Source organism: Phalacrocorax carbo, chromosome 6 (assembly GCF_963921805.1).
Source record: "Phalacrocorax carbo chromosome 6, bPhaCar2.1, whole genome shotgun sequence".
NCBI lineage: Eukaryota > Metazoa > Chordata > Aves > Suliformes > Phalacrocoracidae > Phalacrocorax > Phalacrocorax carbo.
In genome coordinates, this window is record NC_087518.1 from 45,184,983 (window position 1) to 45,299,817 (window position 114,835).

The window sequence follows — 114,835 nt, forward strand, 5'->3', positions numbered from 1 at the left end:
AAGCAGCGCCAAGGACAGCAAGCTTAGAGGGTGGTGGAGGGAGGGAGGCTGAGGCTAGGAGTGAGGAGGCATGATCAAGCTGAGACGAACTAGAGAGGGAAACGCAACCTGCCGCGCCGGGAGGGGTGGTGAGGAGGGTCTATAGACTATCCAACAGTGTCCCCTGGTGGCAGCAGCTAAAGCTTGCCCCGGTGGCGGGGCTCCCACCCCGTCACCCACGGCCGGCGTAAAATGCATGCCTCTTTATCTTCTAATTACATGAGTGACTAATATAAGTGGATAAATAACAGTTGCTAAGTCATTTTGATCATGCCTGTAGCTATAAGATCAGGGTATGGCTTTGGTTAAGCTGAAGCGTGAGAACTTCAAAACAAATTGTCTACATGAATGCACACGCTCCCACTCCGGGCTTCGCCGTGGCTACCTGCAGACTTGCCCAGGCTGGTCACCGATAGCCGGACCTGCACAGGCTAATCAGTCAGCAAGGAGGCTGCCACACATAAAATGTCTTTTGTGCAGCTGGCCAGCAGGAATCTGCGACTGTCTGCAAAATCTGGCTTGTTGCATTGGAAAAAAAAAACTCCTTTGGTTGTTTTTCCACCTTTCCCTTTTCATTTCAGTTTTAAAGATAATTCTGGTTCAAAGGCCCGACCTCAGAAAGTTGTAATCACTATAAAAATACCAAGTGGAGATTTGGAGTGAACTCAGTTAGGCTTGGAGGGTGCCTTTCCCTCGAGCTAGCCCAGCCAGAGAGTACCAGCACAGAGCAGCGTACTGCAAGCAGTGAGCTTGCAAGGCCACAGAAAGAAGTGGTGAGGCTGGGCACTAAAGATGGCTGGTTTCTCACCAGCACAGGAGTAAGGAAATCACAACACAGCCAGCAGACCACTAATAGGCATGAGCAGTCACTGCAAGGCAGACTCCCAAAAAAGATGTCACAAACCTCAGAAACCACAGAGGTGACACATACAGCCTCCTGAAAGGAGGGATAGAGAAGCAGAGGCAGGGGAGATCCAGCAAGACAGAAGCCATTTCTTTTTGTGATAGCAAATCCATGCTAAATTTTTTTCATGGAAAGGCTCCCCTTCCTGTCACCCCAACTCCTCCCACTATACTCTGACTTCTGGTGGTCCACAGGCAAGACTGCCAGGTATAGCCCATGGCCTGAGGAAACACATGGGCTGCCAGAGGAAAAGGCAAGCTCAAAAAGTGGGCATGGCGCTTTTCTCCAGCTCACCAAACCCACATGCCAGACTTGTCATCAGTCAGAGCAGTGCAGAGAAACTCCACTGCTTTGGGGCTGTGGCTGACCCATGCTCCCCAGAATTATGGGGGCAGATTTCACCTGAGCTCTGTGAGCCAGCACATGGTTTCCCACCTAATGCTGTGTTTTAGCTGTCACAGGACAAGAGTAGGTCAGGTAACCAGCTCCGTGCTAACCCAGTGTATGTGTGGACCTACAGCCACCTCCACCACCAAGGACTGAGAAACCCAAATGAGGCATCTCAGCCCCTCTAGCAAGCATTAGGCGTAAAAAATATATTTCTTGGAGTGGGAACTGGCAAAGGCAAGCAAGCAGAGACATCACTTTGGATGCCTCTTCTTCTGAACACTATGTGCTGTCAAGGCTTCTTTACACCCAGAGCTGGGAATGCTCTTCAAGGGCAGGAACTCCCTGGTCTGGGGTACTGTGGATCAGAGCGATTTTTTTCCTTTTAAAAGCATATGAAAGAGTACCAGCCTGGCAGAGCACTCAGCCGCTGTCCTGTACCCCAGGACAGTGGGTTCCTAAACAGAGACATCTCCTTAGGATCTTAGCAAAAGTGTGCTGAGAGCAGAGCCCAGAGCCTGCTCCTCCTGTCTGAGCGCACAAGGCTTTCTCATGTGGGTAACTGCCCCGCTCTACCCCTCTGCTTCCCAGCGAGAGTGCTCCAAGCCCTCCATCAGCTTGCCAAGGCCTCCCCGGGAGCTTGTGGTTTCAGGCAGTCTCTGGGAGGTGCGTACAAACTCCCCTATGATGCAGAAACCCCAGCTCTCCCACTCCCCGTGTAGGTGTTTAGACTTTGACTTTGCATGGGGTTTGACTCACAATGTGGGCATAGCCCCCAGGGACTTCCCAGCTGTGGCAAGACAGACAGTGACAGCACAGAGCGGGAAGTACTGGGATGGCGTAAAAACAGAGCTACTGGCAGACAGGGCGATTTGCAATCCACATGGGGGGTGCAGTGAGGGAAGTTGAGCCCTCAAGTAAGACATGTAAGAAAGGTGAGACATTTGGGATCACAGTATCTTTTTCTTTTTTTTTAGAACTATCTCTGTGGCTCTATATGCATTTAGATGAAAGGGGAGATATCCATCAATTTGTGCAGCCCCAGAACGGTGAGTGTTCTGGGGCACTCTGACCCAAGCACTGTCTATTTCCATTCGCTGCTCCTTCAAGAGTACACACAATGATTACATACACTTCCAAGTCACACTGGGTTTTCTTGCTGACAACAATTATGTTGATAAAAGTCAAAACAAGAGAAAACAAATGCTCTGAAAACCAGCTAACTTTTCCTAGCTGCCCCTGTCTTGCTGTAACATGAAAGTTCAGTAATCCAAAAAGGAGATAGTGCAGATTAATGAGGTACTCCAGGACATAAAAAAGGTTGAACACAATGTCAGACACTGCCAGTACAAAATAACCCACACATGAGCAGGAACAAGCACAACATGCAGCAGAAATGTGCTTGTTAAAATACCTGTATTGAGCAGTCCAGTGCTCAGCTTTACCCTACATCACTCGGGCAGCAGCCAGGGACAGGCTCTGAGCTAGTATAACCCCAAAGGGCACCGGTGACATAAAGTCAGAGATGTCTCTTTCAAATAAGTCTGTGTTACCAGATTGCTCCAACTTACTACAACTGGAAGCATAAATTTTCTGAAATGTTTATGTCATAATTATGATTTTCCAACATTTACTAAAACTCTCATTTACAAGAAAAAACAGATGAAAGTCTTCCACCACATGTTCAAGAATGAAGCTAGCAGATTTCTGCAGTTTCTTACATTGCTTTCTTGTATACAATGATAAAATCACTCATAAGTTGTTTTTCCCACAGTTGATTTCATTCAGTGCTGAAGCTCCACATAAACCCTTTTGGGAGGTCCTGGAGGGGATGGTGGAATCACAGACAAAGTCGGTAACTCTGACCGAGTTTATAAATCACAGCACATATCTGATTCTCCCACCAGGCTCCAGCGATCGTCCCTTGGCCACCCGGACAGTCAGGAAGGGCAGGTTTCTCAGCCCAGACCCAGAACCCACCTAGGACCAAGAGAGGGCAGTGTGTCCTGCAGATACAGCCATCATGCCAGGCACTCTCAAGGAAAGAAGCAAGAGTCTCATTTCCTCAGTGCAATCACATAGCATCAGCCTTCTTTCTTATGGCAATTAGGCTCATGCTATCCATTTGGGGTGCACCTGTGTCTGTCTAATCCTACGTGAGTCCTTTGGTCAGCCCTAACCAAGCTGGACATTGAGGTGCATGCCTCAAAGCTTCATAAAAACTGGGAGTCAGGCAGAAGAATCATGTTCCCACTGAGGACGGGCTGAGAAGCTAGCCTCTTTATTAGTCATCAGCAAACCCACATATGGAAATGTAAAAGACAATCAGATACGCTAGAAATCCAGCTATATTAAGCTTGCTGTTCAATGAACTGCATGCTTTGAAGAGTGGGGTAATTTGCACCATTCAGGAGAGGAATAATGAAAGCAAGTTGCTGTATTTACTTGCAGAAGAATATTTGAGAAGTACAGAGACTAACTCCCGTGTGCCTGGGTCTGGACTGCTCCAGGAAAAGAGACATTGCCCCTGCACACCAGGCTGAATCTGCTCCAGACAGGAAGAGCAAAAGCAAGCAAAGACTGAGGCTGAATGCAGCCCAGGACAGAGCTGTGTGCATCTGCTCTGTAGAGGGAGTGGAAGACAGGAGAAGGGGCTGTGCAGGAGGAAAAGTGCCTCTCTTCATCCTGAAGATGGGAGACCATGCTGTAAAAGGCAGAGCTAACAGTGAAATAGTATGCTGCTTCTCCACTCCTGCTCCCGCCCCCATAAATCCACCCCATCGTAGAGACAATGCTGAGGCTCAGAAGTGGATTATTTTCAACTCTGCCACTAACCTCCTTTGCAGTCCTGGCCAGATTCTCCCCTCCTGGTGGGGATTAGCCTTAAATCAGAGGACAAGCTAGAGATGTGGGATGTCTCTGCACATTTATAAATAGCTCACCTACACATTTCACAGGAGGGCAAACACCAGTAAGCAGCTTTAATGGCAGTCCCAGCAACAACAACAGCAGCAGTGAAAACACTACCACCTTTCTCCAACATGTCCTTATTCCAGCATCCATCATACTAATAGGGACAATTAAAACCTGACTGTAGGCCAAGCCTGAAACATAGTCAGGGATCAGTAGTTATGAATCTGTGAAACAGGCTGGGCAAGTCATATGAACTGAGCACACGACTCGCATCTCTGGTCCCCACCTCATTCTCCCCACAAGCCTGGACCACATCTCACATGTTTTCCACACCAGGCTGTGGCCCTTCTCCTGCCCACACACCAGGCAGAGCTTTTACCTTGCCAAACAGTTTTGCACAGATCACAGTGCAGGAGAGAGGAGAGGTTTTAAGGCATAAATAAAACAAGCCCAACCTGGCCAGTGGAAGGAAAGTGGTTCATCACTATTAAATCACATTAGGATCAGCACACTGTGGTGAGGAGTCCCAGTGTTAGGGATGTGTTGCAGATACAGGCTGTGCCACTTGGCTGGACCCCGTTAGGAGACAAACACCTAAGTAGCCACAGCCTTCCCTGTACTGCATGACCTAGCACAGCAAACGTCCTCCACCCAGTAGCCCAGCCAAGCCCCACCCTTGAGGGTAGTGATGAAACGAGTTGCATCACTGATCTGCACCACGACAGCCGGAATTGACTGCTCTGTAGGCTGTGAGATGGCATGTGTGTTACGCTGGAACTTCTGCCCCAAATCGTACAAGTCAGGAAGGTTTTGCTAGGTCATCTGATAAGCACCATCTCCAGCAGAACTGGCTCAAATGCTGCTACTGGTCTTGCTTCTAACACTACTAGGAATTTGGCTGATTTTAAGCAAAGAAGTTTTAAATTATTGTGTTGTCTCTGCTTTTACCCATTTGTCAGCATAAAAAAAATGTAAAACAGAGAAAGTGCCTTCAGTCCTGCCACACACAGAGCACCTTTCTTTCCAGAGGTCTCTAGCTTTGACAGGATCAACCTCAAATTAAACAAGATCCAGCCTGGCCAGCAAAACGGCACTTTCTGCTGCAGTGCAGGATTCATCACTTGGTCAGTAACATTAGGATTTACCTACCAGTCAGAGCCCACAGCACCAGCTGCTGCACAAATGGAGTAAACTGTCCCTGCCCAAGTTTTTTAAAAGCAGCAGCCAGACAAATGCAACAGGGAAAAGGAAGGAAATAATTAACTATTTAATTATATCTCCATGTAGGGTCCAATGGAAATTGTCATCTTGTAGTAAAGTGATTTCCACTATGATTGATTGAGGGTTGAGGGGAACAAGAGTATGTCATGCTTTAGGTAAGAAGTATGGATGCACTTGTGAGCGCGGTGCACAGACAACAGAGACTGCAGCATTTGTGGACTGATGGCAGCCTTGCACAATGTAATGCAGCATTAAAAAATAAGGGAAGTTGTTGCTGCAATATGGTAACAGATCAAAGGCTGCGAACACTCTAGGAGTGAAAGGCATAGCTGATAACAGGATACAGTAAAAGAGCTGATACATGGGTGCGATTCAGCCCTGAAGCACTTTGCTGGTGGAGATAGAGAGCCTTCAAAGAGCCCCTGACAGATCAAATGCGTTGTGAAAGGGACAACATGGCTGTGCACGCCAGCAGGCAGATGAAGCAGGAGAAATCCAAGGCTTTAAGCTCTCACAACCTTGAAGAACCTCCTGGTATTTCTGAAAACTTAAGCCTTGTGTATGAACCAAAAATAATCACATGCTTCCACCTCCCCTGTAGTCCCACCTGCAGATCCCTAAGCACAGCACCGAGGCCTTCCTCTGGCACAGAACGGCTGCTGCCTCCCACCCAGAGTTGAGTTTCAGTTTCAGCTTCCCTTCAGTCTGCATTTAATAATCTGCATGAACTGACAGAATCTGCCCAAATCAGAAATTGAGAGATCCTGTGCAAAAACAACTGAAGCAATGGTAATGTTAAAGAAATTCAAAAAGGGAAAGACGTTCTTCCACCACAACCCCTCTGCCTAAATATCCCCAGATTTTTAGTCAGGATGGTGGTTTTCACCTCTTCCACCTACAAATTCCTGCACGGGGCTGCTGGTACCAACGAACTGCAGTGCTCTAATACAAAATCCTGGCAGCAGGAACATGATTTCAGGTTTCACATCACTGAGGGCAAACAAGGTGGTTTTTTGATCAGGAAGTAGAGATGCCTTTTAAGAGCAGGAGAAGAGTTGTGGACCAGGCTTTAATATGAACCAGGGTTTTGTGCTGATTTAAGCCCAGCCTGTGTTGCCATGGAACAGAGAAAAATAAAAAATAAAAGGCACCCTCAGGAGACTCCTTCCTACCTACTCTGTGTTTCACTAATTAGAGCTTAAAAAAATCCTCCAGCTTCACAGACTTGTTTCCCAAGCTTCAATGCAGAATTTAGACAATGAGAAACTAAAGAAACAGGTCTTACTTTAAAGGTCAAAACCTAATTCAAAAGGAATCTGCACAGGGCAAAAAGCCAGCAAGGAGTTCCCTGTTGCTCTATCACATTGCACCATATTTCAGCCTACACCAGGGAAACGCCAACTGCTTTTGTTCCTGGATATCAGATACACGCGCTACAGAAAACAGCCTTCACCCTCAGAGTATTGCATGTTACTACATTCACTGTTGCCACGCTGCACTGCCTTTAGCTAGACTTATGTAGTCCATAAATTGAGCATATCCCATCAGTGCTGCATTTACTGTACTGTTTCCTACCTGCCTAAAAGGAGTCTTCATGCTGTTCCCCTCCACTCTCGCTGTTTGCATAGAATTCATACTCCTATTCACAGGTCTACTGATTATAATAAGACTGCAAAGTCTGTAAATCTTGGGTTGGTATCACAACAGCCATGACACTCAAACGCATAGTGTCGTACCACATCTCCCCTCTCTACAGCAGTGTATTAACTTCAGCGGCTCTGCATCACAGGATCGGAGGGATCGCTGAGAAGGGGTCAGCAAGCAAGGCTGGGACTATTTGAGGACAAAATAAAGGCACCCAAAGGCCACCCTGTAAAACTGCATGGTGCCTCAGACTTGTTCAGTGTAACAAGAACACCAGAAGTTTCCATTTCAGATTGTTTCACTTCTAAAATGTCACTGCATGAGCTTGTCCCTGCACAAATGGAGCTCTACAGTCTACTATTACGTCAAGTTTTCTCAGCTAACTTGGCTGAAAGATAGAGTGAGCATTCAAGTGCCTGCCTCTGGGTGGGTCCCTCAGGGTGCCACTGCAGCTTGACACTGAATATCCTGTTTGTAGTGTTTCACCCCTTTGCCAGCAGCTCAGCAGGGCCACTCCAGCATCAGAAATAATTCTGTCATTGCAGTTCATCTGATACTGAACTCACACATCAACAAGTCATTTCTCTAAAATGACAGTAAAGAACTGTAACCGACATAGTGAGAGAAATTATCTTTAAAAGAAGTTATTTTACCTACAACCAGACACATTAAAAACAGATTAGTCATAACCATAGTTTTTTTCAGGGCTCTGTTCCAAATCTGATTCTATTGAATAACTTCACTCTGCATTTCTGCATCTTAGTGCTTTCAGCTTGTTTTAAAGTTCAGCCTTAGCTTTCATTTTCCACAGCTTGTGAAGCTTATTTCAGGAAGAATGAACAACCTCCTTGCAATTGTTTAATTTTCCAGTCCAGAGCTGTGGAGATGTGTTGTGAGACCCACAAGACAGTTCAAGTTGAAGAGCTGAAAACAAACCCATACAGTGAGGCAGAGGGGGCAGATCTGCTCAGGCCCCGGAGTCAGCTGTTCTCTCCTTTCAGTCGTGTTTCCCTTAACATACTGTTCCACTCTTTTCACGTACACGTCATGCTGCTTCCCTTCAAGGGAAAGAGTATGAAACTTCATTTTTGTATTCAGGAGACCAGCGGGTATTCAGCTTCTGCTGCAGAAAAAACAGTCAAGGTTCAACTCCTGTTCCCTTCAGACACTAGAATAACAACAGCGACAGACTTGCTGGAGGAGGTGCATCAACACCACAAGATCTGTTCACCTTTCTTCTTTCCCTTTCAGCCCCACTACAGTTTGTAGCAGTTGTAAAAGTTCATACATGCTGAGGAGCTAATGATACCCCTCCACCTCCCTACAAGGGTCGTCAGGTACCCATCTTAAAAGCACTGTATTAGAGCTAACTATTGTAATTGTGATAACCAGCATGCATGAGTCCCAGCCTGAAACCAAGGTAAGCTCCCTCTTAGCAAATCACTGCTGACAGCAGGCTTTGCTTTGGTGGTTACCCCAGTACACATCTCCTTTCTAGCCCACCAAAAGCTGTGAAGGCAGCAGAAACTCCCAGCATAGACAAAGTCTAAAAGTATATTGCATTAATCTGTCAGCTGGTGCTCATGAATGGACTCACACACTTCTTGTGTCTGCTAAAATCTTTGTTTTGTGCGAAGCTGCATAGCTACCTGAGGAGTCAAATGCATTTTGTTATCTGTGTATTGCAAGTGTACTTTTCAGGGGGTTTACATAGTTCTTCACTACACAAATGCTTTTAATCCCTCTGGTAAAGGCAACCAAACATGCTTCATCGATACCTACATATAAGAAATGTGATTTTCAATAATTCAAGGGGATCCCACCTATTACATTTAGCTATAAATAAATCAGAAGCAGGAAACTGGAAGAGACTGGGTGGGACAAGAAATAAAAGGAAGGAAGGAAGGAAGGGAGGAAGGGAGGAAGGGAGGAAGGGAGGAAGGGAGGAAGGGAGGAAGGGAGGAAGGGAGGAAGGGAGGAAGGGAGGAAGGGAGGAAGGGAGGAAGGGAGGAAGGGAGGAAGGGAGGAAGGGAGGAAGGGAGGAAGGGAGGAAGGGAGGAAGGGAGGAAGGGAGGAAGGGAGGAAGGAAGGAAGGAAGGAAGGAAGGAAGGAAGGAAGGAAGGAAGGAAGGAAGGAAGGAAGGAAGGAAGGAAGGAAGGAAGGAAGGAAGGAAGGAAGGAAGGAAGGAAGGAAGGAAGGAAGGAAGGAAGGAAGGAAGGAAGGAAGGAAGGAAGGAAGGAAAAAGTAATTACAGAAAACCTAAATTAATTCTTCACAACACTATACAAAAGCTGGTTTCTACGATATCTCAGAAACTCATTCTTCAGGTAGTAAGTTCCTTTACCCCAACAGCCAGCTACACTAAAACCAAGAAGTGTCTTGCCCATCCAAACCGTAAGGTTAAGGAAACCTTTGTAAATATGCTCCTCTTATCAGTGCTTGGTATGTTTAGGGGTACACAGACAAGCTGTTTCTCATCAGCAAGTTACCTTCTTGTCTGCATTGGGTGATGAGACTTCCTGCAAGACAATGCCATTCGCTCTGCTGCCTCTTTTCAAGCCTACAAAACCCATCTACCTTGCAGCCTGTGGAGAGTGTTTCTGTTCATCTGGCAGATAGGACAGAAGCCTCTTATCATCACAAGATCCAACTATATCGGGCGCCTAATCCCAAACCATTAACATCAGTGAAAAAAAGAGCGTTCTCTCCTTCCAAAAGAAGGACCTTGGTTTTATATGAACTCAAACACCATCCTCATTCACACAACAACTTCACAGGAATTTCTTCTAGCTACTCTAACCCCAGTTTTCATACAGCTCCTTCCGTGCTTATGTACTGTCTAGTGGTGGAGGCCTGGAATTAAATTTTGTCCTGATTTCTTATATTTAGTCATTATTTATAAAATATTTATGAATGGTAAGTTTTAGCTCATACTAAGCTGCCCTTGGTAATATATTTCTATGGTACTTCTAACAAAATATGAGAAAGATATTATTTTATCCTGAGTAAAACATACACATGAAATTAAAGATTTGGCGGCAACACAACAAACTTTACATTCCTTTCTACCAAAGTCTCTAAGTATATATGTAACAATTATGGCTGGGAAGGTACAACAGAGAAGGAAACAAAATCAGGGTGGCAAAGGATGTTTTCCAATTACATCTGAGATTTTGGTTGGAATTCCCCAACAACTGTAAACACCAAGGGAAATCGAGTTCAACAAGCCAGAGAGTCCCCTCTTAGTTGGGCTGCATGTGTATGTTCCACCAGAACAATACAGCTGTGTCTCTTTGAGGGAAAACACTGCATTCGCTGTTTAAATAGCAAGCAAGCTGTAAACACAGGACTGGCTTATGAAGAAAAGCATAAAAGCATTCTCAGTTAAAAAGACAAATGAACCAAACACTCCTACTGTGGCATCTCTGCAGAAGTCATTGTAATTCTCTGTCAAATTCTTTTAGGCAACTTGGCAACACCATGGTCAACCCAAAAAGCCAGGTTCGATGTCATAGCATGACCACTTACCAAAACAGTAGTTTTCTGTTCCACTATGTCTCTTTTCTGTAACATAAGGGTTCCTTGTGTCCAGGCATGCTTCAGGATACACATATGATGTATTCTGTAGAAAGTAACTACCTTCCATGAAGTAATGCAATCAAATAACAAGTAAATGTGTGTCATATCAAACTGGCAACTACACATGCACAAACTCCAAGTTATCCAAAGGCAGATCTTGAGGATATTATTTGCTCCCCACTTCAATTCCTTTCTTTGCCTTGTCTCCTCGCACCTCCTGGTGTCCCATCAGGAAAGACTCATTTGCTGCTTTTCTCATTCTCAGTTAGACAAGTTTGCTGTACTTCTCCCTGCAGCTCTTCTTGAAGTGACAATGCATGAAAAACATTTGCAAACCAGGACTTCCAGGCTGAATAACTTCCAGAAAAAGATGCACCCATTCCTCCACCAAGCTGGAATGTACGGTCTTGTCCTTTAAGTAGTCTCAGGAGAGATGCTGTAAGGCAAGACTGTAAAAACTAATTTTAGGACCAGTACACCTCACTGTCAGTTATGTCGAGCTGCTGTGTCCAAGTGTTACCCTTACGTATTGGTAAATTCAAATTCCCGTCAAACTTCCTTCAGGAGGACAGCTGGACTATAGAGCATAGGTAACTTAACTGTGAAGCATTCTCTTTTTTCTTAGTCACCTGGGATTACAATCAGTTCCTCCATTACTTCTGGTATGTTTTCATTAGTTAGCTCAGTGCAAATTTACAGGAGCACTTCCCTGAAATAAATCTGAAAGCAATAATGACATCTAATAAAAGATATTACTTTTTCGTACAAAAATTTCTTCCATTAGTAGGGGAAAATGATGCCAACTGACTTCATCAGGCTGTGAGGATGAAACCATTATTTATATTATGCTTCAAAAACTGAGGAAGTGTCATTTAAATGTTGGTCATGTGAGCAAGCAGTGAGTCAATATTCAGCATATTAATTGAATGCATTTGAAGTCCTGGAATTTTTCTGAAGCCCGCCAAGCTTGAGCCATAACAGTTTCTTTTATAACTGGCGATCAGCATGAATGAAAGGCCTCCCTTAGATCCAGAAGCTGAAGTTCAGAGTCATATGCACATTTACCTCCATTCCACTGAATGTCAGCCTACAGAAAAAAAATCAGAGATGAAGGTGCAAGACGAAAAAGTTGTAATTACCTTTTGGGTCAGTATACAAGAAATATGAAACCCTTGGTATTATACTTGGTGGTATACTGCAATCAATCTAAAAATTAATCCAAAACCTTGCCAGCCCAACAGACTGATCCATCAGTCTGTCTCTTTATACAGCCAAACTCAGGAGCAGAGTCACACACCGAGCTCTGGAAGTTCATGAAGGTTATACACCTAAGTATTGTTGGTGTCCCATAGACTGGAAAATTTCCTTTACACTGAATGCGATTTGTATCTAAGACTTAAGACAGATGTTTCTAGATTCCTAACCCCCGTGCTTTTAATGATATCCGCCCGTTAACACAAAACAGTTTGCCACAAAATACGAGCCTCCAAAGACAAAAGTATACACGCAGATACCAGTACCCACCCTGACAAACATTTTCTCTTTTTCCTCCTCTTTGGACATGGAAAACACATCATTAAAATGAGGTGATAAATTTTGCCTGGGAGATTGCCAAAAGATCCAGATCCACTGACCTTCATACAACACCAGAGTTCACTACGTGTGTTTAAGAAATACGCACAACTTAGTTTCTGCTTTGGGCACCTGCAATTTTTAAGAGTTTTTTTGCACTCTGCTTCATTCTGTATGGATTTGCATCTCTGTTTGCCATATTATACGCCTGAAGAACACATTCCACAGAGAAATAAACTGGGAGCTGGCAGCGACAGCAATGCTCAGCCTGCAGTCGGTAACTTCTCGGTGCTCTTCTGTGAACAGCATCCTCCACTCGGGCAGGCCCGAAAGGCCCCCCCACCCCCCCCCCCCATCCCGGGACTCGCTGTCCGGCCGCCACCCACAAGCGCCGGCAGGGCGGGAGCTTTCGGCAGGGGCAGGACTTCGTTTCGACCTAAAACCGACCCTCATCACCTCAGAGAAGGACACCTGCCCACCGCCTGCCCGAGCAGCTCCTTCCCTCCCTGCCTCCCCACAGACACCCACCTGGCACCAGGCCCCGCCCGCCTTCCCGCCTTGCCCAGCTCCCCTTCACCCCCCCGTCCCGGGCCTGTTCGTGTTTCGCTGTGAGAGCCCAGACGCCACCCGCGCGCCTGAGGGACTTAATTCATTAGTAAGAGCGGTAATTACAGGAGGAACGCCCGGCAACGGGCAGGAGACCGACGGCGCGGCTCCCGCTAGGCGGGCTCGGCCGCCCAGGTCCGCCCCGGCCGCTGAGGCGCAGCGAGGTCCGACCCCCTGCCGGGGCCCGTTCCCTGGTAACGCCGCTCGCCCTCACGTGACGTCGCCGGCCACGCCCGCCCGCTCCAGTTGCTATGGTGACAGCCGCTCTCACTCCCCCCCCCCCCCCCCGCATTCCTTTTCCCCCTCCCCTGCCAGTCCATTCATGCCGGGCCGCGCCTCCTCCCTCACGTGACGCGGGCCCGGCGTGCGCTCCCCAGCCCGGCTTCGCCGCCGCTTCCGGGCTGAGGGCGGGGCGGAGGGGGCGCGTGTGTGCGGGGGGGGTGGGGGCGGCCGCGGCGGCGGCAGCGGGGAGAGGCCCTCCCGTCAACATGGCGGCGCGCGGGGCGGGCAGCGCCTGAGCCCGGCACCCCTCGCTTCGCGGCCCCCGCTCCCCCGGCGCGGCCCGGCCCGGCCCGGCCCGGCGCGGCCATGGAGAGCGAGGAGGAGCAGCACATGACCACGCTGCTCTGCATGGGCTTCTCGGACGCGGCCGCCATCCGCAAGGCCCTGCGCCTGGCCAAGAACGACATCAACGAGGCCGTGGCGCTGCTCACCAACGAACGGCCCGGCCTCCACTACGGCGGCTACGAGCCCATGGAGAGCGGGCAGGGCCCGCCGGGCGGGCACGGCTCCCCCGCCGGCGGGCAGGGCCCCCGCGGCGGCGACGGGGACGGCGGCGGCGGCGGCGGAGGAGGCGGCTTCGACCCTCCGCCCGCCTACCACGAAGTGGTGGAGACGGAGGTGAGCTGCGGCCTGCCCCGGGCGGGCGGCCCCGGGGCCGGCCTCCTGTCAGGGCCGGCCTCGCCGCGGGGAGAGCGGAGGCTCCCCGGGAGCCGCCTCGCTGCGGGGCGCCGGCGGGCGGGCCTCGACCCGGGGAGCCGGTCTGGCGGGAGGGTGCCCCAGGGGCGTCCCCGCTCCCCGCGGGGTCGGCCCCCTCACCCGCGGGCTGCTCCGGCCGCCCTCCCGCCTCGCTCCCCTTCGGTGCGGGGCGCTGCATGCCCGGGCTGCTCCTGGCGACCGCTGCAAGGTGAAGAGCACCCAGGCTTTTCCTTGGCATTCTAGGAATGTGTGGCTACCGTAGAATTATTTTTTTTCTCCCCCTCTTGTGGCTTCTTGCATAATCCGAGTGACTAATGACTGTCTAATTTTTTTAACTGTTTGCACAATGTCAAGGAAAGTGCAGTCTGGGCTTGCGTGCAGTTTAATTTGGAAAAGGCAAGCATAAATTCTGAAATAGGAATGCAGTGAGTTCAAATATTTTCAAAATAGAGGCTTTAATTCATAACATAAATTATAGCCGTGTTATAAAATAGACCTGAAGTAGACAGAACTGCTGGCGATCCCAAGCCTTTCCCAGTTTCTCTCCTTCCTCCTTGTATGCCTTTTTCTCTTCTCCCATCTTACAGAACTCTCAACTCCTCAGTCAGCAGATACGTTCACGGTGCTTTCTCTGCTGCCTGGAATAGTCTTGTAGTGCTTACCTGTAAGGCCTGCTCCTCGTCCAAGTCTTTTTTCCAAAACTACCCCCAGTGCTCATATGAAAGGAGCTAATTAATAATGTCCAGACTGTGGAACTTGTGGGGGGTGAGAATAGAAGAACAGCCCTGCTGTGCAGTACCAAAGGAACACCTTGCGTAGTCACTGTCTCAAGAAGTGGTCAATAGCAAATGCCTAAGCACATGAATAAAACCAGGGAAACTCACATACTCTCCCAGGCTTCAGTGAATAGTATCCTGAGGATTTCCAGCACCAGAATTGGTATCTTTCTATGTACATGTGTGTATCTGTAAATATATATATATATAAAGAATACGTGTATCATATCTTCTTGTACATAGCTACACTTGTACAGATCATCTGTATCCATAGCCTCAGTATGTTGAAGTCCAGTCTTGCAGAATAAAGATACGTGATCCTGTTCACTGAATTAACTGGGTTAGATCCTTAGCTCACATAAGCTGATGATGCGTGCTTGCGGAGTAAGGTGATCTGTGGGATGGCACGTGTGCTGTGCAGAAGAGGAGTCGCTGTTCAGCTTCACTGATTGAAGCAGTAGGGAACTGGTTTCTAACCTTTACTTTGAAGGGTTGGGAGTGAATGAGAGTTCTGCTTGTTTGCATTCAGATCTCTAGCCACCAAGAGGGTGGATTTTCCTGTCAGATATAGTTATGGTTGGGACAATCTGGGTTGTCAGTGTGACATTTCAAGAAAAGCTGTCAGTGTAAACTTCAGAGAAGCACTTTCCTCCCCCCCTCTTGTTCCTATTACAAATGACACTTTGACAAGTTTGACTAAGAGGATTTTTCCCCGTTATTTCAGTTTGTATGTCTGATCAAACTTATGCTTTATAGTTTCCTTTGCCACTCATGTTCTTGTTAGCTTTGACTTGAGTTCTTGTTAACCCACGGGAGGGAAACCAAAACATTTCAATATAGGCAAATGACTGCACAGAGTAGGCATTTCAGAAGGATTGAAGTATCTTGCTACACAAAACTTACATAAAGTCATGCCTCAATTTAGTAATTGGATTCATTTGCATATTAGCATCTGTCAACTTCTGCACATGTATGCAAAACAGTATTTTTGTAATATGTTATACCTGTAAAAATCTTAAGACTTGCAGTTGTTGCCTGTGCTTATTTGTCTAATACTGCAGTACAGCCTAGCAGCTTTTGACATACATTTTAGAAAAAGGGCAAAAAATGGCATGTGATCAGTTCTTGGGGTTTTTTTATTCTTCAGATGTAATCTAGAACTACATTTAATAAACTACAGCTATTATTTAGGTGGTTAATCAGTAAGTAGTTTTCCATTCAGCACAAGCTTATGGCATATGAAGCTGTACAGAAAGCCATTGCACAAATAGCTATATTATCCACTGTAGTCATATGTTGAAACATATTGTACCCCATACTGTCTTGTGGTAATTCAGATGTTATTTCTGTTTTTCTTCTTCTCAGTTTCTTCTCTCTTTCTAACAGCTCTTAGAGTATGTATTCTTCCTTCTCATCATAATACCAGTTTTAACTTTTATTTAGTGGGGAGGTAGTGGCGTGTTAGATTTTTGGTTTGATTTTTGGATTTTATATATCAGCAATGTACATGAACATACAAATCAAAAGAGCATGACTATTAGAAATTTCCCCCTAAATAAAATTTTCCAGTCTAGCAATCTTCTTCATGAACAAAAGTTAGGATTATATAATTTTTTAAAATTTAAAAATAACAAGAAGGCTTTAGTCATTCTCCAAGACGTGTGTGTAACAGGTCTGTACTTTGTATTTGCATTCTTTTTTTGGCTGAGTACATCTTACTCTACGTATAAGAATAGATTTATGAATGATTAAACGCTTTACATTTTTCCTAATCAGTAATGAATCCATCATGTTTGCATATGCTTATTTGGTTTCTATTACATAATGTAAGTATCTGTTCCGTTCAGTAAGCATGTTGATCAAAGAAAGGCTTGTCTGTTGGTTTTCTTTGAGAATAGCACAGGAGCAAGATACATATCATAATAGTAACAACATGTTCACTTTAGATAAGATAGTAAAACCAGTGTGAATCCTCTTTCAGTGGTCCAGACTGCTGGTCCTCAGGGCTGTCTGGAGGTGTTCTAGAAGCCTGAATTTGGAATAACTGGCCCACAAGCAAGACAGCTGCTATGAGCTGGTCTGACACACATTCTACGCTTTCTGTGTGAGACCTGAGATGAAGACATACATAAATCCATTTTCATGAGGGCTAAAACTTCAGTTTCAGAAGGTTGATGTCTTCCAAAAAATGTACAGTTGATTCAGCTTTAAGTTAATAGCTGTGGTGTGCCTCTGGCATTGATGCTGTTAGCATGATCATGCTTAACTCATTAAAACAAAAAGGCCAGACAAACTTGGAAATGCAAAGGGGGCTTCATATTAATTTGTGCAGTCTTCCTGAAGTATCAGGAAGTCCAACTTTAAGTTCACAGTTGGTTTGAAGTTTTGCCCTGTGTAGTGCCAAACCACTTCCATAGGCTGAGGTCACCTGCTTTTAAAAGAGGTAGTTCTGCCTGTTTGATGTAACTTCTATGTTTCTGTCTGTTGGCTGAAGTAAATCTGGTAAGTGCATTTTGGCAGGAATCTGGGATTTCTGTGTTTATTGAGAGTTGGGCCTATGTGAACCTCCTGAAGTTTAACAAGACTAAGTGCAAGGTCCTGCATGTGGGTCCTGCATGTGGGTTGGGGCAATCCCAGGCACAAATACAGGCTGGTCAGAGAATGGATTGAGGGCAGTCCCGCAGAGAAGGACTTGGGGATACTGGTGGGCAAAAAGCTGGGTATGAGCCAAAAATGTGCACTTGCAGCCCAGAAGGCCAATCGTATCCTGGGCTGTATCAAAAGAAGCATGGCCAGCAGGTCAAGGGAGGTGATTCTGCCCCTCTGCTCTGATGAGACCCCACCTGGAGTGCTGTGTCCAGCTCTGGGGCCCCCAACATAAGAAGGACATGGACCTGTTAGAGTAAGTCTAGAGGAGGGCCATGAATATGATTTGAGGGCTGGAGCACCTCCTCTGTGAAGACAGGCTGAGAGAGTTGGGGTTTTTCAGCCTGGAAAAGAGAAGGCTCTGGGGAGACCTTATTACAGCCTTCCAGTACCTGAAGGGGGCTTACAGAAAAGCTGGAGAGGGACTCTATCAGGGAGTGTAGTGATAGGACAAGGGGCAGTGGCTTTAAACTGAAAGAGAGCAGATTTAGACTGGATATAAGGAAGGTAGTGGAACAGGTTGCCCAGAGAAGCTGTGGCTGCCCCAACTCTGAAAGTGTTGAGGGCCAGGTTGGATGTGACTTTGAGCAACCTGGTCTAGTGGAAGGTGTCCCTGCCCATGGCAGAGGGGTTGGAACTAGATAATCTTTAAGGTCCCTTCCAACCCAAACCATTCTGTGATTCCTTAGCCAGCATACAGATTTTTAGAAAGTGATTCTTTGCTGAGTAGAGGGGGTGGAATGATGGTATAGTCATCTTTCCACATGACTGACAAATAATCTGTTTTATAAACTGCTGCTAAATCCTTATAATTTAAGATAAGACTGTAAATGAATGTGATGACAATGTCTGCTAGTGTGACCATGAATTGCCATGAGTGCCACATGTGCTGACTTTCACGAGTTGGGGAGGAATGGGATGAAGAGGAGCAGGCCAAATGAATGTGGGGATTGTGACCAAAGAACCTAAAATTGCAGTAAGGGGTAGGAACCCATTTACACTAAAAATATTCAACATATAACAACGGTTTGTGTAACCTTTACTAAAATCTTTGTTTTTAAACAGCCTCTGAGAGACATTAGTATGACCTTTTGGGTAAATTGTGATTAACAGATTATATTACCTTCTAGCTATTCCTGTCTCCTTTAGCATGTGGTCTTTTATTTTTTTTTTTTGAGTTGAACTGGATCGAAAGCTCATATACACCAGATTTTACTAGATACAGTTTATAACAAAACTTGTCCAAAATTGCTTTTGAGGTGCTGTTTGATTTCAAGAGAAGGGCGTTTTGTAAAAGAAACAAGCCAGCGACTGTAATGAGTAACAGTGCCAGGAGCATTCTCACTAGTCATGCTGCAGAACTGTTGTTCAAAACCCTATCTCTCCTCATTATTGGAGCTCAGTGCTGAAAGCAGTTCTGCCACAGATACGCTGTGTCATGGTGGGTGTGTAACTTAACCTCTGCTTTAGCTTTTAGTGTGTAAAATGAGGATTATGGTGCATGCTTTATTAGGAGTACCACGGATGTTAGGCTTGTGAAGTTCTTTGATCTTTGAATGGAGGGAGCCGTATTTATTTAAAGACAAAAATGGTATTTAGCCTTCAGGCAAATGAGATGGATTTCACGCTACAATTTTATAAATTTAAAGTCAGTCTCCTGTCTTGTAAGTAGTGTTGACCGTTGCAAAAGTGAATATTTCTGACGTTCTCGTGTGGAAGTTTTACAGTGTGGCTTGTCTAGGAATTGGCCTTGTAAAACAATTAAGCAATCAAATAAAGCTCTGTAGTGGATTCTGGCATTGAGTCCCTGGCTGGATGCCATTAGAATGTCAAGTGGAATTAGTGTTTTAGCACTCCTGGTTTTCAGCATCACTGTTTTCAAAAATTAGTGGTGCTGGTGTAAAACCTCTTTTTAGATTCTGTTATGTTAATGCTTTCTTGGATTTTGAAAGAAAATACTCTGGTTTTCATTCTTGATATAACACAGACAAATAGAGATGCTACCCAAAGTTAGGGAAATTAGGGGTAATACTGAGAGGTGTGGTTGGCTAATTTTAAATGTAAGCTTTGTTTTGAATAACTTAAACTCATTATCATGTAATGGGATTGTTGGAGTACAGCTTGAGACGAGCACTTTATAATTACTGGCTCATCAGTGAAGGTGATGCCTGTGGGATCAGTGGAGGTAGGAGACAACTCTACATAGCCAGCTTCTTCACTGGGCAGGAGGTGTCTTTGCTATAATGTTCTCTGGAGGCATTTTCTGGTCATCTTCCCAGTTTACAGTGCTATTCTGTCGCAGCTGTTTAATAAGGAAGTGAAATACTGAGGAAGAATGAGAATAAAAACAAATTACCCAGTGTTAGAAGTTAATTCCAGCAAATCATTTGGATTGCTTTTGGATTAAGGAACAGTAGCTCTTTGTGTGAGGTGGGCAAAGATGGAAAGGAAGTGCCTGTTTCTTTTCTAAGCCCTTACTTTGAAAAAACCACGTATTTGTGCTGCCATAGGAAGCAATAGTCTTTGGTATGTATGTTATGCTTCATGGGCCAAATCAGAATTAATTAAAAAAGCCAATGTGCTCAATGTTTCTTGCCACTTGGTCTTTCCGCTCCCTACTTTACAGCAGTTCTGGCTTCTCTTGTTCTGTCACCCAGCAGAGCTGTCTTGAGAGGCATTTAAAGATTTTTTCATATTAGTTATTCAGACTAATATTAATTGGTTAATTAGTTAATGTAAATAATTACAATTTTGTAATTATACCTTGTAGAACTTGATTTCAAACTCATTGTCAGCTGCTTTGTCAGTTGTAGTTTGTGTCACTATAGATCAATGTGTCCGTAGAACAGAAGTACAGATGAGTGTTTACCAATGTTATTAATTCTCCCTTCCAGAGCCTGACCTTTCATCACTAAAATGTTGTAATAAATACTCTATCTAGTGTTTCTGCAGCACTTCTCTATTAATGCCTGGAGTTTTGGCAAAAGGAGATAGTACTTAAAATTAAGTCAATACTTCTGAAATGCTAAGCATTTGTGATTCATTGTCTTATTGTATTAAAGCACAATGTTTAGCTGATACCACACAAAGTTATTTTGAGTTATTTGGAAGTAAGCATGGGGTTTTGTGCTTATGAAAACTCAAGGGTTGGGAGGAATAATGGTATCAACTCAGAGTCTGGCTGTACTTTCGCTAATGGAGTAAGGTTTTTTTAAATACATCCACAGACAATACTGAAAACACATGCAAGATAAGTGTGTTTTCCTTGGTTCCTTATGAATGGCATTCTTAACAGTGCTTTCCATGACCTCTCCCTGGCCTCCAAGTAGCTATCAAAATTTAAAATACGTTGCCAAAAGTGGTTGTAATAAATCTGTCTCAGATTCCACTAAATATTATGGTAATAGTAGTATAAAAGGACAAAGGTGTCCCCCTTTAAGTTAAATTAATCTTTTAATTCAACTGTGATTTTTATAGAGCCTTGTTTATTTTGTTTTGCTGTAATACTTAGTACTGTGTTTATCTCTGAACAGCTAGGCAAGTACATTGGGGAATATTGCTTAGTAATGTTGCACCATCACCCTGGAAATCAGGGAGGCCAGTACAAGTAATGTTTTTAGAAAATCCTAGTTAATTTCTAACTTTGCTGAATTTATTTTTGTTTTTCAAACTCATACTGTGTTTCTACTCCCAGTCTTATACCGTTCTTGGTTGTGAGAGATGGGGGAAAGGCAGGGAGCCATGAGGGTTTTGTGGTTGATTTGTCATAATCCCTTACAACTACTAAGAAGGGTTTAGTCTAACCATGCATTCTTGATAATGCCGCTGTACTACTCTCAGTTAAGGTCAGTGTCCAAAACTTTCTATGAGAACATTCACTGAATACATCAGAATTTTCTTAAGACGTCTTTATGGTGAGGTGAGAGTCCAAATCAGCTTCAATTAGGTGGAGTTTGTAACAAAGGATTTATTTTCCTTTAGTGATAGACTGGTATCACTCCTTTGTATTAACATGATGAAATACTAAGATTTTTTTTCTTAAGACTACATCTGCTTCTGTAAAGTAGTGCACAGTAAAAATTTGAACTGAAGAGCTGCTCCTCTGCAAAAACAATAAAACATCCATATATCTCCCCAAGAAGCTTACTTTCTCTTAGCAGAACATAAATAACAAAAAGCATTTCTGTCTATCACTGTACTCAAATTTTGCATACAGATATCTTCCTGTGCATGAAAATGCAAGGGCAAGATGCTGTATCTGTTCAGGACTTAAAACAGTTAAAAACTGTTACTATACGTCACGAATAAATGTCTGTTTGTCAGTAAAACATTTAGGAAATCACAGTGGATTTTCTTATTGCCAAATAAGAAACATAATGTGGAAGTTCCATATATGACACCACTTTCTGAGCTTTACTAATATTGTCATATTCTCAACAGGATACCAAGCTTGCTCTTAGCAATGTGGGTTGAATGACTTTGATCTGATGGCAAGAACAGGCAACTGGGAAATACTCTCTGATTTTCTTCCCACATCTGCCACTTAACATGAGTTTAAAGGAGTTCTTTAAGCTCCCAGAGCACCAGTTTATAAAAAGCAAGTAGATTACAGGTATGAAAATATAACAATTGTTTTAAGCATTCAACACCTCATGCTCAGTGTGTTCAAGTATAAGTGCAAGGTGGTAGCTTTGATTTATTTGAAAGCCTTTGAATTCTTACCCCTGTGATTCACTTCTAGGTAACGGAGTATCCGCCTTTTAGGAGGTAACGAAAAATTAAAAAAAAAAAAAAAGACATACAGCTATGAAAGTAAAAGCTGCCTTAATCAGTAGTCTGGCAGATAGACGGACCATGAAGTCATTACTTCAGCATTCATAGGTTCTCCCACAAATTGATGGACATAATACATCAGAGAAATGCTCTGTCTGTTTTTATGGCTATTTGATGTTATTTCTCTTACTTTGCCTCTGCCTGAGCATCTTGGAGTACTTTGCAAACACTAGTGAATGGTGCACCAGCATGCTGTGGCAGAGGAAAGTATCACTGTTGACACTTTACAGCTGGGGAAGCTGAAGCATTGAAAAATTGTCTTCCTCATTGTTGCTGTGATAAAAACTGAAAGGTGTACCTAGAATTTCTGGCTTCTAATTTTGGCTTTAAGCATTTTTTTCATTACTGCTTTTCAGAGTGATTAAATTTGTTCCTGTTTGTAGGTACATAGTAACAAAATACAGGGTTTGGTTTTTTTGTTGTTTTATTTTTAACAATATAGTGAAGCATCAAAAATCTGTTTTCTTGGCTGTAAATTGGTGATGATTTGTGAAAAATCACTTGTTAGAGAGGCATGAGGGTGAAAGGAGCTGCTGGGTCTGCCGGCACCTTAGAAAGTCTGGTCCTGTTGCTTGTTGAAAGAAGCATGGCTTTGGGGTTCTGTTTCATAAATTATACTAGATTCAGGAGGACATAATGTGACTTAGCTCTGGTGATAATAAATTGTGTTGGTAACTTCTATCAAAATCGAATTAACAAATTTAAATTATAATTTGTCATTTCATTTACTAAGACTGCCAGTTAGCGTTAGAACACTTAAACTCATTGTGATTTTATGTAAAGTTAGTAGTGTGGTAAAAATCAGTGGCTTTAGTTAAGCAGTGTTTGAGTTAATTAGCTGAATACTGCAGGAATACATTTTAAAGCTTTGAACTCTGACCTTTTGGCAATTAAAGTTAATTTATATTTCACTTTTTGTATGAGGGCTAATCTTTGTTCTGTGTTAGCCTTCCATGGATGGTTTTATACTACAGAGTTAAGCAATGCTTTATTGATCAGCTATTTAACAATTTTTGTTTATTTAACCTTGCAAACAACTCTGGAAGGTGCCAGGTCCCCAGAGTGAGAATCTTGAGTCAGTGCTTGAGGCTGTTCGCGTGAGGCTGTTTCTCTTGGGAGCCTGTGTGTGTATGTTTGGACATAACTGCATTTTCACACCTTGAAAATAAGCCAAAAGAGTCAAATAATGCTGTTAGAATGGGGGGGTTTTCAGGGCTTTTGTGTAAGAAGAGCTATATCAGAAGGCGTGGAAAATGGTGTTAAAGGCTTGCCAGCAAATGGTTTTTGGTCTCAAGATTTCGGCCACAGAAATGAGAATAGTCACAGCATGTGTGATGTGCATCATGATTTTCTATCTTAGAAAACAGATGATTCTTACGGACTCTTAAACAGTTTATCTTCAGATGACCTGTTGGCTGCCACAAATATTTTCATTGCTTTTTAATATTCTATTGGTGGAGAATATCCCTACAAATCCTTAGCATGTCAGGTGCCAGTCCAGTATTAAGTCTGTTCAGCCAGAATTGCATAGTCCTGATTTAGGTCATCATCGACTGACAGACACCATTCTTAAGTCATCTATCTGAGGGAAGGGAGTTTCTAAATATATTTAAAGAAAAAAAAATTCCCCCAAAAAGAGACACAGAAAACCACTTCTGTGAGGCTGACATGGCCTTGTGTACTATTTATTTTCATGTATAGCGTACTCTCTCTTTAAAAACTTTTATTTCCCCTGTGGACCCATGTCAGTAGAGTCCGGTAGTGACAACTCCTGGTGCCTCAGTTACAAAGTGTTAATTGTGGCTATCTGTTCAGAGCTGTGATCTGTTGCATTTGTGAATGTCAACAGAGCAGGTAAGATCTTCAGCCAGTGTTGGCTCGCGGGCCAGCTTACTTACGCAATAGCTGAGCTGACATTGCACCCTGCTACAGCAGCTGCTAGCTGCTGTTAATAAAGCCCTCAGTTTAAAGAGCCGCACACAAATTGATTTAAAAGTTGGATGGTGAACAGTTTGGGGGTTTTATTTTGTATGGAAAGACGCTAATGAAAGAGCAGCAAATGTCTTTAAAGAGACTGTTACTCATACTTGATAAATTGTAAGAAACAAGACTCAGTCTGGAGTAATATAAACTGAACATAGCAGTAATGTCAGAAAAAAACAATGCAGGGTATTAAAGTTATTAAGGTTGAAGGACAACTTAAGTTTTAAACTACCTGGGTATTTACTTGAGACTGTTGCAGGTTCCACAGTAGTTGTGAAGCTACTTGTATGTAATAGCTTCTAAAATTAATAAATAATTACGTTTAATTATTTACTTTCTGGGCAGGATTTTAGTAGCAGAAAACTGACAAGCAAGAAGACCTGCTGTCCTTAATTAGTGGAATGTGCCAAAGATGCGCTCCTTCAGCGCAAATAGGTCCCATTGTTATGAAGGCAATAATCCCAGTACCACACCCCTTGTTATTTCTTGTATTTAAAAACCCCATCTTTTTCAGTACATTTTTGGTAGACTCAGTCCAGCAATAGGCCAGACATATCCTTTTTATGATAGTGGCCTTATTTGCGGGAGCCGAGTGTACAGTGAAGAACAAGTGTTATTTCACTCTTTCCTTAGGAGTTTCTATAAGATTACAGACACTGGCGATCACTTTTGTGGAAAGAGGTAAATATAGAGCAATATTGCTTAGGTGCAGACAGAGAAGCAGAACAACAGGTGAAGCTTCTCAGCAACAGTTGAAGCTCTGCACTGCTATTAGACTACACCTCTTAAACTAGTGTTAACAATGGGTATTTTTATTTAACATGGACATTCCTCCAGGGAATGGAGCAACCAAAGCTCAGTTACTGTAATCATTTGTTGAAATGTTGCTTTCTTTTGCTACAAGTCTAGGCTGAACTGAAATGTGGGACCCAGCAATTGGGTGTTTGTATTGTACTCAGTCTACATTTATTAGATCCCTGTATGCCTTACTGTTACTGTAAGGGCTTTCTTTATAACTGCATATTTATTTTCTTCAGGAAATGGGTTTGTGTTCTGGGTGGGTGTCCTTTACAAAAGCTGTGAACTTAACTGTTGTTTGTTGGATCAATAAGACAGGATATTTCCTAGAAAACTTTTGCTTTTAAATCCTTTCAGTGTCTTTTCATTTAGATGTTTAAACATCTCTCCTCCAAAACGTGAAGTTTTTAAACAGGCCATGATTTGCTAGATGTGATTTACTTTAGACTTCCACACACAGTGCTGGATCAGACGGCTACAGTTTCAGAAGCTGATATTCAGGCCTGTTACAGTACAACTTCCCATAATGACACTTAGGCCTAAATGTTCAGTAGAGGTTTTGGGGAAGGTGGCGTCTTACTTCCTGAACACTGACATGTTGGTTTTTTCTGAGTACTATTTTGTGTTCCATTCCTATAAACTTTACTGCTGCTCTCCAAAACCTGTTAGTAAGTCCAGCCGCTGTGTGCTGTCGTCATCTGTGCTAGTGAACTTTAAAGAGTAAGCTCTATACAATTGCTCTTTCTTTGGCTTAATGTTTTTGAACAATTGTGAAAATGAGTATGACACATTTACCTTTTAATAAACAGATCTAATCCTGCAAATAGCAACTGTAGGGAGAGAGTTGGAAAATACACTTGTCTGCATACACTGATTTAATTCTTTGTATACAATGTCCTCCTGAGTCCAGTTCTTTCTCTTGGTTTATTCCTTTCTATTTGTTCTGTTTGCTTTCCTGACACTGGGGTGGTTTTTTTTTTTTTGCTCTTGAACGTGTTTCCTGCTTGTCCTTCTTCCCTACATGTCCCTGGCATCTCTCTCAGGGGGATCTTGTTACCATCACTGCACTTGTGTTTTCTTCTGTCTCTGACAGTTGCTCCTGGTTTCTGCCAGGCCTGATCCATACATTCCGTCCTTTCTCCTGATTGAGTTGTCTGCTCTTGTGAAGGCAAGGAAAGTTAGTCCATGTGAACTCTTTGACACATTGGGTATCAGGCGTCTATGTGAGGTTAAAAAAATAAAGAAAATAAATTGATAACTTGTCTGCTCTTTCATTTGGTGCTACTGAGGCTGTTACCTCATATGGCCCTTCAGAAAGAACTTGGGGCTAATTGTTTGTTCTGCCTGTATGCAGAAGTAGTTGCCGTTTAGTGGCACTAGCAAGGCAACCTGTAAAGCTGAGCTGTAGACATCTGCTTGCTTTTTCCCTGTTTGCCTTCCACAGCGTTTTCCAGTAATTCCTTTTGACTTCAGGAGAAGGACAATTGTAGTTTCCTTGTTAGACAACTATATTTGAGATGTAAATTTTTCTTTGGATAAGTAGCTAGTAAAAAAATAATAATCCTAATGTACTGGATTAGTCTGTTTTTATGTTTCTTAATGTGGTGCGGTGAGACGGTGATGGAATTGGTCTCCCTTAAAATATTCCATATTCTACAGCAGTTGTTGAACAGAGGATTAATATGAAGATCTATGAAGATCAGGGATTGTACTCTACAGTCTCACAGGGACTGGAAATACTTATCACTTGGCTCTAAGATCTGATATGCTAAAGAACAAGATTTGCTACTTATATAGGCAATTAGTTAGCAATTAGTTATGTAAACATAGTAGTTATCACCTACAAGAAATACTTAAAGGTATGTAATCCCTTCACTTCAAATGGAAATATTAAATTCTACTTTGAAAAACAAGCGGCCTCAGGGTTGTTCAGAATTTGACATGGTTATTATAAGCACAGCCATTTTTTCTGAATCTACTAAGTGCTTTAAAGTGTCTAGGGGAGAGAGAGAAAAGTAGTTTTGTTTGAACTACCTAAATCCTTTGAAGTGTCTAGGAAAGAGAGAGGAAATTTTTTTTCACCTGAACTTTCTTTTTATTCACAGAAAAATGATGAAAATGGGAATTGCTCTGGCGAAGGTATTGAGTTTCCAACAACTAACTTGTATGAACTGGAGAGCAGAGTTTTAACAGATCACTGGTCCATACCCTATAAGCGGGAAGAGTCTCTAGGCAAGTGCCTAATTGCATCCACCTACCTGGCAAGACTAGGTAAGTTCTCTTTCTACACATACAAAGATTATCTGTTCAAAGGATTTCATAGCATTGTGGTGGGCTGTTATGTCTTTTGCAATAATCTTGCAGTTGTTTACTTAGCACCCTGCAGAATGGTCGCATCTCTGTCAGTGGTTAACAGTGAACTGTTCTACCCAATGCTGTAGAAAGAATGTCAGTCTCTTGTTTTTCCTCTAAAGTAATTTGTTTACTTAAGCTTTTTAAAAAAGTGGAGCACATGTTTCTTTATGTTCTAATGATTGTAGGAATTACTGTTTTTCAGAGCTGAATTACTCTTTTTTTTCATTGTGCTGGTTGTTTTCCCTTTGTAAAAACAAGCTGTCATCTAAATCCATGCTATACCACGGCTTGTATAACTGGTTGTTTTTCCCTTGTGAAATGCTTATACTGAATTTGACCTGAATTTGACTTTTCTGTATTCAGTACTTTGCCTGGGGTTAAGGGTGTTACGAAGGCATTATGCCCAACAATTGGTTTATAATAAGAGTGCAAGGTAGGTTTTTTTTATCATGCCTGATGGCAGACTAAAAGGTTATAATCTGTCAGAATGGAAGTTGCTGGGTGGTTCTGGTTTGCTTCTTTGTTTCTAATCTCTGTTAAAAGGGTCTACTTAGATTTGGGTTTGGGTGGAGGCATCAGAAATAATCTGAAGTTAGTCTAAGTTATAAACTTTGAAGGGAGAAATACGGTGCTAATAATGCTTGAAGAAGTTGTAAAAGATGGAACACTGGGAAACTTCATGTTTCTAAAAGGTAAGTTCTCTTGACTCACACTTTTTTTGTGGCTGAAAAACATGCTAGTTATGAACATTCAGTGCATTTATTACCGCTGGTTTTGGTTGGTGTTCCCAAAAATTTGCAATGAGGTCTCTGAGGTAATCTTAAGTTTTTGGTTTGGCTTTTTGTTGTTTTTTTTTTGTTGTTGTTTTTTTAATACTTTTAAAAAAACACTCTCTTTAAGGTCTTTCTGATTCTGATGAGAATTGCAAGAGATTTATGGACAGATGCATGCCTGAAGCATTTAAAAAGGTAAGTAGGTACAGTAGACCAATTCAATGTTTCTTTGCATTGTTTGTGGTGGAAGTAGTGTCTTGTAATCCAGACTTCAGAAACTATGGTAACTAGTGAGTATGTTCTTAGATTAAAATCTTAGGTTATTTTCCTACATAAAAATCATACATAGGCCTAGATTAAAATCGTACAAAGTCTGTTCTGCAATTCTGGCCAATTCTGGCACATAGCTTTTCTTCCCCCTGCCCCCCCCCCTTTTTTTTTTTTTTTCTTAAATGAAAAGCTCTACAGTAATTAGTGGAGCCTAAAGTCAGATTTAAAGACCCTTGGATACAGCCATCAATGGCAAGTTCAGAATCAAATTTCCTTTAACTCTATTCTTTCTGCTTCTTCATTGGAGGATCGCTAAGTTCTTTGTTACCTCTTTGCATGATCTGTTTAGAATTTGCCTTTCCTCTCAGTGCTTAATGCCGAATGTACCTTTCCAGCTGTTGTTCTCTGGGTTAATGTGAATTTTCTCTACAGAGCTCCCCAGAACAATTTACTTCCACTATTGTATCCATTTTGGATGTTGCTGAAATTTCTTGCCCAGTTTTTAGACCATATATATAAATATGTATATATACCTTTTAAAGAGTTTTAAGCTCCATTCTAATCTTAAAATACAGAGAATATAAGTATGTTTGAAGAAGATAGAAATTTAAGGGGATTTTTTTCCATTTGGCTATTAAAGTAATCACTTTACATACAATGCTTTTAAATCACTTGGTATTTTTTGCATATTAAATAAACAGTGTAGATTGCTCCTCCAGAAGAAGATTCTGTAGAAATCTAGGTTCAGAAGGTGCTACATTACAATTTGCTGAAAATGTTGCAAGAAACTCTTTTGTTTCTTAAAATGGTACAAAAAGTAATTATATTTGAAGTGTTAAGCTTTTTAACTGCTTATGTTCAGACACAGCTAGCAGAAATTTGCAGATGGAAGCTTGATGTCCTTCATAAACAATCACATTAGATCAGATTTAAAGCACATGGTTCAGTAGGTGGGAAAGCAGCATGAAATACCTCTCTTCATGGTACATGTTCTTTGTTTTCTAATAGAAACTGCTCAAGAAGTGTGAATTGGTAAATAATTATTACAGCTTTGTGGCACACCTACTTGAAGATTTAATAGTTGTGTCTTTAATCTGCAAAAAAAAATTATTTGCGTAGTTTTTTGCAAAGGTTAGTCTTTACTAGTGTGTGGAAATGGACAGTTTGCTTCGCTACACTTTATTTTTCATCATAAGCTGTGGTTTTAAGGTGTTCTTCAACGAAATTACAAATGTAATTAACTTTTTTTTTTTAAGCTGTTGACATCCAGTGCTGTTCACAAATGGGGAACTGAAATCCATGAAGGAATATACAACATGCTTATGCTGCTAGTGGACCTGGTTGCAGAGAGAGTAAAACAAGACCCTATCCCTGTGGGCCTGCTTGGTGTACTAACAATGGTATTTGACTCTCTGATGCAGTTTTTAATATTTGGATATTTGGCATTTCGTATTTATGCTCTACTGTTTTTCCTAACTATATTTAAGTCGTAGCATATTGTCTTACAATCTGCAGGCACTGCTTGCTGCAGATTTTTAACATCCAGTGTGCAATTCATAAAGGGGTGAGTGCTGTTCAAAACTTTCGAAAACTAGTGCTCTCAAAAAAAAAAAAATCACATCTGCTGTCACTTTACTGTTTATTTTTTAAAACTGGTACTTTGAGTTCATCTCCCCCTTTATGCAGTGAGAACTGAGAGGCAGAAGCAGGGGTATTCTGTTAAACTTTTATTTTTTGCTATATCTTTAACTGTCAATCAGGAGAATGCTCAACTGAAAAAATCGGGCATTACAAAAATAAGTTTTGAGACCAGCATAAGCCATGCTGTTCATTGCCATGGGCTTTTCTTTCAAGGCATTTAACCCCGATAATGAGTATCATTTCAAGAATCGAATGAAGGTATGCCAGAGAAACTGGGCAGAAGTCTTCGGGGAGGGGAACATGCATGCTGTGTCGCCTGTATCCACTTTTCAGAAGGTGAGCAAGGCTGTGCCCTAAAACCTATTTTTAGAGTAGATGTGTTTGTTTTAGAAAAGATTGTTTGATTAGTAGGTATTTGTAACACAAGAAATGTGTCACCAAGAATTACAGCAAATAGATCTTCAGTTGTGTTGGCCTGTAGAAATGAATTTGTCCTCTCAAATTGTCCCAGCTCTCTATTAGAGGCTGGATTTAGAAATTGGTGTATTTTCATGTCTAAAGTATCACGACAATCAGTCAGGTAGATTAATTGTATCTAAGGACCGACAGCTGTTTGGCTGTTGAGTGTGAAATGACCAGAATAACTCAAAGTGTACAGTTCTAGCAGGGAAGTCATGCTTTTCTGATGGCCAAGGATAGGATATCTTCAAGCCAGACACCCTGGCAAGGAGCCAGTTCTTGAGTTTTGCACTGTCTTGTCACAGTTGTTCCAGATGGATGGGTCTAAAAAAGGAGCCTTGGTGGTGTTGACCTCTCCTTCAGGAAGCAAGTTTGTGGCCGTAGAAAGAAAATTCTGTCTGCTGCTTTGGGAAAGGTTCTTTAGTAATGTTCCATGCTGCTAATGTGCTATAAATATAGTTGCTTGTGAGTCAGCAGCCACAGTGCGTACTGTTGCCACAGCACATGGTCAGTGATGTCAAGTGGAGTCCAAAAAGGGATGATGCTAATGAGAACCTCCCAGAGCTCCAGCTACATGCTTAGTAAAGGAGCTGTTACAAACACATTGCTGTTTTCTGTGATACAATAGTGCATGCGTTTGGGGTGTGGGTTAATTGGCTGAATGTGTCTCTCCAAATTGCTGCTTCAGAAGACAGATGTTTAGTATTGATTGTTGCAGCTACTAATTTGTTAATGTTTTAATTGTTCAAGGAACCTCATGGGTGGCTGGTGGATCTGGTAAACAGGGTAGGTAAACATTAACTAAGCAGAACTGTTATTTGTTACTTGAATTTATTGGGCTTCAGAGAGAATTTTTTCTCCCCTTCTCCCCCCAGTTTGCTTTTGTACTCCTCACTTTTGTGACAATCACAAAAAAAAAAAATTTCAAGGTTTTCATGCTGCCTCTGTATAGGGAAGGGGTCTTGGTAAATAAAACTTGGTGAGTTTCTGCCTTCTCCCTTGAGCACCTTTACCCTGACATGGTAGCCATGAGTAGAGGAAGTTGAGAGCTCAGCTTAAGCTGCAGTGCTGTTTCCCAGTCAAACGTGCTAGGCCAGTCAGCTGTTGCTGTATGTGGTCTAGCTTTCTTCCCTATATCACAGGGTTTCTAGCTTGATGTTTAAACTGGTACCAAGTATAATTGCATTCCCCAGTGTGTCCCTGAATTCCCATGAAAACATAAAGCTTATGTTGAACGTGATGTTCCATGGTAAGGGATACTTGTTGGCATCCCAGGAATTCTCATTGGAGTATTTTCTATAACAGCTTATTTAAAAGATAAAATGCTGTAGTTCACTAACATAATACTGATTATTTTATTTCAGTTTGCAGAGTTGGGTGGATTTTCAGCAATTCAGTCCAAACTCAATTCAGAAGATATTGAACTTGGGGTAAGTTCATCTTTCATCACGAGGCTTCTCCCTTTCCATTATGCACTTTGTGTAGAACCAGTAGCCCCCCTTTTGGCAGTGCTCTTACCTTTGGTTTGGTACCAGAGCAGCATTCCCACAGAGCCTTGGGGAAGTGCTGTCAGGTTGGAGGTCAAGTGAGGTTGTACATAAAAATCCTGAATGAAGAGCTTTTGAGACATCACAGAAAAGAGGAAGGATTAGTGTACCTTTCTGGCTAACATTTAGCCTTCTAGTTAGACATCAATAAGTCTAGTTTCACTGTAAATTCACAAGTGTGTTCCTAGCTTTCTGTTTACTTCAGTGGTAGCTGCATTGAGCTGCAAGTAATTGACTTCCATCATTTATTTTAGAAATCATTGTTTAAGGAAAAAAAAATCCTTAGGAAGACAGACACTGCCTAATCCTAAGCATCTTCTGAAGAGTTGTGTCTAAAAGCTGCCTGGCTTAACAGTTCTAAACTGTTTGGTGACAAAGCCTAACTTCTTTAGTTTTAGCTTCCTAACCTATATTCAGGAGACTTCATAATCTTTCAAGCTTTGAAGAACGAGGAGGCTAAGGGAAAAAAACCATGCCATTTAGAATCTTGTCCCTCAGTATAAAATCAGTCTGCTTTCAGTGAAATGTCATTTGGAGAGAATTCAACTTCTTTTCTTGGGATATTGATATTTGCTACTTTATAGAGAGATAGGCTTGTATATGAGCATGACAGAAGAATAAGGAAACTCGATTTAAATTCTGACACTGCAATAGAAACTTCGACTTTGTTTAATGACTAATAACTGCCTGCTTAGGAAGGAAGTCTGGTTCAGCATAGTTTAGGCCTTTGATTACAGTGGTGCACACTCAGTTTCACAATTCTTGATCCAGTGTGAGAAGAAACCAATTTTGATATTATTTATTGGCAAACAAATGCCTTTATAAGTTTACTCTCTTGATGATAGATACGACTTGAAAATCATAGAATAGTTTGAATATATAAAATCTCAAATAGGGTTTGGGTAGTATAGGTATCTAGTTTGTGTATAAAGTAAATAAAAATAAAACAATGCGTTAAAGAGATCTTGACATGTATATGACAGGCTTACAAAAGCTTTCTCCCACTTAATGCTTTGGGGAAGAAATTTCCCATATGGCTTTAACCTTAAGTCTTGCATTCTCACCTCTCATTTCTGTAGAGAGCAACCAAAATATGATGTGTCCCTTTCTGTCTGTTTACTTCTGTGCCTGAAACAGGATTAGACAGAGAAAACTGAACAGAATGATGAGAGTACCAAATGTAGTAAAAACTGGGAAGGCAGTTTTTATTTCAGCTAAAAATATGTAACTCATACTGTATGCTGTAGAGTAAATCTCTTTGCTGAACCGTGTGTTGTTGTAAAGGAGTTGCACACCAAAATCAATTTGTAGCAAATGACTGGAGATAATCGTGTGAGATAAATTAAGGTGAATAAGTATTATTTTCCTTTTAAGGTATAGATCACTAGCTCTGAAAAGATCTCTTGCGTGTGCACCTAAATACTTGCTGTATTTCTTTCAGGCAATCTCTGCATTAGTTCAGCCATTTGGAGTTTGTGCAGAATATCTTAACTCTTCTGTAGTACAGGTAAAATACCTTTGTCATGAGTTCTTTTCAGCAAATAGTAAAGCCTTGATATGTGATTGTAGTAGTTTGCTCAAATTTAGGCGGAGCTCTCATGGTTAAGGTAGATCTTAGGCAGTATGGTATCAGAAAGACAACTGCATGGGAACCTGTTCTTTTTATTGCAGGAATTTGAAAAACGAGAGATTGAAAATTAGTTTACAGCTGTGTTGGTGTGAAACTAGGGACTAATTTGAAAAGCCTTCAAAACTCACTTTGCATAAAGTACAAGAATAATTTTGAGCATCCTGAGGATGATGGATAAGAGGGCTCAGACAATGCTCAGATTAATTTTCTAAGCACAGTGATCTGTAGTCCCTTATCTACATCTGCAACAGTGAGAAACTTGCCACTGCCTTTAGTAAGCTTTGTCAGTGTAAAGCATGTGGGAGAAGAATCTAGTCTGATGGATGGATTTTGTCTGAAATTTAACTTTCTGCCTGAGATCAAGCATGTGGGTATGAGAGTTTATACTGGAAAAAAATGTGGTACAGGAAAAAAAAACCCACATTATATATTTGTACATGCAAATATACCACAGGCTTCACACCTACACTCACTAACAAAAACTGTCAATTTAGTAAGTGACTGAAAGTCTGTATTTGAAGAGGAGGTAGTTTAGAAGCTACTGGGAGTCAGAGAGGCATATGCACCTATATTACAGTGGTCTGAAATGGCTTATTACTCCAATTGCTTCTTTTTCTGGACGTATCTAGCAGGATAGTTTTATGTATGTTGTAGGTGTTGCTTTATGTCTAAGATAATTGTGAGCTTTCAGCTACATATTTCACTTTGCTGCAGCCAGATCTGAGTAATAGAACTGATTTCAGGAAGCATAAAATGATTGTCATGCCTTTTCTCACACTGTTTAGCCCATGCTGGATCCAATCATTCATAAAATGATTAAATACGTACAGAATGTAGAAGAGAAGGACTTGAAAGACAAGGTAATGTTTTATATATTAAATATTTAGGAAGAGCTTCCTTTGTGTATTGGAAATGCTGGCAATGCAGACTAGAACAATAGCTTTATTTTCACTGGCAAAATACAGCCTGTTCTGAATTCTGACTAAATGACGTAGAACAAAGTACATTTACCCAATTCCATTCAATACCCTTTTCAGGAGATATCTGATGTTATGTCCCTTTTTAAAATATTTTGCTGCTGTTGCTATCAAATATGGTTTTGTTGGTCCCCTTCTGAAGTGTATGGAATGCTGACTGCTGTCTGTTAATTTCTTATAACTTGTGTGTGTATGACTGTTGCAATAGCTGTTTGCTTCTGAGAATTTGGTAATTGTTGATAAAATGGCTGTGTGACTTGTGACTACTTCCTGTATTACCCTGAATTTGGAATTCAGTTCTATTAAATTTTTGAGTGTTGACTTAGACTTAAATTGTTAATTGTAAGCTGGAAAGTATGCATAGGTTGTCCAACTACAGAGGAGCAATGTAGTGTACCAAATCAGTAGCAGGAGAGTCCACTTTAACCAAAGGTTTTGTTGTCTTAGAATTTCTGGTGTACAAATAAAATTTTCAGATATACATGGTACTGTGTTTCATAGATTAAACAGTCTGTATTGGGTCACTAAACCTACTCTTTGTGAATCATTGAAGTACGAAACAGAATAGCAAAAATAGTAATGCTTCTATTTGTCCTCTTTTTTTGTTGTTGTTTTTTGGTTTTGGTTTTTTGTTTGTTTGTTTGTTTTAAACAGAGGCTAGTCAGTATCCCTGAGCTCTTGTCTGGTATCAAACTGCTGTGTATGCGCTTCCAACCTGATTTGGTAACTGCAGTAGATGACTTACGGCTGGACATTCTGTTGCGCATGTTAAAATCTCCTCACTTCAGTGCAAAAATGAATTCCCTGAAAGAAGTAGGTTGGCTTTTTGTGTGTGTGTACATGTGCATGTGTGTAGGTGGGATGGGTTGTTAGTAAGTCGTTGAAACCACAGCCTTAAAGAGGTGGTGCGATACTTCCTGACAAATTATGGTGCCTTAGCAAAAGCTTAGTTACTAATAAATACCAAAACAAGTTAATATGACAAGAGTTGTTTGTAACATTAGTAGCCACTGCAAGTACCGTGGCCTCCCAAATAAAAAATGACGAGACATAGTTTGAACCTTTTCTAAGAACTGCAATTTCAGGTTGATTTATAAGCAGTGGTCTGTGCTATTCATTGAATAGCACTCTGAGATAATAGATTCATAAGAGATTCATATACTCTGAGGTAACCCTGATAATTCAGAGCATCTTATGGGGTGTCCCTTTTCTCTCCTCGTCTCGTTGAGAGAAGGGGGGGTGGAAAAAAAAAAACAAATGGGACTTAATCCTAGGTTAGTGTTTCAGTCCAGTTATATCAGATCGTTACACTATGTAATTGTTTTTTGGTTTGTTTTTTTTTTACGGACACTAGTAGCACCTAGGAGCTGGAGTTTATGGACCAAGGCTCTCTTTGCTAGAGTCTTAGATATAAGTAGAAGAAAACAGTTTATTTTTTCATGGGGTTGTGATTCAAGTATAGAGTTGTTCAGTCATCTCTTCCAGAACTTGTACAATTTAGATGTCCCCCCAAAAATAATTTTTTCAGTATGCATTGTAAGGTGTTTTAGAGTCCCTCTTTTGTGTTTTTTTGCTTCTTTATTTATGAGAAAATTGAGATGTTGAACCTCATTGCTGTTTAGTTCTTAATCATAAATGCCATGTATCCTTGGTGAAGTTATAAAAGTGCTGCTTTTGAAGCCTTTAGCAGAAATGTACTCTTTCTCCCTAGAGTGAGGAGCCTGTATTGGTTCAGTATTGGATAAAAAATAGGACGGTGATTTGAGCGTAACAAGCAGAAGCCTGAGATAACCTACTTCTAGTATATCTGTAGAAATATACCTGTCAGCACAGGCCAGCTTTTCTGTGTCACACTGGGAATAAGAACCTACTGCATCAGAGACTGATGGCAAGGAGGTGTTTCTGGTTAGGAACTTGCCTTTAAACAGCTTATTAAAAACACAAATGAACAAACAAACAAACACCACCACCCCCACCCCCCCTGAACAAACCAACAACCTCACCCCCCCAGAACAAACAAACAAAACCCCAAACACTTCCTGTGCTCAAAATATTTCAGGATTCACACTTAAGCTTCACAGTAAGCCTTTTGAAAATATTTCATTGTGTACATGTATAATGCACATTTTGCAATTTCTAGGTAACAAAATTGATAGAAGACAGCACTGTATCCAAGTCAGTGAAGAATGCAATAGATACAGACAGATTACTAAATTGGCTAGTAGAAAATTCTGTCCTGTCGATTGCTCTAGAAGGTAAGTACTTTCACAAAGAGTTTTGGCATGTGCTTTGAATGTCTTAACTTTAAAAATTTCATCTGTCCCTTTCAATGCGTTTTAATGGAACACTGTTAACAAAGGAGTTCGAGGTTTTTTGTTGTCTTCAAAATAGAGTAAGGAAAACCCTGCAAATTCTGCTACTATCATCTAGACCTCTGTTTGAGGTCTGTGCAGAAGTCTCACTGTACCTGGGGTTTTTATTCTCAGTTTGTCTTTGTGTATTGTTAGCCCCTAGAAAAGAGAGAAGCAAGGTTTTGGAGTTTTTTTCCAAGTAGTAAGGCCCTGTAAGTGTGAACTGCTCTCAGATGTATGAAGTAAAACGAAATAAAAATGGAAGCGTCCTTTTTCTTTTAGCTGATAGTTTTTTCTGTAACGGTAAAAAAAGAATTTTCAAATGAAGGTAACTTTGTTCTCCCTTTTGAAAGAACTTCTTTATTCTTATGCATTTAATGTATCTAATAATGTTCTAAAGATATTAATTTAGTTGCCTTTCTTTATTTCATAGGTAATATAGACCAAGCACAATACTGTGATCGTATAAAGGGAATTATTGAACTGCTGGGCAGTAAATTATCTTTAGATGAGCTCACTAAAATTTGGAGAATTCAGGTAAGCAATCAAGCCTAAGAAGGTACTTTTAGACAGTCTTACAAAAGCAGATATTCTAGTGGTAGGATTTTGTAGTTTATAATACAGGCATCTCTTTATTGCAAAAGTGGAGGTGTTGAGATTTTAACAGTGCAATTAATGCAAAGGCTTTCTTCTACTTCTTCCTTTACCATTTAACATCAAGTGTTCTGGTAATTTCTTGTAACCCAGCTATTCAGTCTTATGATGAAGTTCAGTTCTTTGCAATAAGTTTTTAGGGGATGCAAAAATATTTGACTTGGAATAAGAGGTTGCCAGCCTGAAACAGGTGTTTGTCTAGACCAAAGACCGTGCCTAAGGATATTAATTTTCGCAGCTGAAGGTATAAATTTGAATACACCTCACAGTGTGACTTTAAAGAGAGTGGGCTCAGACTGGATGAACTCCCATTTAACTCCCTGTACATACATATAATTGACAAGTCATCTTTTCACATTCACTTTATGTATATCCAACTTATCACTGTGTAGGAAAGGTGGTTTGACTGCTTAATGCAAATGACATGGAAATTCTGACCAGAATCTTCTCCTGCAGGAAAATTTCTTCTCTGTCCAAATGTTGACATTTTAGACCAAACTCATTGGATGCTGTCAGATCTGCAGTATGTGCAGGCATGGTAGCAAGTCTTGCATACTTAGTAGAGCTGAAGGATGATTCTAGCTCGCTCGCTTTTATTCTTTAATAAAACACAATGCTTCCTCTCCCCTTCTGGTGATTGTTACCATGGTGCTCCCATCAGTGTGGGTGAGGATTCTGTATTGCTCACTTTTGAGTAAAGCCTTAGAGTGTCAGGGATGGAGCACTCTGCACACAAACACAACCATGCAACAAAAACAGGGGTGTCTGTATTGCAGCACCACACCTAACAGTGGTATGTGCCATTGCAGCATCTTGAAGCTGCTGTAATAAAGGCAGGCTAACTTGTTCTTTCCTGCTTTGGAATTACTTCCAAAGACCTCTCTGCCAGTGAAATAGGAGCAGAGACAGTTATTCTTTCCTTGTCTTCCTAACATGTCAAAAACCATTATTCTTTCTCATTAGTATGAATAGTGGGATAACACTTTCATGAAGATTTTTCTCTGTCTCATTTGGGATAAAGACCTACCTTCATGTGTTCTCCTTCCTCTTTTCAGTCAGGACAATCCTCCACTGTGATTGAAAACATACATACCATTATTGCTGCAGCTGCTGTGAAGTTTAGCTCTGATCAGCTCAATCATTTATTTGTCCTAATCCAAAAGGTAAGTTTTCACATTAGTTTATGTTCGTTGGGAAGAGAATTGATGAGATACTTGTGCATCCAGCCTACCAAAAGGCAAATGCCTTAAATACATTTGTATTTTCTATATAAAAATATAAATATAAAACTGGCTATAAAATAACACTTTTAAGACTGGGATGGTTTTTTTTCCTAAACCCAAAAGCCTGATCTGCTACTGCTAACATACTTAGCTTTTAAGTACATTATATAGGCAAGGCTAAAGTACTTAAAAACTGAGATTTTATTATTATATTTAATATCTTCTAATTTATATTTGAAAAAGAGTTAGGCAAATTAGTACTGTAACTCCCAGTAACAAAAATAAGGTAATATGCATGGTGGAAACATACTTGTTTGTATTTTAATTTTGCTGCAGTAAAACAATTTTAAATTGTATTTTTGTGTACACTTGAGACTTAACAGACTGACAGTGCTCGCTGCTCTAATAGTGAATGTTATTTCTTTGCCGCACAGAGCTGGGAGACAGAGAGCGACAGAGTGCGACAGAAGCTGTTGAGCCTGATAGGGCGCATTGGTCGAGAAGCACGGGTGGAGACAACCACTGGAAAGGCATGTGAATGTGAAATAAAATCTTTCTTTTTGTTTGGTTTGGGGTTTTTTGGTTTGGTTTGGTTTTTTGTTTAGTTTTGTTCCTTTATTAAATACAGGGTTGCTAGTCTCTGTACTTCCTAGGTCCTGATCTTGCACTTCTTCCTCTAGGTTCTGGAGGTACTTTGGGAGCTGGCTCATCTTCCAACATTACCATGTAGTCTTATTCAGCAGGCCTTGGAGGAACATCTGACAATCCTCAGTGATGCCTATGCCGTGAAAGAGGGAATCAAAAGAAGCTACATCATCAAATGCATAGAGGATATTAAGAGGGTTGGTTTATTATTTTATCTTTTCCAAAATGAAATGTTGTCTAGCCTTGATGTTGCCCTTTCTTTCATGATGCACAAATTGCGTGTCCCATCTGTAAGTTCTTACCTTGGGGAGTCCATGAGAGGGGTAGGCTTTGTGTGAGCCGGTTTGTTGACCATGAGACTCATAGTAAGTCTCTTGCCTTTGTTTTAAGCAAATTTTCAGCACAAGGAGTGATCAGTTTATGGGAAACTACCAGGATGGGCCCAAGGTTAGAATTTGCAAATGGAACCACTCTAAAGGTATGTCAGTATTTTAACTGTCCCTTTCATGTGAAAGCCTAGATTAGTTTTCTTTGAGTTAAGCATGTGTTCTGGCATGGCCATTAAGTCTCAAAATGCAAATCGATACTTAAATCATGGTAGTTTTGTATTTTAATAAAATACTTAAGCTCTCTTAATCTAACATAAAGAAGCCATTCCCGCAGCTGCCTGTGCTAAGATGTTTTCTGGCAGCAGCACAGATGCGCATGGCTTAAAAGACTGCATATACTCTATCCTGCACTGTTCACATAGCGGGCAGTTTTTCTTGAGGTCTGCAGGAATGCTCCTGTCTTCTTTTTTTCAGTCTGAAGTATAACTGTAAATAAAGAAAAAGGCTTGTACTTTTCTCATTCATTTATTTCATGGTAAATTAAGTTTTGTCTGTGCTGCAGCATCTGTAGAGGATTTTAGTTGCTTAGGAGTATATTGCTTCTTAATACTGATCACACTTTTTGTGTGTGTGCCTTCATGTATATGGATTTCAAGCTTTGAGTTCTGAATCTCTGTAGAACTTGCGGTCTTTTCTTTTAGATTTTCTCTTGTCCTTTCCTGTTCTTGCATTCTTTTTAATTACATTCTGGCAAGGGCCTTAACAGAGGTGCTGCAGTGGGGAACACTAAAGGAAAGAAAGCTGTCATTGTAGGCTGGAAGGGATTGGGGTAACCATACAGCAGGTGTTTTAAAAATACGTAATTTTCTTACTTCCCTTCATTAGGGGAAATGAAGACATAAACTGGGAGGGAATGTAATATTAAGGCAGCATTCTCAAATACATGAGGGAGTCTTCTGTAGAGAGCGCTCTGTTACGGGCAGGTTACTTTAATCTCTCTAAGTGTGTAGGTGGTATTGGTTGTTGTCAGTATTTAAACCAGACATCACTTCTGTGAACAAGCAACCTCAGTACTGGTTTGTGTGGTCAAACTTTACAGAAAATGAAGCATCCCAGAAAAGTGATGAGCAGTTCTGACAATGAGGTAGGAGGGTTATTCTTTGTAGGATCTCTTTCAAAATGCAGCTTAAGTATCCTTTGCTTCCTATCAGAGGGCTCCTTGCAGCACCAATCAGAAATTTCTTTTTGTTTCTTAACCCTCAGTAGTATTTCAGGTTCTTTCTTCTGTTTTTCTTGCTTTGGCAATAAGTAACATTATTTAACTGGATTTGCCCTTTTATGCCCTAACAGGCCTGCTTCATGTCCCATAATTGAGGAAGGTGGTGGTTATCATCTCTCTCTGGTGCAACTGAGTTCTTTTTGTCTACTTAATTTGCATGCTCTCTAGCAAGGAGGTGGTACTTCGGGCTTAATAAGGATAGCAAAATGGCATATGTGTGTCAAAGAACTTCTTGTAGAATGTGAAGAAGGGCACCTTGAGCGTGTTTGGAAAGGGACCAGGAGCAAGTAACTAAAGCCTTCAGAGCTAGTAGCTGTTGTTTTGAAACAGCGGCATTGATAAAAATCATTAGGTTTCAAGGAGTCTAAGAAGAAAGTTAATCTGTTTTTTGAACATATACATATGTGTAACTGTTTTTACCTTTTCTACTGTTAGTCATCCCAGCACAATAATCCTCAATTTGTGTGGGTGGTGCCAGCATTACGTCAGCTCCATGAAATCACACGTTCATTTATTAAGCAAACTTACCAAAAACAAGACAAGGTAAGAATATAGACTAAGATGATTTTTTAAACCTTTGTTTTGTGTGTGTGGCTCTGCTTCTGTAGGACATGGAAGTTTGAGTTTAGAATAGGGGGAGAGGGGGGACATGACACCAAACTAAAAAACACTTTGACAAGTACAGTTTAGTGATGTAGCATAAACAAACTGTTCAAGTAGAGATGCTGTGTCATCTGCTGTCCATTTGTGTGTGCGTGTGTGTATCTATATATGTATCAATCTGTTTGCTGTGTCAGGATTAATTTATTTTATTCTTAGCTTTTTGTAGAATAATTAACAGGCATGCCTCTTAAGAAATGAACAATGGCTAATGTTTAGACCAGCTACTCTGTAATTGAATTGACATTGACTCTTGGAAAACAGACTAAATACCAGCAAGTCACATGTGTTATACAGTGGCTGAGTGGAGGTGTGGGACTTTGCCTGCAACCTGCAGCACGTGTATCTAAGCACATGCTGAAAACACTAACATCAGCGGGCTTTGGATGCATGGAAGGGATACAGTTACTTCTTCGGGCAAGTGACACGTCTGTAGAAGAGCAGACTGCTGTGTACATGTGCCTGTTTATGTATTTTCTTAAAAACCTCTTTTCTCAATGTGTTTAATTTCCTCCCCCCCCCCCCCCCCCCCACAGAGCATTATTCAAGATTTAAAGAAAAACTTTGAAATAGTGAAGTTGGTGACAGGAAGCTTAATATCATGCCACCGTTTGGCTGCATCTGTGGCAGGTCCAGGAGGGCTTGTTGGAGCAACATTAGTGGATGGCCGATACACTTACCGTGAGGTACTGAACCCTGAATTTCTTACTGCCTTAAGTTTTTGAAAGCATGGTGTAGTGTATCACTGACCAAGTTGCATAAGATTAGGTGATGTTTTGTTTTTGGAATTCACTAGTATGTATATTCTCTCTGGTGAATAATTACAGTAGTGTGTGTTTATAGTTCTGACACATATAGTAGGGCTTGTTGTAGCTTTGTTATTATAGAACAAGGGTGGGCAAACATCACAATCTACAAGTTCCTTAGCAAAGTCTTTAACTGGTCGAGAGAGAGATCTCCCTACCCCAGGACCTTCTGTCTCCAAGCAGCTTCCAGCTTCTCCACCAGCTTCAGTTCAACTATCCTTGTAGAGACTATACCTTTGAATTTAGTGTGAAGCTGTTGAAACCTAAAAGAGATTTGCTAGTTAGGACATGGAAGCTACACACACAGATAGGTTGTAACAGTTTGCTAAGGTTTTGATAATCATTTTTCCACACTAGTTGTGACTTAGTAACTAGTGTCAAATAATATCAGTATCAAGAAAGTAATAGCAAATCCAAGGGGACTTCAACATTCCTTTTTGGAAAGGTAATCAAAAAGAAGTAACATTAAAAATCGTGTAAAATAAGAATAAATCTCACTGCAGAGACAATTTCTGTTTTCCAGGCTTAGCAAAGTATATTGTATTTTGAGAATTAAGCTTGAAAAAAATAGAGTACTCAGAGTTCTTGTTTCAGAAAGAAAAGTCTTAAGCTTGAGTTTTTGTTTCCTTTTTCTTAGTATTTGGAGGCACATCTAAAATTTTTGGCATTTTTTCTGCAAGAAGCCACCCTTTATTTGGGCTGGAATCGTGCCAGGGAGATCTGGGAATGCCTGGTAACTGGCCAGGATGTTTGTGAGTTAGATCGAGAGGTAAGAAAAACTTTAAAAGTTTGTGTCTTTGGTTGCAGAGTGAACCTTAATGTGTCATGAATAGCATATATGTTATTGAGACATGTGAAGAATAAGTAGCAAACACAAACCAATAATGCATTATATGCTTTGTGTCAGCTAACGGAGTCACTGTTACTGTTATATGCTCACTTATGACTAGGATGCTCTTCTAACATTAAATTTGACCGTTGGCCAGATTAGTTGCAGGTTTATGAATGCTGATTTGAAAAGGGATACGTGCAAGTTTGCGGAGTCATAAGAGACATTGAGCATTATTTGGGTTTAAGATGACTGAATATGAAGTACCCTAATGCTGCAATAAAGCCTGTGTAATATGTGAGGTTACTAGATTAGATTTTTAACCTCTTGCTGTAGATAAAACTTCTGTAAGATGAGTTACTGTAGTATCTGACATAGTTTGCCAATGCTGTATAAAACTAAAATATTTGATATGACAATGGGGTAAAAATACATCTGCGTTTCATTCACAGATGTGCTTTGAGTGGTTTACAAAAGGACAGCATGATCTAGAGAGTGATGTACAGCAGCAGCTCTTCAAAGAGAAAATTCTTAAACTGGAGTCATATGAAATTACAATGAATGGTAAGAAAATTATTTTGGTCAGCAGATTTGTTTTTTAAATATGTACCAGGAATTTGCTTCCTAAGCTTTCAAATTAAATATCCAAACAGTTCTGTAAATCAATGTAATAAAGGGGTCTTTATCATTTTGAGTTTTAATAGCTGTAGAGGGGAAAAGGTTATCACCTGTATTTGATACCTTCATTTTTCCAAAGAAACATAGAAACATTTTTTCATTTCCAGGTTTTAGTTTATTTAAGACTTTCTTTGAAAATGTGAACCTGTGTGACCATCGACTAAAGAGGCAAGGAACTCAACTGGTGAGTGTTCTGGCAAGTTCATTCTTGTATACTACCTGTGGTACCTTGGGGATGGGAGGAGGCAAGACAAGGATTCTTTAGCAGCTGTTTGACCTGGTCATGTTTGTATTAATATGCAAATCGTCCTTCTAGCATTAACGTTAAATTCTGAAGCTAAAACTCCAGAATTACAACAGTTAAAATTCAGCAATCGGTAGATGGAAGATGGTATGTAGCTTCTAAAATTTTGCAGGAGGAATGAGTGGACTACTTTTTTATTAATAATCATTAATTCTAGTGTGCATTTTTTCGCTTCTCCCTAGCAGGAAAATATTCCTCTCTCTTTTTCTTTTTTCTTTCTTTCTTTCTTTACAAGAGATGTAGGCCTATATTCAAATTCTAACCTACAATGTTTTTTAACTCCGTGGTCCTTCAATGTTTTTGTTAAATTAATGGTTACATGTGAAGTAGTTTTCCATAGGCATTTTAGATCTTTATCGCAGAGAGTTAACTTACTTCAAATGTATAATTTTTTGCCAAGTATCATAGTAGGTTTTCTGATAGTTTATTATGTGGTTATTTAACATGTTGACCTTTATGAAACAAATTCCATTCCCAATTAAATTTCTCCATGCTTTTGAAGTTTTTAATTTTTCAGTTGGCTTGATTGAGAGTGTTCTTCAGAATTTGTTTATCCACCTGTAAACAATTTTTTTTCTAGTATAAATATACAAATCTGCAGCTATTGATTGCACTTTGCCTTTGCCAAAACTTGGCAGCATGTGGGAAAAGAAAATCTTTAAGATTCAGTCAAAAGATGCTTTTCCAGCAGATGGAAGACTGTTTTGTTCCTGTGGTTCAACTCTCCCTATTGTGTAAGAAGTCAGTCATGTTTTACTGTTGTTCTTTCTTGCGTAGAGTGTAGAAAAACTGGAATTAATAGGAATGGATTTCATTTGGAAGATTGCAATGGAGTCACCTGATGAAGAAATTGCCAATGAAGCTATTCAATTGATAATAAATTACAGCTATATTAATCTAACTCCCAGATTGAAAAAGGTAGGCATATATTTGTACCTGAAAGTGCTTTGACATTCATAGAGCCTTGATACTCTGCATGGTAAAAATGTGTAATTTGTTGGGTTCTGCTCAGTTTGAGTAATTCCAATGATTTTGGTTTAAGTTTGAATTCATTTGTACATTTTATCTTTAGGATTCAGTATCACTGCACAAGAAATTCATTGCTGATTGCTACACACGATTAGAGGTAAGGGACAAATTCTAAATTGTTCGTGTACCTACAGCCTTTTTCAGTTTTTTTATCTTAGAATAACAGACTACAATAATTCTGTTTAAAGAAAACATTTATTTCTGCAAATATTTCTTATCCTCTCTGCTCTCCTGGACATGCTAATTGTCCATGTAAGCCAGCACTTATATTCTGCTTTGTATTGTAGGCAGCCAGCTCTGCGCTTGGTGGTCCAACGTTAACACATGCTGTTACAAGAGCTACAAAAATGCTTACAGCAACTGCTATGCCTACAGTAGCAACATCAGTTCAGTCTCCTTACAGGTAGGCCTGGCTTTAAAAGAATAAATATGACAGTAGACATTTGCTCCCAGCTGCTTCCCACATGATTTTGAGTACTAATTAAAATTCTAAATACTGGTAGTTGTATATTCTGGTGGTTTCTCAATTGAATATTCCAATTGCAATGCAATTTGAGTTCCAAAGAGACTTTGAAAAACCTGTGGTTTTAAAGAAAAATAAAATAAAAAGAAATCACCCCCTGCCCCAACCTGCCAAAAACCAACCAAACAAAAAAACCCCACAGACTATTACCAGCCTATTAGTCATGTAATATATCTGGGGTAGTGGGGTTTGGTTTTGGTTTGTTGTGGTTTTTTGGCCTGTTTTGGGTTTTGTTTGGTTTGTTTTTCAATTGGGACAGGAAAGGATGGGTTTTAATCCTTTAGCTTAATTTACACATACCTAAATGTGTGTAGCTTAAATATATGAGCGCAGGGTGGGACCTTTATGAACATGAAGCTTCTTCTGAAGCTGGCTACATCTCAAGCAGTGTAACACAAGCTTCTTGGCCTGTTTACCTAGTTAATTTCAGCTGAACTAACTCCAAGTTTAAGGAATTATATTTGAAAATAGGTAATTCATGGTACTTGTGGGCATTGAAAATTAATCTCTGAGACAGGTTACTCTTGTGTTCAATGTTTATCTCTAGGTCAACTAAACTTGTAATAATTGAGAGACTGCTGCTGTTGGCAGAGCGTTATGTGATAACAATAGAGGTAAGATATGTAACTTCTTACTAGGTAAGGCTGAGAACACAGCTTCCAATATTGTTAAAAATAGGAAAAGTTATTTAAACCTATGCAACTCTAATAATTTTGTTACATACCATCATAGAAATGTCTTTGATTTCAAGGGTGGTATTTACTGTCATCCTTCTCTTCCTGTAGGACCTTTACTCTGTTCCCCGAACTATTCTACCTCATGGTGCCTCTTTCCATGGACATCTTTTAACACTTAATGTTACGTACGAGTCTACCAAAGATACCTTCACCATAGAGGTATGTGTGCACAGGTTACGTGTTGTTCATGTAGCTGCTCTTGGGTTTTTCTGATGCCTGGACTGAACAGAGTAAGCTGCATTTAAGGACTTCAGTCAAGTTGAAAACTCTATTTGAAAAACGCTAAAAGTGTGTATAAGGCTACTGTAATGGCTGTGTCCGTAGACTGTATTTTGATCATTATTCCAGGGTGGGGAAAAAGTAGTTTTCTTACTGTTGGTGATAGAGCATTTCTACTGCTGTCCTACCCTGTCAGTCTCTTTTGTGGACAATACCTTTACCACCCTATGCAGAGGAGCAGGAAGACTTTAATGGAAGATTTTTCTTTTTTCTCTTGGAATTTACTGCTTGAGTAGACTTACTGAACCAGTGTCATTTAATTTTACAGGCTCATAGCAATGAAACTGTAGGGAGCGTCAGGTGGAAGATAGCAAAGATGTTGAATTCGTCTGTGGATAATATACAGATATTTGCCAATGACAGTCTGGTATGTTAACTACAAAGAATTCCCATTCTTTATGAAATTAAGTCTCTTTTCCAGAACTAAATGATAAATATTTTCTTGCAGCTAACAGTAAACAAAGATCAGAAACTACTCCACCAGCTGGGCTTCTCTGATGAACAAGTCCTTACAGTAAAAACATCAGGAAGTGGGACTCCATCAGGGAGCTCTGCAGATTCCTCAACTAGTTCCAGCAATAGCAGCAGTGTATTTAGTTCATCCTATGCAATGGAACAGGTACAGTGTAATAGCCTGAAACCTTCCCTCAGGTTTTACCTGTAGGGGGGAATAGGTGGGGGAGGCACTGCTGGGGTGGAAGAGGTACAGTAAGATGAGACAGAAGCTGTTCGCATCAGTTTGAGTATCTGGCTGTGCTTTCAAACTGTCATTGAAACAAAGCATTTAAATGAGCAATTGCCTTATGCATGCAGACTGGACTTCATAATCTGTATTCTGTCACCTATTGTAGCCTGCTTGGTGTTTATTAATGTCTACAGGGTCTTTTAAACAAATATATTGGTCAGGGGGAGAGATTTCCAGGTTTCCATTATTAATAAAGCTGCAGTATGAGAATAAACTAAAAAGCATCAACTAGCATGTTCACACTGTTCCTTGTATGTTTTGTATGTCACCCCTAACTAAAAGCTGACTTCAAGAATTGATTGTTAAAAGGGGAATAATAAGGTAATGTAAAAATTCAAATGTTGTCTCAGACAATAAAGTAACTGGGATTTCTGTGGGCAGGCTGGCAACTGGGTTAGCTGCTTCAGTGACGAGCTCTCTTAAATTACTTGCAACACAGAGGGGAGAAAGAGACCTTTGTGTTTCTGCTTAATTCTCAGGAGAAATCCCTCCCTGGAGTAGTCATGGCTCTCGTGTGTAATGTGTTTGATATGCTTTACCAGCTTGCCAATCTAGAGGAGCCAAGGTAAGCAAACTAAATGATTATTGGGTATTGAAGAAATGCTCACACTGCAAAGTTTGAATAGCTATGTATTTCACAGCGTGTAGGCATCCACCAGGCCACAGTGTGGCTGAACCCTATTTTGCACAAGTAATTTCTGATAACTTTTCAGGATAACACTGCGAGTGAGGAAGCTTCTGCTCTTGATTCCCACTGACCCAGCTATTCAGGAGGCTCTTGATCAGCTTGATTCCCTGGGAAGGAAGGTATGGATTAAGCAGTAACTGATCTTGGTGATATTAACAAAAAGGATTTTACTACCAAGTTTCTTAAATTCCCTGTCAGATTATAATCTGTGAAGGGTTTGCAACTCTACTGCAAGTTAATGCTCATGTTAAGTATTATTGACTTATTTCCAAGCAGCTGGAGGTGAGAGAGTTATTACAGGGATTACAGGAAATGTATTGCGAATTACAAAAAAAATGCGGTAGTCTCAAAATATTTCTTCTGTTGCTTAATTCTCCTAGAAAACACTGCTATCAGAGACAAGTTCTCAGTCTTCAAAATCACCGTCCTTGTCTTCAAAACACCAACATCAGCCCAGTGCTAGTTCGATACTAGAAAGTCTTTTCCGATCTTTTGCTCCAGGCATGTCCACCTTTAGAGTGCTCTACAATTTAGAGGTAAGAAAACAAATTTACTTCTTTTTACTTGTGTTTTTGAGCACTAAGGTTTAAGGAGTTCTAAGTTTCTTGGGCAGGAGTCCACTATGACAGGATAATTATGCAATATGGAAATGTCATGTCATAGTCTGCTTTTATGTTTGTGATAACTTCTACACAGAATGAAAGGGGTAAAAAGTTCCCCTTTAGAGACTACACTATGAAGCCAGTCCCTTCGTTTTGTGATTTGCAAGGTGGAAGGAGTATTCTTAACTAAGTGGAGGGGAACAAAGAAACATCAAAGTTCTTACTGTTTAGGTGAAATTCCTGCTTGAATCTCCAGAAAATCTGAGTATGTGATTTTTAGCATATATATTGGGGAGGGGGGAGGAATTTGCTCTCTTAAAAATTAATGGCAGTTGTTGTTTTGTTTGGTTTTGCTTGATTCAATTAAAAAGAAAAAGAACGCTAACTTCCCTCCTGTATAAGTCTATCATGTTTTGTATGTAGAGGCTAAGGAGGAAAATTTTTGAGAAGCATTCAGCCATGAAGAATTTTCATTATCCAAATGTGCAGAGCATTTACACAGAAGCTTCTGGTCTGTTTTAGCAGTGCATGTAAAGAGGGTGGAATACATACAATTTTTTTAGCCCCAGGTGTTCTCCTGAGTAAGTGCTTTAGCCGAAATGCTGGATTGGACCCTGTAAAAAGGTTCTTCCCAAGTGTTCAGTGGATGGATTTTAAAGAGCATGAGAAAGATCAGCTGGTGTACTTGTTAGAACACTGTAATCTGCATACTGTGGGAGGCTGGACAGTTTCTAGTTCTACTCACAGGTCCCACTGTTTATAAGGACTGACTAGAAATATAGTTTGAACAACTTCAAGTTGGAGGAGCAGTTGCCAGCACCTTCAGAAACAGTGGACAAAGTTATTCTCTTTCATTCCTAGCGTGTGCCAAGATTACTGTAGGAATTTTCGTGTAGTTGCTTTTCTTTGGGCTTCTGCAGTCTAATGTTAACTTTTTGTCTTCCTACACTGTCATCACACTGCAGTCTTGGGATTCCCCCCTTTTCTGTACAGCTGAAATGAAAGATTTTTGATGATGTCTTTGAAGTATGTTAACAAGTTCTACAACTGAAAGCAAATAGTTTAGCATATCACAGCAAGGATATCTTGTTGAACTGGCAGGTTATATTACAGTATGACGAGACAGTTATCTGCTGCTTCTGTGCCAGAGGAAATAGTAAAAACGAGTAATAAATTGCTTGCTTTTCTGGCAAGGGATGAGAGGTGGTAAATTGGATTAGATGTGTAGATTATATGAGTGGACTTGTTCCTCAAGTCCAGTCAAGCCAACTGGAAGATGATTTCTGTCAGAAGAATGATGTGCTTTTTTTAATCCCTCAACTGGTGATCTGTTGAAAATACGAGAACCAGTCTGAACTGCTTTCTGAAAAAATGTGCACAGAAAATTTGCAGAGAATGTGAAAGAGATGAAAATTAAATGTTGCAGATGTTCAGGGTTATATCATGCAGTGTTGTGATAAGATTTCATGCTTGGAACTCTAAACCATTCTTCTGACCTGTGAACCTGGAAAGATGCATTTTGTTTTCCCACATGCAGCACTGATGGTTGTACATGCCAAAGAGACTTTTCAAGAAAGTAAATAACTTCTGGGGGTTTTCTGGGGTTTTGGGAGGGGCTGGGGTTTCTTTGTTTGGGTGGTGTTTTGGGGTTTTTTTGTTATGTAAAATTAAGTGAAATTGATTATAAATGTACATGAAATCTGACCCACAGAGACCAGAGACTTCCTTATAGCTGTGTTTCTGAGTGTAACTGCATTCTGTGAAATTTAGTGCTGACTGAAAACAGGAGGGATGATACAGTGCAGAATTACCTGGACCATCTTTAAAAAAAAAACAAACCAGTAATAGGGATATAGTTATGTTTCAGAAGGCATGAATCAATAAGTAAGCCATCTGTAGGGTGTTGTACGGGATACTGTGAACTGCAGGTCTAGAAAGGAGGAGGATTTGGGCTCTTAAGGAGCACCAACTGAGCCTGAAGACATTTCATGTGCTTTATCCTTTTCCCTAACAAGTAAATTGCAATGAGAAAAACATGCCCTTTGATACAGAATAAATATCTGTAGTAGCCATAGTTGTCCTGAATATTTTTAATGTGATTTCTCTTTACTGACTCCAGCTTTGGATAAGTGTAAATTGCTTAATTTGTAGTGGATTTTTTTCTGTTATACTTTTAACCTTCAGCAGATAAAGAATAATATGGGCGAGGGGTGGGGTGTGTATGCATGCTTATTTTCATTTATTTTAGGTACTGAGCTCCAAGCTGATGCCAACTGCAGATGATGAAATGGCAAGAAATTGTGCCAAGTCTTTCTGTGAAAACTTCCTCAGAGCAGGAGGTTTGAGGTTAGATTTCAAAATCTTGACTCAACTTATAACACTTCATTTAGTTAGCAGTTCTGCATGGTTTCTGATTTCCACACTGTAGCACACTAGTACACCTGTCAGCTTATTTTTCAGAGAAGATCCACCCAGATCTGTTTTTTCATCATCTAGTGTCTGAAAAGCTACTGTAGCCACCATAGTTATGTAACAGAGTACTTGTTAAACCCCAAAATAACTTTAGGCACAGATAAGCTTGTGAAGTGTAGCTTTTACTATAAGGTAGTTGATACCTGGATAGTTAGCAGGTAAGTGTTTCAGTTCAAATTTGCAAGTGTGTACGTTACACTGTCCTGCATAGATACCAGCGGACACATTAAGCAGTCAAAGCATAGACTGTGCAGTGGGAACAAAATTAAATTCTCTAGTCTCCAAAATTCAGACCCTTCAGATGAGAGTTGAGGAACAGTGTGAGTGGTTTGGAAGACGTGGCAATACTGCTTGTGCTTGTATCAGATTTATCAAGTATATGTTGCTCTCAGCAATTCTGTCCACGCTCCCCCACCCCATAGATCCTGAAGCATTTTCCAGCAGGAAGAGAAAGCTTCCATCTGTAGATGTAGGAAGGGAAATGGGGATGTTAGTCTCCAAAGATTCCAGTTTGGTGGTTTTAACTGGCATTCAGCTGACTGAATAGGAGGAGGGAAGGATAGAGATAAATTAATTGTAGCTCTCTCCTAATGTAAAACATTTTCAAATGGAGTCTGTCTTATTGATTTGTTTTTAAGTTTGGTGGTGAATGTGATGCAGAGAGATTCCATCCCATCAGAAGTAGACTATGAAACAAGACAGGGAGTCTATTCCATCTGCCTGCAACTTGCAAGGTATGTAATTGCCTTTCATTAGAGAAAGTGCTGCTTTCTTGCCTCCTGGAGCGCACCTTGTAACGTTTAAGACTAATTGGTACTTCAAGTTCTGTTTCATTCACTTGCTCTGAACATTCAAAAATAAGCCTGACGTTTTTCCTCTGTGAATGTAGGTTCTTGCTTGTTGGCCAGACAATGCCTACCTTACTGGATGAGGATTTCATTAAAGATGGGGTAGAAACATTGTCCTCACGCCCTTTCCGTAATGTCAGCCGACAAGCAAGTAGGCAGATGTCCATTTGTGGAACACCTGAGAAGTCATCCTACCGACAGCTCTCTGTGTCTGATAGATCTTCCATTAGGGTAGAAGAAATCATACCAGCAGCAAGAGTTGCCATACAAGTAAGGAAGTGTTTGATTTATGGTGATGTAGCAGTGTTCTCTCCAGCTGTATAACTCATCATGTTTTTTATACAGGTTCTTGCCCAGACTCCATTTTAAAAGCCTCTGAAAATCCTGACCATCAGTTTCTCTTCCTGATCTTGATATGAATTTTAACACAATTTCAGAATTTATTTTGTCAATACAAAGGGAAGCAGTACCCCAAAAGTGCTCACCGGCAAGAGATCTACACAGAAATCTCACCTGTGACTTACTTTCAGTCACACTTAACTCAAGATCTTGTTCTTGTTAATTTTCTGTGAATAGAAAGGAGAAGGTTCTTGCTTGAACCTGTGGCTTATAGTCCCTGTTTCTTTAAATTAGAAATTTTGGGCAAGTTTTTTTGTTTCAGATAGCTCATTAAAAATTAAATTTGGTTGGTAGTTCCCTGGGAAAAAGGGAACCTTTTCAATACTTTAAGAAAATGCTGGTTTCCCCTTTATAGGTATGTCAGTGTAATTAATCTGAGACTGGCTATTTACTAAAACAGTCTAATCTGATAAGAACTCAACCCATTTGAAAGTTGAGTCCAGTTGAAAGAAACTTTGTAGCTAATGTAAGAAGCGTGGCTATGTTAGGTTCTTGGGCAGTGCTTCCCAAATGGATGGATATGATTTGAAATCAGCATGCCTACCTCCAGATAGGTGAAAAGGGTATCTATCCTAGTGGAGAATTTAAAAACAAGGTACTTCCTATTAAGGGAGCAATACTAATCTCTTCTTAGGAACAAAAAGGCTCTTGTATCCTTGAGCCTGCTTAGAGAAGAGAGAGGAAAACAAATCCAAATATCGATTTGACATGATCCAGAAGATACATTCCTCTTATCCCCGTGATTAACAAAGGCTGTTGAATATCACAGAAGTAACTGCTGTTTCTTGTTCCTTCAGACTATGGAGGTGAATGATTTCACTTCCACAGTGGCTTGTTTCATGCGACTCTCTTGGGCTGCTGCTGCGGGACGACTGGACCTCGTGGGAAGTAGTCAGCCAATAAAAGAGAGCAACACTTTATTTCCTGCTGGGATTCGAAACAGACTTAGCAGCTCCGGTAGGTTAACTGTGTCTCTAAACCAGTCTAAAGAAAGTGTTTGGTTTATTCTTAATCGAACATTTTTCGAAGCTTGAAGCTGAATTGATTGGAGTTGGACTCGATGATCCTCTTTGGTTCCTTCCACCTCAGGAATATGATTGAATTACACAAATGTGAGCAAAATGCTGTACTTTCATGTGGCATTTGGAGAAGATTTTAAATTGTAGAGAGCTGAGCAAAAGCTCAAAACATCTGAAATATGTAATGGCTTACAGAACTTTTTCATTTCTCAATGCAGGAAGTAATTGTAGTTCAGGAAGCGAAGGAGAGCCAACTGCACTGCATGCTGGTATCTGTGTGAGACAGCAGTCCGTATCCACCAAAGATGCTCTGATTGCTGGAGAAGCCTTGTCCCTCTTAGTAACCTGCCTTCAGCTACGCAGTCAGCAACTAGGTATGAAATAGAATTGGATTATTCACTATCTAGAATATAAGTAAGGGGGGGGGGAAGGCTTTTGGAGGCAGGCAACTGCAAAAAACAATGAGAAACTTCTAGCTTTGTAAGCTGAGACAGCTCAAGTTAAAAACATAACATTTCATTAAAAATTACAGGGGGTTTTATCCAGGACTAAAGAACAGGTGGCATGAAAGACAGCATGTAGTGCTGTGCCTTTGTGAAATGTTTTGGAAAAGCTGACTTACTGCCAGTATATAAATATTTGCACTGGCTTTGAAGTATGTAATTCCGTAAGTGCTGCTGTTTGCATAGCTGGTGTTTAGTACTTGAACCTTTGTGTACAGGAAGTGTAAACATTGGTGGTGGTGGAAGGCGAAGGAGAATGGTGTTCTAATGTGGTGCCAGTCTCTGAGGGAAGGAGATGGGGAAATATGCAAATAGCCATTACTGCTTTTCAGTGTTGATGGGGGGATTTCCTCTAGATCCTGTGGTATTTTAATGCAAGACTGTAACTGAATTATTTAAAGTTTTAAAATTTTATTATTTTAAGAAAAGATAGTCCGATACTTTTCTATTCTAGGGTCTTTTTACAATTTGCCATGTGTTGCTGATTTCATCATTGACATACTGCTTGGATCACCAAGTGCTGAGGTGAGGATCCTTCTCTGAAAACTTCTTAAATGTTCTACTTCTTAAATGTGTACGCTTTGATCATTTAATATGGTCTGAAGGTGAAATTGTTCATTATAAATATTCCCACAGTTTTTTGTATTTGAATTAACAACCTTTGTATAATTGTTAGTAATTCCAGTATCTAGTGATGTGTTGATAGAAAAAGCTGAAGTATTACATTCTTTAGGCTTGTTGAATCTGTGAGGCACACAGGACTCTGCTGTGGCTAGTCTAAAGAAAATACTCTCATTTTGGTGAGACAAATTCTGTAGAACTAGTAATTTAGGGCAAGTTCCAAGTAACTTCCACCTCAAAAGATTTGGGTAAGTTTTAATGGACTCGTGTGAACTATTGAAAATTTTTACAAATGTCAGAACCCTCCTAAAATTCATTCTCCCTGCTTTAAGATTATTCTGGATATTCTAAGATCTAGAGATTTTCAAGTCACACTTACTTCATTTCGTTGCATCTAATATATTTTGCATTAAGTCATTGCATCTTCTTCCCCTTATCTGAATCGATAATCTGTGTTTAATAAAGCATCAGAGCTTTTAGCTCAGGGATGAGAGTGGATTGCTAAATCCCTATAGATAGAGAAACCCTGGCTGGTGGGTGCAGGGATCATAGTCTGGTTTACACCAGCTTTTCAATGTCTGTTCTTCCTGTTAAATGTCTAACAAAACAGAATTGTATTTCTTACAACCTTTAAGCAGCTGCAAGTGTTTGACGATGATACTGTTTCAGATTCGTCGTGTTGCCTGTGACCAGTTGTACACCCTTAGTCAGACAGACACATCAGCTCACCCAGACGTACAAAAGCCAAACCAGTTTCTCCTGAGTGTTGTTCTTGGTGCCCAGCTGCCTCTTTGGTCACCAACCAGCATCATGAGAGGAATCAACCAGAGGTGAGTCAGATGCATGTTTATTGAGGAAGCGAATCACGTTTTTAAATAACTAGTGCTGTGGAAGCTCTGAGGTGCAAGGGATTAGGACTTCGCAAGTCTGTCAAAAATAGACATCCCTGTCAGACCCCAGATAGTTTTGGAAGTATGTAAATTGAAGGGAAATCAAGCTGAATTCTCAAGGTACAACTCATCCTCTGCAAACTCTCACAGTTCAGCTTATTTGACTTCCCATTCAGGAGGTGGTAACTGCTAAATAGGCTTGCTTTTTCTAGAATGTATTCATGGCAGTCAGAACCTGACTGGAATCCTGCATGAGGAACAGAGGTGATGGGATCTGTGACAGTAACATTGAATTTATTTGATAGTATTGCATAGATCTAGATCAGAAACCAATCCTAAAGGCTCCAGCTTTTTCAGTGATGTCCAGACCCGTGGTCTGATCTGATTTCTTGTTGCTTATGTTACCCACTACACCATTAAAGACAGTAGGTTTCACCTCTATTAACTTGTCCCTTACTGGCAAAAGGTTTTTGAATCTAGCAGTAATTTTAAACAGGAATTTCTAGAGGAATCTGAATAGAGGAGTAACTGAGAAGTTAAACTATGTTGTTTTATTGTCATCTGATAATTAAAATTGTTATGAGGTGAAGGAAGAAAGCAGGATTAAATGTTGTTCATAACATTCAGAAGTAGCTGTTGAGAAGAAATTTGTTTTAAAGCTGCAGCGTGTGCATGCAGAAGTGTACCTAGATGGCTATGCTACTTTGGATTATATGGACAGAGCACACAAGCCTTAAAGGCAACTGCTTAGAAAAAAGTTTCTGATTTTAAAATAAACTTTCTTTCTGTTTGTACCTCTTCCAGACTTTTGTCCCAGTGCACAGAATATTTTGACCTGAGGTGTCAGTTATTGGATGACCTCACATGTAAGTATGTGCAGGCACACATGTCATTCTGATTGTACCTTCCAAGCATGTCCTACTTCTGCAGACGAGATGTAGAATTGCCTTCATGGAGTGGTTACTACACCATAAACTCTATGTGACCTGTCAGCGTGCTGGCTGACTTGTGTTAATGGTGGCATGGACTGTTTTTGGCATTCAGTAACAGCAAAGCAGCTCACTCCTTTTGGAAAGTGAAATGCGTTACTCTGTATACTTTGTACACATTGTGAGGAGAAACTAGACAATTACCAAACTGTTTGAAATTCTTGGTATTTATATTCTATGTTTATAGAGCTGTTAATTTTTCTGGGTTTTCTTTTTCTCTTGCAGCATCAGAAATGGAACAGCTAAAGATAAGCCCAGCTGCCATGTTAGAAGATGAGATCACCTGGCTAGACAATTTTGAACCCAACCGCACAGCTGAGTGTGAGACCAGTGAAGCTGATAACATCCTGTTAGCAGGACACTTGAGGCTCATCAAGACTCTCCTTTCACTTTGCGGAGCAGAGAAGGAAATGGTTGGTAAGTATTATTCCTTTTTACTCTAAAGCGACTAGACTAGTGTGAATTTTGCATGGCACTAACAGATTACTTGATCCATAGACAGTACGTGTGAAGACATTATAATACATGAGTAGAAGTGATGCAGAGCTATAAGAAGCCATTTTGGCAGTACCTTTGACATTTAATAAAATATTAGATATGGTTTTTGTTGAAATGGTGCTATTAGTGATTTTGCTGTTACAGAACACCTTTTGACATTTGCAGTGATAATGTAAGTATTTAACAGTAGATGTGGATTACTGTGTTCCAGGTTCATCTTTGATTAAGCCATTGTTGGACGATTTCCTCTTCCGAGCATCCAGGATTATTCTGAATAGCCATTCTCCAGCAGGCACTGCTGCAATCAGTCAGCAAGACTTTCATCCAAAGTAAAAATGGAATTTTTTTGTTTATGCTGGTATTTGTCCTAGATCTCTTGAATGCAAATGTCACACTGGGGCTACAGATACTAGCATTTAATATCAATGTTGGAGCATTCTCCAGTTCTCTACATTTCCTACATAAGTGTCCAAATAGCATTTTTGTAAGTTTTTGTGTGACCCAAAGTCTTTTGCTTGTCTGTACTTCTGAAGTCTGTGCTTTGTTTGTTAGATCAATGATGAACTGCAAGCACAACTGAGTGCTGATTTTATGAGTCCAAAGAGTACTCCTTTAGCTCATCATTGCTTGGGAAGTTGGCTAAATTGGAGCATGAGCAGGAAATTAACTTTGCAACCCCCTTGTAAATTACAAACTTTAAAGTTCTGCTGTTTTCTTCTTCCCTTCAAAAGAACTGTGTTTTATAAAAAGCTAATGCAGAGTAAGTCACCTTGCACCTGAGAGCTGATAATAGGCCAGAATATGTCAAATGGGCAAAAAAGAATAGGCTTTTTCTTTCCTGTCACACCTGTCTTCTGTTACTGCCATACAATATCTGAAGGGGTTAGCTTGTGGAGTTTTGTGCTGCTGCAGCTGGATTGCTTACCATTACACTGACTAGTTGGTGTTAGAGTTAGATCGGGCATATCCACACTGCCTTTCCCCAAACCTTAAAGAAGGTTCCAGTGGAGCATTTAGCAACCCCTGAAATAAATGGGACTTGCTACACCTTAGTGTTTTGCTCCAGCATTGCTCCATTGCAGTGTTTGCTTAAGGTAAATAAAGCCTTTTCTTTGGCCTTTAGAAGAAAGGGCTAGTGTGTTTGATGGTACACTGAAAAGAGCTAAGTGGAAGTGTTTTGTAGTGGTCTAGCGCAGCTGAGGTCTAAGGTCATCTCTTGTAGCAAGTTAGATATCTGGTCTAGCTCTTTCAAGGCTTCTCTCCCTGTAAATAAGTCATTATGTCTCCATCAGGGTTACAGTGATAGAGAGTATCTGTCTCTTTGTCCTCAGATATACAACCAATTCTGTGCCGCCTTCTTAGGGCACCTACTTTTCCTTGCTACTGAATGTTAAAAACGAGTGTCTCCATATCACGCAGGGAGGCTTATTTGAAGGAGTGTTCTTGGTGCTGCTCTTCTGATTTGATTCTTCCCCATTTCCCTTCCCCAAGAAAGAAAAACAGCACTCTGCAGTCTCTCAGAAGTGTTTTATCGTTTTAAGTGTTTCTTTTGAACATTAATTGTCACTTGTTCTGAGTAATATGGCCTTCTGGAATTAGAAATAATTGAGTAATCTATAAAATAGATCTCAAATGTGGTTTTCTTTTTAGGTGCAGTACAGCAGATAGCCGATTAGCTGCTTATGAAGTGTTAGTAATGCTGGCTGATAGCTCACCTTCCAATCTCCAGCTTATTACAAAAGAGCTGCTTTCTATGCATCACCAGTGTGACCCTGCACTTACCAAGGAGTTTGATGTAAGCAAGAAGCCTTTTTCGATTTGTATTAGCATGGTTGGGAGTACTGTGTATGATGTATGTAACTGCTCCATTCGTGAAATTTCCCTGGGCTTTAATTTAAAATTACAAAAAGCAAATAAGAATAAATGCTGACCCATTTGATCATCTTCAGAAGCAAATACTCCAGTGAGTCCTTTGTCAGTTACTCTGTGGATAAGAAAGAAGTATTTCCTAAATATCACCAATTTTATTTACTTACATTTGAGGCCATTTTTTTAAAGCCATTTTGTACAAAGCATTAAAAAGCTAAATGACAAATGCAGCATTCTTGCGATCTTTCAGAATTTATATTCCTGGTTTGCAATTAAATTGCTCTTAACAGTTCATATGAAGGTGATTATAAAAGCTATTGTATGTTGCTGGAGTCTCATGCTTTTTATAATTGACTGGGACAAAAAATGTGTTTGTCATTCTAGTATCTTCCACCAGTGGATAGTCGCTCCATTTCAGGATTTGTGGGACTGAAGAATGGTGGTGCTACTTGTTACATGAATGCTGTCTTCCAGCAGCTATATATGCAACCTGGCCTCCCAGAGGTAATTGGTTCTACATCCAGTAAAGTCCTCTTTCTGGAATTACTGTAACCTGAACTGCAAGTTCATCTTAGCACCATTTGTAAATGAATTATTTAAAAAAAAAAAAAAACAAAACTGTGTATGTACTCATGTGTGCATAAATGTATACACACAGTAAATATATAAATTATAAGTTGTTATTCTGTGTGACATGACAACTTACAGTAATAATTTTGCCAAGAACCAATTTAATAAGGTTATTTGTTTTCTTCCAGGCTTTGCTTTCCATTGATGATGATACAGACAATCCAGATGACAATGTGTTCTATCAAGTTCAATCTCTTTTTGGTCATTTGATGGAAAGCAAGCTACAATATTACGTACCTGAGAACTTTTGGAAGGTATTACGTCTTTCGGTTTAGCATATATGCTTTCCTACTTAACAAGTAATCATTTATTCAGCCTTTTGTCATTGCAGAATTTCTAGAGTTAAAGTGAGTTCTACTTCAAAAAGTCAAAACATATAAAAATAACAATTTTCTTTTTAAAAAATCACTTTATTGATATGTATATGGTACAATCACCCTTTTATGTATATTTATACTATATCTAGATTTTCAAGATGTGGAATAAGGAACTTTATGTTAGAGAGCAACAGGATGCTTATGAGTTCTTCACCAGTCTTATAGATCAAATGGATGAGTACCTCAAGGTAAAAACCTCAAGGTTTTCTTCCAGTGTTTATATGCATCTCCTTGGTACCTTTTCTCTTTTTCTCCTTTGCTCTTTAGAAAAAAAGGTAGAGAGCCATTCAGTTTATTTTATAATCTACATAGTATTCAGAAGTTTAAAATTCCTATTGCTTTCTCAGTCTTTCACTCTGCAATATATCCAACTGACGTCTAACTTTACATCTCCAACAGAAAATAGGAAGAGACCAAATTTTTAAGAATACTTTTCAAGGAATCTTCTCTGATCAGAAGATCTGCAAGGACTGTCCTCACAGGTAATGTTAAAATTAGTGCATTAGTTAGTTACGTGGTCCCATAACTATTAAAATACGTAGGTCAAAACAGCACAAGAAGGTAGGCACGTATGCCTTTGTGTGAGCATCACAGTTGCTGATACCTATGGGGCAAATGCAATGTTCTTTCCTAAGCGTATGTCTTGTTAGCGCCAGTTGGATAGGTTCTACTCTGTCAATGCCTTGACCATTTTTCTTCTTGAATTTAGGTATGAGCGTGAGGAAGCCTTCATGGCTCTCAACCTAGGTGTGACTTCGTGTCAAAGTCTGGAAATATCATTGGATCAGTTTGTTAGAGGAGAAGTTCTAGAAGGAAGCAATGCATACTACTGTGAAAAGTGCAAAGAAAAGGTATTGATTCTGAATGTATGTGAAAGCAGATTTAGCCATAACTTGGTGTTTTCTTAAGCATTACATGGTCATAGATGCCATGCTTAGATACTGCTTATTCGTTCTACATTGAAGATGTAATCAAAAGGTTAAATCCATAAATCCATGCAGATGGCATTCTTCATTCACAGTAATTCATACTGTAGATCGAACATTTAGAGGGATGGCAGGATGGTAGAAATGTTCTGTAACATACCAGCCCACTGCACAAACTCTGTATTAGCTGCAATAGCAATTTTTATGTATAGTCATCCTATGGTCATCCTCCCTCCCGTGGCTGTATTGCATATCAGTTCAAGATGGCTGGAATTAGACATCTGTAGAATACTACTACGGAATGTTTGAGGTATACAGATAGAGGTGATATTATCTTTTCTTTTTAAGAGAACTACAGTGAAGCGCACCTGCATTAAGGTCTTACCTAGCCTGTTGGTGATTCACCTGATGAGATTTGGCTTTGACTGGGAGAGCGGGCGTTCTATTAAATATGATGAACAAATAAGGGTAAGAAAACTTTCTGTATGGCGCCCCCTCCTCACCCCTCTCCTCGTGGAGTGGAATCTCACTCTTCCTATTCATTCTGCGATTCTGGTCTGATTCTTCCTTCTTTCTTCCACATTTTGATACTGGGATTTTAAGTACATGGTACAGTTACATCATGGTCATGCTACAGAAAATAAGGAAGGCTGTAAGGAAAAATACTTATCTGCAACATTCTTGGGGTCCTTTCAGAAAGCAAGAAGAAAAACCTCTGTAAAGACATTTTGTTTAACTTCTGTATCATAAGAATAAAAAGTTGAAGTATCATGTTTTCCTCTGGTGTTCCCAGTGTGGGAAGTATTAATATGATTCTCATAAAATTACAGTACACGGGTATGCAACATAATCTCTCAGTTAATCTGAAATATCTCTTCAAACAGTTTCCCTGGATGCTGAACATGGAACCTTACACTGTGGCAGGGATGGCTCGCCAGGACTCGTCCTCAGAAGCCGGGGACAATGGTAGAAATGCAGATCAAGGAGGCGGAGGCTCCCCAAGGAAGAAAGTTGCTCCTACAGAAAACTACGAGCTTGTTGGTGTGATTGTTCACAGTGGCCAGGCACATGCAGGGCACTACTACTCCTTTATAAAGGACAGGAGGTAATGGCCAAGAAGATTTGCGGGGAGGGTGGGTGGGTGAGAGCAGTCTAAACACTACTTGTTTTGGGAAGTTATAGTGAGCTATTCAGAGCACTGTTGGAAGCACCCTTCCCTTTCTTAACACCCAACATTGTGTGTTAAGACAATAACTTGAGAAACCATTGTTATAAAAGCCTCAGGAATTCTTACGTACCTTGTACTGCAGTTTGAGGCTTCCTATGGCATTAAGTTGCAGGTGATGTGCTGCTTGTATTTTTAATCAAGCTTGTTTTTTTAAGTTAAATTTTGACATTGATTGAACTAAGCTTTCTATTTACTGTCAAACACAATTTCAGGGTTGGCATTTCTAGGGTATTCAGGGTGGTTTGGTTTTTTACTAGGCAATCAAGTAACTTTGTTTCTGTTGTGTTTCTGTTCTGTTTTGATCACAGGGGATGTGGAAAAGGAAAGTGGTATAAATTTAATGACACTGTTGTCGAAGAATTTGATTTAACTGATGAAACCTTGGAATATGAATGTTTTGGTGGAGAGTATAGACCTAAAGTCTATGATCAATGTAAGCAGAAGTACAGATTGGTTTACAGTAGCTTTATATTTCATACTGGTTCTCAGTAGAGGTAGAGCTCAGTTCATCGTATCTACTTTGAGTATCTTAGTCTAATAATCCTTCCAAAGCATTTTTTTCCTGAAGTTTTCTGTTTACTGAAGGGCATAACCACTTGTACTGAATATTAATTGAACCATACGCACTGTTGTTCAGTGCTTTACAGACTTAGTTGCAGAGGAGATTCAAAAGTAAAATGGCACCTTGTTAAAATAGTTTAAAAAAAACAACCTCCACAAAACAGGCCTTGTTTTAGGCTAGTGAAAATGATTGTGCATAGAACATGGTGTGGCATCATAGTTAAACTTTTCAATGCTTTAAGAATTAATTCCAAATGCATTTCCACCAATATTTACCTGTTTCATAATTCTGATAATTATCTTTTTAGAATACAGATGCTTTTTGCAAAAATATTTTAGGATTCAGGTTTTCATTATTTGCTACTATAGACTGATGTTTTAATCAGACAAATAATTTTATACTGTCACAATGTATATTAGTTGCACACCCAGTTTCACTGTCCTGTAGGAAAGGAATTAAAAATGTACTAAACCTTCAAAGGCCTTCATCGAATGCCTTTTCTCCCATCAGCTAACCCTTACCCTGACGTGCGTCGACGCTACTGGAATGCCTATATGCTGTTTTACCAGAGAGTGTCTGATCAGAACTCTCCGGTCTTACCAAAGAAAAGTCGAGTGAGTGTTGTGCGTCAAGAAGCTGAAGACCTCTCATTGTAAGTTCTCTTGTGTCTGTAAAGATTTCTCTTATGTTGATATCTAGATCCTATCTCCAGAACTAAGAAATTAATAATTCATGGTCAACAAAGGATTATACTGCCCCTTCTGATGTTTTGGTTTGCCTTTTAAGCTGCTTAATCCGTAGTCTTTTATTGCTTTTGTATTCCCTCCTTCATACTGCTGTCACTATTGGAGTAAGAAGTTCAAGCTGACTGACAGCCTTAAGTATTTAGGCTGTCATTTAAATTTGCCTTAAAATAGTGGTACAGCCAGTATAATCTTAAACTTCAATGGTAGATTTGTCATAGGATTTCATTATTCACCTTGAGCTTGTATATATTTCAGATCTGCTCCATCTTCACCAGAAATTTCACCCCAGTCATCACCTCGACCCCACAGACCCAACAGTGACCGCCTCTCCATCTTGACTAAGCTGGTTCGAAAAGGAGAAAAAAAGGGACTTTTTGTAGAGAAAATGCCTGTGCGGATTTATCAGGTAGAGCACTCCAAAAGTGGCAGCTAAATCCTACTTATAGGAAATTTAAGCACATAGTAAGAGGAACACAGTAACTTCGAAGGTGGACTTGACGTAATTCCGTTCTTGAAAGCAAAGCTAGAAAATAATTCTGGATTCTGACATGAAGTTATTAACAAGCTGCTTATTGGTACATAGTTGTAAGTTTTGCTGTCCCTTCTCAAAAAATTGACCCATCATTCTTTGCTTTGAAGAAACTGCAGGCAAGTTAGTCAAATATGAGATAATGGCAGCAGTCAACATGCAAGCAGGGAAAGATGAGAGCAGAGAAGATGCTTCATTTGAAGTACTCTTGAGGAAGAATGGAGAAGGCAAATTACAGTCATCATGTAGTTCTTGAGTTCACAAGAATGTAAAAAGGGGAGAGGAGAAACCAAAACCAGCTTCAATTCTGTTTGCGTCTGCTAGCTTATGTAATACTGAATATGTTCTCAAACAGGAAAACAAGGATGTTGAAGGCAACTTTGCAAGTCAGGGTTGAAAATGGCAGAACAGTGAGGGGATGGTGGAACCTGGATATCGGTTAGCTATCATAAGAGGAAGGTGTCAGTCTGCAGGCCTGCAGCTCTCGTCCATGCAGGAGAGGATACAATCTTGCATATATTTGGGCTTTTGAACACACACCATCCTGCTGATTGCACATGCACAAGACAGCCTACGTCACATACACAGTATAAACTGTGCAGGCTATGTATGGCCTTCCACATGGGCTGTATCAGGGCATTAAGGGTCATTTTTAGGCATTCCTGTATTTGGGTTTGTATTATTACAATAAACAGAGCTTGGCTCAGATTTATTGAGAGTCTTTCAGCAAAATCTCATTAAAAAAAAGAGAGGCTTGGCATTTAAGTATGTTATTGTGGCTACAGCTTGTAATTATACCATGGCTCCTCACTCTGTACTTGTAAATTTGCTAAGCAATACTTTCAGGTTTGAAAGGTGTTATCTTGGCTTTTTTTATTTAAAGCAAGCAAAAAAATAGAGCTCATCAGCAATGTCTTCCTTTTTCTTTTCCCTTAATGGCCAAATGATTAAGTCCCTTATCTGTTGTCTTTGTGTTCTGTAATATCCTTGGAAGAAAATCCCTGGTTTTATACAAATCTTCTAAGTCTCCTATATGTATTTTCCCCTCCACTTAATTAGTGATTCAGAGTGTGAACAGAATAGGTCTGCAACTGGTTTTTAAACACCACACATATTTACATAAAAGATGCAATTTTAGATAAATGTACTTTGACAACATTTTAAATTGTTTGCCACCTTTTACTTTTACAGATGGTAAGAGATGAAAACTTGAAATTTATGAAGAACAGAGATGTATACAGTAGTGACTACTTCAGTTTTGTTCTGTCACTAGCTTCACTGAATGCTGTAAGTACCTAGGTGTTAATCTTAGAGTGTTTGGAATAATTTGGGTAGAAAAAGCCACAGAAGCTATTTGGGTCGCAACCAGGAAAACTGGAAGAGAAGGGTTGACCTGATCTTCCTTTTCCAGCTGAGCAATTCATTGTCTCCAATAACTTATCACACTGCTATCCTCTGTCTCAAAGCTGACTCCAGCCTCCTGCTCTAGTAGTGGGAGAAACATCACTGTGTTGTAGTAAAATTTATGAAATAACACACAGCATTTTAATGATGCAAATTGAGCTGTAGAGGGACAGAAATTCCTCTGTATATGGAAGATCAAAAAGTTGGTGTTAGTCATCTTGAAGTTGATAGACTTTCATTGGAAATACAGTTTACTAATTAACTTTTTCTAAACGGAGTAATAAGCAAACCAATATTTATTAAGTTTATTGAATTCACAGATCTAGTGGGCCTTACAGCAAGTTTGTTCCTGTTTTAGCATATTTATTAACTAGCATAGTCAGTAATGGAGACTGTTCTTAGCATGGAAAAATGCTTTGGTCTGTTTCTTCCAAATGAAGTTAACTACTTGAATAGAACACCTTCACGTGTTTGAGACAACATGTGTGCTGCAGACATACCTCTGCTCTGGAGTAAATTTGACTTTTCTTTCAGACTAAGGTAAAGCATCCTTATTATCCATGCATGGCAAAGGTGAGCTTACAGCTGGCAGTCCAGTTCCTCTTCCAAACCTATCTCCGAACCAAGAAGAAACTCAGGTAAGGCCTTGTTCTGAGTTCTGTAACAACATATTATGAGGCTTTTGTGCTTGTCAGACCTACAGCACCTTGAATTAAATACTGCAGGTAGCATAGACATTCACAGGAGTAGAAATACATTTCCGCTTTGCGTTGGAATCCCATTGCAAAGAAATCTGAGAGAGGAAAGAGGGTCATGTATAACCGGACAGTTTGCTGTCCATTATTTCGGTGTCAGTGGATTGGGCACAGAGAGGCTTTAATGGGTTTAAAGACAGTAGGTTGTTCCAAAATACTTCTCTAAGCGTTTTTGTCTTAAGCTACCTAACATATTTTCAGTTAAAGTCAAAATTCTTTTTATTTGGCAAACAAGAAACATGGCTTAGGTGTTGGAGGTGTTTTTTTCCTCTTTCATTATTGACAGTTGTCCCTGTTTTGTTAAAGGGCTGATACAGAAGAATGGATTGCCACCATAGATGCACTGCTCTCCAAAAGCATTGATGCTTGTCAGTGGTTAGTTGAATATTTCGTCGGGCCAGAGGGCCGGGAGCTTGTAAAGTAAGTAGTGGTAATTCTGTTTTAGGTGGTTTGTGTTTCATGTCTGGATAAAGCTTCCTAATAATATAATCTGGCCTATACTGATGTATTTCCAGAGAGTTGACTACACATTTGTTAAACAGTCACTCTAGATAACCGCTTAGGTTTTTATTTCTAGTATTTTCTCTCACTGTGCAACTTTGCAGCATATGTGGAGGAGGATGGAGGTGTTTAATTCAGTGGAGTGCCTTGGAATATGTTTAAGTTTATGTCCAGTCACTCCAGCAAGTGGTGGGAAAAAGTGTTTGGGGTAAGGTAAGTTAAATACTTACCTGACAAAGATCACAGATAAACTGGAAAGTATTTTTCTTGCCAAGCTCAAGATCAGCTAGTAGGTGTTTTGAAAAAACCTAAGACAAATTCTTGGAGAACTGACATGCTTAAAGAGGTGTGTCAACACAAAAAAATTTATCTTGGAAGTTGCATTGAAAGATGGGATCCTACAATAGCTTTTAGTTTTACCTTTTTTGTTACTTGAATGAATAAATAAGAAGTAATATTATAGGCCTTACCAGTGACAAGCAGGAGCACAGGAAAATAAATCAAAGCTTATCCACAAAAGTACAATACAAGAAGTGTCTGGGCTGTTCTTTTTAAAATTATAAACACCACACTTAATCATCGTAACTGTGTGTACACGTTGATTCCAGTTCTCTTTGCAGCTTCGCCTTTTATCTTCCAGGACTTTCCTCCTGGAATGCAGTGTAAGAGACGTGCGAGTTGCTGTAGCCACTATTCTTGAAAAAACCCTCGACAGTGCCTTGCTTTATCAGGAGAAGGTTAGTGTCACCTCATCACCGATGATGCTGTTGCTTGTTTCTACCTAATGGCTCGTGCTGTGTTGCAGACAATGCTGTGTGATTTGTAAATGACAAGGTGAAAGGCTCTTGTCTTGATCGTGCTTATAGCTCTTCATTTCTTGAATAGGTTAATGCTTGTCTGTTCCTACCATAGGAGGCAACATGCCACTGTAATTCTCAGAATTCAAGTTCAAAGTAATACTTTGAATTTATGCCTGATTTCAGCTTGTCTTATAAGCTGGTATCACATTCTTGTAATAGTTTGGAAACACTTTTTTTAGGACTCCAGAAATCAGCTTAATTTTTAACCGATTCTCCTTCCTCACTCAGTCAGAAGCCTATAGCAGTAGTAACTGAGTTACCTTGTTCCAGAGAGACACCATAATTATGGTTATCGTTCAAAGGTTTCATTTTCTATTAGAAAATCTTGGCAAGTAAGTTTGGAAAGTGCAGCTTTGTTATGTTTTGCTGGTCTTAACACTCTGGGAAAACCCAGCAGGAAATTTGTGGAAAGTTCATTTGTAGAGTGTTTGAGATTTACCTGTTTCTCTTGGGATACTTGAACCAAGTTATTTGTGTTAAGAGAACTCAGAAGTGTTACCTGTGTTCTGACATCCTCCTATAAGTTGTCGGTGGGGGCTTAGACACTTTTAAATGTCCAAGTCTTGTTTAGTCTGAAATATTTTTTAAAATCAAATTTCAGTGTTTGATGTGATAGGATGTTTCTTCTATTCAGTTTCTGGGATCTATCCTTTTTCATCCAGTGTCATGGATGGAAGGCATTACTGTTGTACAGGCCCTGTTAAGAAAGTTATCATATTTAGATCTTCAAGGAAAGATCACTATGAGGTCCTACAAGCTGAATACGTTAGGGGGATGAACGTTCACAATATAGTTTGATAGTTCTTTGATTACTTCCTCTGGGCTGTTAGCTGCTATCTGTTAACTGAGATGTAGTAAATTATATACCAGTGTGTATACCTTTAGTGTGCTTTGATGCCAGCTAAACGGTAACATCACTTTTTGCATAGTTGAGTGTGATAATACACTAACATGAGACCCTGAGTGACAGTTTACTTCTAATCTGGTTTGGTTTGCATTACTGTAACAACTGGAATGTTTGAACATTAGTTCACTCTGAGGAATACTTTGAATTGCTTTAAAAATACTGCAAACTTATGTAACTGCTGAGTTCCACTTCTTTGAGCAAGTTACCTACATGCCAGTGTTTTCATTATTTTCCTGTTTAATGTGTGCAGCATTCATTCAGAAGAGTTGAAAAATGGGAAGGCTGCAATCCTGTGTTAGCTATTCATATTCAGCATAGCAAGCGTATCTGACCACACATATGATTTTGTTAACCATACCTTAACTCTGATATGTGAAACACTTTTGTTTTTTAAGCAGTAGACAACTCTTTAAATTCAAATTAATAATGTCTTCACAGTTAAAAAGCCTACACCAATTATTGGAGGTGCTACTTGCGCTACTGGATAAAGATGTACCTGAAAACTGTAAAAACTGTGCACAGTACTTTTTGCTATTCAATAACTTTGTACAGAAGGTAAGAAACCATTACTTTTTTTAATGCTAGTTTAGTTTTAGAGGACAGTAGTAAAGCTGCTAGTCATCCATATTCATAGAAGGTTTAAGCAGCACAGTGAAACTCTTCCAGAACTTTTATTAGGGTATTCCTTTTTAATTTTTTTGAAAAGTAAATGGCTTTGAACACTGGGTTAGGATAAAATCACACAGAAATATACAGCAAAGTACAGAAATTGAAGATGCCATTTGCAGAGTCTAAATTTTGGGTTTCAATTTTGGGAGGTGGTTCTTGGCTGTTCTTAACGAAAAGAAAAAATTTAAAAAAAACACCAGCATTCAGGATTTTTGTCCTATAGGAAGCAGAATAACTGACTGGCCTGTACCCAGTACAGTTTCTCTCTGTTCCCCTATTCTTTGGTTGTTTTTTTTTTCTCAATATGACACTTGCCTTTGCTTATGCTGATTCTGGTCTGATTTATATAATGTGCTTTATATAATGAGACCACTTTTTAGAAGTGCACCTTCTTGATATCTCTGACTTTCTTTTAGAGTAGAAAATGCAGTGTTCAGCCTATGCATTTTACTTTTGTTCCCTAGAGCATTAACTATTTACTGGCACAGTAATTTAACTCTTTGTTGTCTAAATAGCAGGGTATAAGGGCTAGCAGTCTTCTTCTCAGACACTCTGCTTTGAGGCACATGATCAACTTCCTCCTTGGCCCCAGCCGGCAAAGTAATCAGGTAAAGCTTACATAGTTTGTGTTTTTGTGAATAGTTTGTCCATCCCCATGTTTTTATGATGCTTAAATTATGTATAAATACTTTTCATGTGGTAGGATTGACTAATCCTTGGATTATTCTGTAAACTTCATGCAAGTCTTAGTCTACCTATGTGTAGTTAACGTGGAAATAGCTGTTTTGGCAGAAGTGCGTGTCATGGTTTTGGTAATAACATTTTCACCAACTTCAAAGTATTAGAATATGGTGGTGGACTGTTAAGGATATAGCTTTGTTTTCACTTAGCAGAAGTTGACTAAATCAACTAATCAAGTTAATTAAACCTCTCCTTTGGCTCAAGCAGAATCGCAGGTGGAGTTCAGCACAAGCACGTGAGTTTGGATATCTTCACAATACTGTAGCACTACTTGTTTTGCACTCTGACGTCTCTTCACAAAGAAATATTGGTAAGAATTGAGTTTTTGCCTTTTTGGTGACTTTGCATTTCAGTTACTGTGAGTAACTTAATAAGGAAAAATACAATCACTTGGAATTTAAGGCAGTAATGCTGAGCATATGTTTGCTTTTTATTTTGCTGTAAACATACTGAGAGTCTGTGGCAAACAGATAGTATTACATGCACGCAGGGCGGCATGGGGAATCTTGATACTGACATTATTGTGCCTTCCCACCTCCCCCATATGCCTTAAAGGTCTTTCCTCAAGCGCATGAATCAAGCTGTGTCATTAATGTCTGGGACAGACTCACGGCCTAACAGGCTGTATTTTGCTTAAATTTGTTATGCCTTTTCCTAATCTGAAGGGATGTATTTAGGCTGAGCTACTGAATAACAAGCAATGAAATACTTTCCTAGATATTTCCTACAAGAGAGAGAAATATCCAAATAAAGATGATAAAAAAAGAATAAGCTGAGATCTTCATTTTCCTGAAGGGATAAACTTAAAGTTGTCTTTTTAAACTAATAACTTGACTTCTGTCTAGGGTTGAAAGTTTCTGGAGTTGGAGGCTGTCAAAAATGATAAAGTAAAAGGAGGATGAAAAACATTCTGAATATGATGAGTATGCAACAGTGGTTGGAAGTGAAAGTAAAGCTTAAAGTATTGATAGTAAATATTAATATTTTGCTTTGGCCTTCTTGCAGTTCACTTGCCTATGTTGTCACTAAAGTAAATGACACTTTTTAGCGTGCAAGGGGTTGTTACTTGGAGTGGTGCCATGCGATCTATAAGCTAGTTGAGACAAATGTCATTAGAGATTACATGGTGCCAAATGAGCAGCAGTGTCTTCAAGGTTGTTAGAACAATCTAATTTATTAGTGGATTGTTTTTGTATTTGCTATTATAGCTCCTGGTCTCTTTAAGCAGCGTCCACCTCTAAGCATCACCACTTCAGGTCCGCTTTTAACGCTCCATGAAGAAGTGGAAGCCTTGTTATTCCTGTCTGAGGGAAAACCTTACTTAATGGAGGTATCTGTTCTAACTTCTGCCCTGCTTGAACCTAAAAGCTGATCTGATGTTAGTTCTTTGAAATATCCTTGCATGAAGAACACTGAATATTGAAAGGCAGACAGCTGGAGAGCATGTGGTTATTATTTTGAGCCTAAAAAAGAAGGCACCTTTGGTTTCTTCTTGACACCTTCTTATTTTCCAGTATATCTCTAAAATTAGGGGTCTGATTAGAGAGTTTACGAAGTTAGCAAAGACAGCTGAACATGTTTGGCAAATGTCTATGCAGTCAGTTACTGTATGTCAGCTGGAGCTGCTAGTTTGATTTGCTCTGACATAATGGATCATGCTTGACCAGACTCTTGGCGGTGGGCAGCAGGAGCTGAATGCTGTGCTATGAGGACAGGGGTTTAACTCACTGGTCCACCCAGGTGCTGGGAGAAAAAAAACTGTATCCTTCCTGGAAAAGACTAAAATTCTGTTACAAACTTGATCCATCTCTTTAGAAATAATCGTATGGCTGTGTCTGAAACTGTGTACCTTTGCATTAGGTGATGTATGCATTACGAGAGCTAACGGGATCTCTGTCGGTTCTCATCGAGATGGTGGTCTACTGCTGCTTTTGTAATGAGCACTTTTCCTTTACTGTGCTACACTTCATCAAGGTATGGAGATAATCGAGACAAGCTTTTTGCATAAGTGTTTCTTCTAGGCTTTGGTCATACTGTGTCTTATAAGTTATAACGGCACTGGGATCTGCAGACAATCAGTACAGTTTGTTGGATTGAGGGGGGCTGGGTTTGGGGCGTTTTTATAAGCTTTTACTGTTTTAAAACAACCAATTTTCAAGAATCTGTAAAGCTGTCTTGTAATTCTTTGCATCATCAACATATATTATTATCTAAGTAACTTTATATTTCTTGAATGCAGACTCAGCTGGAGACTGCTCCACCTCATGAACTGAAAAACATATTCCAGTTGCTCCATGAGATACTGGTAGGTGAAGGGTAAGGACTTGTACATGATAGATTTTTGTATCAATGCATAATGAAAAAAATCAGGACTGCATTGGTAATTTCAACGTTCATGTATCTTTTAGTCCTTCAGTTGGAGTTTTTATTTCTTGTTCAATTGCTGCCTTGATAATTCAGTGATATATGAAACTTCAAGTCTTACTTGTTTTTCATGTTGAGGTAGTTAAAACCATTTTGTAGAACAGATACTGGTATCACACACAACTTACTACTGTTCATCTTTTTCTTTTCTAACAGGTTGTTGAAGACCCATTACAAGTAGAGCGCATCAAATTTGCCTTTGAAACTGAAAATGGACTAATAGGCAAGTAAGCCAGTGGGCAAACGCTCCTGTCTCCTACTGACCCTTATGCTGATGATGGTTCATATCACCTAGTTTCTAATCCCTCTAAACTGTTTTACTTCTCAGGGAAAACAACTCAACACTCTTTGATTTAGCCAACACCACCCCACAAAACAATCTAAGAAAACCCAAAATAAGCATTAGAATATTATAGTAACAGCAAACTGGAAAGGAATTTAACGGGGAAAAATTATTTATCTCCAACAGCTGTCAGTGAACCCAGAGAAGACTGGTAATTACTTAAAAAGTGACACTGAGGAACCTTAACGAAGAGGATGGCAAGAGAGATAACTTTTTGAAATAAGCAGATCAGGGTGTATATATAACGCAGGGGAAGAACAAAAAAGTACCTTGGATTAACATTTGAAGGCTCTACAAGAGGGATCTGGACAGGCTGGTTCAACGGGCTGAGGCCAATTCTGAGAGTCCTGCACTTGGCTCACAGCAACCCCATGCAACGCTACAGGCTTGGGGAAGAGTGACTGGAAAGCTGCCTGGAGGAGGAGGACCTGGGGGTGTGTGTCAACAGCTGTCTGAACATGAGCCAGCTGTGTGCCCAGGTGGCCAAGAAGGCCAACAGCATCCTGGCTTGTATCAGCAATAGTGTGGCCAGCAGGAGCAGGGCAGTGATGGTGCCCCTGTACTCGGCACTGGTGAGGCTGCACCTTGAATATTGTGTTCAGTTTTGGGCCCCTCACTACAAGAAAGACACTGACCTGCTGGAGCGTGTCCAGAGAAGGGCAAGAAAGCTTGTGAAGGGTCTTATGAGGAGAGGTTGAGGGAACTGGGGTTGTTTAGCCTGAAGAAAAGGAGGCTGAGGGGGAGACCTTATCACTCTCTACAACTACCTGAAAGGAGGTTGTAGCGAGGTGAGTGTTGGTGTCTTCTCCCAAGTAACAAGCGATAGGACAAGACGAAATGGCCTGAAATTGTGACAGGAGAGGTTTACGCAGAAAAATTTCTTCACTGAAAGGGTTGTCAAGCATTGGAACAGGCTGCCCAGGAAAGTGGTTGAGACACCAGCCCTGGAGATATTTAAAAGACATGTAGATGTGGTGCTTAGGGACATGGTTTAGTGGTGGGCTGGCAGTGCCAGGTTAACAGTTGGACTTGATGATCTTAAAGGTCTTTTCTAACCTAAATGATTCTGTGATTCTGTAACATGAGTAGCTCTATGAATCCTGAGCCTTAAAAATTACTTTTTATCTCCTACATATCTCAAGAAATTGCCAATCTTTTTTTTTTGTCAGCATCTTAATTACCATGAAAAGAAACTGGCTCAGCATGGAAGGATGCTAATGCTACTAACTGCAGGATAGCCTCATAATCTGACGGGTGGCTCCCATTTGTTGCTGCTCATACAAAGTGTTGTGTCTCCATTTGATACAGAAGCTTTCCTGAAGTGAAGTTACTAAAGCATTCAAATGCAATGGAAGAGTCCCAGAAGTGATGAGAGCTTATTTCACATGAATCAGGAGAAGAGGCTTTGTGTGTAAGAGAAATGTGGGGTAGCCACATGGTGCTCAGAGCCCCCCTGATGAGTTAGTGCAGCTTGAGCATCTCTTTCATGGCTGTTTGGATGAGGAGCTGCTTCAGATTGTGGCTTTCACCTTAAGTTATTTTGGATTCTGTTTTAGTGAGGAGGAATATTTAGCTTTGTTCTTTATCTCTCTCTTCAGCAGTCTTCTGTTTTAGTAGTTTCCATGTATGACTAATAGAAGAGAAGATAAGATGCAGCAGTGTAAGAGAATAGCTAAGTGGTTATTTTATTTCTGGGTAAATTGGTCCCACTTGGACCAATTCTATTCTGTAACTTTGGCAATACATGACCTTTTTTTTTTCCTCTACAGAGGAGAGATGCAATTATTCAACTGGATTTTCATGTTGAAGGCTTTTTGGGTTATGTTGTATATTTTACAAGAACTGCTGTGAGTTTCGGGGGTAAAAGTTGTAGTTTTACCTTGGAGTTTCCTTGCAACAGCATTGAACAGCATCCAGTCTCGCTGCGCATGGACTGTGACCTATCAGTCACATTGGCTAGTTTTACTCCAAGAAAGGAAATCAGCAAAAAACAGTTTTCTCTGGTCCTTAATAGGGTGTTTGTGCATAATCTTCAGTACACCAGTGCTGTGATTTTAATCATCCTGCTGTGCTTTTATGGTAGAAAAACTGGCAATTTGCAGTTCCCTAGCAATTGTTTGCCTGCTTTAGGTGTTTCACTGCAATGGTCTTTGCTGATTCCTATGGACAGAAAAACTTCTGAGTAACAAATCTGATTGTGGCAGCTCCATGGAAATCTTTGTGCTTCTCCTCAGTGCAAGAATTTTCTTAAGACGTGGGAATTCACGGTATAGAAAACTTCCTTGTAGGAATGGCCTGGGGTTTTGCCCAAGTCTCCCATAGAAGAGATTCGTGGCTGTTGAATTTTGCTATGCTCTTTTTTTTTTCTGAGAAGAAGCTTTAAACATTCTTCTAGCTTTGCAAGTTTTGATCTAGGTGGAAGCTGGCGATCTGGCCCATTTATGGGGTTTTCAAACATTTTTTTTCCTTCAAAGAGATGTAACCATAGCGATTATCAAACATAGACTGGATTATATGGGAAGAATAACTGCATTAGGAGAGGACTGTTTAAAATTCAGGTACCACATTTGAAAGAATTACTGCATTTTCACTTTGATCTATTTTTAATCCAATAGAGTTGTGGAAATACTCAAAACTGGCAGCAAAACAGTAGTGTGTTTAACACAAATACTCATGCTAACATCTGTAGAAATAACTTCCGCCACCTAAGTTAAAATTTTAGCTTCATCTTTGTTACATTTGCAGACTGGCTGGTACACAGAAATCTGAATTGTGGTTTTTAATCCCTGTGTTTCTCCCACAGCCTTGATGCACCACAGCAACCATGTGGACAGCAGCCGTTGTTACCAGTGTGTCAAGTTCCTTGTTACTTTGGCTCAGAAGTAAGTAATATGGGTTTCAGAATTTAACCTCATCCCTACCTGAGGCCCCTCTGTGGCTGTTAAGGCTGCCACTCTTCCTACGTTTCATCAGCTTTATCTTTTGTGACTGTGATATAAATGGTGCTCAAAGGTCTTGATAGTACATGTGTCAGTATGACGCAAAATATTTATTGATTAGTACCTGAGATGAATTTCTCATATAACAGCTGATAACTCCTGTCTATAAAGGCAAAGGTGAGCTACGTTCTGTAGAGCAGGAGCCTATGATTAAGGCCAAGATAAACATAGGAAGCTGCCCCAGATTTCTGAAATATTATGATTCCTAAATTCTTTGTTTGGAACTTGGCAGGTGTCCCAAGAAAGCATAGTTCTGAAATACATGAACCTGCATAGTAAACTACTTCGTGTAGACTTTACTAGGCATTGTTGTTCTTGGTAATTCAGTTAATAACAGGACTGTACAGTTTAGATCAGAGTTTGCAATGATAGCAGTGCAAAAAAAGAGAAGTCTTTGGATTTATTTTTTTAAGTTTGCCAGAATGCCTTTTTTGTGACTAATGAATATAATTTCAATTTCCAAGGTGCCCTACTGCAAAAGATTATTTCAAGGAGAATTCCCACCACTGGAGTTGGGCTGTGCAGTGGCTACAGAAAAAGGTAGTTTGGCTGTAACTTTACAAAAAGACTGCCACTTTGTTTACAATGAGGATTATTAAATCTCTATCCTCTATATGGCTCTTTGAGGTGACTCTTAAGACAAAATACAAGCTGCTTCATTTTTTTTTTTACAAGGACAGTTTGGATGCAGCTAAATCTGCTGCATTCACGAACTTCAGTAGGCCCCCACATATTTCAGGTGTAGATGTGGTACAGTGAATAAAACCAAGTGTGAATGGTCGTAATGATTATCATTCTTTGCCATGTGGGAAGCTTTCAGTGCCACTGTATTCATTAGAGGGTTTCGCTTTTCTAAAAAAGCAGTTTTCCATTGCATGCATGTTGATGCAAGGGAATGCATAAATGAGTGGATTCTTTACAGAATTGCTGCAGCTTTACACAAAACATAGCTGTTGACAGATACAGCTTTTTCCTCCCACTCGCTTGTTTTTTATTCTTTCCTCTAAACTTAGCATAAGTTGGACAACACATCTTTAGTAAATACCCGACTACACTTTTAGAAACTTAAAGCTTGGCAGAATTGGCCCAGGCTTTGCCTACGGTCAAGCAGGGCAACGCTTGGTCTCCCAGCACTGCATGTACAACATGATGGTACCCCAGCTCCAGGCTGCCTTTCTGTCCTGACAGCTGCTGCCAGGAAGATGTCAAATGCATAAACTGGTACTGTACTGAACGCTGAAAGCAGAGTTAGTGGGATGCTTGCAGTGCAGCTGGCACAACTTGTTGCCACTCTTCTCTTGAAACACAGCAAACTGACAGGTCTGGATGGTCCTGCTGTACCCATTTTTACTTTGTACTGGCCCATATAAACCCTGAATCCGCCACTCTTCAGCTGGCATCCAGTAACTTGCACACATGTACAGGTACCAAATAAAAGGAATTGGTTGCTAGTTTTCAGCTCGGGGGCAATAGTTTCTCTGACTGTTCTGGCTGCATTAAAAGTGTGTGCTTATCTATGCCCCAGATCTCTAGCTCATTGCCAAAGGATTCAGAAATCTTGTTCCAGACTTTATTAGTTCAGCTACCCCCACAAGTGGATGAGGCTTTACACGTGTAAAACTCGTACGGCAATTTTATGTCTGTCTTGGCTTTTTATGCAGATGTCTGAACATTACTGGGCTCCACAGAGTAACGTATCCAATGAAACATCAACTGCAAAAACCTTCCAGCGCACTATTTCAGCACAGGTATGTGTCACAGTCTTGGAGACAATGTTAAACTTGTATTATTTCTTTTTTTTGCTTTTCAGTTAGCGTCTTTGGTTTTGGCAACTTCAGCATATTCCAGTGCGCTTAAGACCATGCTTCCTTTAGAAGCCCAGACCAGGAGGTTGTTCCTGAAAAATAAACCTAACTCTTAAATTATATTAGTCAATACCTCACAATTACCTGTGGTGACTCAACTATCTCACTACAGCAGCTATATTGTCTCAGAATCAACTTCAAAAAAAAAAACCAAAGAAAAATTGATTATGAGATTAAGGTATCACCAGTGCACCTGACACTCTCTTGGACTGTTTCCAACTCAGGACACGCTGGCCTATGCCACAGCCTTGCTGAATGAGAAAGATCAGTCTGGAAGCAGTAACGGGTCAGAAAGTAGTCCAGCCAACGAGAATGGAGAGAGACATCTGCAGCAGGTAACAACAAAATAAGGGCATGCCTATCTTCTGTTGTGTTGTGCTGTTAGACAGCTTGTTCCTGGGGCTCAGGTCAGAACCATCACTGAATATAGACACAGTAATTTTTTGCCTTACAAAAATAACGCGCCTTATCTTTCTCTCCCCGTCCGTTGTGTGTATTGAAAGGGCTCCGAGTCTCCTATGATGATTGGTGAGCCTAAAAGTGACCTCGACGATGTTGACCCATAGACGATACCTATGAACACAAAAACAGACGGCTCAAATATTTAACACCTGGTACCCACTGAAACTGGAGTCCCATTGCTTATGTCATTAGAAGAGTCTGGAAGAGAAGTGGCTTTATAGGATCAGAGGCAATGCTGGAGGAGGTGGTTTCCCTGAAAGCTAAAAGCATTTTTTTAGCCATGAAGGCTTCAGATCAACAAACACTCTAGAAAACTGCATCTTCACCTGCAGTAGCTTATGACAGTCCAGACACCGAAAACAGTTTGTCAAGAAGATTTTATCAAATACACAAACGCTAGTGGTTGAATTTTTATGTGAACATTAAATGAGTGAATGTAAAACTGTTGCTTTTCTGTGATGCTGCAAAAAAATTCTTTTGGTTTTTATACAGGAAAAAAAACCAGACTGCCCTTATGTATGGAGGGCAGATTTTTAATCTTTCTGATAATATTGAATAGGAATATTCAAATTTCTGTAAAGATGTGTGATGACTTACATTTCATTGTAAAATATTAGTTAAAGAATGGGTTTACATAAGGACTTCTGTATTTAATATGTCTCCCTGCTAATTTGTAAAGCTCTTTATGAGAAGGATCAGCAAGATTGCTCTGTAAGGAGAGTGATTCTTTACAGAATGGTTTGGTCAAGGAGCTCTGGAATGGGTCGTCTTTTCTGGTACCCTTCCGAAAACCACAGACAATTGGGAAGGGCAGTAAAAGAAAAGCTTTGTTCTCTGGGTATGCAAGTGTTCATTATTAAAGGATGTTGGTGAATTTTTTTTTTAAAAAGTTAGAGTAGTGTAAAAGGAAAAAAGCACTTTAAGATGGAATTCTGTTGCAGTTTTACTCATTAAATTTTTTTAACCTTTGGAGACATATTGAATAAAATGTAGTCTCAATCATGTGATCTGCAATCACTTGCTTATGCTTTGAAATTACTGAGAAAGTTGGTATTGGTTGTATATGATAATTCCTTGAATGAGTTGGGGACACTGTTGTGCAGATTTTATAGCAATTTTAACACGGGGAAAGAATGATTTGGCTTTGTTGTATTTTCACTTGACCAGGCAATGTTAAAATATCACCGCTCTTTTGATTTGCTCATAAACAACTGGAAACCAGTTGGGATGACTTGACCACGGTTTTGTTTTCCATGTCAAGTGCAGTTCGGTGATTTCTGGCTCTGGATACTAGCTTCTTTTGTGCCAACTAACTCTTCATCTTTTGTACATTTTGTGTTTGTCACATTTTCTGCACTGCTTTTTGCCTTTATTTATGGATTCTGCCTTACTTTAAAAAAAAAATTATATAAACAAACATGCACAGAAATGGGGGACACCTTAAGGAGTGCCTGGGAACCTCCAGAATAGATAAATTTGCCAAGTTAAAGGCACAACCAGCCAAAAAGTGCCTTTTTTTTCTTTTTACATACTGTTGCTGAAACAAGAAGCAGCAGACAGCTTTTCACTGTTGTGCACTAATATTGAAATTAACCAGTCATTTCACTGTTGGAAGTAAACATCTGATCTGATTTCAGCTGTACAGCTTTATAACTTATTGCGGGTTAAGAGAGCCGTTGTCATAAATTGCGTGTGCAAAGAAGTAAGGGTGGCATTGTAGTGAATCTCTCACTTTCTTTTCCAAACAATGTCTTCATAGACACATGGCAGAGTTAGCATTTTATAAATGTTTCTGATAATGTGCTGGGACATTTTAAATGTGATGTTTTAAATTAATTTTGAATAAATCATTTCTTATGGATACCCCTTCTTCCTTCCCCCATCCCTAATACTTTGTTAATGGGTCATAAATCATCACAAGAAGTCAGTACGCAGCGGTGATGGTGATGGAAGAAGCTGGTAATGTTCCTATGGGTTGGCACCACTTGTCACTTCAGGTTCCTGTTATTTCCTATGGAAACAATGTCCTTGATTACCGCAGGCCCAAAGAAGCACTGATAAGAGAATTGCTTCAGGATGGCTCATCACCACTGTATACTTGAAACCAATACAAACTTTTTCATGGTATTCTGCTCACGCTTGTACAAAGTCAGTGGTTATAATTTGCAATAAGATGATACTTCGTCAATTATTTTTGTTTCCAGCTGCTGTCATTTGAACCTGCTGAAGATTATTTTTTGGAAAACAGAGTTCAACAAAACTAGTTTTTGTGTAAATTGTGATGCATTTCTATGTTGTAATTTTTACTGCCAATCTTTTTGGATGAAAATGTTTTTATACAGCTTACAAAATGTTCGGTGAGGAGAAGCCACAGCCTGCCTGTGAGCATTCGGGGAGATACTGTCTGATTAATACGTAGACATTTGGCACTGGAAAAATAGGCAGTCTTGATGAACAGTCTTGGGATTCCTGGTCAATGGAATAAAGTTATTCCTTTCACAGAAAACTAGTGTAATCTTTAGACTGCGCATACACCGCTACGCTGTTGTCTTGTTGATCCTCTTATCTTGAAACTTCTTTGGCCAGTCCTTGTAGCTCTGAGAGGTTACCCTCGTTACTCTGGATGGGAGCCAAAATGGCAAATTAAGCAGTTGAATGGCCCTCGGAGCTGCGCTGCTCTGTATCCTTATGCTGTGGCATGTTCTGGTGCCCTGTCAGACTTGTCTCTGCAGTTTCTTCTCCTGACCATCTTAGCAGAATGATTGACCCTGGCTACACTTGCAGTCATGGATTAGACCAGCTTTTGTGTGTCAGACAGCAAGATTTGCAGGTGATCTGGACTTGAATTTATATTCCTTTTCTGTTGGTGCAAGGTGTAGAAAGCTGGATGCGCCGCAGCACCACGCTGCTGGTATTCCCCTGCTTTCCTTGTCTGCTGCCTTCGTAAGCAGAACTAGGAGCTACAGCCTGGGCTGCCGTCCCGGCTCTGCATTCCTGACACCGGCTCTTGTCCTCTGTTCTAAGGACAAAGACTTTGTTTCAAGCATGATGTGCCCTATGCTCTCCTCTGGTGGTGCCACTCCTGGGAGCAGGGACTGGGTACTGCAAACAGCTGTGCTGATGGGACTGTCCGCAGCGTACCTGGGATCAACGCTGCGTTCTCCTGAATGAGAGGATTTCCTGCCTACCCATGTGTGAGATTCTAAGCAAGGAAGGGCTAATCTTCTTTTAACACTCTTTCCTTCCACCAGGGTCATACATGCTTCAACTAAGCTGCGAAAGCTGTATCTGGCTTACTGTGCATGGAACGTGCTCACGCCTTCTGCTGGGAGCCACTGGGTGAGCAGGCAACAGGATCTTCCCCTCTTGCAGGGAAGTCAGCAGTGGTGAAATATCTGACCATGTTTTGAGAGGTGACAGCCTAGCAAGTCAGCTGAAAAATGACCAGCTAACATCCCTTTTTCCTTTCCCCTCTCTTTGTGAAAAATTCATATATAGCTGATAAAACTAAGGGCTGTAATTATATACATGTAGATTAGGCTCAGGCTTTTACCTTCTTGAAGGTAACAAGTTAGAAATAGTTTAAGCCTTTCCAGGCGATGCTCCCTACTGGGTCTCTGTCTTCTCTTGCCAGTTAAAGCTGGAGTAATGGATCTGTAAGGGGCTTTGTGACAGGGGAAAACACCCAACCCAGATAGCCAAAGTCTGACAGGTTAACTGGTGCTTGTGCTGTCAAGCTTTATTTTTTCATCTGTCCTCAGATAACACCACACAAATTATATATTGTAGTACGGGGAGGTTGCTAATCACCCAAAAAAAGTGAGACCCAGCTTTGGTGGCTTCAGGTACTTCTCAACCTTTCTCTGGTGCTGTGCATCTCTCTTGGAGCATCTATGCTTTATCTTCCTTCTGGGGCTTCAGCGCTTATCAGATAAGCGTATTGAGCAACACAAACCACAAGGGCACATTCCCCAAAGCTGGATCATTGTTTATTTCCATAACTGGGAGCTCTTGTCCTACACCACTGTTTTAAAAACAAACTTCTGTTCTTGTGTGTGCATGGGGCAACAGGACTCAGCCCCTGGTCTCCAGGCCAGTCCCAGAGCTCAGGCCAGCTGTGGGCAAGGGGAGGGTGCCTATGCTGTCTGTGCTGACCTCTGAGGATGCCAGCGGTCAGGCAGGGGCCCCTCCTGCTGGAGGCAGGGATCAGAGCCCGAGGTGGTGGCCTGTGCCTTGCTCACAAATGAGGGAGAGCTTGTTTGGGGGAGCAGCTCCCCCTTCCAGAATGGTTCCATGTGGGGATGTGCATGAAGCCAGATGATAGATCATATCTACTGAGCACTGGTCTATGAATTTTATTTGAAAAAGACATTTATAAAATACTTATTTTAAAATTTTCAAATAAATATTTAAGGTACAAATGTAAAAACCAAGGTACTATGAAAGCTTTTTCTTCTTTTGTATTTTTTAAAAAGGAATTACAGCCATTTCTATGTGTCTTGGGAAGCCCTGAAAGGGAAACTGTTAAAGCAATGCATAACACCAGCAGATCATTTCCTTTGACTTAACAATAATAAAAAAAAAAAACACTAACAAAGCACTAGCTGACTCTGTAGCAATGCAGATTAAAATCTAATTAAACAAGCAGACTGTTTAAACTAGAACCCTTACACTTGACTAAAAAGAAGTCTCTTAGGTCCATGAATAGGCAATTATAAAACTGTCCGAAAATGGCTAAACTATGATTTTCCAGGTGTGAAGCAGTATTAGCTGACATCTAATGAGCAACTAACGAGAAAAGAGGGGCACAATCCTCACAATTCTTTTTTTTAAAGGTCATGGTTTTGTCATATACTGGATGACACCAACGGCCTTGAGATGGCTTTTACAGTCAGGATATTTATAGAAAGACCCAGCGTGCGCTGGGGAAAGGATGCCAGGATGACTCCAGTGATGGGGCAGGGCTCCAGCTGCGTAGGGGCTGCTTGGAGACCTCTTGCAGAGTCCCCTGGGTCTTGGCCCCACTGTGGCAAGAGGGTGACAAGCTTGCACCCCACCATCACAGCAGCCCGAGCACGGAGGTCATCTGCAGCCGTGTGTCGGAGCATGCACTGTGCTGGGAGTGGCAGCACAGCCCCAGCAAGGTACGCAGCCAGCGACGTGGTGGTCCAGCAAGGCACCCATCCCTGCTACGCCAGGCATGCCAGGCCAGGGCAGCCACATGTCCACCTCAGCCCGTCCCTACTGCCGGCTCCGGCAACAAATGGCAATGACTGCAGCCGTGCTGCTGCCAGGGACAGTGGCTGCCACGCAGGTATCATCCACAGCGTAGGCTCCCATGGTGCCGGGGCTCTGGGAATGGGCGTTACAGCCTGTCAGCGTCCAGCCGTTGTCACAGGACACTGTCACCTAATGGAGGAGAAGAGGTCATCCTCCACGGTTGAGCAAAGGGGCAGGGGTCTGCCCATCCCCAATGGTCCCCAGGGCTCAGGGTGATGTGACTGGTGTCACACTGGACCGCTAGACCACAGCTGGGGGTGGGTGTCCCATTACCGGTGGGCAACTGGGGACACCAATGAAGGCTGGGGTTGCAGTAGCCGCAATGAGATACCAAAACCAACCCAACGCCCCACCAGGGTGGCAGAGGGACAGGCAGAGGCGAGGACAACAGCACAGCAGAGGAGCATGCACTGTCCCTACCTTCTCCACAGAGCCCAGGGACGTGTGCTCCTTTACCCGGCACTCAAGGCTGGTGGCAGGGCAGCACAGGGCATGTGCCATCACCTCCGTCCTGCCGGCGCAGTGGCTGGGCCTGCTCCCCGGCCCCGCAACGGGTCTGCCACCATCACCCAGCGCCGCAGCGGGGGAGTGGAAACTGCACCCTGCCGAGGGGAGACGGGCTGTCTGTGTGGGGCAGCCGCAGCAGCATCCCAGTGCACATGTAAGCACTAAGGGATGTCTCTGCTGAGCCCTGAGCCTTCCCTGCCTCCATGCATGCAGCATGTTTCCCCCTTCACTGTCAGCTCAGCGCCCACACCCACCCTTTCACCCCCAGGTCCCAGAGTTTTTCTGGAAGAAACACCCTTGGCCATCAGGGTGTTGGCTCAATGCTCTGTAACCCACCATGTTGGGCATTACCAGTCAGCACGTGGTCCTGCGGGGAGCAGCCGGCCCCCTCGGCTGATGGGGAGCTGGCGTTGATCCGGCACTCGGCCCTGGGCCATGTGCAGCACCTGGCAATGGCGTAGACGCCCTGGCCTCGGAAAGCGTTGTGGGCCACGCACTGCTTCTGCCCATCCTTGTCCTGTGGCCGGGGCAGCACAGTGTCACTGGGGGTGCTCAGGGGCCTGGGGACACCCCTCCAAGGCCGGCGGGCACCCCAGGGGCAGTACTTCTGTCTCCACACATGCTGCTCACCTCCATGTGCTCCCCCAGCCGCCTGCCGCTGTGGGAGAAGCTGGTGCAGCTGAGCATCTCCTCGGTGCCAGTGCAGCGGGCCACAGCTGTGGCATGCCGGGTGAGCCCTGAGCGTGCCGACCACACCGAGCGGCAGTACAGCTGCTCATCTGCAACGGAGCAGCTGGCGTCAGCAGTGGGGTGGACACCCACAGCAGCACCCAGAGCCCACGGTACAGACCAGGCTGCCAACAAGGGCTCGCAGGTCTCCCCCCTACCCTCTGCATGCTCAGCCGCACTCTGGCTCAGCTGCCCCCAGCGCAGCTTGGGGAGGGACATGCCCTGCCGATGCACCATGCTTTCACCGAGGCCCTTCTTTTCCCAGAAAGGGCAGAGCTCTGCTGGGGACCCAGCAGGCAGCCAAGGTCTTTACCTGTGCCCAGCTGGGTGGGCAGCCCGGCCACACTGTTGGGTGTCTGGAGCCGCTGGTCCTCGGGGAACCACGCCGTGTCCATGACATTCTTGGTGGCGAAGTGCAGGAGGCGCTGCCGGAGCTCGGCGAGGCTCAGCTGGGGCTCGGCGCTGAGCAGCATGGCGGCGATGCCTGCCAAGAGCCAGGGGGACCGTGGTGAGAACCAGGGGCCACACAGCTGCCTATGCACGACTCCACCAAGCAACACAACGCCAGAGAGACAGGAGAAGGAATCACTGCAGCCCATTATCTGTATGCATGGGATGCAGGAGCTCTGTGCAGGCTGCAGCACCCAAACATGCCAAAACTGTGGCACCATGGCATGCAAAAATGTCCCCAGCACAGGCAGCCCTGATGCCCTGTGCCTGCAGAAACTCGTGCCCAGCGCTGGCTCAGGGCAAGTGGAGAGTCATCCCTGCCCGTCACCCCGGAGCCCATCTAACCTGCCACATGTGCAGCCGCCTGCGATGTCCCGCTTTGCGCTGTGAAGCATGTGCTGCAGTCGCTGGAGGCGCCGATGATGTCGTCCCCTGGGGCAAACAGGTCCACGCAGCGGCCAAAGTTAGTGCCCAGGGTGCCAATGGAGGCAGGTTGGTCCTTGCTGTTGGTGGCGCCAACTGTGATGACCTGCCAGGGCAGTGACGGAGGGGGACGTAGGTGAAACGGGATGCACAGCCCCAGCCTGCTCAGCCAACTTGGCATTGGAGCGGATGAGCTTAGGAAGGTGGCAGCATGTCACTGCACACCCCCACGCTTCAGGGAGTCTCCCCCAGCTCGTACCTCTGGCTCAGATGCTGGAGAGTACAGGCAGGCATCATCCTTGTAGTTACCAGCAGCCGCGACCATCACCACCCCCATCTGCAGCATCCGCCGACAGCCAGCGTTCAGCACACGGCTGTAGGCACCAGCGAAGGGCAGCAGCACCACCAGCGGCGCATAGGGCTGGGCCTCCAGCGTCGCCTTGATAAACTCCAGGCCTGGGGGGGACGAGACAAGGGACAGGACACTTTCACAGGATGGGGACAAGGCAGGGGGCTCCATGAGAGAGTGCACTCCTCTCTAGGGCATGGGATGACTCACCAATGAGCGTCCCACTGATGGTGCCCTTCCCCTGGCAGTTCAGCACACGGAGGCTGCGGATGTTGGCACCTGTGGCCACGCCAGCATCACGCCCACTCAGCACCCCGGCCATGTGGGTCCCATGGCTGTCACACTTGCTGGCCTGGCACAGACACCATAGTTTCATGCCCCAGCCTATTGCATCAAAGCAGGTTTGCAACATCACAGAGTCCTCCCCATCCCACCCCACCCCTTGTGCTTTGCACCAGCTAAATCCCACTGCAGAATAAACCTTCAAAAATATTTGAGGTGGGGGGAAAGTAAAAAAAAAAAAAAAATCATCCCATGCAGAAGGAGAAAAGGTGGCAGAAAGGATGGGGGATGCAGCCAGCCTTCCCTGGGGCTGTGCTAGCACTGGGCTCCCCTACACACGCAGCGATGCAAACCATGCAAAGCAATGCCAGCACCCACCGCAGGGTGCAGGCAGCCTTCATGGCCCCAGCTGTGGGGTGGACCTTGATTCCTTCTTGCAACAACACCTTGACATGTACCCGTGCCCCGTCCCCACCTGCTTTCTCTGGAAAGGAGCTCTCCCCCACTCAGCCACAGCTCCAAATAGACTGTGTTGAGGATCTCAACATCCCCCAGGACCACAGCTCCTACTACTGCGTGTCCTGCCTGGCATTTTGCCATGAGACGAGTGACTCTCCTGTCCTGGGAAGCCCCACAACCCCATTTAGGGTTTGGTGGGTGCAGGGGGATGCTCTTGCCAGGCTGCAGCATGCAGCACTGTGGGGCTCACCTGCCTGTGGAAGCGGGTGCCGTCCTCCTCAGGGACATTCTCAAAGTCGGTCACAAGCACCCTGCCCTCGATCTCTCGATGGGTGCTCTGCACGCTGGTGTCCAGCAGGTAAATCTCCACCAGGTCACCTTTATCTACCAGGGACACAGCCAGGGGAAAATGCACCCACCACCGTGGTCAGCCCAGGCCGCCTGGGATGCTCCCAAAATGCAACTCCAGACCCACAGCACCATGGGATACCCCCATCCCCTTGAGAGCAGGAGAGTGGATGGCATCACTGACCCTTACCCTTCCCCGTGGTCCACCCGCCATGCCCCAGCACTTACTGGGAGGGCTGTAGGCACCCGAGCCAGGCTGCAGCGGCACGATCCTGCCCAGGTTCCATGGGGTGCTCTGGGCAAAGACATAGGCGTCCTCCTCGACATACTCCACGTGCGGCAGCTTCAGCGCCTGTGGGGAGAAGGCACAGTGCCTGGCGTGGTGGCAAAGCTCCCGTTCCCCACGAGGCTGGGGCTGCCACACCCCCACCAGTGCGCGCCCTTGCTGCTGCCCCCGCCACGGCCCTCCGCCCCACATACCGTGTCCAGCACGTCGCTGCTCATCTTCACCAGAAAGGCAGGCAGGAGGTGGAAGACGTGCAGCAGCTCAGTCAGATATCCCCGCCGAGCCGCCCGGGCCTGCAGCCGCCGCGCCGTGCCTCGCACCTCAGCCTCACCGCTGCCCGGCTGCAGGACCACCACGTAGCGCCCGGGCAGCCGCCACGACCCCTGCGGGGGACGCAGGCGCCAGGCTTGGGTTTGGGGAAACACACACGTGCGTGGCCGCCCCCCCCCCCCCCCCCCCCCCACGCTCCTCACCTTGGCGGCGCGATGGAAGGCGGCGGGTCCCGACGGGGCGGCCCCGACGGCGGCCGCCTCCCCCTCCTCGGCCGCCCCCAGGGCCAGCACCAGCTCCTCCGCCAGCTCCGCCGCCGCCCGCGCCAGCACCAGCGCCAGCACCAGCGCCAGCGCCCGCGGGGCCATGCCGGCCCGGGCCCCGACGGCGAGCGCGGAGGTGCTCGGAGCCGCCGAGCCCCTCAGCACGGCGCAGCCCGGACGGCGGAGCCGCTGCGCGCCCGCCGAGAAGCCCGCGCGCACCCGCGGAGCCGCGGAGCCGGAGCGCACCCGCGCAGGAGCCCGCGCGCACCCGCGGAGCCGCGGAGCCCGAGCGCACCCGCGGCTGCGGCTCTGCCCGGCGCGGCGGGGCGGGGATCACGCCACCGCCGCCGGCCCCATCGGCCCACCCGGGCGGGTTAACCATTAACGGGGCCGCAGGCGGGAAGGGGCGCCGGTGGGGCGCGGGGCGGCGGGGCGGCAGCCGCGGGGGGAAGCGGCGCGCCGTGGGGGCGCGGGGAGAGGAGGGGAGCGGGCAGCGCTGCCCCCGCCAGCCGCTGCTCACCAGCGAGCTGCAAATTCCCCCAAGAGTCCCCGTGCATCTCCGGGAGCTCTGGCAAGCAAAACGCAGGCGCTCAAGGACTGTTCTCAGAAAGGGCTGAAAGCTTTTATGTGCCTCTTACTGGCTTACTTCAGAGATAAATTTCCATGAAAGCCTCTAATCCTGTTTAGGCATTTTTTACAGACTCGTCACACATCGCAAACGTTATTTCTCTGGGATGCGGCTGGTGCTTTCCCGTGGCTCTCGCCGCTGCCTCCCACCGCTCCCCTCCCGCAGCGCCGGGCTCCCACGCTGCCCTGCCATTCCCGGTGACCTCCGGCAACCCCCTTCCCTGCTCCCTGCGTTTGAGGGAAATAGGGATTTATTTATTTTTACCGGCGGTTTACCAGGTCCCCCGCGTTTATAAGTTTTATATGGATGTATACGTTTTATAATGATGTGTATGGTTTATATGGATATATACGGTTTACATGGATGTGTATGGTTTATATGGGCATATATACGTTATTTTTAAAAAGACCTCGAGCGGGTGTTTGCACCCTGGTTTGGGTAACTGGAGGGGACGCTGAACCCCTCTTGCTACCCGCTCTCTGCAACAACGAGCTGGCATCGCCAGGGTCCGGTGTCCAGCAGGCTCCTCACAGGGACAAGTTTCACTCCTGATTTTCAGCTCAGCTTAACCAGGCGGCTCTGAGTCCTCCTGCAGCAACAGGAAGCGTCAGCTTCGGGACACCGTCAGGGCAGCGGAGCACCGGGGAACCCCGTTGCGAGGACAGCCGCCCTCTCCCCGCAGTCGCTGGCTTCCTGTTCGCATAAGGGGCAAGTTGTGTCCGAGGGAGCCTATGGAGACAGCCATAGGCGCCAAGGCACCCCCAGCCCCACAGGCACCCCCACCTGCTGAGCAGCACGGGGAGGTCTTGGCATGAATACCTGACGTCTGTACGGGGTGGGGGGGAGACGCCCAGCCCTGGAGCTCTTTGGAAGCAGTGGATATCTGCAGAAAGGTTGTGTTTCAATGAAAAAATATTCAGAAATAGCCAGAAACTGGAGCCCTGTAGAGAAGAGATCCGTTTCCCATCCTGGCACACAGGGGAGCTTCTAGCAGCAATTCCTCCCGCTGCTGAGAGCAGCAGTGCTCTCCAGCTGTGTCTGTGTGAAGGGCGGGGGGAGGGCGGGCGGTCCGGTTTGGGGGGAAAGAAGGAGAAAGCAGAAAAGGCAACAGAGAAGACCCCAACGAGGGGGAAAGGGCACCTAAATCCCCTGCTGCCCTCCAGCCTCGGGGGAGCCGCGGAGCTCTGGGGCGGCGCTGACAGAGATGCTGGACCGGGGGCCACCCCCGCGTCGCGCTGTGGCTGCAGCAGAGGCAGGCCTCGGGGCAAAAGGAAAAACGGCGCTTTCACCCCAGATTCCTCGGGCAGGTCAGGGTTACTTGATTATCTAGAAGCCACAGGGGCTCATGAACGTCGCTGTTGCACCAGCCGGGAATCGAACCCGGGTCGCAAGAATGGGAATCTTGCATGATACCACTACACCACTGGTGCGCTGGGGCGGCCCCGCCCCGCGCGGCGCCAAGGCCGGCTGCGACCCTGCTGCTGCCCGCGGCGGGAGCGGGGCGCGGGAGCCCTGCGGGTGGGGGGAGACGCGTGGGGGGTGGGGGGAGCGGCCGGGCGCTGCGCCCCCCGAGAGCCGAGCGGGCAGCCGGGGCCTTGGGCTTCGCCGAGCTCTTAATTTCATGCAGGAATGTCCCAGTTCTCGCAATGTTTAACCTCAGCCAGCGTGGGGGAGCTGAGCCCTTTGGCGGCGGCAGCCTCTGTGCCCGGGGTCCTCCGACCTGTGGGCACGGCAAGGATGCTTCCCTGAGGGATGCGGGGACCCGAACCCAGCTGCACAAAGGGTTCCTGGGTGGGGGGAGAGGCCCTGTTCCCCTGGCAGCCCTCTCCTCTGCCCCTGCCCAAGGAGAATGCTTTTGAAAATTTTCTTTTGCCAAAAGTGGTAGTGAGTCCCAGGACATGAGATGGGCAAAAACTTTTGGGTCTCTATAAGACCCCTACAGTCAATATGAGTCAGCAACACAGAGCCACATCCTACCCCAGGCACTCTCTGGAACCCAGCGAGATGTGGCCCCATCCGACTGGTGTCCTCGTGGCCACCACATTCCTCCCCGCTGGGAAGGACGGGCAGGAGTCGAGCAAGTGTAAACAGTTGGGTAATGCTTCCTCTTGGACAGCTACTCGCAATCCTGCTGGCAATATTTAGCAAACACAGCGTCTTTGTTCCCCACTCTCCTGACAGCACAGTTGGCCGTAAATACCCTGAGCGCGCGGGGTGCTGCCTGCCCTTTTCCCCTTGCTGCTGCGGTGACACAAAGGTGAGCAAGGGGTGCAGTAACACCAGGAAGGGTGTCAGAGGGGCATGAAGCCCCCACATAGAGCCATTTCTTGCACCACCCAGGATTGTACCAGCAAAGCATCCACTGGGTTGGCAGAGGAGCATGGGGAGCATCGTTTCCAGGGCTCCCACGCTTCCTCCCCCTCAGGTGTCAGAGGACAGTTTTCCCCCTGCTTTTGGGCTTGTCAACCTACATAAATTTGCTGAAGAGCTGCTCTGCCAGCAGATAGGTGCTCTCAAGCCTCCTGGGGCCATGCCAGGCGTCCAGCCCAGCTTTCCCAAAACAGGGCGAGGGACTCTCAGCATCCCCATACTGTTGGATCTGCTGATGCTTTGATTCAAACCCATCTGCCCCAGGGAGGCTCAGCCACACAGATCCCTGTGGCTCCGAGCAGTCGAAGGACAGGCAGAGGTCGCAGCTTCCGCCAGCACTGCCATTTCTGCGTGTTGCAAACAGGCTGCGGAAAGCCACTGCATTACTCCTGTTGTGGTGACAAACCAGGCTTAGCTCCATCATCATCACCTGAAACAAATGCTTATTATTCAGAGGAAGTTTGGGGACAGTGGGAAAGCCACTTGCAAAGCCACTTGCAGCACTGTGGCTGTTGACACCAACCCAGCAGGTAGAGAAAATGTTGCCCAAGGCCACTGCCTCAAGCGGCCCTCGGGAAGCCACAGCCATCACTGGGGTTTCGGCTCAGCCAAGTCTTCCTTTTCCTGCCCTCGCCAGTGCAGGAAGCTGGTCCTCATGCAGGAGATGGGGGCCAGCATGGTCTGTCCCCGCTATCACCCCTCTCCCAACCTGGAGGCATGAAGGCTGCCTGCTGCCAGAGTCTCGGGATCTAAATTTAATTCCAGGGTGGCTTTGATAAGTGGGAAAAAGGCTTTGAGGACATCTCTGCCTTGCAAAGCCTACGTGGGGTGAATACATCTTCACCTACCTAAATGCTGATCCTATTTCTAGCAGCAAAGCTAGAAATAAAGATTTTCCCTTCCTAAGGACATTATTTAGCCCAGATCCTGCCCGGCCCAGCATTCCTGCTTATCTGTGCCCACCCAAAGGGCTCTGGTGGGGGGGGGCTTACTGCTGCCTGTCCCCTCTGCTGCAGAAATTTGGGGGTCAGGAGATGGTGATGCTCCTCTTGGGTTTTGTGGTATGCCAGCCTCCCATGCAGCTGGGTGGGCGCAAGGGGCGTACTATGGCATGGGGGATGGGTAGGAGCTTTGTGGGGGGCAGCCCCAGCCCCTCTCTTCCAGGCTGCAATGTCTGCATCTCCTCCATGAGATGGATCCATGCCAAGTGGTGACTCTCTCTGGCAAATCAGTTTTCAGGCTCAAAAAGGCAGTCACTATCATCGAGCAGAGCATCCGGCCCCTCTTGAAGCCCATAATAGAGGTCATCCTCCTCCCCGGTGCCTTTGTTGGGGGAACCGGGGTTCTGTCCCCCTGCCGGGGAGCTGGTCGGGGTGCAGCTGGAGCAGGTGGCAGGTGGCAGGGGGGGTCGGCCCCATGGCATGGGGCTGCTGGGCACAGAGCCCTCCAGCGACGGCGTGTCCATGTCCTCCAGGAGGGATGCCAGCGGCGCGTCCCCTGGGGACAGCTGGGAGGGGCTGCAGGAACAGAGAGAGGGCCAAGGGGCAGTGGGCAGGGCTGGGGTTACACTAAACACAGCTGGGCTGGAGCTGGCATTTCCTCTGGAGCTGGTGGCTCAGCCACCCAGCTCCAGCATTGCTCAGCCAGCATCCCAGCATCACCAGTCCCCTTGCTGGGTGGCTGGGGCACCCCGGGAGGCCCCTGTCTCAGCCACTGGTGCCTGCCTTTGTGGGCACAACCCACCCACCAGGTTCCCTCTCCTGCCCATGGGACAAAGTAGCGGCTGCCCTCGCACGCTGTGCCCGCACCCCAGGGAGAAAGCAGAGTGCTGTGTGTAGCTGCATTTTGGCGGGGGGGGGGGGGTGGCCGGGTCCTACACCCCAAGGCGATCTCCATTGCCTGCAAAGCACCTTTGGGTTCTCTTGGACCAATGCATGAGCATTATACGTGGCATCTGGTTTGAGGGACACTTACTGAGAGTCTGATTTCTATCAAACTCTGAAAAGGAACTTGGAATTTATTCCAGTGAGGGACATTGTTCATATTTATAAAATGAAATAAAAGCAAAATGCAAATCACAACCAAAGGCAATCCAGATTTCCTCCTGATTTCACCCTGGTAAACAATTTGGTACTGAGAGATCCCGTGGGCTGAGAAACTGTCTGGGCTGCAGCAGGGCTGGGGGGGGTCTGGTGGTTGGTGCTCTGTGAGCAGCAGAGACAGCTCTGCCTCCGCTCCCTCACCTCATGCTGGGGCTCTGACCCCTGCCCTGGTTTCACCCCACATCCCACCGGTGCCACCCCCGAACCCCACAGGCCTCACGTACCAGCCACCTGCTGCCATTTCCAACGGAGGCGCTGGCTCTCGGGGGGCGTCGCCAGCACCCCCCAGCTCCCAGTGGACCTCTGCTTTCGCCTGCACAGCTGGCTGGGAGCAGCTGCGGGGTCTGGGCTGGGCCATGGGTGGGAGCGGGGCCGAGCCCACTGCCTGCTTCTGGATCTGCTCGTAGGACGGCAGGCTTTTCTCGTAGATGCTGGTGGCCTCTTTTTTGGGGCAGGGTACAATCAAGCTGCAGGCAAAGGAGGAACAGGGTGCTGAGCAGTACCTAGACCCCTGCAAAGCCAGGAGGTGCTCAGGGACATGCACACAGGACTCCATCAGGTGCTTTAGAGGCCACTGAGGCTACACCACTGCCCATGCCAGCAATGGAGCCAGTGGGTCCTTGCAGGAGGATGTCCGTAGGGATGCAGCTGGATTCTTTGCACCCTCCAGCATTGCTCCAGCTCTGGCTCTGGGGGCTCAGTCAGCTCTTGCCTCCCCCATCTCGGACCCTGCTTGTCATTTTTTGCTGCAATAGGTGTAGTTGTCCCCAGTGCCAGTGTGCTCAGAAACTGCCCTTGTCCCCAGGGGCATGCAGATAACCGTGTGTACAGATGAAAACTCCCGCCAAAAGGAAAATGGCCACTGGGGCCGGGCGCTGGGACCTACCGGCTGTCCCTCTCGGGCAGCATGATGGGTTTGTGGTTCAGGAACCGCTCAGCCTCGACGTCCACGGGGACAAACGTTACCTGGGGCGAAAAGAAACGCAGAGCCTGGGTGGCCGCACTGGGTATCACTGGGACCCTCGGCCCTCGCTAGTGGTAAAAAGTGCAGGGTGCCCCTTCAGCTGGATCTTTGGTTATTTCTCAGCACATTTGGATGTCTTGCTTAGAAATTGTTTTTTGGGGGGGGAAATCAATAAGGAATTGAATAAGCCAGTGCTGCCTCACCCTCAGCTCCTTGACTCAGGTTCATGTTTGTCCCTGAGCCCAGGGTGGGTCCCAGGGCCCTCGGGAGAGGTCAGTGACCAGGGACAACACCGAGGGTGCCCTGTCCTTGAGCCCCGAGCACAGTGACAAAGCCACATCTCCCTCCTCACCAGGGCTGAGCTTGGCTTTAAGGGGAGCTGGGGTCAGCTTCACCCTAGTCCCAGGGAACTCGGCCAGTCCCAGGGGTCCCAGCTGATCCCTGGTCCTGGGGTCCCATGCACCACCCCACATTTTGGTGTGCAGCCAAGCTGTTGATGGACCATCCTGCAGCGCTGAGGCCAGCCTCACAGCTGCTGTCTCCTTGGAAAAAAGCCTCTTCTGCCAGCTCTGTTTCCCAGGGCAGGGACGCGTGGCTGCCCTGCTGTGCCAGCAGTGCCCTCTGCCAAGGAGACCAGTAGGTGAGTGCTGTGCTCGGGGGGAGCCAGGCACCTCCAGACCTCCAGGGTCATGACAGCCCCTTCTTCTGAAGTCTTGGGAGCCTGCTGAGGTTCTGGTCCCCACAGGTGCAAGAAAGGGGCTGGTTTGTGGGGGATTTGCATGGGAGAGATGAACACAAGCTGATTTCCTAGGGCTTATTCCCCGCTGCTTGCTTGGCAAAGCCCCAGGGTCAGGGAGGTGCAGGGGCAGAGGGTGCAAAGGAGCAGGGCCACATCCTGCAAGCACTAGCAGGGCAAGAGACCCCAGATCAACACTTCCCCCCTCCAGATTGCCCCAGCAGCTTTCCCCCGGGACCTGCTGCTACCCCACCCTATGGATGAGGAAACTGAGGCACAGCCCAAGGCTACATGTCTGCAGTAGCAAAGTAGGACAAGGAGCTGAAGCCACCCAAACCCATCTGAGCCCTCAAGCCCCCCGAGGCGTGCAGCGGCAGGACGGACTGTACCTTCGGGTAGCACTGGCACATGCTCCAGGTGATGCCCACAGCTACAAGCAGGACACCCAGGGTGCAGAACGTGATGTAGATCTGGGGCTTTTCCACGCTCATGATGAACATTCCCGTCATCACCAGGAAGAAGCCCAGCATGATGAACCCATAGCGAAAGGTCTTCTCCTCGGCCATGGCCACTGGGTGGGAGAGGCAGGGGAGGAGAGGTGCCGGTAAGTCCGTTTACCTGGGGCTGCTGCCCACTGAGCACACCTCCGGGGTAAAGCAAGGAGTGGTTTCTTTCTCTGGAGGCTGCCAGGGGCTGAGGATCAGCTGCACGTTGAGCCTGGTCCTGCCCAGGGCTGAGCCAGCCAGTTTTTAATGGGTTTGTAATGAATGCAAACACTGACCCGCTGTTCACACTCCAGTGAAGCTGCCCGGCATGTGTCCGGGTAACCTTCCCTGCAGGCACACGCAGCCGGACCCCACTCCTGGGGAAGGGGGTGGGGAGGGGCACGGCAGCAGAGACAGGGACCCTGAGAGTGGCTGGTCCCAACAGGACCTTCCCAGCCCTGGGGGCTGGAGCTGACTTGGCCATAAATCAGAGCTGGTAAAGCCCCAAAATAAGGGGGATGCCAGGTTGCAGCATGCTTTCAAGGGCTGAGGGGCTGTAGCAGGGGAAGAGGGAGTGCTCCTGGCTCTTTTTGGAGACGAGTGGGTTGGGAATAGCCCCCACCTGGCAATGGCTGGGGGCTGGAGAACCATTAGTGGGGCTGCCTCGGTGGGAGCTAAAGCCACATAAGGATGAAGCAGGGTCTGTCCACCCAGGGGCGTGAGGACATAGTGACCGTGTGCCCTGTGTTTGCTTGAGATGGAGCAGGGGTGTTAAAAGGTGTCCCCTTCACAGCACACATTTGAAAGCCAGACAGTAGTAGTAGCTTTAATTAGCCTTCATTTTGTCCCCTTGCTTGCCCCCCCTATGTGGGAAAGCATGTACCTGGCTTAAGAAAAAATAATATATTATAAGTAATATGTTATATTTGGCAGTGGCTCCACAGCCACTCTACAGCCCTGCAGGTCCGCAGGGGACCCAGGGCAACCCATTATTTCAGTAGGATGGAGCAACTGGCAGCAGCCCCTGATGAATTTGCCATTTTCTCTGGGCAAGGCTGCAATGGTGGGCATGGTGGGCAGGGAGGGGGGGATGAGCCACTCAGAGTGTCTTTTTATAGGATACTGCCTGAAATGCCAAGTGCACTTGGATGCCCTGAACACACACACGAGCCACTGAACATCTCTAAACCAAATCAAGTGAGGCATGGGAGTCAGTATGCAGGGAAAGCAAGGTGAAAGGGATGGAGATATGTCTGGAAGGGGCATTGAAAAGGCAGCAGAGCGAACGGGTCAGCACGGAGCTGTTTTTTCTCCAGCTGGATTCCTTGTTCTTTGCTGCAGTTTTTGTTATACAGCTCTTACTTCGAGTGGGCAGCCCTGGCCTGATATGAGCTTCCCAGGGTTGGTCAGAGAAGGGAATGCAAAACATCTGCAACAAGCAGTGGTTTTATTAAAAATATGAAGGCTTTCAAACATGCCAGTTACCCCTTCCGCTCTGAACATATTGCTCACTGGACCCACAATCCCAACAGCCCTGGACTGATCGTTTGGAAAGCCAGACAGACCCCACCGCCTTTCCTGTCTTTGCCCACCCTCCTCTCACCCCGGCAATGGAAGGGGCTCAGTTTAAAGCCAAGGGACTGGGCAGCCACCCGCAGAGTCCCAGCTCCCCGCTGCTGCCCACTCAGATGCCCCGGATGCTGATGTTTTCATAGCTGGGGGGAGGCGTTGCCTGCAGCTCCCCGAGGCGCTGGGTCTCCAGCCAGGATGGGCTGGGGCGGAACAAGGCGCTGTCGGAGGAGCTGCGCCGGCGGCCACCCTGCCAGCTGTCATCCTCCTCCAGGTAGCGGTACAGGGGCGGTGTGAGCTCCTCCTTCCTCCTCGGAGGCTGGACATAGGCTGGAGCGCTATGGGCAGGTCTGCAGGTCAGAGCTTCTTCATAGGTGGGGATGGCGCTGGCATCCCAGGTGCTGTGAGAGAAGAAGAAGAAACCCAGCAGCACACCCTGTCAACCAGAGCATCCCAGCACCCATCAACTGCAGCATCCCAGTGCCCTATCAATCCCATCAGTTGGAGCATCCCTGAGCATGATAGACGTGTGTGCTGGGGAAAGCACATGAGCAGGTTCTGCATGCCCAGAGTCAAGGGAAGACCACGTCAGCTGCTTCCCAGCACCAGGAGGGTGGGGAACCACGCAGAAGGAAGGGCACGATCCATCAGACCTTGCAGCAAGGCAACATTGCCCAGTTCCCACTGAGTTTATTAACCCCTCACCCAAGAAGAGGAACGGCAGCCTGGCAGGGCAGCTTCAAAGAGCTGCCACGTCCGGCATTAAGAGCTACAACTGTACGTGTGGCTGACCACGAAGCAGCAGAGGTGCTGGCTCTCAAGACATCTGCTCCCCCCATTCTGCACCACACTGCTTCCCACGGGCAGGAGTGCATCCTCATCACCTGCCTAACCCCAAAGTCACCCCATGAAGCACAAAGGCTGCCAGCAGCTGAGTGAGCAGTTTGGCACAAGCAGCCAGGCGAGAGCCAGGTGTCCCGGTTCAATGTGGTTGCACCCCACCCTTGTGCCTGCCAGAGCTCTCCATGCACCAGCCAAGCCTGGTGCCACTTCCAGCAGCGCTTCGCTGAGCAAATGCAGCTTGTGTACAGGGAAATCCTCCACCCAATCTTTGCCCTGCGCACAGCCCCACACGCCACCCTACAAAATGGCGCAGCCCCGAAGATGGGGAAGCTTTGAAATTGACAACCATCCACTTGCTTTTGCAGATGAAAACCCAGCAAGTCATGCCTGGGGAGGCCACAGGCATTGGAGGGGCACAGCTGGTCTGAAGGGAAAGCTGCCTTGCTCTGCAGGTATGCCTCTATCCCAAATTCAGCAACCGCTTGTCCCAGACCTACTGTCCTGGGCATCCGCAGCTGTGCCTTTTGCCAAACAGCCTCATCTTGCAAAGGGATGCTGCCTTGGAAATGCAGAGAGGGCGGTTTCTCCCAGCACAGGATGTCATGCCGCCAACCCTCTGTGGAGCAGCGTTTTCTGCTTTGGAGGTCTTTGCTGTGCGAATGCCAGCACAGCTGGGGCTGCAGGAGCTGCTGCTGCACGAGCAATGGTGGGGTAATGCCTTCCCATCCAGCACAGGAGCTGGGAGCTCCAAGAAGAGGACATTCCCCATGGGGGACACAGCAAAGCCCTCTGCGGGAAGAGGAAGCTCCCCCCAGACTGCCCAGACCAGTTTACAATCTCACCCCCAAATATTCAGATGGGCACCAAAACCCCCAGAGAACCAGGAACGTGCCTCTCACCCCGACTGAATTTTTATGGTTTAATGTTCTTAAGAGTTTCTTTTAGCTGCTTTTCCCCAGAGCCTGATCTATGCCAAAGCCAGGATCTTTGCTGTGACCCCATAAAACAGCATTGGGAAGGGCTGGCTGGCGCGGTTTCCACAGTGGTCTCTGGAAAAAAACCCTTTTGATCATAAAACTTTTAAATCAAGAAGTGGGAATAAATCTCAGACTTACACAGGAAGAGTCTGGGGACCTGACAAGCAGCAGTGGTGTTTGGGGGGGGTGAGGGGTCTTTCCCAAAATGGGCTTCGTAGTGTAAGAGAACAACCCCCCTTTGCAAAGAAGGGGTATTGTAAAGGGACCCTCCACCTGCACTCCCATCTGAATGTCAACCCAAGGATTATCATCTTCCTTCTTTTTTTCTTTTAACTCCCTTTTAACATAGATTTTGTTTCCATTAAAGATGGCACCAACCCCATCACCAACCCCATCATCCTCACAGACCACTGCAGACCTGTGGCACTGGGGAAGGTTTCAACAGCTGGAGGTCTGGATGTTCCCCCCACCCCCAGATCCAGGCTCTCTGCCAGAAAACCAATGCGGACTTCTGCTCGGTGGCTCTGCTAAGGAGATGTGTGCCTTGGCCAGTGATGGCCCTGCAGGGCAAGGAGAGCCATCTGCGGCTCAGCTGGCTGCAGGAGCAGCCAGCGTGGGCACAGAGAGTCCCTGCAGGGAGGGGAGGGTGTGGGGGCTCAGGCGAGGGTTGACACTAATGAGCAAGAGCTGCTGCTCAGGGAGCAGGAGGAGAGCACAGAACAGGGGATGAGCAGTGGCCGACAGCACAGCAGCTTTACTGCTCATCTGAGCTCGCCTGTGAGCAAGCCTAAGAGCAGGTTTAGGTACATGGTCATACCAGGACAGTCAAACCCACCCTTGACTTCTTCCCACCCAAGCACCGCGCGGGGACATGGCACCCACCTGCAGTTCCACTTCTCCAGAGGCTCCGCAGTGAAGTACTGCAGGTCCCTGGGGAAATGGTACTGGTAGCGGCGGGAGACCACCCTGGCGTTGGCTTTCACAGACCAGAGGAGCCCGAAGAGGAGGAGGATGCCACCAATGCCGCAGCAGAAGAAGCTGACGGAGCGGAGCAGGGCGCTGGAGGATGAGCTGGGAACTGCCTCAGCTTCCTGGGGAGGCAGGAGGCGAGCCCCACTGCTGGCCGGGGTGCCCACCTCCCCGTCGCTCCACCAGGCGAAGCACAGCGTTCCCGTCACCAGCAGCACGGCACCGGTGATGGTCATGCCATAGCGGAAAGAGGCAGCTGCCATCCTTCAGAAGGAAGTTTTAGGAGGGGGGAAGAGCAAGGCAGGGCATGAAAGAGCCCACGTCCTGCAAGACAAGAAAGGGACTGGGTTTGAGAGGGACAGGGTCACAGAAGAAGGCATACCAGAGGAGAAAACTACTGAGCTAGGACTTCTCTGGGGGCTGCACACTCTTCAGCTACTTACTATTGACCATCAGGAGGGTCATTTCCACCATTTCAGATGGGAAGCCATTGTGCAAAGTCAGCTGCCAGTTTGGACCCAAAAATGTCCCAACAGCCTCAAAATAACATCCTCATTTTCAAGAAATGACCCAGTATCCCATGGAGGCAGGATGGAAACCCCAGCCAGGGGGGCTACGGGGGTGGCTCTGGGACTTGCATAGCTCTTGTCTTTGGGTTTTATTCCAGACTTCCTCCCAAGCTTGGAAGAACACCAGCTGGGTTTCTGATCAAAGCAAGGTTTATGGAAGAGGTTAGGGAGAGGGACATTAAGATGTCATTGTTTCCAAATTATCAGTGCACATGTTTTCTGCTCTGAAATTGGATGTAAATCAGCCCTGCGGTGACAGTAGGTGTCTGGCATCACTGCTCAAAAGCCCACAGCCCAGGGGATTCGGGGCTGCACTGTCTCTTGCTTTCTCAGGAAAAAGGGCCAAGTACCATCTCTGAAAGTCACAAAGATGCTGTTTCAGGGAAAACTTAACCCTCAGATGCTGGCAACCCAGGGTACCTCATCTAGGGATGGCTTCCAAGACACCAAGTGAGCAGGGACCCTAAAGAGCTCTCCCGTGACTGATTGAGCCCAAAATAACTACACTCCCCACCATGACCAAGCTTGGAGCAAGGATGAAAGTGGGAATCACTCTGTATCTCTGTTAAAAGTCAGGAATGGGCCGGACACCAGCTAAACCCTCAGAGAGGGTATGGCCTACTGCTGAAGTAGGTATTTCTGCTATGCTGGCCGAGGGGTTGAGGCAACAGACCACAGAGATCTATGAGGCTTTTGCTGACCCAGCTATGATGTCCCATTTCGAGACACTCCAGAAGCACAGAGGGCCTTTGGTTTATTTTGAAGGTGGGGTAAATACCCTGACGCTGGAAGAGTCTGCTCAATCTTCATCCAAACAAGCTTTTGCAGATCAGATCTTGCTCCCCTGGGTCAGCTCCAGCACATAACTTCTCAGCTCCCCAACACAACTGATCCCACAGGTATTATCAGCACCTCCACCATCTCTATCAGGGTGGTTTGGGGTTGGAACCCACATGTTCCAGCTCAGTGGCACTTCTCAGCTCAGTGTCACATGCTGAGAGCAACCATCTTTCCCCAGCACAGGAAAATTTGGGGAGGGAGAGCTGGTTTCTGATCTCTGGGGCTCTCACTCCCCCTTGCTTTCTCCAGCAAACAAGCAGCATCTGCTCTCTGGGCTTGGGGATCCCCAGCCCCCAACTAACCAAACAGCACCAGCAACGGGGGAGGCAGAGAGGTCCCACCACACCCCCTCTGGCCTTGCTCACTACCCAGCAAAAAGTTACAGGTTCAGCTCCCACTTTTTGATGGACAAAAAGCTTTGGACCACATGGGAATTAAGCACTAGCACCCCTTAGAGATTCAGTTTTGGGTGACTCCTCTGTGAGGGCTTCTTGTGGTAGCAGTGCCAGCTGAGAGCCTGTATACTGGGGGCTGTCCAGGACAGAGATGGGGTTCAAGCACAGAGATGGATGGAGAGCTGGGTGACCCACACTCAGCCTCTACCTCTGCCTTCATCATTCCCCCTGTATGTCAGTAAAATGGAGATAATCTGGTGGTTTTGGACTCCATTCCTCCAGGACGGGCTCTCTTCCTACAACGGGAACTCAAATTGTAGCCTAAGATCTGGAAGGGCCAAGCCAGAGCTAAGGAGGGAGCAGAAGTCCAGCACAGACTCAGTGTGATCAAGGGCAGGTGGAAGTACGTTATCTCAAGCCATTATTTATCAGATGGGCCCACTAAATGGAAAGCCAAATTACTTCATAATGAAAGAAACACCATCTGATCTAATCTATGTTTAATGAAATCTGATGAGAAGTGGGATTTAAGAAACCTGCAGGAAGGCTGCAGGACTGGGAGCCCTGACAACATGCTCCAGCTCTTGCCCCATGGTCACGAACCCAAATCGCGGCCTGGGCTGGCCAGTGGTCCCCACCAGCAGCCTCAGTCACCTGCTGGGAAGGAGGTGGTGTTTCTGGGCTGAGAGGAGGCAAAGCTTCCCCCCATAACAAGGGGACATGTTTAGATGCTCCCCCCTGAATGGCAGGGGCTGGGCTGAGCTGAGATGGAGAAGGGACTCTCAGAGACTGGTTAGAGACACTATTAGATGCTATTAGGGATCAGCATCCTCCAGCTCACCACCAAACACAAGCAGGACACAGCAGACAAGCTGGGCTCATGCTGCCTTGCAGCAGTAGGTGCTCAGGAGAGCGCGAGGACCCTACTGACCCATGAATCCAGCTCCTTTTGAGACCATCACATTTTCCTGGAAAATTTCCAGCCAATATTATTTGGGAAAAAAAACCAAAACCAAACCCACAACCCAAAAACCTTACAGCAAAACTTTCGATCCAACTGCATGGAAATTACAGGTTGCTCCGCACTGAAAGCCTGGACTGAAACAGCACCAAGATTTGAAATGTTCAGCTCCAGGAGTCAGCAATCGTCATTTTGGGGTCAGCCTGGTGAGGTCTGGGAGATGGTGCAATTCCCCTGCCCGGGGAACAGGGAATTTTGCAGCCCCCGGTGCTGCACACATCTGGGAGCACTGGCAGTGAGGGGGAGGCAGACGTGGAGGGAAGGCGGGGAGCCTCTGGGAGGTGATGGATTGACAGCTCGAGAGAATAAACTCTTCTCTCCTGACAAAACCGGCACAGCGCGGGGAGCAACGCTAAAATCTTCTCCAGCCTACCCGGCACGTGCTCCCACAGCACGTGTGTGTGGGCAGCTCCTCTGTGCTGGATGACATTGCCATCACACCGTCCCCTTGCCAAAGCCCATCTTGGGCTGGCACAGCTCTCCTCAGCCTCTTTAGAAGACCCACAATGTTTTTCTCAGCGCACCAACTGCTGGAAGAAGAGACCAAAGGAGCAGGGGTGGGAAGGAAGATGTGATGCTGGGGGAGAACCTGAGTCCCCGCTCCCTGAGCCTGATCCCAGCTCCGCTCCCGAGGCACTCAGCATCCTGCACATCAGATCTCCTGCTGAGCGTTTCCAGCACAGGCTTCTGCAGAGGGGCTGCCCCTCCAAAGATGGCAATTGCCGGATCCAAAACATCCACGTCTACCCACTGAGCCACCCTGACATTTTGTTCTGCCCCATCTCCTCCTTTGACCCTGCTCTTAAATAGTCTTTCCAGGGAAAGACAGTTGCATGTTGCATGGCCAAACAGATACAAATCGTAATAGTTTACATAGTTCCAGTAAGATGCTGAGAATAGCATCCCCCATATAAAGTTATGCAGATGGTGATTCAGCGGGTCTACTAAGCATTACTCAGAAAAAGTCTTTTCCAGCGACATGCAAAACGAAGAGTTTTGAATCTCTCCCACCGCCATCAAGCAGAAATCCACCTCCACACCCTGTCCCTCCACGGCACTTCCAGCCTCTCCTTCCACACCACGTGGGCTGGAGACCTTTAACCACATGCAGATGTGCCAAGGGGAACGCCGGGAGAGACACGCCGAAGTGCGAGCGTGTCGTTAGCGAGATTCCTTCCTGCCTTCATCTGAATTTGCAATCATTAGGAGTAGTGTTATTAGTATTATTAGGTATGGGTTTAGTACCCATCCAAACCATATAAATAATGAAGCTTTTGAAAGAGCATCCGAGAAGCTCCGGCGATGTCAGCCTCCCGACGGCAGGTCCAGACGGAGGGGAGCCCGCACGGAGCGAAGCACATGCAGCCCCTCAGCCCCCGCGCCCCCAGCAGGGCCGGCCGCCGCCTCGCCGCCCCGACATCGGCGATGCCTGAACCCGACGTCCCCTCTAAGGAGGCGGCTGCCAGCCGGCAGCACCCCCGGGGACCCGTCGCCGCCGCGGCCGGTGCCCCCCCCCGCCTCTCCCCTCTGGCAAAGCGACGAGCCGGGGCGGGTGTGTGTGTGTGGGGGGGGGGGGGGTGTCCATGTCCCCTGCGCCCCCCGCCCCGGGCCGCCGCCGTACTCACCCGCCGCCGCCAGCCCCGCTCCGGCCGAGCGGCGGCTCCCCCGGAGCCCGGCCCGCGGGGCGGGCGGGGCGGCGGCCGGGCGGGGCCGGGGGCGGGGCGGGGCGGGGCGGGGCGGGGGGCGCCCGGCGGGCCCCTCCGAGCCCCTCGGGGGCGCGGCCCGGGTCGCTCCTCGGAGCGCGGCTCCGGGCCCCTCGGGGGGGCGGCCCCGGGCCCTCCCGCCCCGTCTCGTCGCTCCCGTGTGCCCCGGCCCACAGCCCCGGTCCGGGGCGGGGGGGAGGGAGAGGCAAAAAGAAAAAGGCGCAGGGCCTGCGGGGCTGTATTCTGCTTGTTAAGGAGGCGACTTGCTGGGGGTAATGTCATGGTAGCGAGTGCTGGGGCGGGACGGTCGGTAAGGCTGGAAGTGCCCCGGTGTGTTGGCTCGAGCGGCGGTGGCTCTGCCCGCGCTCCTCAGGGGCGGGTGGCGCAGAGCCCGTCGCCCCCGGGGCGCAGGGGCCGGGGAACAGGCGTGTCAGGGACCTGGAGAGAGCTTCGGGCCGCGGAGCCCGTGAGAGGTGTCCTGTGGGCATCACTGCCCTGTGACGGGGACACCTCCACCCTGTGGGCACTGCTGCCCCATGGGTGGGACACCAGTACCCTGCAGATGGGGCAGCACTGTCCTATGGGTGGGACACCCACGCTGTAGCACGGGGGGATCTCTGCCACAAGCTTGCTTTGTGACCACTTCAGTTCTCCTCACCTCTCTGTCAAATGCCAGTATTGCCCCTTTTTCCCTGTTCCAGCTGGATGATTTTGCCCTGCAGCACCCACAAGGATACCTGGGTGTTAAAGAAGCTGAGGGTGCTCGGATCTGACGTTCAGGATGGTCCATATGGCCAGCACCTGTATTCACACACATTCCCTCATCACACAGGTGGAGGCAGATTTTATTAACAGCTGTCATGCTGCTCTGTGCTAGTGCTGTGCACTCTCACAGATCCATTGCCTTGCTCTTGAGCTACGGCTGAGCATCACTGGCAGACAAAGCCATTTCTGTGGATACACTGGCGCTGTAGCTGAACCCTGGGCTGCTGTTCCTGTGCTGATTGCAGCTCCTCACCTTGCTGGTTCAAAAAACAGCTCAGGGTTTATCTGCACAGACTGCAGGGACTGATGCAAAGCCCCATCATGTAATTCATATCTGCTTCATGTATGCTTGGTAGCCACCCAGCCTAGCTGAAAATGTGTGGGTGTGCAACCCCTTTTACCTGCAGACACTGAGGAGTTTTATAAATGGTAAACTGAGGTACAAAAAGGGCTGGTTCACACAGGGCTGGCCCTGTAGCAGGCTGGGTCTCCATCGCAGAGGAGCATGGGGCAGGGTCCCTGCAGCCAGCACCCCAGTATGGCCTCACCCCCCAGGCTGGGATGCAGCAAGGTCCTTGAGCGCCAGGGTGCAAATCCCCAACAACAGATCCCACACCTCCTCCAACCACTGTAGTCATCGCTCCTTGGCAGGACAGAGTTTGGCCCCAGGGATCCCAGGAGTGAACATCTGGATTCCTCTGTCGCAGATATGCCAGTGCTGAGCACTCATATTACCATCCATGAGTGATGCAGGCACTGTGAATCACCAGTCCCCCTATTAAAGAACAATGAGACATCTTCTGCTCATTACCTGCTCAGATATTATATTTAACAGAAATTTGATTGCCAAATGGCTTCTGAAGCCCTTCAAGGTGGCATTTGCACACAGCTCTGTGTGCTCCTCCTAGCACCGGGCTGCAGGGGACTCGGTGGCTCAGTGCCAACGCATTGCTCTGGCCCTTTGGACGTCCAGCCCCATAATCAGCTGGGATCTTCTGTCTTCCCCAGAGAGCTAGCCTACAGGCAGCCACAAACCCACGACAAACATTTTGCAACAGGGCAGAAGCTGTAAGTGCTGAGTGTGTCCATCACAGAAGAGTGCCAGCATCTCTGTCTGCTTAGAAGCACAGTGGCCAAACTTCATTTTTGCTTCCCAAGAACTTTCCTGCTGGTGGAAAAGGTGCTGCAACACAGCACGGGGCACAGGCAAAGGGCTTCTCCAGAATAAAGACAGAATATCTGTGCTAAATATGTAAAACATCCCATGTACAGTGAAGCCACATTGGATAAAACAAGAAGATATAAAAGACAGTTACAGCCCCTGCAAGAACAGGAACAAAGGAGGAACGGAGAAAGAGAGATTGTTCCTGTAATTGCCTCCCCCAGGTAAGGATGCTGTGCCTGATCAATGCTGCTGGCACAGAAAAGTGCTGCTTTTTGATTCACTGTTTGCCAAGTTTTGCTGCTGCAGCACATCCCATGTAAAATGGTGTACTTCATTGTATAATCAGGTTAAATAAGTTAGCTTTTCCAAGGCATCTGTGTGTGTGTTTTGTGTGTGCACATGCACGCACTTTCTACCACATCATGACAAGGTGGTTGATACCAGAGCACCAAGTCACGAGTGAATTTGGGTGTACCAGGGCACCCTGCCCAGAGAAGAGGAGCTCACGCTCCCTGCCAGGGCCCTCTTATCTGCAACAGCAGGGTCAACACCCTGGGCCATGTTGCAGGTCTCCATCAGTGATTTGGCACCTGGGCCACGCTCCCCACACCCAGCTGCCCCCAGCAAGCACCGCTCAGCAGGGTGCTGCCACCCATGACAAAGCTACTAAAAAGCCCCGGACACGGACCTAGGAGACACATTTCTGTAGGCACCCATGTTGTCTAGATCCACAGAGAAGCCATTCCCAAGGGGCTGGCCCACCTCATGTTTCCCCTTAGCACAGGCCACCAGGCACAGGAGAGGTGGGTGCAGCCTGCCAAGCTGATAAGGGGCTATGGCACACAGCCGTAAGGATGTGCAGATGGGAAGGAGTTCCTGCACCTGGCACACATAAAGCAAGGAAGAAACCTCCTGCTGTTTATCTTTGCCTTAATTTGCATCTTCTTAAAATGCCTAACTAGTTGCATTAGTTGATATACTGGCTCAGGCACTCCTACCTAATGCAGTAAGTAAATCTAGGCATTGAAAATGTTTGTCCTACATCTTCAAATGACGCAGTGTTGACCAGTGCCCTTAAGCTTATTTGGGGATGAACTTGCAGCTGGCCATAGATGTCTCTTTGGTGGTTCTGTATATGGGCAGCTGGAGGGTTTGGGACTACTCATTCTTGCTCTCCAGCAGGAAAAGTCTAGCATTTGGATGTGAAAGGTGATCATCCCCATGACCACAAAGTGGTGTTTCTTTGCTTTGGCCAGGTTCACCAAGAAGTACTCTTTCTGTGGACAGCTATGTTTTTGCCCCAAGACTTTATTGACTCCAGAAGCCCATTTTGTACGGAATATACCTTATTATTCAGTGCCAATATCTTTTACTGGATTTGAATTATAACAGAAAAGCAAGAGGTGTATAAACTACATTAGGCCTGATCACTTTATATCAGTTTCTGAAGTGGTTTCTGCACTAGCTATATCCATCATCTAGCAAGCTGCTAGACCCAAAACCTCTGAGTGTTTTAAAGCTTAAATGTGTGCTAACCTGACCGTAATGGTGTCCTAACCAGCAGTTTGTAAAGCTGCACCATGCTGAGGAACATGGCTGTGCTGGAAAGTCCTGGAAAGGGAGAAGTACTGATACCCTCATCCACAAAGAGCTTTACGGATGAGCAATGATCTCAAATACCTTCTGCTCTTCACTCAGGACTTGTGTTAGTACAGGAGCACAAGGCTGACGTGCCACCTCCCATTGAGGCTGTTGTGTAGATAAATGGGCATGATAAAGCTGTGAGTTTCCTGCAAGGGAAATTTCTCCGTTGCAAATGGGGACAGTAAGAGCTTCCTAGGAGCTTTCCACCAAAACCTGCAATGGGTTTGAAACTCGCCTAAAAATAGGTGGAGGAGGAAAGAGTTAAATCCCGATGCCTCTGCTCAATCTTTAGTCGGGCAACGCTTTTTGTGAGCTCCTGGAGATTTTTGCCTTAGGAAGGCCCCATGTGCTCTGCACTTTTCAGGTCTGAGCTTCTCTTCTGGGGAAGAGGGGCAACCACTGTGCTAACACCCGCATAACTCACTGCCCGGCGCATTTTACACCTTGCCTCTCTGCTAAAGCATGAGCTGCCATTTGGTTCGCAGTGACGAAACATCAATCTTCAGCCTTTAGGCTCCTCAGTCCAGCTTGATGCTGGCTGTGAGTGCAGCCATCACACCTGAGCAGAGGGAGCTGTCGAAGATCTGCACTGCCTGCTGAAACACAGCAGCCGTTAGCTTTACTGCACACATTGAATATCTGAGGCTTGAGCTCCTTCATTCCAAATCCTGATGGTCAAAAAAGTAGCAAGCACTTATAATCAAAGACAAAACTGGCTAAATTTGCTCTCCAGGTAACTTGGCATTACACACAGGATGAACTCCAGTTACCCTGACATCCCTGAGACCCTGTGCAGTCTTCATGTCTCCGCTGCACTCAGCTATTGCAGTGGTCTCCAGGGAGTAAGTGTATGGGCTTTTTTTCTTTCTTTTTTTTTCCCAGCACAGAAATGCAAAAGATAATCTTAAAATCAGTATTAATTATGATTTTTAGAAAAAGGATAGAGCAGACATCTCTCTCCTCTTGTTGCCACCATGTGCGGAGCCACAAGGAAGCCCTCGGTGTTCAACACACACTCATCCCAGATGCTCCACAGCTGGTTTCCTTTCCCAGTGCCCCCTGCATTAGCTCACCACCTGACCTGGCACTGGGCTGCCCACAAGCACTTGCTTACACCCGTGCACTGTGCTGGGAAGTTGCTGAGGGATATTACACTGCCAGCAAACCCTGAAAATCTTCTGTTGCAGGCGTGACAGCCTGAGGAGATACGCAAGGTACGGCTGAAAGGAGAGGGAGCACTTTTTATTAGTCTAAGGGATATATAGCTGGGAAAAAAACAAACAGGCTTTCAGGCACAAAAGCCCTTCTGCAGGTCAGAGTATTTGGGGCAACACCTGGTGTCTGAGGGTAATAGGTGGTGAGGCACATGAGAAAGGGGCTGTGTTTCTTACACCAGCTTAGGAGGTAGGTGTTGTTTGGTTTGCTTCTCTTTTCTTCACACCACGTGGTCTCTGTTTCAAACGGCAAATGTCACTCTCCCCCTTCCAGTGGCAGTGATGTTGCTCTGGCTGTATTTCTGTGCCCAAAAGCTTGTCTGCTTTCTTCAAAGCTTGTCTGCAATGTCATCTGTTGACCTAGTAAAAGCTGTTGTTTCTGCCTGCACACCTTGCCTTGCTTTTAACCTGGAATTTTTACGTCTTCTTACCTGAGTTCCTAGGTAACTGGAGACAATTTCAAAGTCCTGCAAAAATGACAGGAGATGAGTTTGTGAAATAAAGGGCTGCAACTTTTAATGGCATTAAAAGTTTCAAAGCCAGGCTGACTGTGGATATCAACACACATCTCCAATAAAGCCAAAGGCAGTGCCGCGGCTCCCTCAGTGGTGCATTTGGCTCGCGCGCCGGTTAGTTCTGTAGTTTAAGGCCCCAAGCCAAGCATGTTCTCCTGATGTACTCCTGAAAGAAACAGCAGTAGTGGAAGGTTTCTGCTATGGAAGTGTAGGAGCGGGTTGCTCCCATCTCTTCCCTCGACGTGTCAGAGAAAAACAGACCCTATACTGGCCTGGGAGAGAGAGAAGAGCATGAAGGTGAGTAACAGATGTTTATAAAGATGCATGTGAAGTAACAGACAGAAGACATTGCCTAAATTACTTACCTTCAGACTGAAAAAAAGGTATCTATCTCCCATACCCAGACAACTCACCATCAGCATCTCAGCCTGTGGCAGGACCTCAGAGAAAGCACCCATAAGAAGTAGCACCCCCGAGACAGAGACCTGCCATCCCTGATGGAGAACATAGGCTTCCCTGCTTGACCTCCCTGTGAAGTCTTCCGGGATCCAGAGAGTTAATCTTTCTCCCAAAAACGTTATCAGGTCCTTTCTTTACATAGGAGCTAGTCAGGCCACTCATCTTATTTGAGAGTGTAGTTTCACTTCCCCAGAGGTGTAAATACTCCTGTGCCAGAAAACTGTCAACTCTTGTTGGTGGGTGACTCCTTGCCTCAGAGAGGGATGAAACTCTCCTCCCTTCGTGATTCACTGTGCCACTTCTAGCAGGAGGGGGAGCTCATCTGGGCCCTAAAATCTGCACCAGGCTGGATGTGAACGGACACCTCCATGTAATAGAGGATCAGAGCTTATTACAGGCTCTTGGCTGATACTGAAGATAATGGTAATTAACCACTCTGAGATGACAAGGGTTTATTGCTGGCTGATCTCCCCATGCTTTTCTTAAGCATTTTGTAAAAAAAAAAAGGGCTTCATCGAGGATGGAGGGGGCAGAAGGAGACAGAAAGCAGTTGTGTGAGTCTCCAGCTCAGAGCACACAAGGCTTGAGAAGTGTGCCTAGGTTTTAACGTGAGCTGGAGACAGGATCTGTGCATTTACCCGTTCTCAGCTCTATTTTGGGAGTCACAAGGTTTCTGTTTGTGGGTATAGAAAGGGCACTGCTCCCCATCAGCACAGTTTTGCAGCCATCACACTTCTGTGCTTGCTAGAGGTATGAAAAAATTGGTTTTTGATTGTGTCAGGAGGTACTGAAATTGCTGTCTCGTTTTACTAGGTATTTCTATAATCAAGTCTGCCAAACAGAATTTTACAGGACTCTTGTATTAAAGGAGACTGAGCAATCACACCCTCGTCACCTTCCTATGCAGACACCTTTGCCGATCACTTATTTGCAGGGGTGAGGACCAATCTATTTATCCAGTCCTCAGCCTGAAATCATTCTGTAGCTCCATGAGATGATCTACACACAGGAGCACATCTTGTCACTCTTAATAGAAAGGGGCAGTAACCTCTTCTCAAAGCCTCCAGCTTCCATACACGTAGAAGTCAATTCCCAACGTGGATTGCCACCAAGGCACTTCTGCCATCAAAAGGAGGTGAGCAACTCGGAGGGAAGCAAAATGGCTTAACAGATATCAGCAATCAGCTTTTGACCTGATTTTATACTGAGTTTTCTTGTGAAAAAGGGGCATTTCTAGTCTATCAGCATAGCAGCGAACCATATTAAATACGCCTCCATTTATCTTCAGTAAGACTAATACAGTTCCTTATTATTGGAACAATGGTATATTTTTGTCACACCTAATTATAAACTTATCTGGCTGCGATTGCTTCACTAATGAAAAGGATATGCTAGGTAACTATAGTAGCTATACAGCTCTTATATAACCAACATTTTAAACTGGTTTTTTTCAGCCGTTCTCTTCCTTTTTTGCTTTGCTTACAGCTTTTCTGTTTTACTGTGGCATAGGTAAGTAAAGCCAAAGGGCTAGCTCCTACAGTTACGCTGATGTTTTTGGAGCATGGCCTGGAGTTTTATCAGTTTACATCATCTGGGAGTGGGCCCATGAAATTTTTAAAATGTTGAAATAAATGAAAGCAGACAGGTGATAGAATGACAGCCCCAGATGGAGAGAATGGCAACGGCCAAGGCAGCGAAAGTCTTAGCTTTATTTGGAGGAAAAGGGCCCGCAAGCACATCTGGTACTGGGAGGCTAAACACACGTGCAGACTGCTGGGAGCTGAAAATGGGAGAAAAATGTGGCCTGTACAGAAAAATAACTTCCAGTGTTTTCCTCCGGTGACACTGGCAAGCGCACACTATCACGTTAGCCTCAAATGCTTTTTGCGTGTTCCCACAGCATTTGCCACTCCCAGCAAGAGAAGGCCAGAGGCAAGTCATGGGAGAAGGTAGCCTAGAGACGTTCATCACCAGCTGTGGTTCACAACTGCCTTCACGACAAAGTTCACCCTGGGCATCTTGGAGGCCACTGGCACACGTGTCCCTTATACGGAGATACACATACATATATCGTGAGTCTGAAATGACGTATTTAGTGCACAGGGTGGGCCTTTCAGTGACTGCAGCTCCTTCCTGATGCCCAGCACAGTTGATGTCTCCAGGATCTCACAGATGGAAGGAGACAGGGGACCACCGCCACTTCACCAACTGCTGCCTCTCCTCACTCTCAGCCAGCCTCATGCCCAGGGGGGCCATGAAGCCAACTGATGGTTGCCCATGAGCTCATGCTCCTCCACTGCTCAACCACGAGGAGTGCAGCTTCCTTCAGTTTGTAGTTCCAGTGCTGGAACTCCAGGTCCTTCAGCAAACAGCTCATCGTGCCAGCTAGATTGCCATAGCCGTTTCACTTTTGCTGCGAGGGCACTGGCCCCAGTGACAATGAAGGGAGGGCTGAATTCCTTTCCCAGCCTGGCTCTCTGTTTTGACAAGTAATTCTTTTTATAAATCCCAGACAGGACGTCTTTTCATAGGCAGTTGTAAAGCTGGATTTAATACACGTCAGAGAGAATACACGAAAGCTCTCGCATGTTCTGCGGCACAGGTTTTATTCGGCAGCTCTGCAAACATGCTGACTGGCAGCTGACCTTGCCTCCTGACGCAGCGCACAGCCACCAAAGGATGGGCCCCATTCTGCCGTGATTAATATTCCATGTTTCACTTCACACCCTACATCTGCTTCCTCCCAAGATGACAACTGGTATTCTACCAGCCATCTGCAACAACCCATTGCTGGAAGAGTGGGGCCACACCACACGGCCGGTATGCAAGCTCATAGGGTACAGCCCAGGCATCCTTGGGTCCTTGTCCTGCCTTGCAGCACCAAAGTTATTCCTTCTCTTGGTGAAGGCCTTCCCAGTGCAAACAGGGTGAGTACAGCCTTGGGAGGACAAGGGCAAGGCAAGGAAGAAAGAGCAGTCACCCTGAGGACTAGGTGTGCTGGGCAGGCTGGGCTATAGCCACCTGGAGACCCTTCCCTATCACAGATGTTCAACAAGTGCTTCCACATTAGATTAGGTCCACCTATACCTAAAATAGTCTAATCATCCTGAAGATCCTTGTCTAAGCCTTCAGGTGGTGTTTTACTTTCCCTGAGAGGTACCTGACAGTTTCTAAAGTAACTGTAATCCCATTGTCCCTTTTTGATCGATTTTCCAACAGTTGCTGTACTAAACCCCCTGCCCTCTTGCTCCTCAAGGCATCATGCAGCTCCACTCCCTCACATCAAGTATTTGTGAAACCTGAGAAGCAGGTCCTGGATAATATATATTCTACTGATAAATACCTTTCAAAAAAATACCACCTGGAAGCCAGCTAATTGAGAAACATAAGACAAATCACATTATCCCCAACACCCTCTAAAAAGAAGGATTTCTAAGGTACAGCATGCAGGTTTGGTGAAGCAAACTTTAGTAGAAATGTCTTTGCTGTCTTTTTAAATCTCTTTGGGCCTCACAAATGTGCATCCAGGAGGAGAAAGGTAGCACAGAGCAATTCCAGTTCCTGAGTCCCTGCTCTTCAGACAGGTAGGACCATCACACCAGCCAGTTTCCATTTAGGTTTACACTATCAGAAGGTTTTAGCAGTGTTTGCTTGCTCTTCCTCATGTTCCTTGGAAATGTACCCCAACCCCAAGCATGCAGTTGTCAGGTGTTAGGTGGGTACGAACTTCTCCTGCCCCGTACAGCCCTGCCTTGCCTCAGGAAGGCACAGAGCACTCCCCAGACCAGGCTAGCTTAAAATCTTGCTGTGCCACAAAGCAACTTTCTTCTTTCAGAGGTAATATGTAAGTATGTGTCATCCCTCTGGAATATTCCAGCTGTTGTTCTGATATCATCAGTCTATAGAGCAGCTGATAATATTCCCTTGTATTATTTTCCTTAAAGCCTTCAAGCTGAAATTTTTCATTCTTCTTCGATCACTGGATGTACAAAAGCTCTGAAGATTTCTTCAGCCAGGACAACACATGCCAACCTGCCAGCGTCACACAGAAAGCCCCACTCCGGCCTATGTACTCCAATGGGCTTTTCCTTCAAGGCAACCAAATATACTGTGGTTTTTCTCAGTAGAGGGAGCTTCTCACACAGCAGTTTGAACACCACATCTCATTCCTGACAGTACCAGCTCCATGCCAAATAAGCATGCAGGAAACCTGAAGGCAGGTGATTAGGGAAATGTACTCCTAACCCCTAGTAACCATGGGCTTGTTTGTTTATTGAATTAAGAAGGTTTGCAGCCTTCCCAAAATTCTTTATTAGGTTCCATAAACATTACTATTAAAATGCCCGTCCTTTTGACATCCTGGTACCACTCAAGAGCAGCTCTGTGGCAGTCAGTACCAGGGCTATGAGAGCTTGCATAAAAGAAAAAGGGCTTTCTAGTGCTTTTCAGTGCCTTTCTTTGCTTCCACTGAATGCTTCTTGATACTTTTCTTTTCTTATGGAGACAGAAGTCTTCAGCCTACTTTTGTCTACAGCTCAAATGCTCTGTGCATTATTATCATGTCCCTTTTAGCTGTCTCTTTAAAGGAACAGCTGCATCTTTTCATTCTTTCCTCATCCACAAGCCTTTGCATAGTTATTACTAAATCCTGCTTGGTAATGAACATACTTGGTGAATGCACAGTATGGGTCTCACCAAGGAGATGGGTCTCTCTGGCACAGTCAGCACAAGACACCTGCTCTGCTCCCTGCACCCCACTTACACGTGCATGTGTGGGGTGAACGCCAACAGATCCAGGCAGAAAAAAAATGATCTGAAAAACAGTCCAATTCATCAGTCAGATCGGTTCCCCAACCTGTTCCACTGAGTGACAACAGAAGCATTTGTACCGCAGAACGTGCCCAGAACGGCATGAGTGGGTGGATGGGATGGCAGGAGCGGGAGTGAGGAGAGGAACGGAAGAGGACTGCTTTTTTAAGAAGCACTAACAGCTTAAACACACCTAAAATGGTAATTTAATTGAAGAGACATGGGATTTTAGTCTTATAAAGATACCAAGGTAATCTTAGCTTTTCAAGCCAGATTTGCAGATGATGGTTTCCTAAGCCTACATAGATTGTTGGATAATGTTTTGCTCACACCTAAAATAACTAAAATCGAAAAACATCAGCATTTAAGACATCTCTCTGCCCTTCCCTCATTCCCTTCTGATTCCTGTATTTTCTATGCTTGGCATCACTAGGTACGCAGGCAATTTCACCATAATCTTAATGGTGATTCACTCCTCTTTTTAAAGCACGGTTCACATCGCAATCTTTGAGCTCACCT

General features: G+C 44.4%; 4 protein-coding genes, 1 long non-coding RNA gene and 1 other non-coding gene across 8 annotated transcripts; 1 reads left to right on the forward strand and 5 right to left on the reverse strand.

Annotated features, from left to right (window-relative positions):
• Positions 1 to 2,762: 2,762 nt before the first annotated feature.
• Positions 2,763 to 13,111, reverse strand: LOC135313935 (uncharacterized). Its single transcript, XR_010373436.1, has 3 exons — positions 12,932 to 13,111; positions 10,637 to 11,774; positions 2,763 to 8,231 (listed from the first exon to the last, which is right to left on the reverse strand). It is a non-coding gene; the product is annotated as an uncharacterized LOC135313935 (long non-coding RNA).
• A 194-nt stretch (positions 13,112 to 13,305) lies between these two features.
• USP24 (ubiquitin specific peptidase 24) lies at positions 13,306 to 82,525 on the forward strand. Of its 2 annotated transcripts, XM_064455022.1 has the most exons (68): positions 13,306 to 13,765; positions 26,985 to 27,150; positions 28,135 to 28,202; positions 29,534 to 29,677; positions 30,132 to 30,254; positions 31,128 to 31,163; positions 31,742 to 31,807; positions 33,366 to 33,431; positions 34,340 to 34,414; positions 35,186 to 35,344; positions 36,672 to 36,786; positions 37,316 to 37,419; positions 38,592 to 38,699; positions 39,194 to 39,289; positions 39,440 to 39,601; positions 40,833 to 40,877; positions 41,448 to 41,555; positions 42,209 to 42,358; positions 43,116 to 43,247; positions 43,760 to 43,871; positions 44,093 to 44,169; positions 45,067 to 45,207; positions 45,362 to 45,415; positions 45,606 to 45,721; positions 46,389 to 46,455; positions 46,627 to 46,737; positions 47,126 to 47,224; positions 47,306 to 47,476; positions 48,082 to 48,167; positions 48,316 to 48,409; positions 48,671 to 48,826; positions 51,141 to 51,238; positions 52,003 to 52,098; positions 52,254 to 52,482; positions 53,409 to 53,568; positions 53,849 to 54,004; positions 54,588 to 54,658; positions 55,424 to 55,584; positions 56,449 to 56,510; positions 56,859 to 57,050; positions 57,343 to 57,460; positions 58,782 to 58,926; positions 59,385 to 59,504; positions 59,759 to 59,884; positions 60,097 to 60,195; positions 60,407 to 60,489; positions 60,717 to 60,858; positions 61,282 to 61,401; positions 61,818 to 62,038; positions 62,470 to 62,594; positions 63,234 to 63,375; positions 63,725 to 63,875; positions 65,190 to 65,285; positions 65,937 to 66,040; positions 66,464 to 66,577; positions 67,299 to 67,395; positions 68,864 to 68,980; positions 69,610 to 69,702; positions 70,043 to 70,145; positions 71,044 to 71,165; positions 71,696 to 71,809; positions 72,075 to 72,140; positions 72,416 to 72,482; positions 75,406 to 75,484; positions 76,066 to 76,141; positions 77,263 to 77,349; positions 77,691 to 77,801; positions 77,970 to 82,525. In XM_064455022.1, the coding sequence occupies exons 1-68, from the start codon at positions 13,454 to 13,456 to the stop codon at positions 78,030 to 78,032; spliced, it is 7,845 nt and encodes a 2,614-aa protein (XP_064311092.1). In that variant the 5' UTR covers positions 13,306 to 13,453; the 3' UTR covers positions 78,033 to 82,525. The 2 variants fall into 2 exon arrangements, with proteins under 2 accessions (XP_064311092.1, XP_064311093.1); XM_064455023.1 differs by lacking the exon at positions 40,833 to 40,877.
• PCSK9 (proprotein convertase subtilisin/kexin type 9) lies at positions 82,261 to 87,850 on the reverse strand. The gene is made up of 12 exons (XM_064455024.1): positions 87,515 to 87,850; positions 87,236 to 87,424; positions 86,984 to 87,107; positions 86,658 to 86,791; positions 85,877 to 86,018; positions 85,577 to 85,773; positions 85,240 to 85,423; positions 84,758 to 84,928; positions 84,346 to 84,494; positions 84,067 to 84,232; positions 83,629 to 83,810; positions 82,261 to 83,337 (listed from the first exon to the last, which is right to left on the reverse strand). The coding sequence occupies exons 1-12, from the start codon at positions 87,677 to 87,679 to the stop codon at positions 83,170 to 83,172; spliced, it is 1,971 nt and encodes a 656-aa protein (XP_064311094.1). The 5' UTR covers positions 87,680 to 87,850; the 3' UTR covers positions 82,261 to 83,169.
• Positions 87,851 to 89,561: 1,711 nt separating this feature from the next.
• Positions 89,562 to 89,632, reverse strand: TRNAG-CCC (transfer RNA glycine (anticodon CCC)). Its single transcript has one exon. It is a non-coding gene; the product is annotated as a tRNA-Gly (tRNA).
• Positions 89,633 to 89,765: 133 nt separating this feature from the next.
• BSND (barttin CLCNK type accessory subunit beta) lies at positions 89,766 to 95,081 on the reverse strand. Its single transcript, XM_064455742.1, has 4 exons — positions 94,764 to 95,081; positions 93,561 to 93,640; positions 92,899 to 93,141; positions 89,766 to 92,089 (listed from the first exon to the last, which is right to left on the reverse strand). Exons 1-4 carry the CDS (start codon positions 94,938 to 94,940, stop codon positions 91,801 to 91,803), a joined length of 789 nt encoding a protein of 262 aa, XP_064311812.1. The 5' UTR covers positions 94,941 to 95,081; the 3' UTR covers positions 89,766 to 91,800.
• A 1,208-nt stretch (positions 95,082 to 96,289) lies between these two features.
• TMEM61 (transmembrane protein 61) lies at positions 96,290 to 103,759 on the reverse strand. 2 transcript variants are annotated; one of them, XM_064455025.1, is made up of 3 exons: positions 103,668 to 103,759; positions 99,131 to 99,541; positions 96,290 to 96,829 (listed from the first exon to the last, which is right to left on the reverse strand). In XM_064455025.1, exons 2-3 carry the CDS (start codon positions 99,478 to 99,480, stop codon positions 96,544 to 96,546), a joined length of 636 nt encoding a protein of 211 aa, XP_064311095.1. In that variant the 5' UTR covers positions 99,481 to 99,541; positions 103,668 to 103,759; the 3' UTR covers positions 96,290 to 96,543. The 2 variants fall into 2 exon arrangements, with proteins under 2 accessions (XP_064311095.1, XP_064311096.1); XM_064455026.1 differs by having other exon boundaries at positions 99,131 to 99,560; positions 103,668 to 103,706.
• Positions 103,760 to 114,835: the final 11,076 nt, after the last annotated feature.

Coding starts and splice junctions, on each gene's coding strand:
- USP24 (XM_064455022.1), top strand. CDS start 13,454: ATGGAGAGCGAGGAGGAGCAGCACATGACCACGCTGCTCTGCATGGGC. Junction 59,505..59,758: donor TGCAACCTGGCCTCCCAGAG/GTAATTGGTTCT, acceptor GTTTTCTTCCAG/GCTTTGCTTTCCATTGATGA. Junction 62,039..62,469: donor TCCTTTATAAAGGACAGGAG/GTAATGGCCAAG, acceptor TTTTGATCACAG/GGGATGTGGAAAAGGAAAGT.
- PCSK9 (XM_064455024.1), bottom strand. CDS start 87,679: ATGGCCCCGCGGGCGCTGGCGCTGGTGCTGGCGCTGGTGCTGGCGCGG. Junction 86,019..86,657: donor GCACCCGCTTCCACAGGCAG/GTGAGCCCCACA, acceptor TGTCTGTGCCAG/GCCAGCAAGTGTGACAGCCA. Junction 83,338..83,628: donor CCCTGGGCTCTGTGGAGAAG/GTAGGGACAGTG, acceptor CTCCTCCATTAG/GTGACAGTGTCCTGTGACAA.
- BSND (XM_064455742.1), bottom strand. CDS start 94,940: ATGGCCGAGGAGAAGACCTTTCGCTATGGGTTCATCATGCTGGGCTTC. Junction 93,641..94,763: donor TGTGCCAGTGCTACCCGAAG/GTACAGTCCGTC, acceptor TTTTCGCCCCAG/GTAACGTTTGTCCCCGTGGA. Junction 92,090..92,898: donor GAAATGGCAGCAGGTGGCTG/GTACGTGAGGCC, acceptor CTGTTCCTGCAG/CCCCTCCCAGCTGTCCCCAG.
- TMEM61 (XM_064455025.1), bottom strand. CDS start 99,480: ATGGCAGCTGCCTCTTTCCGCTATGGCATGACCATCACCGGTGCCGTG. Junction 96,830..99,130: donor CTGGAGAAGTGGAACTGCAG/GTGGGTGCCATG, acceptor CTTCTCTCACAG/CACCTGGGATGCCAGCGCCA.